At 42.9% G+C, this 105,680-nt stretch overlaps 5 protein-coding genes, 1 long non-coding RNA gene and 2 pseudogenes across 7 annotated transcripts in view; 4 read left to right on the top strand and 4 right to left on the bottom strand.

Annotated features, from left to right (window-relative positions):
• The first annotated feature begins 24,138 nt into the window (after nt 1-24,138).
• LOC102281749 (oxysterol-binding protein-related protein 1 pseudogene) lies at nt 24,139-25,760 on the top strand (annotated as a pseudogene).
• Nucleotides 25,761-29,675: 3,915 nt separating this feature from the next.
• On the bottom strand, nt 29,676-30,966 carry RNF113A (ring finger protein 113A). Its single transcript, XM_005887224.3, has one exon. It carries the CDS (start codon nt 30,753-30,755, stop codon nt 29,724-29,726), a length of 1,032 nt encoding a protein of 343 aa, XP_005887286.1. The 5' UTR covers nt 30,756-30,966; the 3' UTR covers nt 29,676-29,723.
• Nucleotides 30,967-31,016: 50 nt separating this feature from the next.
• Nucleotides 31,017-34,222, top strand: NDUFA1 (NADH:ubiquinone oxidoreductase subunit A1). The gene is made up of 3 exons (XM_005887225.3): nt 31,017-31,208; nt 32,687-32,776; nt 34,071-34,222. Exons 1-3 carry the CDS (start codon nt 31,107-31,109, stop codon nt 34,089-34,091), a joined length of 213 nt encoding a protein of 70 aa, XP_005887287.1. The 5' UTR covers nt 31,017-31,106; the 3' UTR covers nt 34,092-34,222.
• A 2,658-nt stretch (nt 34,223-36,880) lies between these two features.
• Nucleotides 36,881-39,429, top strand: LOC138986418 (uncharacterized). Its single transcript, XR_011463270.1, has 3 exons — nt 36,881-36,997; nt 37,567-37,778; nt 37,884-39,429. It is a non-coding gene; the product is annotated as an uncharacterized lncRNA (long non-coding RNA).
• A 3,898-nt stretch (nt 39,430-43,327) lies between these two features.
• AKAP14 (A-kinase anchoring protein 14) lies at nt 43,328-55,678 on the top strand. The gene is made up of 6 exons (XM_005887230.2): nt 43,328-43,425; nt 46,484-46,650; nt 46,735-46,826; nt 52,082-52,261; nt 54,712-54,764; nt 55,531-55,678. Exons 2-6 carry the CDS (start codon nt 46,494-46,496, stop codon nt 55,658-55,660), a joined length of 612 nt encoding a protein of 203 aa, XP_005887292.2. The 5' UTR covers nt 43,328-43,425; nt 46,484-46,493; the 3' UTR covers nt 55,661-55,678.
• Nucleotides 55,679-55,691: 13 nt separating this feature from the next.
• NKAP (NFKB activating protein) lies at nt 55,692-74,622 on the bottom strand. Of its 2 annotated transcripts, none has more exons than XM_070365348.1 (9): nt 74,096-74,622; nt 71,418-71,498; nt 69,364-69,434; nt 68,917-69,054; nt 67,088-67,151; nt 65,586-65,695; nt 65,412-65,487; nt 64,202-64,351; nt 55,692-59,205 (listed from the first exon to the last, which is right to left on the bottom strand). In XM_070365348.1, the coding sequence occupies exons 1-9, from the start codon at nt 74,479-74,481 to the stop codon at nt 59,031-59,033; spliced, it is 1,251 nt and encodes a 416-aa protein (XP_070221449.1). In that variant the 5' UTR covers nt 74,482-74,622; the 3' UTR covers nt 55,692-59,030. The 2 variants fall into 2 exon arrangements, with proteins under 2 accessions (XP_070221449.1, XP_070221450.1); XM_070365349.1 differs by having other exon boundaries at nt 68,917-69,057; nt 74,096-74,615.
• A 23,312-nt stretch (nt 74,623-97,934) lies between these two features.
• LOC102280055 (non-histone chromosomal protein HMG-14 pseudogene) lies at nt 97,935-98,222 on the bottom strand (annotated as a pseudogene).
• A 6,931-nt stretch (nt 98,223-105,153) lies between these two features.
• The window catches only part of RHOXF1 (Rhox homeobox family member 1), a 1,725-nt gene continuing 1,198 nt past the window's right edge, over nt 105,154-105,680 (bottom strand). The window contains exon 3 of the mRNA XM_005887227.3: nt 105,154-105,464. Within this exon, the coding sequence (XP_005887289.2) occupies nt 105,389-105,464 (76 nt within the window). The 3' untranslated portion in view covers nt 105,154-105,388. The remainder of the gene's footprint in view (nt 105,465-105,680) is intronic.

Raw genomic sequence — 105,680 nt, 5'->3', positions numbered from 1 at the left:
ATTTGAAAGTGTAGCACATGCACAGATAAGTGCACAAAAAATAAACATATAGCTTGATGTATTTTCACAGAGTGAATACGCTCGTGTAATCAGCACTGAGATCAAGAAGCAGAACAATGCCAACATTCCAGATGCTCTTTGTGTTCCTTCCCAGTCACTTCCCCCACCAAGACCATGGGTTAGTTTTGCTTAAACTAGTTTGCTTAAACTTTAGGTAAACTGAATCCCATAGTATGTATTCTTTTATGTTGAGCTTCTTTCTCTCGATTTTTATCATTAATTAATTAATTACTTTTGGTTGCACCACGTAGCTTTCAGGATCTCAGTTCCCTGATCAGGGATTGAACCCAGGCCACAGCAGTGAAAGCCCAGAATCCTAACCACTAGGCCACCAGGGAACTCCCTTTTTCAATTTTTATGACTATGAGATTCATTTATGTTGTCCTGTGTAGCTTTGAATTGTTCATTCTCATTGCTGTGTAATATTCCATTGAATGAATCTACCACAATTTATCCATTCCAATATTTGAGGTGCAACTCTGAACATTGTAGTACATGTTATTTGGTGATCATAGGTATGCATTTACATATCTATGGATACATATCTAGGAGTGGAATTGCTGGATCATAGAGTAAGCATACACTTCACTCTATTAGATACTGCCAAATAGTTTTCCAAGAGATTGTACCCGTTTACACTCTCACAATAGTGTGTGAGAGTCCAAGTTGCTTCACATCGTTCCCAACACTTGGTAGTGTCTGGTGGATGCATAGTGGTAGCTCATTGTAGTTTGGGGCTTCCCTGGGGCTCAGATGGTAAAGAACCCCCCTGCAGTGTGGGGGACCTGGGTTTGATCCCTGGGTGGGGAAGATCCCCTGGAGAAGGGAACAGCTACCCACTCCAGTATTCTTGCCTGGGGAATTCCATGGACAGAGGAGCCTAGTGGGCTACAGTCCATGGGGTCACAAGGAGTCAGACACAACTGAGCGACTAAGCACACATTGTAGCTTTACTTTGCATTTCTCTGATGATTAATTCAGTTGAACACCTTTTCATATATTTTTTTACTGTATGCCTTTTTAACCTTTTGGTTATTGCACCATGTCAATATATTATTTATTCTAAAGCAAAAGAAAAGAACATAACCATGGTGAAGAGGTGTTATGGCTCCTTTTCACCAGTTAAGGGAGAGCAAAAGAGAGACAGAAAGAACTCTCCCCAAAGTTCCTTACATCACTGATTCTCAGCATTTGGTTGAACATTGCAAGATCCTTCTTCCAGCTTCCCAAGCGGGCAATATCATGGTAGGGACCCTACTGTAGAAAAGCAGAAGGAATTTTGTCTGTCTACACATAGAAGAGAAAAAGTCTTACTTCAAAATTCTTCCCTGGCCTTCACTGAGCAGGCAGCTTTTTTCAGTTGTATTTTCCCTTTTATATTAACTCCTTTCACAGACAGCATGAGGAGTGGCAGGGGGGAAGGATCATAAAACCCTGCTCCATTTCATAAGGACTTAAGGTCTCATAATATTTTACTAAAGAACTTGTCTTTACCCATCTTATTTTAGGCATGTATTAGCTCCAGTAGCTTGTAAAACATGTTTTGGAGAATTTGGTGATGTCATAAATATGTCTATTGTAGAAAATAGTTCTGGCTCACAAATTGTATGTTATAAATCACTCAAGTCATGGCAGAGTGATAAACCACAAATAAATAACAGCTTCCAACAGGATTTATTCACAATGCCACATCTTGTTCTTGCATATACTTCTCCTTACCCCATTTAGTTTTATGTTTTCATTTAATCCTAATTCAGTGTTAACAGTATTTGGTTTTTTGTTGAGTTGCTCAGTCCTATTCAACTCTTTGTGACCCCATGGACTGTAGCCTGCCAGGCTCTTCTGTCCACAGGGTTTCCCAGACAAAAATACTGGAGTGGGTTGCCATTTCCTTCTCCAGGGGATCTTCTCAACCTAGGGATCGAACCTGCGTCTCCTGCGTTGCAGGCAGATTTTTTACCACTGAGCTACGAGGAAAGCCCTGTTAACATTGACTATGTAAATGTTGTTCCTAGCTGAGACATATAACATACTTTTATTATTCTTCCTTTAGTATATGACATTTCCCCCCTGGAGTTATTAATTACTTTGCTTATTTTATTTTTCTGGCTACACCCTGCAGCTTGTAGGATCCTAGTTCCCTGACAAGGGATCAGACACACGCCCTCAGCAGTGAAAGAGAGGAGTCCCAACCACTGGACTGCCAGGAAATTCTTACTTTGGTTATTTATTTAGTTTGACTGATTTGTCTCCTTGTACTACTTGTTACTAATTTTTCTGCCAAACCCATCCAGAGATGTAAATTCATATTCCATAAGGTCAAACAAATCAGGTCATTCACTAGTTTTTTTTTTTCTATTTGGAGACATATTTCTTCCTGCCATCTGCCATTCTACTCCTGTAAGGATCGACTGATCTTTAGGCCTGCTACATAAATGTTTTCCTGGGACTTCACTTTGCCTTTCTTGGATTCCCCTGTCTATTGGATGTCATTCTGTGTTTGACTATTTGGGTTGTTTTCAATTTTGGCCTATTATGTACATTTTTGTAATGCTGTGTGCAGGCTTCTCATTGTGGTGGCTTCTGTTGGGGAACACGGGCTCTATGCACTCAGGCTTCAGTAGTTTCGGCTTGTGGGCTCAGGAGTTGCAGTTCACTGGCTCTAGAGCGTTGATTCAGTAGTTGTGGCTCACTGTCTTAGTTTTCACACAGCATGTGGGATCTTCCCAGGGGAAGGATTAAACCTGTGTACCCTGCATTGGCAGTCAGATTCTTAACCACTGGACCACCAGGGAAGCCCCTTTTCAGCACTTTGAAGATATTATTTTATCATCTTATTATTCTATCATCTCTGTTATTTATTTACTTTTTTGAGAAGCCTATTATTCTGTAGTTATTCTGCTATTGTTACTGTGTGGGTAATCTATCTCTCTTATCTTTTAAGATTTTTTTCTGTGTTTTTGATGCTCTGCAGTTTTACTACAACATGTCAGATGTGGATCTGTTATTATTTATCTTGCCAAGTACGTGAGGTTGCTCCTTTAGCTTGAAGATTTACTTTCTTTCTAAAAATTTACTTAAAAGTTTCTAAAAATTTACTTTATTTCTTAAAAATTTCTCAATTGTTATTTCTTCAAATATTGTCTGTCTCTCATTCTCTCCTTCTTGACTCCCTATTAGATGTGTGTTGGAATGTCTCATTCCCCCTACCATCTAACCAGGTTTTCTTTTTACTGTTTTACTGTGTTAGGTTCCAGGTCCTTTATTCTGATCTGTATCCCAATTCAGTGACTTTTTTCCTTGGCTGTGTCTAGTGTATCCATTTATAAACTTTGTTCAAAGTTTAATGATTATTTTTTAGTTGTTATCAGTGCTACTGGCATGTAGTGGGTAGTAGACAGAGATCCAATTTCCCTTTGGATATTTTTCAAATCCATCTTTTTTAGTGCTTTAACATTTTTTTGTATTATGGTTCTTCAGTTCAGTCGCTCAGTCATGTCCAACTCTTTGCGACCCCATGAATTGCAGCTCGCCAGGCCTCCCTGTCCGTCACCAACTCCCGGAGTTCACTCAGACTCACGTCCATCGAGTCGGTGGTGGCATCCAGCCATCTCTTCCTCTGTCGTCCCCTTCTCCTCCTGCCCCCAATCCCTCCCAGCATCAGGGTCTTTTCCAATGAGTCAACTCTTCGCATGAGGTGGCTAAGATACTGGAGTTTCAGCTTTAGCATCAGTCCTTCCAAAGAATACCCAGGGCTGATCTCCTTCAGAATGGACTGGTTGGATCTCCTTGCAGTCCAAGGGACTCTCAAGAGTCTTCTCCAACACCACAGTTCCAAAGCATAAATTCTTTGGCGCTCAGCCTTCTTCACAGTCCAACTCTCACATCCATACATGACCGCTGGAAAAACCATAGCCTTGATTAGACGGACCTTTGTTGGCAAAGTAATGTCTCTGCTTTTGAATATGCTATCTAGGTTGGTCATAACTTTCCTTCCAAGGAGTAAGTGTCTTTTAATTTCATGGCTGCAGTCACCATCTGCAGTGATTTTGGAGCCCCAAAAAATAAAGTCTGACACTGTTTCCCCATCTATTTGCCATGAAGTAATGGGACCAGATGCCATGATCTTAGTTTTCTGAATGTTGAGCTTTAAGCCAACTTTTTCACTCTCTTCTTTCACTTACATCAAGAGGCTTTTTAGTTCCTCTTCACTTTCTGCCATTCTTATTCCTTCCTTTTCCCAAAAGCTCTTTTAGACTGCTCTATTATCCCTAATTATATAAGCAGGGTGACAGTATACAGCCTTGACATACTCCTTTTCCTATTTAGAACCAGACTGTTGTTTCATGTCCAGTACTAACTGTTGCTTCTTGACCTGCATACAGATTTCTCAGGAGGCAGGTCAGGTGGTCTGGTATTCTCATTTCTTGAAGAATTTTCCACAGTTTGTTGTGATCCACACAGGCAAAGGCTTTGGCATAGTCAATAAAGCAGAATAGATGGTTTTCTGGAACTCTCTTGCTTTTTCAATGATCCAACAGATGTTGGCTATTGGATCTCTGGTTCCTCTGTCTTTTCTAAATCCAGCTTGAACATCTGGAAGTTCACAGTTCACATACTGTTGAAGCCTGGCTTGGAGAATTTTGAGCATTACTTTGCTAGCATGTGAGATGTGTGCAATTGTGTGGTAGTTTGAGCATTCTTTGCCATTGCCTTAGTGATTGGGATGAAAACTGACCTTCTTCAGTCCTGTGGCCACTGCTGAGTTTTCCAAATTTGCTGGCATATTGAGTGCAGCACTTTCACAGCATAATCTTTTAGGCTTTGAAATAGCTCAACTGGAATTCCATCACCTCCACTAGCTTTGTTCATAGTGATACTTCCTAAGGCCCTCTTGACTTCACATTCCACGATGTCTGGCTCTATCTAGGTGAGTGATTACACCATCTTGATTATCTGGGTCATGAAGATCTTTTTTGTACAGTTCTTCTGTGTATTCTTGCCACCTCTTCTTAATCTCTTCTTCTTCTGTTAGGTCCATACCATTTCTGTCATTTATTGCCCCCATCTTTTCATGAAAAGTTCCCTTGGTATCTCTAATTTTCTTTAAGAGATCTCTAGTCTTTCTCATTCTGTTGTTTTCCTCTATTTCTTTGCATTGATCATTGAGGAAGGCTTTCTTATCTCTCCTTGGTGTTCTTTGGAACTCTGCATTCAGATGGGTATATCTTTCCTTTTCTCCTTTGCCTTTTGCTTCTCTTCTTTTCATAGCTATTTGTAAGGCCTCCTCAGACAACCATTTTGCCTTTTTGCATTTCTTTTTCTTGGGGATGGTCTTGATCACTGCCTCCATCCATAGTTCTTCAGGCACTCTATCAGATCTAATCCCTTGAATCTATTTGTCACTTCCACTGTATAATCATAAGGGATTTTATTTAGGTCATACCTGAATGGTCTAGTGGTTCCAATGGGGAACTGGTTCCAAATTGGGAAAGGAGTCCGTCAAGGCTGTATATTACCACAATGATTATTTAACTTATATGCTGAGTACATCATGAGAAATGCTAGACTGGATGAAGCACAAGCTGGAATCAAGATTGCCGGCAGAAATATCAGTAACCTCAGATATGCAGATGACACCACCCTTATGGCATAAAGCGAAGAAGAGCTAAAGAGCCTCTTGATGAAAGTGAAAGAGGAAAGTGAAAAAGTTGGCTTAAAACTCAACATTCAGAAAACTAAGATCATGCCATCCGGTCCCATCACTTCATGGAAAATAGATGGGGAAGCAATGGAAACAGTGACAGACTTTATTTTGGGGGGCTCCAAAATCACTGCAGATGGTGACTACAGCCATGAAATTAAAAGATACTTGCTCCTTGGAAGAAAAGCTATGACCAACCTAGACAGCATATTAAAAAGCAGAGACATTACTTTGCCCACAAAGGTCCATCTAGTCAAGGCTATGGTTTTTCCAGTAGTCATGTGTGGATGTGAGAGTTGGACCATACAGAAAACTGAGCACTAAAGAATTAATGCTTTTCAACTGTGGTGTTGGAGAAGACTCTTGAGAGTCCCTTGGACTGCAAGGAGATCTAACCAGTCCATCCTAAAGGAAATCAGTCCTGAATACTCATTGGAAGGACTGATGTTCAAGCTGAAACTCCAATACTTTGGCCACCTGATGTGAAGAACTGATTCACTGGAAAAGACCCTGATGCTGGGAAAGATTGAAGGCAGGGGGAGAAGGGGACGACAGAGGATGAGATGGTTGGATGGCATCACCGACTCGATGGACATGGGTTTGAGTAAACTCTGGGAGTTGGTGATGGACAGGGAGGCCTGGCGTGCTGCAGTCCATGGGGTTGCAAAGAGTCAGACACGACTGACCGACTGAACTGAACTGATTATCCCTAGTTCCTCAGATGTAAATTATCCCATTTGTTGCCTCTTCTGACTCCTCCCTCAAGCAGAGGGAAGATTTCCTTATGTGGTCTATAATCTTAGCTATAAGCCCATATTCACTGGGCTTGCTCTCTGTAGAAGTCTCACGTGTCTGGGTATAAGAGTTTCCTTACAGATACATTTTATGTTTGCCTTTACTGGGTCCCTTGATTTCTGCCAGTTCAGACCTGTTTTCCTGTCATTTTTGTTGTTACTATTGTTTGTTTCTCAGCTTGAGGGACCCTGCATTTTGCAGGTGTGAAGAATTTAAACTGTACTCCCAAGCACCTCTGGGCCTGATGCATCCTTGATGTTGAACCCCTTTTGCAATTGTTTGCTGCTGCTGCTGCTGCTAAGTCGCTTAAGTCGTGTCCAACTCTGTGCGACCCCATAGACTGCAGCCCACCAGGCTCCCCCGTCCTGGGATTCTCCAGGCAAGAACACTGGAGTGGGTTGCCATTTCCTTCTCCAATGCAGGAAAGTGAAAAGTGAAAGTGAAGTCGCTCAGTCATGCCTGACTCTTAGCGACCCCATGGACTGCAGCCTACCAGGCTCCTCCATCCATGGGATTTTCCAGGCAAGAATACTGGAGTGGGGTGCCATTGCCTTCTCTGTTGCAATTGTTTACCCTATGCAAACTACCTCAGGCCTCCTGGGATTCTGTTTTGCTCTTCTGCTTCAATCCGATCTTGTCTGCTTTTGGTCTTCCCAACTCAATTACTTAAGATTAAATGTAATACTTTTTAAAACAAGATAAAAGTCTATTTGTTTCTCCTATAAATGAAGTCAGAAAGCATGAAGTCCAAGGTGGGAATAGTGGCTTCATGTTCATTAGGGACACAGGCTTGTTCTCTATTGTTGCTCTACCATCCTTAGCATGAGGCTTCTGTTTCATGTCCAAAATAACTGCTTGAAAACAAACAATAAGTCCCCAAATAGCTGCTTGAGCTCCAGCCATTTCATCTGCATTCTGCCAAAAGGAAGGAGGAAGGTAAGAAGAACATGCCCTCCTCTTTTAAAGAACACATACCACTTTCACTTATATCGCAAGACTAGGACTTAGTAAGGGAGGTTGAGAAATGTTTTTACTAGGCAGACATCAGGGCTTCTTTTATTCAAGACAAAAGGATAGAAAGGATAATGGAGGATAATTAACAGTTTCTGTCACACCCATTAAATTGTAAACCACCCTAGAATTAGGATCCTGCTTTATACCCTTTATGAAATTCAGTGCTCAAGGAGCTCAAGAAAAATCTCTTAATAATGATGATTAATCCTTTTAGCAAACATTTATTCAGCACCTATATTTTAATTTTACCTTTTCTTCATTCAGCACCTACTCTATGCCAGGGACTGTGTTAGGCACTGGAGCTTAAAAAAATGGAATTAAGGTGGTCCAGTGGTGACTCTGCACTTCTAATGCAGGGGTCACAGATACGATCCCTATCAGGGAGTTAAGATCCCACATGCTGTGTGGCATGGCCAAGAAAAAAGAAAAGAAATTAACACAGGAAACAAAGACTTTACCCAAGAAAGGTGTTTTAAGCAGGTATTTGAACCATTAACAAATGTCAGGCAGAGGAGGAGGCGGGAAGATATCACAGATGAAGGAAATAGTTTATGCAAATTATCCAAGGTATGAAACAGCATGTCATGTTAGGGAATGCAGGCTGGCTGGTATACCTAGACCTGTGGTTTCAACCAGGGGCTGTTTTTCTAGAAACAGGTGCTAACCTCTCTGCCACAGTGACTTAGTTTCCACTACTCCAAAATTAGGACCCCTGATCTGACAAGTTTGATTTCGTTTTATTATCATGAGATAATATTTATTAAATGCTAGCCACGTGTGTCTCTATAAATAGTAGCAGTTGTATGCTGCAGAGAAATAAAATAAGGCAAATTCTAAAAACTGTAATTTGGAACTGGGTTATACTTTAGAAAAGTATAAACCTTTTGTTAAGGCTGGGTGACCTTAGCAAAAGTCATTACAGTGGAGTGCTGAATTTGGGGGGTTCAGATGCAAGTAATAAAGCAGAACTGAAAATACTGTGTAAAGATGCAGAGATCTATAAGAATACAAATGCAGGTTTGCTTGTCTTTGAAGTTCAAAGAGAGGAAAATAACCTAACAGCAATTATGAAGGGAGTGGGGTGGGTTAATAAGGAAGAGGGGAGGACAAAGGCCTTTTTAAGTTTTGGGATATTTGAACTGTGTGAATGTATTGTCTATTCAGACAAAATTAATAATCATTTAGCCCTACATCTGTTGAAATTAACCTCAATTCTTCATATACTGACCCCTCCCCAGCCCTCCTTTCCCCAGGCTCAGGACTAACCTGATTCCCCAACACTTGAGGCTCTATTTTGTTTACTTGACCTGCCTGCCCTTGTCCATGGGGAAATCCAAGGTTCCTGTTCTATGTGCATCCCCCGCATTGCTCCATCTGATGTTAATTTGGTATAAGTCTCGTGTTTCTGGCTGATTGATCCTAAAACTGTAGTCCACCTTTGCTCTGACTACACCACTAGGGTCCTGGGGATTCCTGGGGACCCTAAGGTACTATAGGATGTCCGTCCCGTCTGTGTACCCAGGACCAGCTTTTACGAACTCTGACCATGTGCCAGGCACTATTATCTAGGTGCCTGAGATGTGGAGTCACCAACTTGTCCCCATCTGCCTAAGACCTTCCTGGTTCAAAAACTAAGTATCACATTCCAGGAACCCCCTCAGTCTTCATGTCTGCTAGCCTGTGTCCTCTCAGCTTCACTCCCCTCCCCAACCTCGGTGCAGGTGCTATCATGATGCCCTTTATAGAGATGGGAAAACCAAGAACCAGGATGTGCATTCGACCTCAGGAAACTCAGTGCAGGAACCCAGGCTGCCAACTATACCCAGCCAGGCTCACCAGTCTTTCTGCCAAAGCATAACCTAGGAAGGCCTGGACCTGCTTCCACCCCTGACCTGACTGAGAGGCAGGAGCCCCCAAACCCAGGTCCCTAACTGGCGTCCAGGCTGTGAAGTTGTAGGAGGGGAACTTGGGCCAGAGTGGGGATCTGCAGAGCCAGGAGGGAGGTGCCTCCCAGCCCCCATTCCAGTAGGCGTGTCTGAGCAGACCCCAGTCCCCGCTGTCAGTATGGGACTGCTACCCCCAGCTTTCAGTTATTCAGCTCCCTCTCTTCTGAGCCTTGGTAACTGGCCTGAGGATTGCCCCTATCTAGAGCTTCCCAGGGACTGGAATGGGTTCTGAGGGTGGCCAGGGACAGTGTCTGAGCTTCATGTCCTCAGGGACCTTCAGACCATCCTGAGGTGGGGGATTTGTGTCTCTTCTACAAAAGGTAAAACAGGCTCAGAGAGGCTAAGTAACTTGCCTATGGTCACACAGCCAGGGAGACCTTGGGTTTCAAACCTAGTTGTCCGTGTTTAGTCACTAAATCATGTCTGACTCTTTGCAACCCCATGGACTATAGCTAACCAGGCTCCTCTGTCCTTGGGGTTTCCCAGGGAAGAATACTGGAGTGGGTTGCCATTTCCTTCTCCAGGTGAATTTTTTTAACTTCTTTATTTTTTGGCTGCACCACACAGATTGTGAGATCTCAGTTCCCCCAACTAGGGATCTAACCCAGGCCAAGGCAGTGAAAGTGCCAAGTCCTAACCACTGGACCACCAGGGAATTTCCTGGAATGCTGAATTTATCAAGACAGGGTAGACGATGGTGCAATACAGACAACACCAGAAATTTCAGTGGTGTGAGACAAGACTGTCCCTTTCCCTAAGTCTGCATCAGGTCCAGAAAACTCATCAAAACAGCTGTCCCCCCTGGGGTGACTAAAAATTGATTATGCTTTGATATGTTAACTTCACCATCTCAACAGGAGGCTTCCAGGTTCACTTGGGCAGGGGAAGGGAGAAACTGGAGACTCACATAGAGGCTTTGTGCAGATATTGCTTCTGTTCACATTTCCTTGGTCAGATCTAGCCATGTGGCATTGTGTAATTCAGGGTATTTAGAAGTGTAGTCTCCTGTGCCCCAGAAGGAAGGGAAACAAGATATTGGTCCTCACTAATAATGTCCCTGAGAAATGGTAAGGCCAAAAGAAGGCTTTTTGGTGAGCTAAAGAGGAAATGGGAGGAAAGACTGAATTCTTATAGATGGCATGAGGAGCTCCATGGACCCATTCCCCAGTGAAACTGGTGGAGATTATTTATTTATTTATTTATTTATTTTGTTTTGCAGTTCGGGATTTTATTTTTTTTTTTCTCTAATTTTATTTTATTTTTAAACTTTACATAATTGTATTAGTTTTGCCAAATATCAAAATGAATCCGCCACAGGTATACATGTGTTCCCCATCCCGAACCCTCCTCCCTCCTCCCTCCCCATACCATCCCTCTGGGCCGTCCCAGTGCACCAGCCCCAAGCATCCAGCATCATGCATCGAACCTGGACTGGCAACTCGTTTCCTACATGATATTTTACATGTTTCATTGCCATTCTCCCAAATCTTCCCACCCTCTCCCTCTCCCACAGAGTCCATAAACTGTTCTATACATCAGTGTCTCTTTTGCTGTCTCGTACACCAGGTTATTGTTACCATCTTTCTAAATTCCATATATATGCGTTAGTATACTATATTATTTAAAAAAAAAAACAAACAAACAACAACCATTTACAGTCTCTGGAAATAATCCTAAGAGTATACACCAAATGAAGAAAATACCTATCCAAGAAAATCTACTGGGACTTCCCTGGCCGTTCAGTGGTTAAAACTCCATGGTTCCACTTCAGAGGGCTCAGGTTTGATCTCTGGTTGGGAAACTTAAGTTCCCATGTGATGCAGCAAAAAGAAAGAAGGAAGGAAAGAAAGAAAGATCTACTAAGATTCTATAAGAACAGCAAGAGCCTATGGTATTTGAACCAAGGCTGCTCTCTTCCTCCCACTTCCCAGCTCAGTGAGATGGAAGCTCCATTCCATACTGGTGTAGCCAAGAATACAGGGCTCCCTCTCTTTGTAGCTCCCATAGAGGGCTATCTTCCTCGGAAGGGCAAGACATTGCCATTTCTCATCCTGCCTCTGGCTACCTGTTGCTATGGCTAAGTACTGGGGTAATGTGGCTGAAAGGTCGGGGTCCCTTCTTTCACCCAGCTCCCTCTGGTGGGACAGAGGCTCTATCTTGAGCATGGTGGGGCCGAAAATACTGGGGCCCTGATCACCACTGCCCTGGCTGATATGGTGGTTCCATACCGTTAGAGGCAAGCTGAGAAGACCTGAGTCTATTGCCGCACCTCTACCTAGCACTCAAGTCCTAAAGTGTGGCGGTTACACAGAAAGGAACAACCTCAGCCCTCAACCCCAGAGTCTTGACTTGGAGCTTTTTCTTTGGGGGAGGTCACAAAACAGTCGGTAATCTCATCCCAAAGGAACTGACTTCATTAGCAACACGGGATGAGGAAATTTGAGCTTTAAGGGTATTCTCAAACACAGTGGCTGCTGCTGCTGCTGCTGCTAAGTCACTTCAGTCGTGTCCGACTCTGTGCAACCCCATAGATGGCAGCCCACCAGGCTCCCCTGTCCCTGGGACTCTCAAGGCAAGAATACTGGAGTGGGTTGTCATTTCCTTCGCCAATGCATGAAAGTGAAAAGTGAAAATGAAGTTGCTCAGTCATGCCTGACTCCTAGCAACCCCATGGACTGCAGCCCACCAGGCTCCTCCATCCATGGGATTTTCCAGGCAAGAGTACTGGAGTGGGAAACACAGTGGAGGTCATGGTAAAAGGAGGAGTTTGCTCTTTGGGAGGATTTAAGATTAGTAGATTCAGTGGAGATATAAACTAAACTGTAGGCCAGCTCCTCTAAGAAGAGAACTGTGTAAGGAGCCCTCCTAGGTGCAGAACAAAGCTCAAACACTGACCTCAGGAACTGGTCCTCCAAAGGAGCTCTCGTTTGATTGGGGTGGACAGTAGAGCAGTTTATGCCTCAGGGTGCTGTAGAAGACAGTAGAACAACAATCTTGCAAATAAAGGAGTCTAACAGCTGGGTACTGTCAGGAAAAGAGACAGAGAAACCTGTCAAAACCACTGTCATCTTGGGAGACTATGGGTTCACCAAGGCCATACTCCTTGAGGACCAACATGAGAGGTGTACACTGGGAGGGTACAGTGGGGCATGGATAGCAAGGAGAGGCTTCATTAATGATCCAGCCTCTCAGTAAGCAAATAACAATAAGAAGCCCAGAGTGGTGGCTGGGGAGCCTACACCCAGAGTCAGTATATTACCTAAAACACCCAGATTCCAATGAAAATATTAGGAGATATACAAAGAAACAGAAAAGTATTACCCACACATTTGGGGAGCAACAGGTAACAAAAACTATCTGTGAGAGTAACCAGGTGTCAGATTTTTAAAAAATATTTATTTATTTGACTGTGCCAGGTCCTAGCTGTAGCATGTGGGATCCAGTTCCCTGACCAGAGACCAAACCCAGGCCCCCTTGCATTGGGACCACAAAGTCTCAGCCACTGAACCACCAGGGAAGAACCAGGTATCAGGTGTAACAGACTTCAAAGTATCCATTACAAATACATTCAAAGAACTAAAGAAAACCATGCTTAAAGAAATAAAAGTATGAGACGATGTTGTATGAAATAGAGAACTCAACAAGAATAAATTATATATAAAAAAAGAATTGGAAATTCTGGAATGAAAGGTACAGTAACTTACATGAAAGACTTACTAGAGGGTCCTATATTAATTACCTTTGGCAGGCAAGTTCTTTACCACTAGTGCCACCTGTTGTCATTGTTCAGTCTCTCAGTCATGTCCAATTCTTTGTGACCCCGTGAACTGCAGCATGCCAGGCTTCCCTGTCCATCACTATCTCCCCAAGTTTGCTCTAATTCATGTCTGCTGAGTTGATGATGCCATCCAGCTATCTCATCCTCTGTTGCTCGCTTCTCCTCTTGCCCTCAGTCTTTCCCAGCATCAGGGTCTTTCCCAATGAGTTGGCTTTTCACATTAGGTGGCCAAAGTGAAGTCACTCAGTCATGTCTGACTCTTTACAACCCTATGGACTGTAGCCCACCAGGCTCCTCTGTCCATGGGATTTTCCAGGTAAGAATACTGGAGTGGGTTGCCATTTCCTTCTCCAGGGGATCTTCCCAACCCAGGGATCGAACTCAGGTCTTCCACATTGCAGGCAGACTCTTTACCATCTGAGCAACCAGGGAATCCCATCAGGTGGCCAAAGTAAGCCCTATATTACCTTGCTAGGACCGCCATAACAAAATACCACACACTGGGCAGCTTAAACAGCAGATACTTACTTTCTCACAGTTCCGGAGGCTGGAACTCCAAGATCAAAGCATCAGCATGTTTTATTTCTGAGGACTCTCTCCTTGGCTTGCAGATGGCTATCTTTCACTATGTTCTCACATGGTCATTCCTCTATGTACATGCACCCCTGATGTTTCTTTTTTTTTGGCTCTGCTTGTGTCTTCCTTGCTGTGCATGGGCTTTCTCTGGTTGTGGTGAGCGGGGGCCACTCTCTATTTATAGTATGCAAGCTTCTCATTGCAGTGGCTTCTCTCGTTGTGGAGCTTTAGAGTGCAGGCAGTAGTTGTAGCACTCAGGCTTAGTTGCCCTGAGGCATGTGGAATCTTCCAGAAGCAGGGATCAAACCCATGTCACTTCCACTGGCGGGCAGATTCTTAACCACTGGACCACCAGGGAAGGCCCCTGATTTCTTGTTGTATCCACATTTCTTCTTCTCATAAGGATATTGCTCAGTGGTAAGTAGACTTATTATGGTGATCATTTTGAAATGTATATAGATATGGAATCACTATGCTGTATACTAGCAGCTAACCTAATATTGTAGGTCAGTTAAACTTCAAACAAATTCACAGAAAAAGATAACAGATTTGTGGTTACCAGAGGTGGAGGTGGGAGGAGGGGGAGTTGAACGAAAGTAATCAAAAGGTACTGGAAAAAACACAATGTAAAAACCGTGAGTTAAATCTATTCTGACTCTTGCTGAGGACTGTAGCCCAGGAGACAGCCTCTCAGAAAACTCTGAGAAATAGTTTCGAAAAGGTAGGGGAAGAGCTAGTACATATAGTGCAGTCAAGATCTTGGTGAAAGTTCACTGCTCATGAGGATCAAGTATCTCAGTTAATGATTTTAGTACTTTTCTAAGTATGGGAAGATGCAAGAATAATGGGGTCATTGAAATTCTTCCTTAGATATGCATTTTAACTATCTAGGGGCCCATATATCTAAAACACACAATGTTTCATCCTAAATTCTTTGAGGGTGCCTTGTAGGTCAGTGACTGCAGTGGCCAATGACTTGATCCTTGTAGAACTGGAATGGCACTCCACATTGTCTGTTTACAGTACAAACTTCAAGTTATAAGAAAAATAAATATAATTAACACTGCTGTACATTATATATGAAAGTTGTTACAAGAGTGAATCTGGTGGGTGGATGCGGGATTTACTCAGCTTGCAGCTACTCAAGACAAGCCTCCTATGTAACTTCCCTTGCTTATTAAAACTGCAACCTGAAAATATGGAGTGGTCTGCCTCTTTTATTGGTCTCTCCTTATGCTCCATGTAAGGGGGTCAATTTCAGATTTCACTCAGGGAACTCCTGAGGTTACAAACCAATAGTAGTTGTATAATAATTTTTTTTTTGGTGGGGGGCTCCAAAATCACTGCAGATGGTGACTGCAGCCATGAAATTAAAAGACGCTTGCTCCTTGATAGAAAAGCTATGACCAATTAGACAGCATATTGAAAAGCAGAGACATTACTTTGCCAACAAAGGTCTGTCTAGTCAAAGCTATGGTTTCTCCTATAGTCATGTATGCATGTGAGAGTTGGACCATAAAGAAAGCTGAGAACCGAAGAATTGATGCTTTTGAACTGTGGTGCTGGAGAAGACTCTTGAGAGTCCCTTGGACTGCAAGATCAAACCAGTCAATCCTAAAGGAAATCAGTCCTGAATATTCATTGGAAGGACTGACACTGAAGCTGAAACTCCAATACTTTGGCCACCTGATGCAAAGAACTGACTCATTGGAAAAGACCCTGATGCTGGGAAAGATTGAGGGCAGGAGGAGAAGGGGATGACAGAGGATGAGATGGCTGGATGGCATCACCGACTCGATGGACATGAGTTTGAGCAAGCTCTGGGAGTTGGTGATGGACAGTGAAGCCTGGCGTGCTGCAGTCCATGGGGTTGCAAAGAGTCAGACACGACTGAGCGACTGAACTGAACTGAATTATTAAAAAACAGTATAAATGTGCATTTCTTCTCCCTTCTTCTCTCAACTAATTTATATATTAACTGTATAAAATAATATATCTGTACTGTATTGTTGGGTTTACAACAGAAATGTAATATATTTTCCAATAACAGCACAAAAGAGGTGGGTGGAACAAACATGTATTGGGCTAAGAAAATGACTCCAGATGGTTTTTCAGATCTACCAGAATAAATAAAGAGAATCAGAAATGATAAAAAGAAGGTTAATATAACAGAAGGTATAAATATATAATTGTTTTCATTTCTTAGGTCCTATAAAAGTCATAAAAGTATACAAATAATATAATAACACAGCAGTCCCCAGGGGCCAGTTTCATGGAAGACAATTTTTCCATGGACCGGGGTGGTGGTAGGGGTGGTTTCAGGATGACTCAGACGCATTACATTTATTGTGCTTCTCTGAGAATCTAACACTGTTGCTGATTTGACAGGAGGGGGAGCAGCTGTAAATACAGATGAAGCTATGCTTGTTCACCCACCACTCACCTCCTGCTGTGTGGCCTGGTTCCTAACAAGCCACAGAGTGGTGTCAGTCTGTGGCCCGGGGGTTGGGGACCTCTGTAATAATGTATTGTTAGTTTGTAACATTTACAGATGTAATATGTATCATGAAAAGGGACAAAAGAGAAGAGAAGTATATAGGAATGTTTTATGTCTCACTGGAATTAAATTACTATAAATCTGAAGCTGATTCTGATGCACTAAGACATGAATGGTGGGCTTCCCTGGTGGTCCAGTGGTTGAGAATCTACCTGCCAACGCAGGGGTTTGATCCCCTGGTCCAGGAAGATCTCACATGCCCCAGAGCAACTAAGCCTATGCGTCACAACTACTGAGCCCACGTGCTGCAACTACTGAAGGCCGTGTGCCCTAGAGCCCGTGCTCTGCAATAAGAGAAACCACCGCAGTGAGAAGCCCGCACACCACAACAGAGTAGCCCCCTCTCACTACAACTAGAGAAAGTCTGAGTGCAGCAACAAAGATCCAGAATATCCAAAAAAAAAAAAAAAAACAACAACGCTGGAAAAGGGTATTTTCCAACTAGACCTAAAGCAAGCATTAGGAAGGCAATAATAAAGACTAGAAGGAAAGTAATGAAAGAGAGACTAGAAAAACAACAGAGAAAAATCAATGAAACCAGAAGTTGGTTCTTTGAAAAGATCAATAAAATTGGCAAACTTTTAGCTAGATTGACTCAAAAATAACAAAAGAGAAGAGGATTCAAATGACTAGAATCAGAAATCAATAGGAAATTTCCTGACAGTCCAGTGGTTAGAACTTAGCATTTCACTGCCCAGCCTGGGTTTAACTTATATCCACAAGACATGCAGCATGGCCAAAAAAGAAAAAAACAAAGGAAATGAGGAGGGCACATTACTGCTGATCCTATACAGATAAAAAGGATTAGAAATGAACACCTTGAATAATTGTAAAAGAAATTAAAGATTAAAATGAATGGAAAACCATCCTATGTTCACTGAGTTTGATTAGAAGATTACTATTAATTAATATTGTTTATTTATTTATTTTTGGCCTTGCCAGCTTTCAGCTTTCAGGATCTTAGTTCCTGACGAGGGGTCAAGCCCAGACCCCATGCAGTGAACGCATGTAGTCCTAACCACAGGACCACCAGGGAATTCCCTATATTAGCTAACATTATTTAGATGGAAATAATCCCTAAATTGATTTACCGATTCAGTGAAATCTCTATTAAAATCCCAGCTGATTTATTTGTAGAAGTTGATGAGCTGACTCAAACATTCATAAAGAATTTTGGAGATCCAGAACATCCAAAACGATAGGGAGGTTCACACTTCTGATTTTAAAACTGTCTAGAAAATGACAGTAATCAAGACCTTGTGGTACTGGCATAAGAAGAGACATATAGGTGGATAGAGTAGAACTGAGAGTCCAGAAACAAGCCCACTTGGCTACAGTCAACTGATTCACGTTAAAAGAGTGCCTGGAACATTCAATGGTTTTTCAACAGATGGTGCTAGACCACTGGAGAGCCACAGGCCGAAGAACGAAATCAGACCCTTATCTCATGCCGTACGCAAAAATTAAAATGGATCAAAAACCTAAATGAAAGAGCTAAAACTGTAAAACTCTTGAAAACATAAGGGTAAATTTCTATGACTTCAGATTTATCAGTGTATTTTCAGATGTGACACCAGAAGCATGAATAACAAGAAAAGTGGTTAAATTGTACTCCATCAAAATTAAAAGCTTTTGTGGTTCAAAGACTACCAACAAGAAAGTAAAAAGACAACTCAGATTGGGAGAAAAATTTTGTACATTATATATCTGATATGGGCCAGAATATATAAAGAACTCTTACAACTGAACAACCCAGAGTCAGAAAACCCAATTAAAAAATCTGTAAAGGACTTGAATAGACAGTTCTCCAAAGATGACATACAATGGCTAACATGCACATGTAAAGATGCTCAGTCATTAGTCATTCAGTTCAGTTCAGTCGCTCAGTCGTGTCCGACTCTTTGCGACCCTATGAATTGTAGCCAGGCCTCCCTGTCCATCACCAACTTCCGGAGTTCACTCAAACTCATGTCCATTGAGTCGGTGATGCCATCCAGCCATCTCATCCTCTGTTGTCCCCTTCTCCTCCTGCCCCTAATCCCTCCCAGCATCAGAGTCTTTTCCAATGAGTCCACTCTTCGCATGAGGTGGCCAAAGTATTGGAGTTTCAGCTTTAGCATCAGTCCTTCCAAAGAACATCCAGGACTGATCTCCTTTAGAATGGACTGGTTGGATCTCCTTGCAGTCCAAGGGACTCTCAAGAGTCTTCTCCAACACCACAGTTCAAAAGCATCAATTCTTTGGTGCTCAGCTTTCTTCACAGTCCAACTCTCATATCCATACATGACCACTGGAAAAACCATAGCCTTGACTAGACAGACCTTTGTTGACAAAGTAATGTCTCTGCTTTTCAATATGCTATCTAGGTTGGTCATAACTTTCCTTCCAAGGAGTAAGTGTCTTTTAATTTCATGGCTGCAGTCACCATCTGCAGTGATTTTGGAGCCCAAAAAAATAAAGTCTGACACTGTTTCCCCATCTATTTCTCATGAAGTGATGGGACCAGATGCCATGATCTTAGTTTTCTGAATGTTGAGCTTTAAGCCAACTTTTTCAGTCTCCTCTTTCACTTTCATCAAGAGGCTCTGTAGTTCCTCTTCACTTTCTGCCATAAGGGTGGTGTCATCTGCATATCTGAGGTTATTGATATTTCTCCTGGCAATCTTGATTCCAGCTTGTGCTTCTTCCTGCCTAGCGTTTCTCATGATGTACTCTGCATAGAAGTTAAATAAGCAGGGTGACAATGTACAGCCTTGACGTACTCCTTTTCCTATTTGGAACCAGTCTGTTGTACCATGTCCAGTTCTAACTGTTGCTTCCTGACCTGCATACAGGTTTCTCAAGAGGCAGGTCAGGTGGTCTGGTATTCCCATCTCTTTCAGAATTTTCCACAGTTTATTGTGATCCACACAGGCAAAGGCTTTGGCATAGTCAATAAAGCAGAAGTAGATGTTCTTCTGGAACTCTCTTGCTTTTTCGATGATCCAGAGGATGTTGGCAATTTGATCTCTGGTTCCTCTGCCTTTTCTAAAACCAGCTTGAACATCTGGAAGTTCATGGTTCATGTATTGCTGAAGCCTGGCTTGGAGAATTTTGAGCATTACTTTACTAGTGTGTGAGATGAGTGCAATTGTGCGGTAGTTTGAGCATTCTTTGGCATTGCCTTTCTTAGGCATTGAAATGAAAACTGAGCTTTTCCAGTCCTGTGGCCACTGCTGAGTTTTCCGAATTTGCTGGCATATTGAGTGCAGCACTTTCACAGCATCATCTTTCAGGATTTGGAATAGCTCAAGTGGAATTCCATCACCTCCACTAGCTTTGTTCATAGTGATGCTTTCTAAAGTCCACTTGACTTCACATTCCAGGATGTCTGGCTCTAGGTGAGTGATCACACCATCATGATTATCTTGGTCATGAAGATCTTTTTTGTACAATTCTTCTGTGTATTCTTGCCACCTCTTAATATCTTCTGCTCCTGTTAGGTCCATACCATTTCTGTCCTTTATTGAGCCCATCTTTGCATGAAATGTTCCCTTGGTATCTCTAATTTTCTTGAAGAGATCTCTAGTCTTTCCCATTCTGTTGATTTCCTCTATTTCTTTGCACTGATCACTGAGGAAGGCTTTCTTATCTCTCCTTGCTATTCTTTGGAACTCTGCATTCAGATGCTTATCTCTTTCCTTTTCTCCTTTGCTTTTTGCGTCTCTTCTTTTCACAGTTATTTGTAAGGGCTCCCCAGACAGCCATTTTGCTTTTTTGCATTTCTTTTCCATGGGGATGGTCTTGATCCCTGTCTCCTGTACAATGTCATGAACCTCCTTCCATAGTTCATCATAGGCACTCTATCTATCAGATCTAGTCCCTTAAATCTATTTCTCACTTCCACTGTATAATGATTAAGAAAGTGAAAGTGAAGTCACTCAGTCGTGTCCGACTCTTGGCGACCCCATGGACTGTAGCCCACCAGGCTCCTCCGTCCATGGGATTCTCCAAGCAAGAATACTGGAGTGGGTTGCCATTTCCTTCTCATTAGGAAAGTACAAATCCAAGCCATGATGAGATACTGCTTCACATCTACTAGGATTGCTATTAAGAAAAAGGGAAATAACAAGTGCCGGTGATGTGGAGAAATTGGAGCCCTCTTACACTGCTGGTAGAAATATATTGGGTTGGCCAAAAATTTGTTCAGACGTAGAGGGGTGGGAGGGAAGTTCAAGAGGGAGGGGACATATGTATACCTATGGCTGATTCATGTTGACGTATGGAAGAAACCAACACAATACTGTAAAGCAATTATCCTTCAATTAAAAATACGTAAATCAAAAAAAAAGTTTGTTCGGGTTTCCTAAATAAAATGCCTTAGCTGCTAAAAGAAGACAGTTTGCCAGTGCTTCAAAAAGTTAAAGATAGCATTACCATATGACCCAGCAATTCTACTCCTAGGTGAATCCTCAAAAGAATTAAAAAACAGGTACTCAAAGATATATACACTCATTTTTCAGAGCAGCACTATTTACAATTGCCAAAAGGTGGAAAATACAAAAATATCCATCAATAGAAAGATGGATAATAAATTGTGGTATATACATACAATGGAATATTATTCTGCTTCAAAAAGGAAGTGCTGATACATACACATACTACAATGTGAATGAACCTTGAAAACATTGTATTAAGTGAAAGCCAGACACAAGGCTATATACTGTATGATTCCTTTTACATGAAGTATCTAGAATAGCTAAATCCACGGAAACAATGAAGATTGGTGGTTGCCAGAAGATGCTGAGAGGAGAGACTCGGGAGCATTTACTTAATGGGTATGAGGTTTTCTTCTGGGATGATGAAAATGTCTTGGAATTATACAGAGCTAGTAGTTTCATAGGGCTTCCCAGGTGATGCTAGTGGTAAAAAACCTGCCTGCCAATGCAGGGGACATAGAGATGCCTGGGTCAGGAAGATCCCCTGGAGGAGGGCATGGCAACCCACTCCAGTATTCGTGCCTGGAGAATCCAGTATTCTTGCCTGGACAGCAGAGCCTGGCGGGCTATAGTCCATGAGGTCACAAAGAGTTGGACATGACTAAAGTGACTGAGCGCACACGCACAGTAGTTTTACAACATTGTGAATGCCACCAAACTGTTCACTTTAAACTGGTTAATTTCATGTTATGTGAATTTCACTTCAGTTAAAAAACAGTTTTTAAAAGGTTAAGCAGTTAACCATATAACAGCATTTCCACTCCTATATATCTCCCCAAGAGAAATGAAGATACACCTAGACACAGAAGTATGTGTCCATGAATGTATCATTACTCATAATAGCCAAAATGTGGAAACAATCTAAAGTCCATCAATTGATAAATGGATAAACAAAAGGTAGTATCTCCGTAAAATGGAGTATTACTCAGCCAGATCAAGGAATGTATTGATACACTCGACAACATGGATGAACCCTGAGACCATGCTAAATGAAAGCAGGCAGACACAAAAGGCCACACATTGTATTGGGTTGGCCCAAAAGTTCAGTCCAGGCTTTCCATAAAAAACCCAAATGAACTTTTGGGCCAACCCAATATGATTCCACTGATATGAAATGTCCAGGAAAGGCAAATATATAGAGACAGAAAGATTGCTGGATGACTGGGGAGATGGAGAATGACTGCTAATGGGTATGCTTTTCTTTTTTATTATTAGCAAAATTTTTTAAATTTTAATTTTATTGGAACATAGGTGATTTACACTATTGTGTTAGTTTCAGATATAGGGTATGCTTTTCTTTTTGAAGTATTGAGAAAATGTTCTGAAATTATAGTGGGGATGGTTGCACAACCTTGTGAATATACTTGTGAATAAAAGCCACTCAAGGGCATATTTTAAAACGGTGAATTATATGATATGTAAGTTGTATCTCAGTAAAGCTGTTATAAGAAAATGAAAGATACTAAGTATACATTATTCTTTGCTTGGCGAGAGGGAAGGAGAGAGAAATAGCTAAAGAGGAAGATCAATGGAAAACGAGCAAGGGAGTGATTACCATAAAAATCAGCAGAGTGGTTACCTGTGTGTGCCATCTGGAGAATCCGGATACTTGAGGGGCTTCTTGAGCATTGTTATTTTTGTATTTCTTGACCTGGGTGGTGGTTATGCCAATGCTTCCTATGTAGCTACTTGTTATACTGCAAAGTTGTGTTTTATGTACTTTTCTGTATGTGCCTCTCTTCATCTCACTAAATGGTACCACTTTCCACCCAGTTACTCAAGTCAAAAATCTTGGAGTCACCTTGACTCTTCTCTTTATCTTACACCTCATATCTAACCTGCCAAGACACCTTGTCAGTTTTACCTTCAGACTACATCTAGAATCTGACCCCTTCTCATCTCCACCTGGTTTGGGGCACTTACCATCTCTTACCTGGACAATAGCAGTAGCCTTCTGATCTCTCCGCTTCATCCCTTGACCTGCCTACCCTGGAGTATTTTCTATATAGCAACCAGTTTCTTTTTTCTCCTTTGACTTGAAGGTATTTCTTAATGAAATATTAATCACATACAGTGAAATGCACATACATGTACATTCCAATGAGTTTGACAAATGTAGACACTAGTGTAACATACACCCCAGTTAAGATATAAAACATTTCCACTACTCCCCATAAGTTCCAGAAGGATCCTCTCTAAAGCCAGTGTCAGATCATGTGAGTCCTCTGCTTAAAACCTCCCAGTGACCCTCCTTGTCACTGACAATAAAACCTCAAGTTCTTGCAATGGCTCATAAAGCTGTACACAGTCTGCCCTCAGCCCCATTACTTCTCTTATCTCATCTTAGAGTTCTTTCCTCTTCCTTGAGTTCATTCTGTATGGGCTCCCCAAAACAGATCATTAAATTTCTTCCTCACTGTTCTCAGGACAAATTGGGCACTTTCCTGCCTCAGGGCTTTTGTACTGAGTGTCCTCTATCTGGAATGCTGTTCTCCCAGATTATCTGCTTCATTTAGGTCTCTGCTCAAATGTCACCTTATCAGAAAGAGATCCTCCCTGACCACCCTATATACAATAACATGCCCCCTCCCTGCTGCCCACTGCTCTCTCATCCCCTTACCTTGCTCCAGTGTTCTTTATAGCACTTAGCTCCATTTATTATATATTATGCACGTGCGATTCTGCTATGCTCTCTCATGTAAGTTCTAGAGTGTGGGGATTCGAGTGCCTTTGCTTTGGCTGTATCTGCAGTGCATACCACCTGACTTGGTGGCTCAGAGGGTAAAGCATCTGCCTGCAATGCGGGAGACCTGGGTTGGGAAGATCCCCTGGGAGAAGGAAATGGCAACCCACTCCAGTACTCTTGCTTGGAAAATTCCGTGGAGGAGCCTGGTAGGCTACAGTCCAGGGGTCGCAAAGAGTCGGACACGACTGAGCGACTTTCCTTTCCTTTCCAGCGCATAACTCAATGCCTGGCATATAGTGGGTGCTCAAAACTATTTATTAGGCCAGCGGGAGCCCCGGAGGTCGGCGGTGCAGCCGAGGGGCCAGCGCAGACCGCGGGCGGCCAGGGCGTTGGTCCTGGGCCGCGCCTTTCTCCCTGCTCGACCTCTCCGGAGCCGGGGGCGGGCCGCGCGAAGGTGACTTAGGGACCTTGCGGTGTCACCCTGGATGGCGCCTCCCGGCTGGGCTGGCAAAAAAGCGGAAGGACAGACCGAGCGCATTCGTGCGGGAGCCTCGAGCAGCCCCGGATGGCGCGAGCCGCACCGGGCGGAGTGCGCCGCCAGGGAGAGCCCCGGCCCCAGCCCAGGGAAGGAATTTGAAATTGCAACAGGAACAAGAAAAAAACCAAAATTTTATCAGAAGCGCTGGCGACTCTAGCCACTGAACATCACGAATTAGAGCAGTCTCTGGTCAAAGGCTCCCCGCCTCTGAGAATCTCTAGAGAGGGCGAGTTCTGTCCCTGAGCAGACTGGAAGCAGTGACTGACCACGCACTCCTTGAAAGAGGAAGCAGAGCACCCGAGCAGTAGACAGCACAGAATGTCGGAAGGCAAGGACTCTGGTGGTGGAGACGCATTCTTCAAAGGCATCAAAAAACACAGAACAAGCCTGCCCTCCCCTATGTTTTCCAGAAATGACTTCAGTATCTGGAGCAGCCTCAGAAAATGTATCTGAACGGAACTCTCCAAGATCACCATGCCAGTTATATTTAATGAGGCTTTGAGCTTCCTCCAGCGACTCACTGAATTTATGGAGCATGAGTACCTCATCCACAAGGCCAGTTCGTTTGCAGATCCTGTGGAAAGGATGCAGTGGGGAGCTACCTTTGCTGTCTCTGCTGTTGCTTCTCAGTGGGAATGTACTGGAAAGCCTTTCAACCCACTTCTGGGAGAGACTTATGAATTAGTTCGAGATGACCTTGGTTTCAGACTCATCTCTGAGCAGGTCAGCCATCACCCACCCATTAGTGCATTTCATGCTGAAGGATTAAACAATGATTTCATCTTTCATGGCTCAATCTATCCCAAACTGAAGTTCTGGGGGAAAAGCATAGAAGCAAAACCCAAAGGAACCATAACACTGGAGCTTCTTGAACACAATGAAGCATATACGTGGACAAATCCTACCTGCTGTGTGCACAACATCATTGTGGGAAAGCTCTGGATCGAGCAGTATGGGAATGTGGAGATCACAAACCACAAGACTGCGGACAAATGCATGTTGAATTTTAAGCCATGTGGCCTTTTTGGTAAAGAATTACACATAGTTGAAGGCTACATTCAAGATAAAAGCAAAAAGAAGCTCTGTGCTCTCTACGGGAAGTGGACAGAATGTTTATACAGTGTTGGCCTGGCCACATTTGATGCTTACCAAAAAAATGATAAGAAAAATACTGAAGAGAAGAAGAACAGCAAACAGGTGAGTGCTTCTGAGGAGTCGTATGAAATGCCAGTGCCAGAATTCCAGAGCATGTTTGTCATCCCCGGGAGCGTTCTCCTGTGGCAAATAGCCCCGCAGCCTCCGAATTCGGCCCAGATGTATAATTTTACTAGCTTTGCAATGGTTTTGAATGAAGTAGACAAGGAGATGGAGAGCATGCTTCTAAGACAGACTGCAGGCTGTGACCTGACATCAGAGCCATGGAGAACGGGGAAATGGATCAAGCCAGTGAAGAAAAAAAGCGACTCGAGGAGAAACAAAGAGTGGCACGCAAGAACAGGTCCAAGTCAGAGGACTGGAAGACGAGGTGGTTCCATCAAGGCCCTAATCCCTACAGCGGAGCCCAGGACTGGCTTTATTCTGGCAGCTACTGGGACCGAAACTACTTCAATTTGCCTGACAGTTACTAAAATGTAGACAAATTGGGGTGTTTTGGCTCATCCACAGATAAGTTTTAAATCTATATTTTCTTCCTTAGTTTCTCCTTATCTTTTTTCAAAGGGAAAAACCGTCTCATGATAACTTGCACTTCACCCAACAATAGTGGGGCATAGGGTGATACTGGTGATGGAAGTCTTAAGAAAAATGGGTAATTCTGCTATCCAGTCATGCTTCTTTGGAATACTATTTTATACAGAGGTATGGGAAACTGCTGGCAAATATGCTTTTGATGTTTGCTGTTGCCATATTTACTGAAAGTTTATACTTAAATGTAACTTTAGCTTTATGGAATTATATAGTAACCCAAATCAAGTTTTTTGAATATTTTTATGCTGTCATGCTTGAATGTTTTAGATTTAACTTTGTAATGGTTAGAATTCTCCTATATGAGGTTTATATGCTCAAATACAGAGAAGGTTTTATGTCATTTTTGTAAAGACTACATTGAAAAGATGGCTTTTCTTCACACTAATCCTATCAATTTTACTCCTTCCCATTCCTAAAAAGAAAAAAAAAAAATGCCTGAATGTTTGGAAGAGACAGTCCTGATTTGAAAATTCTAAACTGGAAAAAGTATTTCATTTGCTTATTTTAGTACTCTGAACTTACTTGTACAGTTTTCTATAATTAATGTCATTAGAATTAAAAAGTGAATAAAACCTAGCAATTCACAAAAATACCATAGAAATAGAGGTTTTAGGCACCATCATTACATAATGACAAACCTTTTTAAATGCTTCAACTTCCATTGACAAATGCCACCAGAGAAACTCAGTTGTATCCATGTATTATAAATATCAAACTATATACAAGGAGGTCTTGTGCATTTCAGGTTTGCAAGGCACCTGTGTACTTAAGATATGTATGGAGACCTACTGTACAGTAGCTTTGCTCCTTTAATTGGGGTACATTAATCTTTTGGTATTTATCTACCCAATCCCAGACTGAGATTTTGCTCCTATGGGCCTTAGGTAACCTCCAGCAAGTTATTTCAATGGCTGTCTTGAAGTTAAGAAGTTATAATGAAATAATCTACCTGATGCTAATAAAGGCTTTAGAATGGTAAAAAAAAAATAAAAATAAAAAACTATTAAATGAATGTCTGCAGTCCCCAGTCTAGTCCAGTCTGCCATGATATTATGTGGACTGGTGCACCAGCCTCCAGACTGATCTGTCTTGTGTCCAGATTCTACAGTCCATTCCCCACACCGAAGACTTACCTTTTTAAAATTCAAATCTGATCAGCTCACTTTCTTTCTTAAAACCTTTTGATGGCATTCCGTTGCCTTTCTGATAAAGTCCAGAGTCCTTAACATGACAGCAAGGTGGCTGTTCTTCGGCCCTGACTACCTGGCTACCTTTTTCCTCCAGCATCCTGGACTGCTTGGAGTTCTTAGCTGAAGCCAGTCTCTCACTTCAGGTCCTTGGTATATACTGACCCTCTGACTTGGATACTCTTCCTAATCCCCATTTACAGGTCTCCAGTTGAGGGTCATCTCCTAGGGGAGCCTCCTCTGAACTCTCAGACTAGGTTAGCGCCTTTAGGGTCCAGCTGCAACTTATCTCAGCTGGCATGCTCTTTATCTCCCCATATTTATTTATTTAGTTTTGGCCATGCCACAAGGCTTGCGGGATCTCAGTTCCCTGACCATGAATTGAACCCGGGCCATGGCAGTGGAAGCCCAGAGTCCTAACCACTAGGCCACCAGGGAACCACCCCCATATTTAATTTTTTTCTAATTTGTAAGAAGAACTATTTAGTTTTCACCTATGAAATGAAGTTGCACCATTTAATTAGAGTAATAAAAATAGTTCTTTTAAAAATTTTAATCATAAACTTTGTAAACATGAAAAATACCTTGAGCATACCACGATTTTTGCTACTCATTGTCCTGTTTCTTTCCATAACACTTGTTAGAACAGTTTCCTTTGCCTTCCACCTCAGTGTGTGTGTTAAGACTCTCTGTGACCCTATGGACTCTAGCCCGCCAGGCTCCTCTTTCCAAGGGATTCTCCAGGCAAGAATACAGGAGTGGGTTGCCATGCCTCCTCCAGAGGATCTTCCTGACTCAGGGATGGAACCTACATCATTTTACATCTTCTGCATTGGCAGGCAGTTTCTTTACCACTATGCTATGCTAAGTCACTTCAGTCGTGTCCGACTCTGTGCGACCCTAAAGACAGCAGCCCACCAGGCTCCCCCGTCCCTGGGATTCTCCAGGCAAGAACACTGGAGTGGGTTGCCATTTCCTTCTCCAATGCATGAAAGTGAAAAGTGAAAGTGAAGTCACGCAGTCATGTTCGACTCTTCGAGACCCCATGGACTGCAGCCTACCAGGCTCCTCCATCCATGGGATTTTCCAGGCAAGAGTACTGGAGTGGGGTGCCATTGCCTTCTCCGTCTTTACCACTAGCGCCACCTAAGTTTCTCTTTCTTCAATTGTCTTTACAACTTTTTCTTTCCTGTTCTCCTGGTTTTTTTTTTTTTTGTCTCATCCCTTAAATGCTGTTTTGTGTGTCATATTTTCTTAAGCCTTTTTCCCGCTAGGCTTCTCATGTATCCCCACTGTACTTAATACATTCTGTTAAAGAATATATGACATTGTATGAAATGACTTTGATTCTGAATTCTCTCAAGGGCTGGAATTGGCTTAATCCTGAGAGGTCAGCCCAGTGCACTTTGTTTTTGTACTCATCAAACCTGCACTGTGTGATGTCCAGCTCCATGAGGTCAGGGGCTATGTCTATCTTCTTTGCTAATATCCCGTATGCTAGGCACAGTGCCTGACAAGGGTGGCTCCTCAAAGAATATCTTTAAATAGATTAATGTATATGAATATAAAAACTCTAACCCACAATTTATTCTTATATCTTTCCCCTGGGGGTCAGCCCAAATTCTAGTCAGATCAATAAAAATTTACTAGTTATTTGTCCTAACTGGCCTCCCTGCCTTCCATCTTGCTGCAGTCTGATAGCCTGTAACCATAGTTACATTAAAAAAAAAAAAGTTTGATTGTGTTCCCCTCCCCAAATCTCTTTACCTAAGAATATAGTCAAAGCTCCTCGGCTTGGGTTCAAGGCTTTGGCCCCGATCTCCTTTTTCAGACCTCTCTGAGTTTATTTATTAAGTGCTTATTATATGCCAAGCACTGGCCTGGTCACTGAAGAATTCACAGGCTAGTTGGGAAAACAGGTTCATAGATTAATAGGGCATGATCAGCTCTATGAAAACACAGTTTCAGACACCAGATTATAAAATATTAGGCTTTTGCCTTCTGCAGGTTCACAAGTTCAGTCCAGAACTGCATAGGGTCACTACCAGCTACATTTCAAATGTTCAACAGCCACATGAAGCTAGTGGCTATCATATTGGACCCTGGAGCACAGACCATTTCAATCATCCATGGAAGGAGTTACCTATGCTTCAAGGAGAGCAAGGAGCAGTGCCCATACACAGGTTGCAGGGCTAGCTAGCAGTCCCCAATCCTAATTCTCCCACTCTTACTGCTCCCCCAACCCCTAATACACACACCTTGGCTGGGGTGTATTTTGAAGTACTACAGGCTCCCAAAAGATCATGCGTGAAAATACTTTCGTAAATTATTAAGTGATGCATAATTGTGATATAATAAATAGGCTCAGTTCTTGTTTTTATCACAGCTTTGGTCACTTCAAGCAAATTCTAGCTCTTTTGTTGAATCCCCCAAATTTATGTAAAAGGGTTATGAAAAGTAACTGTTACGCACAGGCAGCATTTATGCCAGGTAAAACTCCAGATTTTACCTACCTTGATGCTTTTGCAAGCCATCCATCCAGGACCCCACTTCACCACCCACCTTTTCTTCTCACTCACTTTCCCTAGAAAGGAAGGACGAGAGTTAAAATTTCCAAAACAAAACGTTTATTTTGAGATTTGAGAATAATGGGAAAATTTAAGTAATGGGAACTGGATCCTCATCGGGGTCTTCTGGGAAACCTGAAGCACCACCTCCTTCTGCAGCTCGGTGCTTCTCCAGTTTAGCAATCAATTCTTTCGCTGGATTGAAGACGCCATTGGTCTGCTGATCACAGACATAGCAGCGCGGGGTGGTGCGGAAATGCTGCAGCGCGCAGCTCTCGCAGAAATAATGCCTGCACTTGGTGACAACTGGGTTTTGGAAGGTCTGGCGACAGATGAAACACTTGAATGGTATTTCCTCCTCATCGCTTCCCACTTCATAGTTTTCGTCCTCATAGACACCATAGCGACCCTCATCAAGCTCGCGTTCGATCTGCCACCCGTGCTTGTAATCTGAACGGTCATGGAGGAATTTGCAGCTGTCTCCGAAGCCGCAAAAGCCAGTCTCCTTGTAGTCCTTACAAATGTCGGGCTGGTAATCCCAGCGCACGGTGGCACGCAGATGCTCGGGAGCTCGGATGGGGCCCTTCCTCACCATTCCGGAGGAAGCATTGCCCATAGACGTATCCTTGGGTTTCATGAATTTTTGATAATTATTGATTCCCCGATAGATCTTGTCATCTTCCTTGCCCCTCAGCTCCTCCTGGATCTTCTGGCTGCGCTCAAAGATGGCTTGTGCGTCACGCTCCTTCTCTGTGTCTAGCTCGTAGACAGCAGTCGCCCCCATATCTTCTGGCCCCACGGGTTTCGCCGAGCGAGTGGACTTATAGACCACGCCGAGACTCTCGGATTTGTTCTCCTCCTCCTCCTCGCTACTCAGGTCGCCGTAAGCCACCTTCTGTTTACCACTGCCACGGGTCTTCTGTATCATCGGATTGTGGACCGCTCGCTTCTTTTCCGGGCGAACCACAGTGTTCCCTTCGTCACTGCTGCTGCTGCTGTCTCCGGACTCCTGGTTGCAGATCGGGCGCTTTCTGCGGCCTGCAGCCACTTTTCGCCCAGGCTTTTTGAAAAGAAAGGTGCACACCTGGTCTGTCGTCTTTCCTGGGGAAAGTTGCTCGGCCATTTTTAGAGTCTTGAGGTCCGAAACGGCGATGATCTGCTGGCTGGCGCGGGGCTGGCTGGCGTTACTGCACGTCGGGCGCACGACTGCAAGTCGATGCAAAATCTGCTGCAGAAAGAGGACTGCGGGAGCAGGGAGTGTGCGAGAGCGCAGAGGATTGCGGGAGCAAGGAATGTGCGAGAGCGCGGGCGCGCGCCCCTCTTGAGTCCTGCCGCGCCCCGTCGCTTCCTCTGGAGGCTTACGTTGCTCCTACCCCGCTCGCGCGCAGCCGCGGAGCTTACCCGGAAGAGATCGAAGCCGGGTCACCTTTAAGGGACCTGGAAGGGAGTGTTTGGCCTCCGGAACGGCGTCGCGATGTGGTTCGAGGTTCTTCCCGGGATCGCCGTTATGGGCGTGTGCTTGTTCATCCCGGGAATGGCCACCGCGCGCATCCACAGGTTCAGTAACGGCGGCAAGGTAAGACGGCTTCTCCGGCCCGGCGGCTGATTCCATCGCTGTCGTTACGTAATGGATGGTGGCGTCGGGAGGCCCTTAGGACCCGGAGGCTCTCTCCGAGATGGTAATACTGAGATCCGTCCTTGCCAGTCTTTTTTATTGCCTAAAAGCGGAGACTTGCGGAACGAAACCCGTCCGGCACCATATTCCACTTTAGTAAGGATTTAGTAAGGTTGCTGGGTGAAGCCAGGGCGGGAGGGTGGAGCAGAGACTGGGGGCTGGAAAGGTAGGAGATTAAAAGAGGTTAAGTCCGGACTCCTAGGCAGAGGAGAAAGAACATTGAAAGTATTAGTCGCTCAGTCGTACCCGACTCCGCAATCCCATGGACTGTAGCCCGCCAGGTGCCACTGTCCATAGAATTCTCCAGGCAAGAATACTGGAGTGGGTTATCATATCCTTCTCCAGGGGATATTCCCGACCTAGGGATCGAACCGGGGTCTCCTACATTGCAGGCAGATTCTTTACCGTCTGAACCACCAGGAAAGCCCTACCTAGGCAGAGGAGAGAGGCGTCAATTAGTCTTGCCTCCACCCCAAGTCTCTTTTCTGGCTGGATTTTGATTTTAATTTTTCGCATCCATATCTCGGTAGCTTCTCGTTTTTCACTTTTTCCTAGCCTTGATTTAATTAGTTTGTTTTGTTTTTTTGGCCCTGACGCGCTGTTTGCAAAATCTCCTTTCCTCGATCAGGGATTGAACCCGGGCAACTGGCTGTGAAAGCGCCAGGTCCTAATCACTGGACGGCCAGGGAATTCCCCTTAATTAGGTTTTTACCTTGACTTTTTTTTTTTACCCCCCACTTTCTCTTGCAGGCCTTTAGGAATTTAGCTCAAGCTCCTGTTTTTCACTTTAGGATTGTGATTTTCTTCTCTAGTTCTTTAATCAAGTCAAGTGAAGTCGCTCAGTCGTGTCCGACTCTTTGCGACCCCATGGACTGTAGCCTGCCAGGCTCCTCTGTCCATGGGATTTCCAGGCAAGAATACTGGAGTGGGTTGCCATTTCCTTCTCCAGGGGGTCTTCCCAACCCAGGGATCGAACCTGGGTCTCCTGTAGGCAGATGCTTTTACCGTCTGAGCCACCAGGGAAGTCATAAAGTATCAATGTATTTGGTTTCTGGTTTTGTGATTGCCTTTCACTTGTGACCTACCGCTGTTCTTTCATCTCAGTGTCCCCAAAAGGAACAAGTAGTCATGACTTTAAAAAAAAAAAGAGGAAAGAAAAAAATGATGCTGGTTAAAACAGAAAGTGTAAGAAATCATGGTTACCGTCTTAATTCTAAAGTTTAGTGGTCCGATTTTATTTAAGATTCTATCTTAATTTGGTTTTTATATGAGTGATGATTCCATTTTTCTGGAACGTCACTTATTAATTAAAGTTCTAATATCTCTCTATTGGCTCACTCACCTTCATAAACTGCAATAATGATTTCCTTTCATTGTAGGAAAAAAGGGTTGCCCATTATCCATATCAGTGGTATTTGATGCAAAGAGATAGGCGCGTCTCTGGAGTAAACCGTTCCTATGTGTCAAAGGTAAGATGGCTCTGATGCTAGCTCACCTGTCAGGGTTGAGGTGCATTCTGGTTAACGTTTTCCAAAGGGCTTACAGCAGACTGGGAAAATGCAAATTGAAGTAGCACAGTGCCTTTTACATACTTAATGATCATCTTATTCTCTGCATTGTCTGCCTATATCCTTTCTTGTTCTGTTGTCTTTTTTCTTTTTGATTTATAAAGGTTCTTATTATACATTACAGATGTTAATCTTTTGTCTCTTTTATATGTGGCAAATATTTTTCTGTCTGCTGTCTTTTTTACTTTATCCTGGCTTTCATCAGATATATTTTTAATCTGGATGTTTTGTTTATCATAGTTTACATTGATACAAAGGACTTTTGTATCCAAGATTCTAAAAAATATTTCTACAGTTTCTCCAAATACAATTAACAGTTCTTTCCCCTTTTTCACAGTTAGTACTCTGACCTGTCTACAGGTTATTTGGGGGTATAATGTGAAGCAAGGGTTTAACTTTAGTTTTTTTCCAAGAAACAGCCAGTTACAAGAATTATCTTATAGAACAGTCCATTTTTTTGTTTGTTTCAGATACCACTCTAGTAAACTAAATTTCCATATACACATGGGCCTGTTTCACTAATGTACTCTTCTGTACTCCATTGGTTTGCCAATTCATGCACCAGTATATTAAAGAATTACTATAATTTATATTTGAATCACGAAATGACTTTTTGTGGGTCAAAAATGGTCAGACAGTAGCATTTTCATATGGTTCGGCCTAATAGTATGTTCTTATATGTTGTAGAAGTTTGCCCTCATTCTTTAAAAAGATTATTCCTACAACAGAAACAGAATACCTGGACTGTGTTATTTTAACAACCTGGAAGAAATGTCATCACTGATGACACTTTTACTCTATAGTTTCTGAAGCATTTGGTTGTGAACTGAGTGTGATAGAATGGTCTTCTGAACAGTGTCATCCTTACAGGGCACAAGTTCTGCGAGGGGGCGGGGGAGGGTGGTCCCTGAACTTGAATTCTGACTCTACTACTTCCTGACTGACTTAAGCAAGGGATTAACCTGGCTGAGCCTCCGTTGTTTTTTTTTTTTTGTAACTTTTTTCATTTGTAAAAAAGTAGAATAAGGCTAATTATCTCTTCCTGATGTTGCTGTTGTTTTATAAAACAGTTTTAAGTGATATGTTTGCTACTGTCAGAAAATGAAAACTAGGAATCATTACAGGTTCTAGGAGTCATTGCACATCTTTGAGAAGAACAGAATTCTCTCATTTTCCTTTTTAAACTGTTTTTCAGGGTTTGGAGAACATTGATTAAGGAAACGTTGTCCTGGTTGATGAAGAACAACTCAGTCATGCTCTTCTATCCCTGCTAGTAGATTATGCAGCATATTGTGTAGCATGCATTGTATTTTGTAGTGTGTAATAAAAATAAAAAATAAAATCAGAGGTTTTCTTTACTTTTTAAAATAGTACGACACAAGATCAGGACGTCTACCCGATGTAGCGTTATCACTTAAAAAAAAACTAGAAGGCAACTGAGGCTTGTAAAATTACAGCTGTAATGTACACCAAGCACCAATAACTGCCCAGCACACGATGTGTCACAAAGGTAGTTCCTACTCTTGTAGTAGATATTAAAATATTGGAAAACAGTGTTTCTTCAGAGATTGCTAGAAGGATACAGAAAAAGTAGTACTTTTTTTTCCTCGTTCCTTTTCTGAGTGAATCCCTATATGCTTAAAATTCCAGACTGCACCTTCATCGTCCGTGCATCCTGTATCCACATATAGTAGTCACTTAAGTGTTGATTCTTATTTTAGCTTATTATGTAGAGCAGCAACAATGATTATGTTTATTAAAATGAATGTATTTGAAATAAAGAATTGCATGTCCAGTGCTAAAGGTAACCAGATAATATTAAGATCTGAAAAGGTGTAACTACTGTGAAGAAGGTGATAATCCATGTGTATAGATCGACACCCCAGGTGACCACGGAACCTCTAGGTGAGAAAATTAAGTTACCTTTCTTCTCCATCTTTTATCCGGGCCTTCCCCAGATGGTAAAGAATCCACCTGCCAATGCAGGAGATGCAGGTTCGATCCCTGGGTTGGGAAGATCCCATGGAGAAGGGAATGGCAACCCACCCCAATATTCTTGCCTAGGAAACCCCATGGACAGAGGGGCCTGGTGGGCTACAGTTTGTGGGGTCGCAAAGGAGTCAGACATGACTGAGCAACTAACAACAACAACAGGTTTTTTTTTTTTTTATCCAGTTTAACGTTTGATCTACTGATGGATTTAAACACACCTGCACCATATGGCTTCTGTTGACCTCATCTTACAGGATAGGCCTTACAGAGGACCGAGGTGGCAGTCACACCCAGAGGAATACTCTGTATTGTGCCACCTTAAAGGAAAGCTGTGGTCATGATTACAAATTTAATACAACCTCTGGTCTTTATGTAATGCTATTACACAGGGCTCATTTTATGATTGTTATGAGAACTATCTGGAAAGGAAGAGAGCAGGTAGTACAGAGAGGAATACAGGAGACTTAACAACATTACTAAATCTGTCACTAAATGTGTTGATTTTTAGGTCTGTTCTCTGTCCATGGGCCTCTAGGTGGGGCCCATCCAGTAGCAGATTCATCCTTAGATAACTGTCAGGGCTTGCAGCAAGGAGCTGCAAAGTGACAGAAATCAGTTGGTCAGGTTCAGCATTAGCATCTGAATTCTTCAACTCCCTTTTTGGTAGCACTTGCTATGAAACTTAGCTTTATTTTTATACTCTACTGCCAGGGAGTGAACCAGATTAAAACACTTTGAAGCCAGAAGACTATAGTGATGCTTTGCAGCCCATGTTTCTCTTGATTTTTTGAAAGTGCAGTTAGCCGGAAGGGTTTTCTTACAGCAGCTCTGACAGGTGTGGTCTGGCTACTGACCTCAGATTCACTACTCACCTGCTTTTAAGGCCAGTTGAAAGGACGCTTGAGAAATGATGCCATTCATTTGGTTTTATTACCTTTTTGATTGAAGTATAGTTGATGTACAATATTATATAAGTTTCATGTACACAACAAAGTCACAATTTTTAAAGGTTATACTCCATTTATAGTTATAAAATATGGGCTATGTTCCTTGTCCTGTACAAGGCATCCTTGTAGCTGATTTTATACATATGGTTTTATTCTTTAATTTTTAAAATAGATACCATACATAGCTCAAAAATCCAACAATATAAGTTATTCAGTGAAAAGACTGTTCAAGTTCCCTGCCCATCACCTACCCCACTGTCACACTACCCTGATGGGTTTCTATGCATGGAGAAAAATAAACACATGTTCTTCTGTCTTCTGTGATGGTAACACTTGACACATATTTTACCTCTGTCACTTGTTTGGAAGAGTGGTTCTTGTTTGAAATTATATTTACCAGGCTGCCATCATTATTTCTAGGGTCAAATGAAATCATCACTAGGAAAAGACTTTGAAAAAGGTTAGAGGAAGCCATACACTTTCAGAAGGGAGAGGAAGAGGATGGCCCTACCCTTTGTTTGGGAAACACTTTTAAGTGAAATATTTATGGGAAAAAAAGACAGTCTAGAATCAGCAATTCTAACTTATAAGGACCCTTAGACATTTAGTCCAAATTCTGATTCTTCAGATGAGGAAACCGGTTCAAGGATGGGGAGCAGTCACCTGGCTAGCTAGTAGCAGACCTAGGGACTGGAATCCTGGTGTCTTGACTCCCAGCCTCCTGTGCTTTTAGTCTTTGTGGCTCACTTCAGTAAACCCTTCCTTTTATCTGGGCTTCCCTGATAGCTCAGTTGGTAAAGAGTCCACCTGCAGTGCAGGAGGAGACCCGGGATTGATTCCTGGGTCGGGAAGATCCCCTGGAGACCGGAAAGGCTATCCACTCCAGTATTCTGGCCTGAAGAATTCCATGGACTATACAGTCCATGGGATCGCAAAGAGTCGGACTCGACTGAGCGACTTTCACTTTCTTTTCGCTAAACCCTGCTGAGTGAATGCCACACCAGGCACTATGCCCCAGATATGAACAAGACACAGCCCTGCCCTTCCGGAGCTCAGTCAGTGGGACTGCAAGGCCATTACAGGACGGGGTGCTGAGTACTGTGACAGGTCTGCAGAAGGTGCTGCGAGCGCAGAGTAGGGGCCTGACCCAGTCTTCGGATGGGGGGAAGGGAAACGGCTTCAGGTAAGTTCCAGGTGATGCCCACAGCAAGCCAAGCCTTGAAGGTTGGAGAGCATTTAGGAGATAAGCAACTGAGGTGAGAAAAGAAGCATGAGTGTGGGCACATCACACTAGCATGGCTGCGCGGGAAAGTGCCACAAGTCGTGCAGAACTAGAGCAAAGAGGGGCGTGGCAGGAAGGAAAGAGAGACTGCAGAGGCTGATCTGTCTTCCGCGGGTGTTGGGCTTCCTCCCGGGCAGCTGGGAGCTCTGCGGGCGGCAGGCAGGAGAGTGAGGTGAGGACCCGCCTCCGTCTGCGGGGCTGCTCTACGGAGCACCAACTGACTGCAAGCCGTGGTTCTCAGCCAGGGCGTTTTTGTTCCTAGGGACACGTGAGGTGCTACTGCCATCTAGTGGATAGAGGCCGGCAACGCTCCTCAATAGCCTCAGCGCAGGGGCTGGCCCTCCCGGGGTAGTTTTAGGAAGTCCATGATGACATCAACACTGCTGAGATTGAGAAACCCTGAAAACAGCCAGGTCTCCATCAAGTAACATGGCTTCTTCCTCCTGTTCCTTGTCCTTTTTTCATTCAAGTTCAGATCCCAGATTCTCCCTTGTGTGTGCGTGCTAAGTTGCTCCAGTCGTGTCCCACTCTGTGCAACCCCATGGGCTGTAACCCGCCAGGCTCCTCTGTCCATGGGATTCTCCAGGCAAGAATACTGGAGTGGATTGCTATGCCATGCTCCAGGGGATCTTCCCCTCCCATGGATTGAACCTGAGTCTCTTTACGTCTCTTGCATTGGCAGGTGGGTTCTTTACCACTAGCGCCACTTGAGAAGCCCCGGTTCTCCCTTCGCTCATCTGTAAACCTGAACTTTATCCCATCCTCAGAGGCTTTTGTTTTCCCACAGGTGTATCCCAACTCGCCACATGTGACGCATCTCAGGTCGAGAAGGGCAAAGAACAAACCGTTTCTTTTCCGAAGGGCTGTGAAGACTGTGAACACTGAGGGTACCAGCATATCAGGAGGCTCTGCCCCCTATCAGCTGTGTGACCTCAGGCAAGTCACTTCACTACCCTGAGCCTCAGATCTCCCATCTTTTAAGGGAGGATAGTCGGCGCTCTGCACACATCCCTGGGTATCTCTGTCCTGACATCTGTCAGGACGTCGTGTCTGTGGAGTAGTTTGTAACTGGATGGCATTGTGCCTGTGGAAGCTGTCTAGTCTGCCCCCAGCTGCCCCAAAGGCACCCAAATGTGGTGTCGGGAGGACCCTGAGACCCAGGGCGTAACCAGGTGTAGGCAGTGCAGCAGTCTTGGCTTCTCTCTTGGAACCTGTGATTACAGCCTGGGGGTTCACAGAACATTGCAGCAAAGATGGCACTAACCTTGATAAGGACACGAATTGCTCTGAAGTTGTGTTCTGAAAGAGAGAAAGATGCAATTTGCTGCCACTGTGCGAACCCAGGTCCTGGTTTACCCCTCCAGGTAGACGCTGCCTGCTCTGTTCCAGGGGAAGGTGGTGACTGGATGGGACTGAGGCTTGTTGTCCTCAGCAGGAAACTTCAGGATGGGGGGGAGAGACTTAAACATCACTTGGTTTTCAAGATTTCACATCACCCTGATGCTTTTGTGACCCAGAACTCAAAATTATTCTATTACACTTTTGTACTTTCACACTTTTTTGACACACAAGACATGTGAAACGACTATAGAGGTTTTTCTTTTCCAAGTGTGTTGATGCAGATTTTGCGTGTCTAAAGACATTGACTTCCCTGGCGGCTCAGCTGGTAAAGCATTCGCTTGCAATGTGGGAGACCTAGGTTCAATCCCTGGGTTGAGAGGATCCCTTGGAGAAGGGAACAGCTACCCACTCCAGTATTCTGGTCTGGAGAATTCCATGGACTGTATAGTCCATGGGGCCGCAAAGAGTTGGTCATGATTGAGTGACTTTCACTTTCAAAGACACTAGCATTCAACTTCTTGATTTGAGTCTCTGTGTGCTTGTATAATGCTGCCTTCCTCCCCCCACCACATCCACATACTCCTGACCAAACAGCTCACCTCTGAGGTTCGCATACTCGGGAATGCTCTTTTTGGGATATGCTCTTCTTATGCTTCCCAGATGAAGCTGGAGTAGAGTCTGAGCTGGGGAGGAGAATGTTCTTAGGACCTTCACAGTTTGATGCATGGTTGAGAAAAGACAAGATGAGGACATTTCTGGAAAGAATCAATCCAAGGCTATGTTTGCATAATCTTTCATCGTTAAAGGTTTCTTTGGTATATTTGCATGTCCTCTGTGTCTGATGCTGTTGGCCACCCCCAAAGTCTCTTTGGCAATAAAGAGCCAAATCACCAGTTTGGGGATTTCCACAAATCTTCACTGAGGACTAAAGACCTAATTGTTCTTTTCAGGGCATCATTGAGAAAATGGCCTAGCAGATCTGACTTGTGTTAACCCACGTAAATGCTGCTTTATTTGTTTGCAGGCATTTTGTTTCATCTGTTGTTTTGTTTCGTAGCAGGTGTCTTCGTCAATTCCAGAAAACATGGAGAAATCAATTATTATATGGGCTAGAGGGTGGTTGAGAAATAAAATTTACAAACAAGTATGCAATTTCTTTTTTAACTTTATTTTTTATTTTTGGCTGCAGTGGGTCTTCGTTGTAGCAAGCAGGGACTACTCTCTAGCTGAAGCGCACAAGGTTTCATTGCAGCGGCTTCCCGTGTTGTAGAGCATAGGCTCTGGTGCACATGGGCTTCAGTAGTTGCAGCATGCAGACTCAATAGTTGTGGCTTGCAGGCTTAGTTGCTCCGTAGCCTGTGGAATCTTCCTGGACCAGGAATCAAACCCATGTCCCCTGCAGGGGGATTCTTATCCAATGCACCACCAGGTAAATCCAACAAGTATGCAATTTCAGTTATGACATCAAAGAACTGTAATGCCAAAGGCAGCAGGAGAAAAGGGAAGACAATGGAAACACTGAGTGTCACTTGCCCCCAAGAAAACAAGAAGCTTTCCTGTGTGTTTAAGATTTTCTTTGGCATACCTGCCTGTCCCTCTGTGTGCCACCTACCACATGGCTGAGGAATGTCTGTTTCACTTAGCAGACAGATTGTTTTCCTTTTAGGCTTAATACTCTTTGTTTCTAGAGGCCAGAAAACAGTGCAGGCCCCCAGAAGCCCACTCCCATCTCTTAACTTTAAGATCCTAGTCTGTGGGTCAAGCTGGATCAAGTCTCTAGGGCAACTCTCGAGTTTTCATCCAGTGTCTGTTATGGGCGGCCCAACGTGGGAATGACCATCTAGGCATCCCCATCAAAAGGCCAGCCATCTGGGAACAGTTCTGCCATAGTACTTGTGTACTGAGCAGGAAGCTATTCAATGAGGCACTCCCGCAGTATCAGACCTGCATGCTCAAGGACTGCTGGGAGGTCTGTGACATCACAGCTGTCAGTGATCTGCCCACCTGGGACTGACAGGCACAGTACTCAGGGTGTGTGGCCTTTATGGATGGAGAACAGGCCTCCGTTTAGGAAAGGCCCTGGGCTCCTATCACCTCCTCTCCCTTCCTGGGGCAGTCTGGTCAGGCCTTTTACGGTGGAAGTGAAGTCAGTCAGCCACACTTGCTGAGAAGCTGCCCAAACCCATGGTGCCTTGCTACATTGGACTCACTTCTTCTTTTTTCAGGTAAGCACAGTTTATCCTCCCAACTAGACTGTAGGTGCACTGAGGGTGGGAAACTTGTTTCAGCTTCACTTCACTTCAGGGTCTGCAGCACTCAGAAGAGCCGTGCTAGCTGACTGGGATCACTTGCCAGGGGATCGTCAGCATATAGCATGAGCTTCATCTCTGAGAACAGCCTTGTGGGGCATAGGCTGGGGTTGGGGGAATAAGAAGATAAACAAGGGAAGGGGATGACAGGCTTAGCATGAAGGTACCAGGAGAGGTGAGGGCAGGAGCTGAGAGGGAACGAACATGACTGAAGGGCTACACTGAGGCCGTCTGATCGCGGGTTGGAAAAGAATTTCCAGACACAGGCCATTTCAGAAGGGAGTGAGTTTTTATTAAGAACAAAGAGCAGAGATAATGTGGGCACTGTGAATGCAGTGGGACGACCTCCTGACAGAGGAGGGAAAGCTGACAGTTTTCATGAGTTAATAGCCAATTTTTATAGCCTCAAGACAAAGAAAATTCCTGCTGGAAGGCTGGCGTTAGGTGATGGGTTGGGGCGCTATGGGGTGTTTAGCGGAGTGGGCACCTTGGCTTAATTGGGAGTCAGGAACTTATTAGTGATGATCAGGGGGGCTTTTGGCAACCATTACAAAGGGGCTCAGTCAGCTTGGGAGGTGTCCTTGGTTCTGGGCTTCGATTCTGTGGCCTTGGGCAAGGCCTCGCACCTGTGGCCTGGGACAAGCCTCAACAGGTTACAGGTGGGAAGGAAGAAAGGCCGAGGCCCAGGGTGTGGCTGTCCTTTCTCCTGCCCCTGCTGGACCCCCTGCCCGCTTCTGCCCCCCTCCCCAACTTGTTCCTCCCCTAACTGTCCTCAAGTCAGAAAGAAGCTGACAGCGACCAAAGCAACACCCCCCCACAGAGCACCGCATCCTGGGTACCAATCCACCCCACTTTCCACACGCGGGGCAAGCGAGGCCCCACCCCTTCTCCCTCCCCTGGCTGGAGCAAGGGACGAAGCCTGGGAGACTGCGCGTTTCTGACCCCGTGTGACCCCGTGTCCAAGGTCCCCCGCAAGCAGACCGAGCACACTCACCAGGCTGCCCGCAGGGTCTAGAAGGGCCCCGAGGCGGGGCCGCGGGGCATGTCTTTGCACATGTTCTCGAAGGCACAGGCAGGCGCACGGCTGGAGCAGCTGCTGCACTGCCCTCCCCCACCCCGGGCCCGGCCCCAGCTCCAGTGCAAGAGCTTGGGGACCGGGGTGTGTGAGAGGGGAGCTGCCAGAGGCTTATTTCCTACTCTTTCTTCTCCTGCCCCACCTGCTTCTCTCCCATCTGCGCCCCCACTTACAAACCGCCCCCTCCCCTCAACACTCTTGTGTGGCGCCTCGCCTCCCGGGGAGGAAGCATCCGAGGAGGGCGGAGGGCATGGTTTGGAGGACCCTGTCCTCATTGCTGATGAGGGTTCAAAAGGTCTCTCAATCTGTTAGGCCCAGAGGCCAGAGTTTGTCGCTTCAGTGAGGGGCTTGGCTGGGGGTAGAAGGTGACGTTCTGGCCACCCACTTGAAGCTTTTGCCTCAAAGAGGAGCCTTTCTAATCAGCTGGGAAATCTTTCCTGGCTCCCCCTCGAGAACATTTTTACCTTCTAAGAGCGTCTCATCGGTGGATTGCACATCTCTCTCCTCTGGGCAGTTAAGAATCCCACTGCCCACCCTGGGCCTGGCACCAATGGCCCCAGGGCTTCTTAGGTCTTGCCGCATACAGGCAGCTGGAGCTCTGTCCTTTTGGAGTGCAGGTGCCACCCGGCCCAGTGTTTCCATTTCCCCCTCTTTCTCCCAGGGAACCCAGGAGAAGGGCAGGGCTGTGGATCAGGGCCTGCTGAGGCACTAGAAGGTTCATGGCAGTTGGTCCGATGGGCCGTATGGGAGTCAGATCAACAAACAGAACCCAGGCCACTCCTCATCATCCAGCGTTTTCACAGCTCATGAACCTCTGTGCTCCCCAATGCCAGTGTCCACACAAGCCCTCCTCCTGCCTTGGCTCTGATGTACCAAGCACTGTTCTCAGCCTTTTCTGTAAAACTGTGATTTGATCCTCATTAAGAATCCTATTCCATAGGCACTGTCATCCCCATTTTATAGACAAACTAAGAAATGTTAAGTAAATTGTTCCTGGGTATGTGCTGATAACCATTACAATATAAGCTTCTCCTGGATTCATAAAAGACATCTTTGAAAACAATCAGGCACACAAGGGAGATCCTAACCTCAGAAGTTGGGAATAAATAAGTAAAAGCTCAGTCAATGAAGGTGGACAGCTCTGGGTTTGAGTTTTAGCCAACTTATGTAATACACTCTGTGCCCCTGCTCAACTCTAATGAAAACACCAACACCTACTTCTTGGGGCTATTGTGATGTATCGCTTCCCAGTGACTGGCACACAATAAGGACTCCCAGTATATACCAGCTGCGAGGCTCACTACTCCTGGCACAGCCCTGCAATCCCACCTGCTGGGGGGAAGCTAGCTTGGACAGGACAGCCTAGTCCTGATCCATAGGTCAGATTGCTGCTGTGACTGGACTAGCCCCCTCTCTCACTAACAGAAGAAGTCAATCATTTGGGCTTTGGTTCCTATTGGCTGAAATTGGTGTTGCCCTGGTAGCACATGTAAACATTCCAGCCGGGAAGCCTGGGTAAAAGCTGCCCAGCGACTCTTTCTGAGGCTTCCTGGGCCGCTGCCGTTTCATACGAGGATCCAGGATCCGAGGATCGGGTCACTCAGGTATTGAGGGTTAGGAAGGGTGGGAGGGCTCTGCAAAAGGGGCCTGCCCTTGTTTTCCCCATTTGTCACTCACACCTCAAACTTGACCCCAACCCTTCATAGCCATTCTGCCTTCTGGCCTCTCATTAGGAAGGGGAGGGAGAGAAAGGGCTAGAAGAGGGCGGTGGGAGGGAGGCTTTGGGTCTGTGGTCCACAGGCATGTGAGGATAAGATGGGAACTGCCTCCTGAGCCCTGCTCCCCACTGGAGCACAGGGTTCCTGGGGTCCTTCTATAGACAAGGCCCCTGCTAATTTGGTGGGTTTGAAGGGCACAGATTTGGCTTCCAGTAAATTCATCAAGAGGCAATTTACTGAAAGTCAAGTCACCAAATGACCAGGTAGCCAAATGGGCTGTTTTCTGAAGGATCACATTGCTGGATGGGCTTTATGACAAACTGCTTTGGCCAAATTGGCATAGGCCTCAGGGTGGGAGAGCCAGTTCTCGAGGGCTAAGGGCCTCCAGACACCCTTACCCCGACCCTTCAGTCCCTCCTCACTCTGGGATGGGCTGCCTGGGAAGATTCCGTTTTCCCCCAAAGGATGACCCTGTCCACCCCTCCACTGCACCCAGGGGAGCTGGGTTGCCTAGTACAGCACCCACCACAGTCTGGGACCAGTGATGACATCCAGAAAGGGAACAAAGGATGACCTTCTTGAAAGAGGCTAACAGTGATGAGGTCATCACTCATTGTGAAGCGTGGAGGGGAGGAAGGAGGGCAGGGTGGAGAAGAGGCAGGCTGTGGAGCTGGATGGCCTGGGGTGAGGTTGGCTTCCTGGTTCACGTGAGTCCTTTTTATGATTCAGGGCCCCAGTGGGGAAACTGCTGGCATACAGAAAGTCGGAGAGAAGGGTTAAGTAAAGGGAATATTTACAAAGGTATTGGCAAAGGGTAGGGAAAGGAGGGTGGGATGGCTCCTTGGGGCTGGTAATAGTGGGGCCATGACATTGAGGGGAGAGGATGGTTACCCTCACCAGACTGAGAAGTGAGCAAGCTGCCCTGGGACTGGTGGCCACCTCCTCCATGCAGCCAGTCAGGGGTGACCCGGGAGGCAGAGAGCCCCGGGGGAATACCTGCCTGGAGCTCACTTTCCTTCTTTCAGCCTGATCTCCCCATTGTGTGGCACCGCCTGGAAGCCAGAGGGTGTGGACAGCCCACTGTTACAGTCCTGGCAGTTCAGTGTTCCCGGCTGGAGAGCAGGGGAGGTGGGGAAAGTGGGCCTAGAAGGCATAAGATTTTATTTATTTATAGAGAAATAAATAGCTCCCTTAGGAGCGAGAGAGCCACTTTCAGGCAGCACTGGCCAAGCAGGGATTGCCTGCAGGGGGTTTATAACTATGCTAGAAGTGAGTACACCTCAGTGAGGAGACTTCAGCATAGCAGGGAAAGAAAGACTCCAAGACTCAAGGGAAAAAGATGGAAAATGTGCAAAGACTTCTAGCTCTGTGATGAACCCTTCACAGTCATGATAACTAATTTCCACAATCTGGATAAGTGTTAAACACACTTGGGAAATTTTAATTATCTCTTACAAACATCTTAGGCTTCCCTGGTGGCTCAGATGGTGAAGAATCTGCCTACAATGTAGGAGACGTGGCTTTGATCCTTGGGTCGGGGAGATCCCATGGAGAAGGGAATGGCAACCCACTCCAGTATTCTTGCCTGGAGAATTCCATGGACAGAGGAGCCTGGCGGGCTACAGTCCATGGGATCGCAAACAGTCAGACACGACCGAGTGACTAACACACACAAACATCTCACTAAAATAGGAGCTGCTGCTGCTGCTGCTAAGTCACTTCAGTTGTGTCTGACTCTGTGCGACCCCATAGATGGCAGCCCACCAGGCTGCCCCGTCCCTGGGATTCTCCAGGCAAGAACACTGGAGTGGGTTGCCATTTCCCTCTCCAATGCATGAAAGTGAAAAGTGAAAGTGAAGTCACTCAGTCGTGTCTGACTCTTAGCGACCCTATGGCAGACAAATATTTTCTTAACAAATTTCAAGCTCTGAGCCAGCATCATACTTACTGATGCCACACCAAAAAGCACACCCCTTGAAGCCTGAAGCAAAAGAAGCCACTGTCTCGTTTCCCTTCCATTTTTCTGGAAGTGTTACCCAAAGCTAACACTTATATATTGCAGGGAAAGAGATGGCAAAAGAAAAGGTAGTTTCTGACAGATAATTGCATATCTGTAAAATCCAAGAGGAAAAAAACTGAAAAGCAAACTCCTCCTCTACTGTACTGCCTCGAATCCTTTTAATTCACTTTATCTTCAAAGAGCCACATGCCCTCAGTAGCCTAAAGCGGGGTTTGAAGTTGTTGTTGTTGTTTTATAATTTTATTTATTTATTTTTGGCTGTGCTGGGTCTTCGTTGCTGCATAGGCTTTCTCTAGTTGCCGCAAGTGGGGGCTCTTCTTTGTTGCAGAGCACGGGCTTCTCATTGTGGTGGCTTCTCTTGTTGCAGAGCACCCGCTCTAGGGCCTTTGGCAGTTGCAGCACATGGGCTCAGTAGTTGCGGCTCCTGGGCTCTAGAGCACAGGCTCAATAGTTGTGGCACAGGAGCTTAGTTGCTCTGTGGCATGTTGGATCTTCCCAGATCAGGGATCGAACCTACATCTCTTGCATTAGCAGGTGGATTCTTTACCACTGAGCCACCAGGGAAACCTGGGGGTTGAAGTTCTAATAAAGACTCAACTAGAAATCAGTACTGTTAGAACTATAAGGAAGTTAGGAATCAGTTGGCTACACCTTCCTTGACTTAAGTCTTCATGGTTATGAGAATCAGAAAATCCTTGGTTTTCAGGAATAGGGGATCTCAGCATCCAGGCACAGAAGGTAAACTGAGAGACCCCTCCTACTCTAACACCTAATACCCTCTCTAGAGGCAACAACCGTTTCCTGTGTCTTGTGATTCTTCAAGAGATAGTCTGTACTTAAGATGAGTTTATACAGGCATGCACGCACACACACACGCACACACACACACACACACAAAGTAACTTCTTGAGTTTCTTTTTCCAGTGAAAAGAAAATGAATGTGACCAAAAATGTCAAATTTGAGAAGGAAGCAAATGAGGATAAAGGTTCTACAAGCCAGGCGATGGCTACAGAAGATCCTCAAGACATAACAAAAATAGCTCTAACTTTAGCCAAAGATGCCATCACTGCTGCTGTCAAATCTGCAGAAGGTAGTAAACCTGTCTGGGTGCCTGTGGTCTCATTAGGTAATGCTTCACTAGGAAGTAACTAATACATTCATACTTTGTTTGCAGAAGCTGAAAACCCCGTCAAAAATATCGATTGGATCACCCATGGTGAGTTCACAGAAGAAAAGGGCCGTCAACAAGTTGAGGAGTTTGTTTTGGTAAGTTCTTTGGCCACTCCAGCTTTGCACACAAGGGAGAAGAATGACACAAAGGCTCCTGTTTGATGAAAAGTTGGAAGTCCTGCTAGAAAGCCTAAGTGATGATACCACAGGCGACTTGAATAAATAAAAACTGTCTCATCTGGATTTCCAAATCAAGATGGGATAGTCTTTGAAGGTGAACAGCACAATCGTATTCCCAGTGTTTGTATTGTCTTCACCGTACACTTTCCTAAGAAAATCAGATATTCTCAGCTAAGCAATTTTCCCATGCCACTGCCCTAAATGGGGGCCTAATGGCCTAAGAAGGAATTGTTGTTTAGTTGTTAAGTTGTGTCTGACTTGTGCGACCCTGTGGACTGTAGCCCACCAGGTTCCTCTGCCCACAGGATTTCCCAGGCAAGATATTGGGAGTGGGTTGCCATTCCCTTCTCCAGGGGATCTTCCCAAACCAGGGATCGAATCTGCATCTCCTGCATTGGCAGGCAGATTCTTTACCACTGAGCCACTGGGGAAGCCCTTCTAAGGAGGGAGATGCCTCTCTAAAAACAGGGGTTCTGTAGTCCCAGCTCTAGAGTTCTCACGTTAACAGAGGGGATGTAGAGAGATCACAAGGCGTTTTGCCTTAGCTCTGGAATGTGTTCACTGTACAGTCAGATGCACATGCTCCTAACTCCTTTTCTTTTTCCTCCTGGTCTTGGCTCTGACCTATTTGTGGGGCTTATCCTGGCAGCTCTTGGGAGAAGGCCCTGGGTTGCTTTGCGTACTGGCGGGGTGGAGGAAGAAGACTGGTCTGAAACCCCCACTTGCTCTATTTCCTTGGAAGAGAAACCAGTTGAAACTGGTGGAGGCAAACTTCTGGAGCCTGGAAGAAGTGTCCAGCTGTGTCTGTTCCTCTGGTCAGTCCATCCAAGCCTTCTGGCCTAAGGGCACTTTCCCAGCCCCAGGGAGGCCCCAGTCAAGTGGGAAAGAGGAAAGGTCAGGGGTTCGGGACTCCACACCCTCCATTTGTGATCCAGCGGCACGACTGCTGTTGCCATTGCAAGGGGACCAGGAACACAATGAAGACAAATGGTGCAAAGTTCTGGTTCCCCTTGGGCCTTCCCACTCGGAGAACATCTCCCATTTGGGTTTGGGCCAAAGGTTCTGCCTGCTGCACCCAGGGCTTATGAATCAGACTGAATGGAACAGAGAACAAGCAGGAGAACGTGCCTCTGGAGATCCTACCGGTCCCGAGTAAACGGCTAAAAGTCAGTCCTGCCTGGGCTACAGGGCCCCATGTGATCCGAGTCTCCATCCCCGCCTCCTCCCAACTGACTGCTCAGACCCCATCACCTACCACCTTCTCCCTGGTCACCTTTCTCACTCAAGTTGTACTTGCAGTTCAACTGCCAGGCATGCTCCCACCTCAGGGTCTCTGCACTTGCTGTTCCCTTTCCCCTGAGATCTACTCTCATGGGTCATGTTTTCCCTCTCTTCAGGTTTTTGTTAAGATGCCTTATGCTCAGAGGCCTTTCCCCGCCACCTGATTTAAAATTGCACCCATTTCTCCTCTGCCTTATTTCTTTCCCATCAGAACTCAGCTCTATCTAGGATATTAGATTTTATTTACCCTATTGCCTTTTATCCGCCATCAGAACACATGGTCCATGAAGGCAGAGATTTTTGTTCACTGTCATGTCCCCAGGCCTTAGAAAGGTCAGGTACATAGTAGTGAAAGTGAAAGCCGCTCAGTCATGTCCGACTCTTTGCGACCCCATGGATTGTATAGTCCATGGAATTCTCCAGGCCAGAATACTGGAGAGGGTAGCTGTTCCCTTCTTCAGGAGATCTTCCCAACCCAGGGATCGAACCCAGGTCTCCTTCATTGCAAGCAGATGCTTTACCAGCTGAGTCACCAGGGTATATAAATATGTGTTGAATGTATGAACAGATTTATTCTCTGTGCCATTATTTCTTCACAGATGAAAAGCTAAGTCAAAGTATTTGTCTTACTCATTGGTAGGACTGTTGTGAGGACACAGACAAATTAGAAAGTAGAAGGTGATGGAAAAGCTAGAAGCTCTATGTAACTCCTGACATAAAACCACCATTTCCAGTCCTACTAATGCAGCAAGCTCTAGAAGTAAAGTCTACCATCTAAGTGCCAGGCATTTCTAATGGAGCACTTTCTCAAGCTTACTGAAGATTTCTTAGAGTTCACCACACACCAGGGGATGGCAAATTAGGAGTTATTACCATTTACTGAGCGAGCACTGCAATGTGCCAAGCACCGCTAAGCACTTCACATGCATTATCTCATTTAATCCTCACAACGAACCTGGGTATAGGTACCTCAGTGTACCCATTTTACAGATGATGAATCCTGAGGGTCAGAGAGCTTGGGCGATCTGTCCAAAGTCTTTCTGATTAATCAGCAAAATGAAATTTTGACTGTAAGTCTATCTGATATACTTTTCTCACCATAATAGGAAGAGTCCTTTTTGATGCCAAAAATAATACAGTTTACTATCAATGAAAAATGCAAATTCAAAGGATTTTAAGGTATTACAATGTGAATAAGAATGATTCAATCTGGTATCAGAAGGCTTGTGTGTTTGTGGGGAGGCAACGGGTACACTTATACACTACCAGTGGGCATAACTGGTTTATTTTCTTCAGCAATGCAATGCGGTAACAAGAACACACAAAACAGTTCTTTAAAAAAAATTGTTTTTAATTTATTTTTATCTTTTGGTGCACTTCACAGCATGTGGGATCTTAGTCCTCTGACCAGGGATTGAACCCATGCCTCCAGTGCTGGCAGCATGGGGTCTTAACCACTGGACCACTGAGAAGTCCCAAGAATACACAAAGAAGTTCTTTATACAAGAAAACCTGGAAAACCCCTCATGCCTATCACACACTTACAATATTTTCATAATAAATTTAAGATATCATTATTAAAAAAAAACTCAGCTTTTTGCTCACTGACACAAAGTAGACAATGAAAACCCCCTTCTAACCCCACAATACCCAGTTCTACTCCCTCAGATGTCACTTACCAGGGATAACAGTTTTGTGCATATACTTCCAGGTGCCTGTTGATTTTGAGTCTAATAGTATGTAATTGTCTAAGCCATCCATGGCAGAATAGCACAATGAAATACTCTTTTCCTGGAAGTGAGTATATAAAGCAACGTTATGTAAAAATGACAAAACATGGGATAACACACACTCACAGCATAGAGATAAAAATGGGAAGATTGGCTTGATGGAGACAGCTGAATTTACTGTGTCTAAACCCACTTTAGAATATCCTAGAGCTGAGACATCTGATGGGGTGGAGAGAGCACTGAGCTGGCTGCCTGGGAGCCTGGGTCCCAGTCCCAGCTGTTTTGTTTGTCCTTTGCTATTTCTAGGTGCCAGGATCCTCATGTGCAAAGCGAGGGGCTCTATTAGATCATCTTTAGGGACCACTCCAATGCTATAGAGCCTGTGACTGTGTAACAGATTATTTTTAAAAAAATCTTGGCTGCGCTGAGAGGCATGTAGGATCTTAGTCCCTGACCAGGGATTGAACCCATACCCCCTGCACTGGAAGTACAGTCTTAACCACTGGACCATCAGAGACCATCTGTGACATTAAACATTAGGCCTAAAAAAGTGTATCAAGTATAACACAGAAAGGTTGAAAATAAAAGGCATGCTCCAATGGTCCTCATAGGGTTGACTGTTGACTCCTTAATTCAAAGGAATAATGATCTATGTAAGAACACACAGACCTGATCTCAAGAAATTTAGAGTCTGATGTTCCTCTCTGGCCAACTCTAACAGCCAATTGGGTATAAGTTTGAAATAAAATCAGCTGAGGCAGAAGGCCAGCCTATAGTTTTTCTTTTTATTATTATTTTGTCTGCCCTGGGTCTTTGTTGCAGCATGCAGGTTCTTTGTGTGGCATGCAGTCGCACAGGCTTTAGGTTCCTTGCAGCATGTGGCATCTTAGTTCCCCAATCAAGGATAAAACCCATGTCCCTTGCATTGGGAGATGGATTCTTAACCACTGGACCACCAGGGAAGTCCCAATATTTATTTTTTTAAAGAAGGCCTGAAGTTTTTTACCATCTCCTCCCAAACTCTCTTCTGATAGATATCAGTGGGATTGTTAGAAAATCCTACTCCTGTCCTTCTGTGGACCTTCATCTTAATTTAGGATCTTTTCCAATTTGGAAGCTTTCTGTGCCCCAACAGCCAGAGCAAGGGGATTTCGTTGAACTTGATGAATATCTCCGGCTTTCAAGGCCTGGTACTAAGGCTCAAGGGTGCAACGTGACTTGTGTGGACCTGAGGTGTTATTAAGGTGTGTGCTTTGGAGGGGGAAGCTTCTCCAAACCATCTGGATGATCCTGACCTATTCCTTTTCTGACCTTATTTTACTTACCACTTAGGGCTGCAATGAAGTGAGTCTGGTTTTCCCAAACAGGTGATGAAATCAGCCTCATCACTTTCATTTTTTAAAAAGTCTTTATTGAATTTATTACAATATTGTTTATGTCTTATGTTTTGGGCCACGAGGCACGTAGGATCTTAGCTCCCCGACCAAAGATCGAACCTGCATCCCCCTGCATTGGAAGGTTAAGTCTTAACCCAGCCTCATTACTTCCTAGTCACACATTTAGGTCTCCTGGAGTGAGCAGAACACATGTCCTAAGGACTTTCTAATTATTTGCCAATTAACCAAACTCGCCTTCCAAGTAAGGGTCCGGAAGGAAGTCACTGTGGACATGCATGCAGTGTGTATGTACACACACCCAAGTGTGAGCCCCTGTGCTCCAAAGTCCAATCTCAAGCAATGTCTGCAATGCTAGCTTATTTCCCATTTTAGCTCCACCTTTTCTCTCCTCTACCCTTGGAGATAAGTGAGAGTTGACTGTAGTTTGAACCCCGGTCTAAAAGGTTAGAAATGGATTCCACAAGTGGGGCTATAATCCCTACTGTTGTGTGCTACCTTCATCGCAGTGGTCCCCAACATGCAGGCTACAGACCGGAAGGTACCTCCAGTCAGATCAGTGGCAGCATTAGATTAGAAATAAAAGTGCCCAATAAATGTAACGCACTTGAATCAGCCCCAAACCATCCCCACCCCCCGGCCATGGAAAAACTGTCTTTCACGAAACTGGTCCCTAGTGCCAAAAAGGGTGGGGTGCGCCGAGAGGACTTGGACAGAAGTCTGCTTTTCTTCCTCTGTGTGCTTTTTCTTTTCCCCTGTGAAATAGAATTGGGAGTATCAAGGCCGCTGGGAGCACTACACAGAGTTTTTAAGGAAGGAAGATGTGCTTCACAGCTTCTACTACATCTACTGTGTACGGTGGAGCATCCCAACTGCTCGGAGACCCATAGCCCAAATCACTGCCAGTGTGTACTTCACCATCAAGGTCAACAAAAACAAACCTCTGGTAAGCGCTTCCTTGGCTGCCCTGTTCCCTTCAGGGAGACTTCAATGAGAACAGACTTCGCATGTCAAGGCCATTGATGGCCCCTTCCTTGTGAAACTGAACAGTCATATTTCTGTCTTCAATCTGGTGGAGCCCAGCTGTAGCACTTGCCATCACTGATCACGCCCTCCTCTGTGAAATGTTTCATTTGGCTTCTAGAACAACAACATTCTCTCCTGGTTTTCCTCTTGCCTCACTGACCACAGTTTACTCTACTGGTCCTCTGGTCTCTGTCTCTCACTGACCTCTTCATGTTTGCATGTCCTGAAACTCAGCCTTTGGGTATCTTCTCTAGCCTCTTTTCTTGTACAGTCTTATCCAGTCTCCTGGCTTTAAATGCTACCTCTAGCTTATTTTTTGAAAACATTGACTTTTTCTACACTGGGTCTTTGTCGCCATGTGTGAGCTTTCTCTAGTTGCGGTGAGCAGTGGCTACTCTTCATCGTGGTGTGCAGGCTTCTCCTTGCGGAGCACAGGCCTAGGGTGCACGGGCTTAGTTGCTCTGCAGTATGTGTGATATTCCCGGCCCAGGGATCGAACCTGTGTCCCCTGCATTGGCAGGAGGATCTCAACCACTACACCACCAGGGAAGCCTCACCTCTAGCTTGATTCCCAAATTTCTGTCTCCAGACCAGGCTTCTGTCCCTTGGATATTTAAACATCTCCCTTACTGTATCCAAAGCTGAACTTCTGATTTTCCTTTCAAAGTCTGACCTATGCCTTCCTCATCTCAGCTGATGGCCAAAATCCTTGTCATCTTCCTTGACTCTTCTTTTTCAGTCACATCCATTAGGAAATCCTATTGGCCCTACCTTCAAAGTAGGTGCTCAATCTAAGCCTCTCTTCCCACTGCACCTCGACCACCTTGGGCCAAGACACCATCATCCCTCACCAAAATTATTTCAATAGCCTTCTAGCCAGTCTTTCTGCTTCCACCTTTACCCGCATGCTGTCTCTTTTCAGCTAGCCAGAGGGAGTCTTGGAAAAATGAAGTTATGTCACACCTCGAATGTTCCAACATGCTTCTCCAACTTCAAAATGCATGTGAATTACTCAGGGATCTTGTCAAAAGGAAGATTCAGATTCAGCAGGTCTGAGCTTCTGCATTACTAAGAAGCTCCCAGGAGCTGCTGATGCTGCAGATCCACAGACGACACCCTGAGTAGTGAGGGCCTACAGCCCTTGTGTGATCTGGTCCCTTGTTATTTCTGCTTTCCTATTACCCCTGCCCCTTCACTTACTCTGGTCCAGCCACTCTGATCTTGCTACTCCTCAAATAAGCCAGGTAGAGTCCCACCTCAGGGCTTCCGTACTTGCTGTTCCTTCTGACTGAAACCCTCCTTCCCTCCCTAATACTTTACCATCTTCTGATCGTCTATGTAATTTCTTACCTTGTGATAGTCTGCAACCCCACCAGAATGTAAGCTCCATGAAGGCAGGGATTTTGGTGCTGCTGTAAAACAAGACCTGGCAAATAGTTGCCACTGAGTATTTGAAGGAATGACTGCTTGTCACCACTAGGTTGACTGTGAATATGAAATATGCTGACAGCTGCTGTGAAAGGAGTCCAAATGACACCCATGAGTCCAGGGTTAGGATCCTTAGAGCCAGGGTGGTACTAACCATGTCTGGAATACAGGAGACATAAAAGTGTTACTTCCCCTTTGCCTTCATCCTTTCACAAGCTATTTGAGGCTCTCCTGACTCTAAGGATGACCACACCATAGTCAGCCAACCATGTCCTATATTTATCCTATCCTAGTACAAACTTACCTATTTGGAGAGTCTGGAACCTGGAGTGATCTAAAGAGGTAGACTACAAGGACTTCTCATTTCTCCTGGTCATACAGTCTACCATCAGCTATCTTGCTAACTGGCAAGCTCTAAGATTGGAAAGGGAGGCTGCTGGAGGTACATGAGACCATGAAGAGAGAAGACCTGGGGCTGAGCAAGAGCCTGGCTCAGAATTCCAAGTATAATTTTGGAGGGGACACTGGATGGGGGGTCACTGAGACAGATTTATAACTGTAAAAGACATTTTTAAATGTCTTTGAACCGTGTTCATCTATATGGTTTCATTCTTAGGCTGTCCCTACAGGTAAGTTGGTTCTGTTGACTGAGTAAAGTGGACCACGTAAAGAAGGCACATGACTTCCTCATGCTCCTAGTAATGAGAGCACAGCCTCCCCTGACTTGTTTTCAGTTTTGTGGAGACTCTTAAAGTATTTATTGCCTAAAAGATCTTTTGGGGGAACACAGGTTTGAAGTGACAACTACCACCCACAGATCTCCAATTCACAGGGAAGATGAATTCTAGAAATTAAAGACTATACTTGTGGATACATATAGCAATGTAAAGAATCATGAGTTGGTATGACTGGTCTTGGCTGACAGTTGTCTTTTTCTCTTAGGACACACCCATTGATGTCTCTTATGTCTTTGAGGGCCATTCATTAGTTCACAGGTAAAGAAAATTTAGAGATTTTAAAAGGGTAGTAGGACAAGGTCATCACACTCCAAGAAGCCAGCAGGCCTGTTTTGTTGTTGCTGTTGTTTAGTTGCTACATCGTGTCTCACTCTTTTGTAACCCCATGGAGTGTACCCCATGGAGTGTAGCCCTCCAGACCCCTCTGTCCTTGGGATTTCCTAGGCAAGAATACTGGGAAATCTTTCTCCAGGGATCTTCCCAACCCAGGGATTGAACCTGAGTCTCCTGCATTTCAGGCAGATTCTTTACCACTGAGCTACCTTGGGAAGCCCTCAGCGACAGATAATTTATGTAATGGTCACTTTTCTTCTTTGGACCACCTACTCCATTAAGATGGGCTGAAAGTAAGAATCTGCTTTTGTTCTAGAAAATGGATTTTATCTGTAATGTCTTGCTTTTCAGTGACTAACAACTTGAGGTTAGTTGCTGGAGTAAGGTGCGGCCAAAGGAGGTCCCGTCTATCGTTTCAATGGGAAACTTCACAATCACATGGAACTCACTCATAAATAATATTCAATAATTCCTTTTCTTTGTACAGCAGCTCTCTTACAGAATCTTTACATATAAACTCACCCTTTTATTGACTGGGCCTAAGGAATGGAGACAATCTTTGCCTCCACCCCCAAAAGGCATTTTGCTCACTAGGAATGTAACAGAGTAAACAGGGAATCAATGGATCCCTGGCTCAGTGTTTTGTTTCCCTTTAAAAGCTTTTGTTGTGTTTGTTTTTCCTCCTCTGCAGACCAGGAGAAATTCGCTTTCGAGAAAAATGGCTAAGGGACATTATTGAGGCCAAATATGTTTTAATGAATCCAAATATCTTCCAATTCAACAGTATTGGAATCTTCCAGAATATTTTAGGAGATTTCTAATCAGAGCATATTAAAAATATGATACTGTACATCAAACCACAGAAAATTTATTGAATAATAAATTTGTGGCATACAATCTAGCTGCATTGTTTTTCTTTGCATTCATTTTCCAGTTGGCAACTTCCACTACATTAGCAGAGTAACCACTAAGTTGTCTTCTATTTTCTAAAAGGTTTTTCCCGTCACTATCTGTATCGCTCAGAGTCTTTCAGATACAAAAGCTGAGTTTAGGGAGTAGATAAAATTCACCTGTCAGACCAAACTGAGATTGGTCCTTGGCTCTTTGTTCCCCCATTTGAGCCTGAGTCTCCAACCTTAACATACCTCTTTCATGGGCACAACCGGGGAACAGAAAAATGGCAACAGTTCTACAGCTCATAATATAACCAGTCTGAAGGGTTTGCCTACTCACAGTTCTCTTTATTTAATGCAAGTTAAGCCTCATTGTTAAACAATATATTCTGAAATTCTGCAACTGGACATGCTGCCTGCCACAAGACAGCGTCACAACTGTGATGGCACCAGGGTGGCTTGAGGGTTGGCTTGATGAAACAGGGAAGGTTCAATCACCACCCTTACTATTTATGGCCTTCTTCCATTCTCACACCAGATCATTTCTTCCTACCATGTCTGTGAAGCTGTCTTGCCTGGCTGTAATATCTTAAACATCAAAGACAAAATTATGAGTGATTACTTATAGGTATATCAGAATACGTATTTAGGTAGACAAGCACTGGAAAGGAACACAGAATACTAAAGACAATTGATGGGGTAAAACTGTGGGTAATTTTTCTTTCTTCTTCTTCAACTGTTACATTTGTGAAATAAATTGAAAAGGAGGGAAAATCTTATCAGAGCAACAGGTGAGGAGGTGGGAGAACTAGGTAAGTCTCCTTGGAGAACAAAAAAATATATTTCAATTACAACAGCCCTCCCATTTGACTTATGGCTCAAGTGACTAAAACACAGTTTGAAGCAGTAACTCTAATGGGCTGAAAATAAAACACTGTTAGCCATTTTATTCTTCCCTCCTCTTTCCCAAAGAATATGCTACCGAAGCTATTCTTTGGCAGATCTTTCCTGAAAAAATCTTAATGAAAGATAGGATAAAATTCTGAAATAAATTAATATATTTTCTTTCACTTACTCAATAAGCATTTATTGAGTATCTACTCTGTGGAGGATACAGGAGAATCCAATGGACATCCATAATATTCACATATCACAAAATTGTTACATTTAGGGGGAAGGATGGGGGTAAGGGTTAGGGAGTTTGGAATTGACACATATATGCTGCTATATTTAATAATGGATAACCAACAAGGACTACTGTACAGCACAGGGAACTCTGCTCAACGTTATGTGGCGGGCTGGATGGGAGGGGAATTTGGGAAAGAATGAATACATGTTTATGTATGGCTGAGCCCCTTTGCTGTCCACCTGAAACTATCATGACATTGTTAATCAGCTATAGTCCAATACAAAATAAAAAGTTTTTAACAACTGTTGCATTTAAACTACCTTGCCTACTGAATGAAAATCAGAGAACAACCCCATTCAGTCTCTAGGAACTAGTAACAAAAACTAATGTTCTTAGAGAACAAAATTTTAAAAAAATGTGGCCCCCTTTTGCACAGTTTGTGGCATCTCAGTTCCCTGACAAGGGACTGCACTTGGGCCTTTAGCAGTGAAAGCACAGAGTCCTCACCACTGGACTATCGGGGAATTCCTGAGAATAAAATTTTTAAATGGGAAATAAAAATTATGTTTTATTACACAGGGAAATGGACAGATTATGACTCACAAATTTGGGACCTAGTTTCAACTTTTGCAAAGAACAGATGTATTAGGCTAGGCAACAATGATGATAGGTCACAGTCACTTCAAATTCAGGCACGTGCCAACTGGCTGTTTAGTTCATTAATTGTGGCTTAAAGGTAGACATTTTCCTAGAATGTATGTTAAGTAGTAAACTTTTTATCTATACGTTAATAAAGTATATCAAGTATACTTTCACTGTTTTGTTTTAAAACTTAAAAAAAAAACCTTTCAACTATTATAATACTGGAGTGGGTTGCCATTCCCTTCTCCAGAAGATCTTCTTGATCCAGGGATCGAACCCAGGTCTTCTGCATTGCAGGCAGACTCTTTACCATCTGAGTCATCTGGGAAGTTAGCTTATAAGGAGAGAGGGTCTTTTGTAACAGCAGAGTCTGAAATTCCCCATCATTCAGATAATTTATACTTATCTTAGGCACATAATAATGCAGTTCAAAACAACCTTAACAAAAACAGCCAAAACTTCTATCATCCCCTTCCCACTTCCCTCCTATGTCTTAACAACTAAACTTGAACAAAAGGAGGGAAGAAAAAGATCATGATCTCACAGTCCCAGAATTTTTCATTTTTCCCAAAGTCAAAAGTCAATAGTAGCCAAAAAAAGTGATAAAGTGAGAAGTTAACCTGAATGACAGATGTAAAAAAGAAACTGAAAAGTTTAAGCATGTTTAAAATGAAATGAAGTACAGACTTTAAAAACTTTTAATATCACATTATCTTCATCCTTATGACATAATGAAGTTAAAGCAATGATTCATTATATTTTTCCTTATTAAACTCAAGATTATTATTGATTCCTATTCATTTACAGTGTTCAAATAATGATCTAAACACAGTTCAGATGGAAATAATGTACTTACATTTACACAATAGACTTCCCAATATTTATATTTGAAAGAGCCATTCTTAAGTAACCTGTTAGGAATTTTAAACTTAATGTTCACATTTTCAATTCAGTAAGTCTATGGGTTAGACTTTGCTGTTTGGTCTGTTGGTTGGTTTGGGGGTGGAGGTAGGGACTAAAATCAAAATACATTATTTCCAGAGCAGACAGCATATTGTAATAAACAAGTCAATCTTCCAATTCTAGATTTGCTTTTTTTCAGCCATGCCTTCTTTCTGTTAACAAAAGTGGCCTCCTGTATCAACACAGAGGAATGATTAACTTCCACAAGTTCATTTGGGGTGGGCATCATGTAGAACTCGTGGCAGCACTGTCCCATAATGTTAAGAGTTCAGTTCCTCATTTCACCAGCACTCTCTCTCAATGCCTCCTCCCCCAACACAGTAGAATTTCACTCATAATTTGGATTTTTAAACCAGAAAGTTGTTTTGGTTAATCCAAAATAACCCAAAGAGCTTGCTAAAGTTATATCAATACGCAGCTTTTTTATAGGACTGAAAGAATTAAATAGAAGGCACAGTAGCACTGTAAAGCTTTTTCAGATCATAATCTTTTTGTGTGTGTATATATGGAACCCAAACTTTCTTTTTTGTTGTTAAAAACGTCTGATGAACAATCAGAAAATCCTTATTTGTCCTCTTTCCCTTTAGTTTTTCTGTATACCATCTCCCGAAAACTGGCCAGGATCTTGTTTTCTCTCTTTCGTCTCTCTTCTTGGTTAAAGGATGCAAGGGCTCTCTTCTCATCAGCACTATAGATCTGGTTCTCTTTTCGCAGACGCACAGCTTCCATTCGGCGATGCCTGGAGATAATTGTATTTTTGGCTTAATTTCTCAGTAGTTATTCTCATAGTGCTTCCTCACTAATCCTTTCCTAATACAGAGTGGTCAATTTAAAATGCTGACAAATAGAAACTTTCTCTAATGGGTTAGATTTTCCAAGGATCATTCATTTTATCTGCTGACATGTCCTTTGATTAATTTCTAGTAAGTAAATAATGATCTCTGAGGTTCTGTCAATAGAGTGAGTTATTAATTTCAAATTCTAAGGGCATAAGTCTAGTTCTGATGTTTCCAGTAAGAAAAGCAAACAGGCAAATTATTAAACTTCCTAAGTGGTAATGCAGACTTGATAGTAGGACAGATAAGATTTAAGTTGTCATCTAGCTGGTAGAACTTCAGAGTTCTAATTTATCCTATAATCAAAAGAACTAGGTTTAAATCTACAACTGAATCTTTCGATGTTTTGTGGGTGGATTTAACTTCCTTAGAATCCAGTAGCAGTTCACAGAAAAGAAAGAAGGGATTTTAGCCCAAGGGCCAAATCAGGAAAGCATACGCTCTGAGGCAGAGGGAAACTCTTAGATCATCTTCAAAAGGTCTGCTTATTTAGAAGGAAAACTTCACGAAAACCTGCTGCTTTTATGTGTATGTACACAAACCTACACAATCAATTACAGATGAAGCTTGAACTATGCCTAGAAAAACAGAGCAAACTGAGTAAGGTGAAGAGGGGAGACTCATTTCAGGTTAGTGTGAAGGTGGGGGAGTGGCAGGTCAAGGAGTCAAGGAGATGACACTGTATTTAGGTTGCTCAGGGTATAGTGAGTAGAGGAAGTGATCTGGAACAGAAAGTGCTATATGAATAATGCTGTAGTAAACATCCATATACACATCTCCTGGTACATGGGAAAGTCTTTCCTCTTGGGTACACAGGTATGGAATTGCTGGGTCATAAACTATGTGAATGCTCAACTTTCCAAGACAACATCAGACTGTTTTCCAGAATGGTTGTTACCAGTGTATACCACCACTAGCAATACTTAAGAGATCCTATAGACTCACATCCTATCAAATGCTTGCAGTTGTTAGAACTTTGAACTTCTATTGAATGGGTGTAAAACCATATGTCCATAAGTTGATTTCCATTTCCAATGATTATGAACATCTTTTTCAGTTTAGTTCAGTTCAGTTGCTCAGTCATGTCAGACTCTTTGTGACCCCATGGACTGCAGCATGCCAGGCCTCCTATGCATCACCAACTGCCAGAGTCTACCCAAACCCGTGTCCACTGAGTTCATAATGCCATCCAATCATCTCATCCTCTGTCGTCCCCTTCTCCTCCTGCCCTCAATCTTTCCCAGCATCAGGATCTTCTCAAATGAGTTAGCTCTTTGCATCAGGTGGCCAAAGTATTGGAGTTTCAGCTTCAACATCAGTCCTTCCAATGAACACCCAGGACTGATCTCCTTTAGGATGGACTGGTTGGATCTCCTTGCAGTCCAAGGGACTCTTAACAGTCTTCTCTAACACCATAGTCCAAAAGCATCAATTCTTCTGTGCTCAGCTGTCTTTATAGTCCAACTCTCACATCCATACATGACTACTGGAAAAACCATAGCCCTGACTAGATGGGCCTTTGTTGACAAAATAATGTCTCTGCTTTTCAATATACTGTCTAGGTTGGTCATAACTTTCCTTCCAAGGAGTAAGCATCTTTTAATTTCATGGCTGCAATCACCATCTGTAGTGATTTTGGAGCCCCAAAAAATAAAGTCAGCCGCTGTTTCCCCATCTATTTCCCAGGGAGTGATGAGACCAGATGCCATGATCTTAGTTTTCTGAATGTTGAGCTTTAAGCCAACTTTTTCACTCTCTTCTTTCACTTTCATCAAGAGGTTCTTTAGTTCTTCTTCACTTTCTGCCATAAGGGTGGTGTCATCTGCATCTCTGAGGTTATTGATATTTCTCCTGGCAATCTTGATTCCAGCTTGTGCTTCCTCCAGCCCAGCATTTCTCATGATGTACTCTGCATAGAAGTTAAATAAGCAGGGTGACAATATACAGCCTTGACGTACTCCTTTTCCTATTTGGAACCAGTCTGTTGTTTCATGTCCAGTTCTAACTGTTGCTTCCTGATCTGCATACAGATTTCTCAGGAGGCAGGTCAGGTGGTCTGGTATTCCCATCTCCTTCAGAATTTTCCACAGTTTATTGTGATCCACACAGGCAAAGGCTTTGGCATAGTTAATAAAGCAGAAATAGATGTTTTTCTGGAACTCTCTTGCTTTTTCGATGATCCAGAGGATGTTGGCAATTTGATCTCTGGTTCCTCTGCCTTTTAAAACCAGCTTGAACATCTGGAAGTTCTTAGTTCACGTATTGCTGAGCCCTGGCTTGGAGAATTTCGAGCATTTCTTTACTAGTGTGTGAGATGAGTGTAACTGTGTGGTAGTTTGAGCATTCTTTGGCATTGCCTTTCCTTGGGATTGGAATGAAAACTGACCTTTTCCAGTCCTGTGGCCACTGCTGAGTTTTCCAAATTTGCTGGCATATTGAGTGCAGCACGTTCACAGCATCATCTTTTAGGATTTGAAATGGCTCAACTGGAATTCCATCACCTCCACTAGCTTTCTTCGTAGTGATGCTTCCTAAGGCCCACTTGATTCACATTCCAGGATATCTGGCTCTAGGTGAGTGATCAGACCATCGTGATAATCTGGGTTGTGAAGATCTTTTTTGTACAGTTCTTCTGTGTATTCTTGCCACCTGTTCTTAATATCTTCTGCTTCTGTTAGGTCCATACCATTTCTGTCCTTTATCGAGCCCATCTTTGCATGAAATGTTCCCTTGGTATCTCTAATTTTCTTGGCGAGATCTCTAGTCTTTCCCATTCTGTTGTTTTCCTCTATTTCTTTGCACTGATCACTGAGGAAGGCTTTCTTATCTCTCCTTGCTATTCTTTGAAACTCTGCATTCAAATGGGTATATCTTTCCTTTTCTCCTTTGCCTTTTGCTTCTCTTCTTTTCATAGCTATTTGTAAGGCCTCCTCAGACAGCCATTTTGCTTTTTTGCATTTCTTTTTCTTGGGGATGGTCTTGATTCCTTTCTCCTGTACAATGTCACAAACCTCTATCCATAGTTCATCAGGCACTCTGTCTATCAGATCTAGTTCCTTAAGTCTATTTCTCACTTCCACTGTATAGTCATAAGGGATTTAATTTAGGTCATACCTGAATGGTCTAGTGGTTTTCCCTACTTTCTTCAATTTAAGTCTGAATTTGGCAATAAGGAGTTCATGATCTGAACAAGATCATGAACATCTTTTTATGTGTAGCCATATATTTTTTTATTCTGACAAATGCCTGTTTGTGTAATTTTCTCACTTTCCTTTTGTTTACAGAAATTCTTTAAATACTCTCTGTACTGACTCTTTATCAGTTGTGTGTATTACAAGATCTTATCCCAGCTTGGAACTTGTCTTTTCACTTATTTTAAGATGTTCTGATGAACAAAAGTTGTTGCTTTTATCTCAGGTAAAGTTATCAATATATTATTGTGTGGTTGGTGCATTTTTTGGTCTTCTTTAAGAAATACTTCCCCACCCCAAGATCTAATAGATATCTGTTCATATTCTATACTAAGAGTAATGAAGTTGTTTTTGACATTTAAGTCCATAATCTAGCTGCACTGACTTTTAAATATAGTGATAAAGGGTTCTACTTTCATTTTTCTCCATACAGGTGACCACTTTCTTCCTGCTCCATTTACTGCCTAGTTCCTTCTTTCCCCACTGATTGGAGAAAGCAGCTCTTTCATGTAATGAAGTTCCATACATGAATTAACTCTACCAGGCTCTCTATTTTATTCCACTGAACAGTTCATTTGTTTCCCCACTCTTTGTGAAGTGCTGCAAGCTTCATAATAAACCCTCATATCAGTAGGAAAAATCACCTTCCTGCTCTTCTTCAGAAATGAGATGGCTACTGCTGGCCCTTTAGTCTAACATTTTAATTTTGCAAGAACTGATAACTCTACAGTATTGCCTTCCTATTCATGAACATGGTATCTCTCCATTTATTTAGGTCTTCTTAAATGTCTCAGTGTTTTATAGTTTTTCCTATAAAGATCTTAGACTTCTTTTGTTAAGATTTACTAAGTCCTTCATATTCTCTGATGATACTGTTATAAATGTTTTCCTTTCATTTAATTATATTTTCTAGTTGTTTGTTGCTGGTACACAGAAATGCAATTGATTTTTGTGTATTAACTTTATATCTAACCATTTGTTAAACATTCCTGTTATTTATAATTCATCTGAGGATTTCTTAGGATTTTCTATCACTCACAAAAAGTGACAGTATTATATCCTTTGTTCCAATTTTTGTGCCTCTCATTTCTTTTTCTTGTCTTATTGGTTCTTAGATATAATGTTTTCAAATGTCAGTCCTCAGAATTCCAAGATTCTGAAGATGCTTCAGGGGTCCTGCAAATATTTGCCCACTTTTAAAAGTTTATGAAGTTTTAAAATTCAGCTTGATCTTGGTATTGAAACCCTATTAGTTCACTCTCCTTGTTCTTCCTGGTATTTTGCTTTTTCTTCCCCATTTTATATTCCTTTTCTCACACTGAAACTGACCTCTGTCATATCTTTTTTCACTCTTCATTCTCAGTATCCAGAGGACTAGAGAGTCCATGTTCTCCACAGAGAACTACAGGCAAACTCAGAAACTTTTACTGTCTTATGAAAATGCTTTTTTAACTACCAGAATGCCACATTGCTCATGCGGCACTGATAAGTAACCAAATTTAACTATCTCCTCCAGAAAATAAACTATCTGTATCAAACTATGAATGAGAAAACAACACTGGAAAGACTAATTCTTTGACGCTGGAGATACAACTGAGTTGCATACCTACCTGGAATTTTAGACAACTATATTTATACCAATAAAACCAATAAAAAACCAACATTTATACTCTACTTTTCGTTAGAAATGGGCACTTAATGAACATACCTGCTACCACTCATTACATAACCTGAACATTCAAATGATGCAATTTCTTCACTTGTCAAGCCAATTTCACCTCTTCGTGGGATACGTTTTCCAGCTTTTACATATTCAGCCATAGCTGCACCTTCACCGGGTAACAGAGCATGGCCATAGCTACAAAGTAATATAGAATTAAGAAAGGGTTCATTATAAAAGAAAGCACAAAAATCATTTCTCTCAGAAAACAGTAGGAATAACAGTTACTGGGCAGCATGCTGGGAAGCCTAATGTAAATTACCTTAATTTAATTAGGGAACACTGCACTGTGACCTATATTACTAACCCAGAAATGCAGAGATACTTTGGAAGAATAAAAGGACTGATGTTAGTGAGCATATATTCATGGTTTACAATTATGGATCAATTTTCCCTACAGCTGTTGTCTTTATTGCTTCTGCCTCCAGTGAATTCCTTTTCCCTTTAAATACAAAGCAGAGAAATAATATATCTCAAATTAACATATTTTTAAAACTTACGGCCAATAATAATGCTATACAGTAACAGTTCTCTATTAACTTTCATTCAAGGGGACTTTGAAAACTACCATCCTGGGACTTCCCTGGTGGTCCAGTAGCTAAGACTCCATGTTCCCAGTGCAGGGGGCCTGGGTTTGATCCCTGGTCAGGGAACTAAACCCCAAATCCCACAACTAAGACCTAGTACACTTGAAGAAAAAAATTTTAAAACAAAAAACAAAAACTACCACCCCTTCATTCAATTCACTAAATTCTTCATATCTATTAAACTCAAAGCTTGTAATATACAGTAAAAATAATCTCTGTTCTTGTGGAATTTATACATTAATAAGGATATAACACTAATACAATGTAGAATATATATTACAATGCACAAAAGAAAATGCTGTGAGTACTGAAGAATTAAAGAGGGGTAGGAATCACACCTACCTATAGAGGGAAGGTATTGGGAATCAGCACATGCCCCTCCTTTTGAAAAGGGCTTTGAGAAATGTTAAGGATTTTAACAGGAAGGAATTGGGGTTAACGAAGAAACCAGGACTGGGAAAAGAAGGGAAGGCATGTTGGAGGAAGAAGGTGAAAGTGCACAGAAACTTTGGGTCTAAATAAGGGAGTAGTGAAAGATATACTTGGAAGAGTAAGTTAGGACCACACTTTTGGGAAGGCACTTCAGAGATTATAAACATGCTCCTACTTACTTTAGAGGTTTATCATCTTGAGAGGCAAGTGTTTTGGGAGCCTCTGGGCCAATCAAATCTGAGGGCTCTTCAGGCTCTGCAGGAAAGATATTCAGAAACATATTCACATTTTGACTAATCAGTTAATTCAGTGTTTTATCTGTTCTGAAGTCAAACTCTATCAGAAGAACCTACTTGATCGATCCTTCCAGGGATTCTCCAGAAACTCTTCTTGGGACTCTTTAGAACTTGAGTCACTGGAATCTTTTCTGCTCTTCTTAGACTTCTTTTTCTTATATTTCTTCCTGCATTGATTATAATTTGATATAAATTGATTTAATATTCCCAGGTTAAAGGGCATCTTACTTTTTCAAGGCAGCGAAAGACTGATTGAAATGATTTGGATGCTCAGCTTATTCAAATGTGTTAGAGAAGAATTTGTATTAAAAAATTTAACTTATTTATTTCACCATAAGCTGGCTCAGACAGTAAAGAATCTGCCTGCAATGCAGGAGACCCAGGTTCGATTCCTGGGTTGGGACAATCCCCTGGAGAAGGGAATGGCAACCCAATCCAGTAGACTTGCCTGGAGAATTCCATGGACAGAGGAGCCTGGTGAGCTACAGTCCATGTGGTCGCAAAGAGTCAGATAAGACCGAGCAACAAACACTTTCACTTTCAAGGGAACAATAAAACATAGTTCTCATGTTGTAGAAAGATAGCAGAAATAAAGCAGTTTAAGAAAACAGCTCTTATCAATTTGAACATCAGTAATTTTCAGTATAATGGATTAAAAAACATCATATATGTTTGAATCCTTGGGCTCATGATGATAAAAACCTCAAAAAACCTCAACTCATTATTTTGAAAACTCATAAAACAAGTAAGCAATTATTCCACCCTTCCTAAACTTCAGGGTAACCAAATAGTTAATGAGGGTAGGCTTCTCATATAGAATTATTTTACCTAATAAATGAAGAATCATTTTGCAATCCCTAATGAAGTAAGGGACCTCAACAAAGACTATTGATACAGGTTAATATGACAAAAAGAGATGCCCAGATATTATCTGCCTCCTGCTGGAATTACACAGTACTACTTATGAAGTATTCCTACCAAAAACTCAAATCTGAACCTTATCAAGTGTCTAGACCTAACTATCTATCAATCTACAGGAAATATAAAGGACAGAAAGCATGTTAAAAGGATACCGTAAGAATACAACCAGCAAAATCCACACTGTAGGAAACTCTCCAGGGCAAATGATATTGTTTCCTCTACAACTAAACTGCAGGAACAAAAAGGGAAGGGAAAGCTATCTATTTAAAAAGATGGAAAAGACCTACCAACCAATCACAATTCATGTACATTGTTTAGATTCTAATTTGAGGAAACTATTTGAAAAACTGCTGAGACCTGAATGAAGAATTATTATTAAATATTTTATGTGGATTAATAGTACTGTACTTTTTTTTTTTTTTTAAGAATGCCTATCTTTTAGAGAAACTTGCAGTTTTATGGATGAAATGATATCTGGGACTGGTTTCAAAGTAACAGTGGGGGTGGACAGCAGAGACTGTCAATAAGTTGATAATTGTTCAAGCTGAGTGATAGTTAATAGAAGTCCATTATACTATTTTATACAATTGTACATATTTTTGAAATTTTCCATAATAAAAATTAAAGAAAAAACTGACGATCTGTGTTTCTTCTTCTTTTCCTTTTTCTTGGCTTTCTTTGCTCTCCTTTTTGTATCTTCATCTGCAAATTAAAGCATATTATAATTAAAAATTTTTAACTCTAAAACCTTAATACTTCTGAGTAGATAAATACCTTATAACTCTTCTATTTGTTGTTACAGAGGATTTAATTCATTCAAACATTTATTCTTAGGAAATGTGCAAGGAATGAGGGACATAGAAATTAAAGTTGCACTAAGCATTTGGTTCTATAGGGTATTATTATTAACTTGATTGCATGAGATAATAGTATTGTGATTAGATAGGAAAATGTCCTTATTGTTTAAAGATGTACACAAAGATATTTAGGGTGGCAGTGTGATATTTTAATTTACCTTGAATATCTCAACAACAAAAAAATCCATATTTGAAGCAAACATGTCAAAATGCTAACAGATGGTACACCTGAGTGACGAGCACTGTATATGGCATTAATGACACTACTCCCTTCACTTTTCTGGATGTTTGAGTGTCTTCATGATGTGTGTGTTTGGGGGGATGATTTCCAGGAGCTCAGTCTAGTGGAGGAGACAGAGGGAAGGGGGTCAGTAGAATCCGAGTGACAGGGAAGTGGGGGGCGGTGTTCTGGGCGCACAGAGGAGTCTCACCATCAGGCTGGTTTGGAGAGGGTGGGTGAGGAATGGTTGACCGTGAAAAGGTGACTCTTAAGCTAGTTCTTCCTAAAGTCAGTTTTATTACAAGAGTAATGCACGTCCATCCATGCAGCCAGTAGGCCAAGCCACATGCAAGGAGAGACTGGACTGTAGGCAGCCGGACTCTGTACCACATGGCAGAGTCAGGAGAAAGGACGTGCAATATGAGGAGATAAAGTCACTCTCAGGCCACAGAGGACGCTGCAGGAGAGTGACAGAGTACCTGTGATGAGAAATCCACAGAAATGTGTCCCCAGAGGAGGCACCCTCTGTCAATCACCAGCCATGGGAGGGTGCCAAAAGACGGCTTTGTTGTGATGCAGCCCCACAGGAAGTGTCTTCTAGAAATCAACTGCTGGCCTGAAGGGTCCCCTATGTTATGCCTCTGAAAATCACACAAAGCTGACTGCTGAGTGTGAGAATCTCACAAAAGAGATGCTCCACTGGGATGATGCAGCCCCCTATGGCCTGGTTTGGCACCACATGTCTCAAAGACTGACCCCAACTTGGTTCGGTGCCACACGCCTTGTGCAGCTACACACAACCACTCTGGAGTCACACCGCTTAGCTCCGAATCCCAACTGTGTGACCTTGGGTATGAGCAGACTTATAATCTGCTCGGGTCCTCTGTCTCCCCAACTCTAAGATGTGTCTGACAGTGACTGTGTGGATTAAACAGCAATAATGCCTATCAGGCACTTAGCAGGGTGCCCGACACAAAGTCAGTGCATGTTCAAAACTCTGGGTTATTATTATTTTAAAGAACCTTTTTCTAGCAAAAGCTTTGGACTTCCTTGGCGGTCCAGTGGTTAAGAATCTGCCTGCCAATGCAGGGGGAAAAGGTTCAATCCCTGGTCCGGGAAAATCCCACGTGCTAGGGAACACAACTAAGTCCATGCGCCACAACCACTGAGCCTGCACACTCTAGAGCCTGAGCCCCACAACAAGAGAAGCCGCTGCAATGAGAAGCGTGTGCATCGCAATGAACAATAGCCTCCACTTGCCACAACTAGAGAAAGCCCCCACGGAGGAACGAAGATCCAGCACAGCCAAAAATAAATAAAAGTAAAATAAACTTTAAGAAGTAAAACTAGTTTTGAAGCAAGGCGGGCAGAATGATATTGGCTTTCTTACCACTGGAGTCTGTGTCAGAATCAGAGTCGCTGTCACTATCATCAGAATACTTCTTGTGTTTTCTTTTAGATGATTTTTTCTTCCTCCTTTTCTTGGATCTTTCTTTTGAATGACTAGACTTCTTCTTCTTCTTCTTTTCTTCTACATAAAAAACAAATAAAATTACTTCTAAAGAAGTATTTCTTTTTAAATTTTTTTAAAAACTTATTTTGTACTGGGGTATAGCTGACTGACAATGCTGTGACAGTTTCAGGTGACAGTGAAGGGACTCAGCCATACATATACAAGCATCAGAAGTATTTCTGAGTATCGATTTTTATTGTATTTGAAATACTGAAAAGGAAATGATGACAGGCAATTTGAGTAAAAGTAAAGTCTAATGTTCAACTATTTATAAATGTATTTAAAAAAATTTCTCAATAAAAAAGCTCTCAATTAAAAAAATACCTTCTGAAGTAGAAGCTGAACTGGTGCTTTTCTTTGGCTCTTCATCCTCTACTGGTGTATGTTCATCAGAGCTGAATTTTAAAAAAATGGTAATAAGAATCAGAAGAGTGTTAAAGGCAACCTACTGAGTGTTGTTGTTCAGTCACTCAGTTGTGTCTGACTCTTTGCAACCCCAGGGACTGCAGCATGGACTGAATGAGAGACACCATTTGCAAATCATATCCGAGAAGAGATTAATATTAAAAAAAGAAAAACCCAAAACCCAAAAAATAATGTGATTTTACAAATAGGCAGAGGATCTGAACAGACATTTTTTCAAAGAAAACACACAGATGGCCAATAGGTAATAAAGAGATGTTCAACATCATTAATCATTGGGGAAATGCAAATCAAAACCACAATGAGATATCACTTCACACTTGTTTGGATGAATACTATCAAAAAGACAAAAGATAACAACTGTTGCTGAGGATATGGAAAAGAGGGAACACTTACACTCTGTTAGTGAGAATATAAAATGGTACAGCTATTATAGATTCCAGAATGGAGGTTCTTCAATAAATTAAAAATTGAACTTCATATCACCTAACAATCTCATTTCTGGATATGTATCTGACGGAACTAAAATCAATATCTCAAAGAGATACCTGGACTCTCATGCTCACTGCAGCATTACTTACAATAGCCAAAATGTTAAAACAACCAAATATCCATGAATGTATGAATGGATAAAGGAACTATGAGAAACACACACGCATACCCCACAGCAGAATATTATTTATCTTTAAAAAAGAATGAAGCTTGCCATTTTCAACAACATGGACAGCCTATGAGGGCATTTGCTAAATGAAATGTCAAACAGAGAAAGATAACACATGATCTCACTTATATGTGAAATCTAAAAAATGAAAAACCACCACACCACAGATACAGAGAACGAATGATGGTTGCCAGAGCGCAGAAGGTGGGGGCAGGGCATGGGTAAAACACATGGTGGGGATCCAGAAGTACAAACTTCCAGTTATAAAAGAAGTAAGCCATGGGGATGTGATGCACAGCACGGCGACTGCAGTTCATAATGCTGTACTGCATATCTGACAGTTGGTAAGAAAGTAAATCTTAGAAGTTCCCATCACAAGAAAAAACTTTTTATAACTATACATGGTGATGGATGCTAACTAGACTTACTATGGTGATCATTTTGCAATATATACAAATATTGAATCATCATGTTATAACATGCCTGAAACTAATATTGTATGTCAAATATATCTCAAAAAATTATAGGGGGTGGGAAAAAATTACAATTTTTTAAGAAGAAAAAAGAACTTTCAGATAATAATGCTTTATCACCCTGTCGCAAATTACAGGTTTACCTGTCAAGCACCTTGTCTCAACTCTAAAGAAAACACAGAAATAGAGCAAAGGGTAGATGCAACTTCTGAATGGCACCAAAGAGAGAAAAGCCGCAGTCCATAGGGTCGCAAAGAGTTGGACATGACTGAACAACAACACAGAGGAAAAAAAAAAATAAGGAAAAGGAAAAAGCATTAGGCCTTTAATAATACTGAATACAGGAAACTAAACAGACTCAGTATATTCATTTTTAAAAACTTTTTGTAATGTTAATGTCTGACATTTAATCAGTTACTGGATTGAGAAAAAATAATTCAAAATAATATAAATGTGTTTGTTTCAACACTGAACCCTTTTATGAATAAGAAATTAGCATCCCATGAATTACAATTTAAAGAGAACAATTAGCATGCTAAAATCCACTAGGAGCATGTTTTAATCCTAAGGTATGTTTAATGTTTTTAAAACTCAAGGCACAGAATAGCATAAATCACAAGAAAGAGGGAAAAAAAGAGCTATAGTTAAGGTTCTTCACTTAACAAAAATTTTGACCATAGACTCTGGATTTAAACAAATGTTGCATTTAAAAAAAATATATATATATATATTTAAATTTTATTTTATTAATTGAAGGATAATTGCTTTACAATATTGTGTTGGTTTCTGCCATATAAAAGATGCATTTTTTAATCACTTACTCTGGTTCTGGATTCTTTGGAGAAAGTCCCCACACTTCAGGAGCTCCCAATTCTCCAATCCTCTCTCTCTCACTTAGTCTCCTAGAAGAGATAGGCAGGTAAACTGTTTCCTAAATGTATTATAAGATTCAAAGGGGTCTACTTAAGTCCTGTTTTCCCTCTACATTTTAAACTTTAAACTAATAATAACTTGGTTTAAACTCAAGAACTTCCCTGCCAGTCCAGTGGTTAAGACACTGTGCTACCACTGCAGGTGATACAGATTTGATCCCAGGTTCAGGTACTAAGATCCTGCATGCCACAAGAGGTGGACAAATTTTTTTTTTAAAGTAAACTCAACATTAGGATCTAACTCAATATTAGGATCTAATGTTCTGATGTATCTGATGTTCTACCAAATAGTACAAACTACAGACAGCCCGATAGGCCTGGCCAAGATTCAGCCTGGGAGGCTGTCCAGTGTGTCATTTCCAGTACATGCATCACACAGCTCCCAACTGCTCATTTCATCTTCTGCAATATGTGACAAAAATGGTCTTACATTTGGAAATAACTTCATTTGTTTATGTATCCTTATGAAAGTAAAGAGAATTCTCTACTTCTGACAAGGTCAAACCTTCGTTTTCAAAAAGTCAGGAATTAATGAAGAAAATAAAAATGAAGCATTAGAAGTAGAAAATAAAGGGACCTCTGAAAGTAAAAGAAAAGTTTTGACAAAACTTTACTTAATGAGATATAGTGTTTGTTTTCTGTTTTTCCCCTAATTATTTTTTTCAAAAAGGAGTAAATTCTCTATCCTTGGAAGACAAAATTATTTTATGTTTGTGATTTCTTCTCTTAATTTTTGATATTCCTTATAAACACACAAACAATACACAACAAAAACTAAGGTTTACTTCTTTAAACGTCAGCTGCTGTGACTCCACTTGTTTAAAAAAAGAACCTTACTGAAGAAATAAAATCCTTTTTGATTTTTTAAAACAAATTATTTTTTTCTTCCTTATTCAGGGGAAAAGGTACAATTGTGCAGAGTTAGACTCAGGTTTCCTACCTGAAGTAACATAAAATCTAATAGAGGACATACTTATAGCTAAACTTTGAATACATACATACAGGATGAAGAATGCTTGACAGGCTAAAAAGACCAAACAGTAAAGTTCTTATCCCTCCTGCCACCCAACTTCGTGGATACTTTAAAATTATTTATCCTCTAAATGTACAAATGCAAATTTCATCCAAGGAATTCTGACATCTATTGGTGAGGAATGTCTAGTATGGAAACTGGATGCTTTTTGATGGACACAGCCTGGGGGTAACTTTCTGGAAATTTTAATTTGGAGAAGTCAGTCTCCAATCTATCTTAGGACTGTTTTTACTGTTTCTGTTCCCATGCACAAAATACTAACAGCTAACACTTAAGGGCAATTTATTGTGTTCCAGGCACTAAATCATTACATCTCTAAAAAGCTTTTGTACTAATTTTTCCCTTTTACATGGTGAAGAAATCAAACTAAGAGAGGTTAAGTAACTTGCCCAAGGTCACACAAGTATTAAGTAACAAAGGAGGGCTTCAGACTCAGGCAGTCTGATTCTGGAGCCTGTCCTCTTAATTACTAGACTTTAGTGCTTCCCACTTTTGGAAGAAAAAGATTCAAGCTATCTCCCAATTGTTGAAACCTTAACCTGCCCCTCAATGCCTGCTACACTTTTTAATTTCTTGTACTTTTAAACACATACAGTATGATCAGTACAGTGTCTGACACACAATTTAACACTCAATAAGCATTAGATATTAAGAATTACAAAGCACATAACTGCTATAAATGAAGTGTAACCTTTAAAAATAGTGAATCACTATATTATTGTACACCAGTTACTTAAAAACACTGTATATCTACTATACTTCGATTTTTTTAAGTAAAAAAATTAAAGCTTACAAAACAGTAATTATAATTCTTTTCCTTTCTCCTTATTCATTTTCCTCTCCAATACTCACTGTCATTAAACGAGATCTGATGTCAATCTGACCTCATTTTTCATGGTCAAGATTGAGACCGCTTAAGATCTTTCTCAATGTAGTCCAATCTTATAGTTTAGCAGATCATTTTTTCCTACATTTAGTCAAACATCTTGTTTCAGAGGTTCTCCTCCCCTCCAATTTAAACCTTGTATCTCAACCTTTCCCAAGTCACTACAAAACAACTCCACTCACTTATCCTATTGTCTCAAACCTGTTTGATCATTCAACAAGCAATGGCTGCGCACCTACAAAGTGCTCCGCACTGTAAATTTTGTGATCAATAACCTGGGCTCTTCCAAGGGCTCAGTCTACTGGGGAATGAAAACGTGATCACTAATGACAACGACACAACCAAGTAAATGCTGTAATTCCCGCAGGTCCGAGGCTCTTGACCATGCCCGCAACAAGCCAGGAGGCTGGAAGGGGTAGCGGGAAGGAGACCAAGGCATTAGATGAAGGGGCCGAAGGATGAGCGAAAAACCTAACGATGGAAAGGGATGAATAAGGCGTCATCGTGGGTGGACTGAAGGAAGGGATGAAAACGCGCGCCAAGTCAGGGAGAGAGAGCGAAATGCGAATAGTCGGGTGCGGAATGAACGATAAATCGGACTCTAAAGGCTGGTGGGCTTGCGAAAGAAAGTGCGTTCGTCTCACTCACTTCTGCCGCAAGCTCTCCTCCCTCTCCTTGTCCAGGAGGCTAGGCCACGGCTTGTCGCTCCCGTAGGGGCGTGAGTAGCCGCCATAATAGGCGGACGAGGAGGCAGAAGCGAAAGGGGCGCCGCGCGGTGCGGAGGGCCGCTCTCGAGAGCGTGACCGCGAGCGCGAACGGTAGGACTGGTTTCGGGAGCCTTGGCTGGGGCCACTCAGCTGATGGCTGAGGCCATTCCGGTCCCCGGACCGAGAGCAAGAGCGCGAGCGCGAGCGGCGGCCGCGCGGGGAGCGAGAGGATTTGCTAGGCTTAGGGCTCTTCGAAGAACTGCGACGCTTCCCCCCGGAGCTCGAGGCCTCCCACTCCGGGCTGCGGGAGCCAGACACCGGAGCCATCGCTATTGCTGGGTCCCTGAATCCGTGGGTGAAGGGGGCGCTCGCGCGAGCCCGGAAAAATTCTCCGTTGCCTTGGCTCCCAGGACCGGCAGGCTTATCACCGCCAGAACCCGAGGAAACCTTAGAAACAGTTCCGGGTACGTCGGCAAATTCCTTCCCCAGACCTAGGCGGTCCTACTGACTCAGGGACGGGATGTGTGTACTCTTGTAAGGAAGCCGGTGGGGCAACAAGGTTCCCTCATCCTTCGGGTTCCGAATGAGGCTGCTCAATTCTAAGCTCTACATGAGACTGTACTTTTTTCATCGTTGACTTGAAAGACTTAAAGGGAAGGACGACAGACCACAGGATACGTGTCACTAAACAACTGTATGAACAATAAGTACTGTGTAACTAAGTAAGTAAATAAACAATTGTATGTCTATGTATGTATGCATGTAAGTATAAGTTCCCAGGCGGCGCTAATAGTAAAGAATCCACCTGCCAGTGCAGGAGACATAAGAGACGTGGGTTCCATCCCTGGGTCAGGAAGATCCCCTGGAGGAGGGCCTGGCAACCCACACCAGTATTCTTGCCTGGAGAATGCCATGGACAGAGGAACCTGGTGTGCTACAGCCCATAGTGTCACAAAAAGTCGGAAACGACTGAAGTGACTTAGAAGGCACAAACACACACACACAGGTTTTTTTTTTTTATTTCCAGTTCCAAGCAAATTAAAGGGGATTTATCTAAATTGACAAAACGTTGTCCACTGGAAAAGGGACTGGCAAACCACTTCAGTATTCTTGCCTTTAGAACCACATGAACAGCATGATAAGGCAAAAAGATAGGAGGACACTGAAAGATGAACTCCCCAGGTCAGTAGGTGCACAATATGCTACTAGAGATCAGTGGAGAAATAACTCCAGAAAGAATGAAGAGACAGAGCCAAAGCAAAAACAGCACCCAGTTGTGGATGTGACTGGTGATGGAAGTAAAGTCAGATGCTGTAAAGAACAATATTGCATAGGAACCTAGAATGTTAGGTCCATGAATCAAGGTGATAGAGTCCACATGGGGGTCTCACTGATAAGATGGCTCGTTATGTTGACCTCGCAAGCAAATAATAAATCACAGTGATCCTTGAGACTGACCAAATTGCCCAAATGGCATCCTGTTATCGCACTGGTACCTATCTTCACAAAGCTGCGAGACCACCAGATTCCAGACCTCTGGCTACATGACCATCCCTTCAGAGAATTTTTCATTGGTGGGGCATAAGAAAGACTCCATCAGAAAGGGAGGACTCTGGTTCTCCTTAAGGGCCAGTCACCCTCTCTTTTCCCTCTAATAAAATTTCCCTTTTCTTGCCTGACTGCCTGGCTTGCTCTCTTTTTCTCTGCACTCACCTTACATTCTGGTGCTGAAACCCTGGAGGGAAGATCCAACGCAACTGGGTGGACTCCTCTCATGAGCCCACCTCCGGTGGTCCCCTCCCTCAGACCTTGCTGAGAAACTGAGGCAAGCTCAGGAAGGGGACTTTCCACTTGCCTTGCTGGACTGACATCCACACACTGGCCCACATTTCATCCGTCGGTTACAAGGGTGAGTGAAATCCCATTCTCTTGGATCCTGTGTCTCTCGCCTCATTTCCAAGTCCTAGCTCTAGGCGGGAGGATCCCCACAGCCCTCGGGCCCTTGGCCTTGTGCCCCGTCTGACTTTGAAATAGGGGGCACCCATTTCAAAACAGACTATTATTACTCTCTGAGAAAGTCCTGAGTACGGGGACACCTTTTCTCTGGGACCTTTCTCCTCGCTTTCTCTCGCCCTTGTCTAACCTCCCTATTCAGCCGCAATGGGAAATTCTCAATCCCAGCCCTCAAAATCTACTCCTCTAGGATGCCTTCTCCGAAACCTAAAAGCTTTGGGCTTCCAAGAGGAGATCAGACCAAAAAGACTTATTTACTATTCTAACACTGTCTGGCCACAATACAGACTTGATAACAGGTCCCAGTGGCCAGAAAATGGAACTCTTGATTATAATACTCTATGGGACATCGATAACTTCTGCCTCCGCAAAGGCAAGTGGTTAGAAATCCCTTATGTTCAGGTTTTCTTAGCTCTCCACTCTTGATCCTCTCTCTGTGAATCCTGTTATACTTCTCAAATACTCTTGGCCCACTGTGGGCCACATCCTCCTAATACAATGTCTTCTGATCCCTGTTCAGACTTTTCTTCTTCTTCCTTCAACCCTTCGGACCACAGCCCACCCCATAGCACTCCCAATCCCCTTTGCAGCAGCTCCAGATCCAGTTCCACAACCTCCACCTTACGTCCCCTCCTCCCTCCCTCCTTCTCGAGTGCAGGCCTCCACCACAGCAGCTCCCAATCCCCCTCCCCAGCTTATGCCTGAGATAAGCTCTGAGACCTCAGCCCCAACCTCCCTAGATCCCCTCCCGTACTGGTCCCGAACAACTTTAAAACAGGAAACTTCACCACAGGACCCCGCTCCTTCCCCTGATCCATTGCTCCCTTTAGGGGAAGTAGCTAGGGCAGAAGGCATTGCTGGGTTCATGTCCCATTCTCCCTCACTGATCTATCTCAGATTGAAAAGTATCTTGGCTCCTTCTCCTCAGACCCTGATAATTATCTAAAAGAATTCAAGTATCTTACCCAGTCTTATGACTTAACTTGGTATGATATTTACATCATACTTTCCTCCACTCTTCTCCCAGAAGAGAAGGAACGAGTATGGCAAGTCTCTCAGGCGCATGCTGATGAGATACACAGGACAGACGACACTAACCCTGTAGGGGCAACGGCTGTCCCCTGAGATGATCCCAACTGGGATTATCAGGCAGGGAGACCTGGACAAGCAGCCTGTAATCATATGATTACTTGCCTCATTGTGGGTCTTCAAGAGGCAAGGCATAAAGCCATCAACTTTGATAAGCTCCAGGAAAGAACTCCAAGACTAGATGAAAACCCAGCACAATTTCTAGCCAGGTTAAAGGAAGTGCTACACAAATATACAAAATTAGACCCCACTTCGGCAGAGGGCACCATTGTCCTTAGCACCCATTTAATCTCCCAGTCATCCCCAGATATCCTAAAGAAACTGAAAAAGGTAGAAGAAGGCCCTGAAATCCCTCAACGAGACCTTTTAAATTTAACCTTTAAGATTTTCAATGACCAGGAAGAACAGGCAAAACTAGAGAAGGCCCAATGAGATCAGGCCAAATACCACCTTTTAGCCATTGCCCTACATGGCTCCAAGCCTCCATCAACCAACAAAGAAAGGAAGCCACCTGGGCCCTGCATCAAATGCAGCAAAGAAGGCCACTGGGCCTGCCTATGCCTAAAGCCAAGGCCCCCTCCAGGTCCATATCCCAGCTGTGGCATAAAGGAACATTGGGAGGTCGACTGCCCAAATCCCCCTCCAGGGACCTGGACATCCCCTCCTGGTCCTGAGCAGGAGTCCTCTGACCCAGCTCTGCCCAGCCTCCTCGAACTTGCCACTGAAGACTGAAGTTGCCCAGGGCTCCAGGCCCTGACTCTCATTACCTCTATGGAGCCCAGGGTAACTTACTGTGGCAGGTAAGTCAATCTCCTTTCTCATTGACACAGGGGCCACTTACACTGCTATGCCTGCCTAATCTGGAAAAACCAAGATCTCTCAGGTCTCTGTTATGGGAGTTGATGGTTCAATATCTACACTATGAATAACCGAGCCTCTACCTTGCACACTTCAAGATACCCCATTATCCCATTCTTTTCTCATACTCCCAAAATGCCCCACTCCTATTCTTGGGAGAGACCTTCTCTCAAAATTCAAAGCCTCTATTACTATCCCAAGTCCAGCCTCTGATCTAGCCTGGCTACTGCTTCTTAACCCCCGCTCCTCTTCCCCCACCCCATTGCCCTCCTCGTCCATAAACACCATAGTTTGGGATACAGACAACTCATCTGTTGCCTCTCACCATGGTCCAATTCATATCCATCTCAAAGACCACTCTAAATTCCCCAATCAACCACAATACCCCATCTCCGAAAAACATCAACAAGGGTTAAAGCCTATTGTCACTAAACTCCTACGTCAGGGCCTCTTGCACCCAACTCACTTGCCCTATAACACCCCTATCCTATGTGTCAAAAAGCCAAATGGCTCCTATTGCCTGGTCTAGGACCTGAGATGTATCATTGCGGCTATTATCCCCATACACCCAGTAGTTCCAAATCCCTATACTCTTCTCTCTCTCATTCCCTCTTACACTACCCACTTCACTGTTTTAGACCTCAAAGATGCCTTCTTTACTATTCCTTTACACCCAGACTCTCAAGACCTCTTTGCCTTCACCTGGACTGATCCAGACAATCATCGCTCCCAACAGCTGACATGGACAGTCCTCCCACAGGCTTTCGTGATAGCCCTCATTTCTTTGGCCAAGCTCGAGCATCAGACCTAATCTCTCTTGACCTTACCCCAAGTACTGTCCTCCAATATGTGGATGATCTCCTCCTTTGTAGTCCTTTGCTTACATATTCTCAACAACACACTATACAATTCCTTAATTTTCTAGCTGATCGAGGCTATCGAGTATCTCCCATCAAGGTTCAGCTCTCTCTTCCTAGAGTCAGCTATCTCGGAGTCCTTTTAACACCAACAAAAAGATATATTACTACCATTAGAAAGTCCCTTATATCCACCCTACCACTCCCTACATCAGAAACAGAGATCCAGTCCTTCTTGGGGGTTAGCTAGATATCTACGCCTCTGGATTCCTAATTTGGCCCTCTTGGCACAACCCCTATATCAAGCTGAGGAGATCTTTCAGAACCCCTAGAGCTAAAATCAAATATATGTTCAGGCTTTAACAACCTTAAGCAAGCCATTCTCTCAGCTCCAGCTCTAACAGTTCCTGACCTTTCTCGCCCCTTTATACTCTACACTACTGAGAGAAACAAAATTGCCCTAGGAGTTTTGGGACAAAATCAGGGCCCTCCTTTACCCGTGTTGCTCATCTGTCAAAGCAATTAGATACCACAATTCAAGGATGGCCAGCCTGCCTACATGCTCTGGCAGCAGCTGCACTCCTTGCTCAGGAAAGTACAAAACTTACTTTTGGAGCACCCACTGTCATTCGTTCACCAGATGACTTTAAGGACTCACTTTCTCACAAATCCATGGCCCTTCTATCTCCTTCAGGCATTCAACTAATTCATGTCACCCTTCTCGAATCTCCTGAGTTTTTCTTTGAACGCTGTCCTACTCTAAACCCTGCCACACTTATCCCTAATTCTTCTGAGCCCCCTATTCATACTTGCAAAGAGGCATTAGAAGACCTGATGCCCCATTTTCCCCACATTTCCTCAACCCCTTTAAATAACCCTGACTTTACTTGGTATATTGATGGCAGCTCCTCTATGACATCAAAAGGAAAAAAAAGTAGCTGGATATGCAATTGTCTCTGACACCGAAATTATTGAATCCCAACCTCTCCCTTGAGGAACCCCTTCCCGAAAGGCAGAACTTATTGCACTAACTAGACCCCTTACACTTTGCACATCATACACTCACATGCTGCCATTTGGAGGGAACGAGGGCTCCTATCTACTAAAGGTTGTCCCATAACTAATGCCCTGCTTATACTCCAACTTTTAAAAGCAGCTAACATGCCAAGTGAAGTAGGCATCATACATTGCCGAGGTCACCAGGTGGCCTGAGGCTCCATTTCACAGGGCAACAATGCCGCAGACAGAGAAGCAAAACAAGCCTCACTCCGATCACCAGCTCAACAACTTATAGTAACCCCCAACATAAAGCCCCTTTACCTCCCTGAAGTAAAAACAATTATTACAAGATTGTTACAAGAGGGAGCACAACCACAAGGAGACTGGTTACAAAAAACAGGGCCACCATGTCCTTCCCCAATCTCAGGCCACACAGATTCTTCATCAGGCCCTGCACGTAGGCACTAAACCTCTTTATCATCTCTTAAAACCTCTTATCACCTTCTTTCACTCCTACAGCAAATCACTCACTCTTGCTTTATCTGCTCCTCAGTCTCACCACAGAGAGCCTTAAAGCCTATTCCCTCATTCCCAACAAATGAGGCTCGAGGTCATATCCCAGGAGAGGACTGGCAAATTGACTTTATTCACACACCTCCAACACGAAAAATAAAACTCATACTCACTCTAGTAAACACATTTTTAGGGTGGATCAAGGCTTTTCCTATGAGATCAAAAACTGCCTCAGAGGTTAACACAGTTTCTCATACGAGAAATCATCCCTCACTTGGGCCTCCCACTCTCCAATCCGATAATGGGCCAGCTTTAATCTCCCAAATCACTCAACACGTAGCCCAATCCCTTGGCATAACCTGGAAATTACATATTCCTTACAGAACCCAATCAACGGGAAAAGTAGAAAAGGCAAATTCTATTCTCAAAATGGACCTAAGCAAACGCTAGAACTACAAAGGCCATGGACTGAACTCCTTCCCATGGCTTTGGCTCATATTAGGGCTATGCTGCATGGACTCCCTTTTCTCTTAGGTCAGTTCCCTACTGCCAGCCCCTTGCTGGAGATTATCTTCCCATTCTTAACCTTATTAGACACCTCATGAGAGAACAGGCAGATCGCTCTCTCTTAAAGCCTCATCGAACGAATTCAGCTGACTTAACACTCATACACAGGGACCTCAGTCAGTCAGTCAGTTCAGTCGCTCAGTCATGTCTGACTCTTTGCGACCCCATGAACTGCAGCACGCCAGGCCTCCCTGTCCATCACCAACTCCCGGAGTTTACCCAAACTCATGTCCATTGAGTTGGTGATGCCATCCAATCATCTCATCCTTTGTCATCCCCTTCTCCTCTGCCCTCAGTCTTTCCCAGCATCAGGGTCTTTTCCAACGAGTCAGCTCTTTGCATCAGGTGGCCAAAGTATTGGAGTTTCAGCTTCAACATCAGTCCTTCCAATGAACACCCAGGACTGATCTCCCTTAGGATGGACTGGTTGGATCTCCTTGCAGTCCAAGGGACTCTCAAGAGTCTTCTCCAACACCACAGTTCAAAAGCATCAATTCTTCAGCACTCAGCTTTCTTTATAGTCCAACTCTCACATCCATACATGACTACTGGAAAAACCATAGCTTTGACTAGACGGACCTTTGTTGACAAAGTAATGTCTCTGCTTTTTAATATGCTGTCTAGGTTGGTCACAACTTTCCTTCCAAGGAATAAGCATCTTTTAATTTCATGGCTGCAGTCACAATCTGCAGTAATTTTGGGGCCCAAGAAAATAAAGTCTCTCACTGTTTCCACTGTTTCTCCATCTATTTGCCATGAAGTGATGGGACCAGATGCCTTGATCTTAGTTTTCTGGATATTGAGTTTTAAACCAGATTTTGCACTCTCCTCTTTCACTTTCATCAAGAGGCTCTTTAGTTCTTCCTCACTTTCTGCTATAAGGGTGGTGTCATCTACATATCCGAGGTTACTGATACTTCTCCTGGCAATCTTGATTCCAGCTTGTGCTTCTTCCAGCCCAGCGTTTCTCATGATGTACTCTGCATATAAGTTAAATAAGCAGGGTGACAATATACAGCCTTGATGTACTCCTTTTCCTATTTGGAACCAGTCTGTTGTTCCATGTCCAGCTCCAACTGTTGCTTCCTGACCTGCATACAGCTTTCTCAAGAGGCAGGTCAGGTGGTCTGGTGTTCCTAGCTCTCTCAGAATTTTCCACAGGTTATTGTGATCCATACAGTCAAAAGTTTTTGCATAGTCAGTAAAGCAGAAATAGATGTTTTTCTGGAACTCTCTTGCTTTTTCAATGATCCAGCGGATGTTGGCAATTTGATCTCTGGTTCCTCTGCCTTTTCTAAAACCAGCTTGAACATCTGGAAGTTCACAGTTCACGAACTGCTGAAGCCTGGCTTGGAGAATTTTGAGCATTACTTTACTAGTGTGTGAGATGAGTGCAATTGTGTGGTAGTTTGAGCATTCTTTGGCATTGCCTTTCTTTAGGATTGGAATGAAAACTGACCTTTTCCAGTCCTGTGGCCACTGCTGAGTTTTCCAAATTTGCTGGCATATTGAGTGCAGCACTTTCACAGCATCATCTTTCAGGATTTGAAATAGCTCAGCGGGAATTTCATCACCTCCACTAGCTTTGTTCGTAGTGATGCTTCCTAAGGCCCACTTGACTTCACATTCCAGGATATCTGGCTCTAGGTGAGTGATCACACCATCATGATAATCTGGGTTGTGAAGATCTTTTTTGTATAGTTCTTCTGTGTATTCTTGTCACCTCTTCTTAATATCTTCTGCTTCTGTTAGGTCCATACCATTTCTGTCTTTTATTGAGCCCATCTTTTCATGAAAAGCTCCCTTGATATCTCTAATTTTCTTGAAGAGATCTCTATTCTTTCCTATTCTATTGTTTTCTTCTATTTCTTTGCACTGATCACCGAGGAAGGCTTTTTTATCTCTCCTTGGTATTCTTTGGAACTCTGCATTCAAATGGGTTATATCTTTCCTTTTCTCCTTTGCTTTTTGCTTCCCTTCTTTTCACAACTATTTATAAGGCCTCCTCAGACAGCCATTTTGCTTTTTTGTATTTTTTTTTCCCTTGGGGATGGTCTTGATCACTGTCTCCTTTACAATGTCATGACCCTCCGCCCATAGTTCATCAGATACTCTGTGTATCAGGTAAGAGAAACCCAAGTAAGATGGTAGGCGCTGAGAGAGGGCATCAGAGGGCAGACAGACTGAAACCACAATCACAGACAACTAGCTAATCTGATCACACAGACCACAGCTTGTCTTACTTAATGAAACTAACCATGCCATGTGGGGCCACCCAAGACGGGCGGGTCATGGTGGAGAGGTCTGACAGAATATGGTCCACTGGACAAGGGAATGGCAAACCACTTTTGATTCTTGCCTTGAGAACCCCATGAACAGTATGAAAAGGCAGAAAGATAGAACACTGAAAGATGAACTCCCCAGGTTGGTAGGTGCCCAATATGCTACTGGAGATCAGTGGAGAAATAACTCCAGAAAGAATGAAGGGATGGAGCCAAAGCAAAAACAACACCCAGTTGTGGATGTGACTCATCATAGAAGCAAATTCTGATGGTGTAATGAGCAATATTGCATAGGAACCTGGAATGTTAGGTCCATGAATCAAGGCAAGTTGGAAGTTGTCAAACAGGAGATGGCAAGAGTGAACGTCAATATTCTAGGAATCAGCAAACTAAGATAGACTGGAATGGGTGAATTTAACTCAGATGACCATTCTATCTACTACTGTGGGCAGGAATCCCTTAGAAGAAATGGAGTAGCCATCCTAGTCAACAAAAGAGTCCAAAATGCAGTACTTGGATGCAATGTCAAAAACGACAGAATGATCTCTGTTCATTTCAAAGGGAAACCATTCAACATCACGGTAATCCAAGTCTATGCTCCGACCAGTAATGCTGAAGAAGCTGAAGTTAAATGGTTCTATGAAGACCTATAAGACCTTTTAGAACTAACACCCCCAAAAGATGTCCTTTTCATTATAGGGGACTGGAATGCAAAAGTAGGAAGTCAAGCGATACCTAAAGTAACAGGCAAATTTGGCCTTGGAGTACAAAATGAAGCAGGGCAAAGGCTAATAGAGTTTTGCCAAGAGAATACACTGGTGATAGCAAACACCCTTTTCCAACAACACAAGAGAAGACTCTACACATGGACATCACCAGTTGGTCAACACTGAAATCAGATTGATTATATTCTTTGCAGCCAAAGATGGAGAAGCTCTATATAGTCGGCAAAAACAAGACCGGGAGCTGACTGTGGCTCAGATCATGGACTCCTATTGCCAAATTCAGACTGAAATTGAAGAAAGTGGGCAAAACCACTAGACCATTCAGATAATGGTGACCTTCTTCAAAAGATCCCGCGCATGTAGTGCTACACTCAGTGCCCCCAACCCTGCAGCAGGCCACCATTGACCCATGCCTCCTCTGGAGACTCCTGGACACAAACAGGCAAGTCTGGGTCACTCTTGTGAGGTCACTGCTCCTTTATCCTGGGTCCTGGTGCACAAGGTTCTGTTTGTGCCCTCCAAGAGTCTATTTCCCAGTCCTGTGTAAGTTTTGGCAGCTCTATGGTGGGGTTAATGGCAACCTCCTCCAAGAGGACTTATGCTATACCCAAGTCTGCTGTACACAGAGCCCCTGTCCCTGTGGCAGAAAAACAAATATCGATAAGTAAAACAAAAATAGATGTATTGGTTACTAATTGAACTGGGATTTCCCTTACTTACCTTATTCACAATAGGACTTTACTCTGTGTCTCCCCCTGAGTGGACTATTATTCTAAAGCTTTCCCTCTGTTTTACCTACTTCTCCATAGTTCTTGTTTTTTTGGACGTGGCCCTCCTCTACTGTGATCAGCCTAGATGAATTCATTATCCACTTGCCTTCACATAGTAACACAAGCCCTTATGTTTCCTGGAAACACCACTGTTACTGATCTCCCCTTATTCCTTGACTTTATAACTGATCTTTGGCTCCAGGGAGATTTCACATCTACCCAGATTGATTTCTACACCTGGATTCTTATTTTTATCATTTTCTCTCCTTAGACATGAGACACCACATCATGATTTTACTCTTACTCCCTCTTCCTTTACAGTCCAAACTTCACATTAATACCCTATCTATAACTCACCCTGCCCCAAACCTTGCCTGCTGCTGCTTCTGCTGCTAAGTTGCTTCAGTCGTGTCTGACTCTTCGACCCCATAGACAGCAGCCCACCAGGCTCCTCCGTCCCTGGGATTCTCCAGGCAAGAATACTGGAGTGGGTTGCCATTTCCTTCTCCAATGCATGCATGCATGCTAAGTCGCTTCAGTCGTATCTGACTCTAGGCGACCCTATGGATAGCAGCCCACCAGGCTCCTCTGTCCACAGGATTCTCTAGGCAAGAATACCGGAGTGGGTTGCCATTTCCTTCTCCAAACCTTGTCTACCTATTTATAACTTTAAATCTGACCCATCATTTACTCAGTACATCAAACCCAACCCTGGCCAGTCCAATGAAGTAACATGTTTCATATCAAAGGCATTGCTTTTAATACGAAGAATTGATACTTTGGACTGTGGTGTTGAAGAAGACTCTTGAGAGTCCGTTGGACTGCAAGGAGATAAAACCAGTCAATCCTAAAGGAAATCAGTCCTGAATATTCATTGGAAGGACTGATGCTGAAGCTGAAACTCCAATACTTTGGCCACCTGATGTGAAGAATGGACTCATTGGAAAAGACCCTGTTGCTAGGAAAGATTGAAGGTGGGAGAAGAAGGGGATGGCAGAAGATGAGATGGTTGGATGGCATCACCAACTCGATGGACATGAGTTTGAGCAAGGTCTGGGAGTTGGTGATGGACAGGGACACCTGGCATGCTGCAGTCCATGGGGTCACAAAGAGTCAGACATGACTGAGCAACTGAACTGAACTGGATTTGGAAGTACCACACAATTTTGATTATAGTAGATTTATAGTGAGTCTTGAAGTTGGATAGTGTCAGTCTTCTGGCTTTGTTTTTCTTCAGTATTAATTTGACCATTCTGGGTCTTCTGCCTTTACATATAAATTTTAGGATCAGTTTGTCAATTTCTCCAGGGTAACTTGCTGGAATTGTGATTGGGATTGTGTTCAATCTATAGATCAAGTTGGGAAGAACTTACTTCTTAACATTATCAAGTCTTCCTATCCATAAACATAGAATATCTCTTCATTTATTCAGCTCTACTTTTGACTTCTTACATCAGAGTTTTATAGTTTTCTGCATATAGATATTGAGATACTGCATATATTTTCTTAGGTTTATACACAAGTATCTCAGTTTTGAGGTGCTAATATAAATGGTGTGTAGGTTTTGTTTTTAAGGTTAAGCTTTTAAAAATATATATATTTATTTTTATTTATTTGTCTTTGATGGGTCTCAGACATGGCATGCAGAATCTTTAGTTGCTGCATTTGGGATCTAGTTCCCTGACCAGGGATTGAACCCAGGCCCCCTGCATTGGGAGCTCAGAGTCTTAGCCACGAGACTATGAGTGAAGTCCCATACCTTTTAAATTGTCTACAGTTCTTGAATATTCTTTTCTGTTTTTTTTTTTTTTTAATTCTTTTTTCTCTTTGCTTATCATTTTGGGATATTTCCATTATCATATTGGGATGTTTCTATTGTTTTATATTTTACCTCACTGATTTTTACCTGCCTCATCCAGTCTTTTGATAAACCCATCAAAGATATTTTTCATTTCTGTCACAGTGTTTTTGATTTCTAGCTTTTTCTTTTGATTCTTTCTTAGAGTTTTTATCTCCAGCTTACATTGCTCATCTGTTCTTGTATCTTGTCCACTTTTTTCATTACAACCCTTAGTATATTAATCATAGTTATTTTAAGTTCTAGATTCAATAATTACAAAAATCTCTGCCATAATTTAGTCTGGCTCTGATGCCTGCTTTCTCTCTTTTGAATGTTTCTTTTTATTTTTAGCATGCCTTGTAAATTTTTGTTGAAAGCCAGTCAATGTATTGGATAAAAGAACTGAAGTAGATATATTTTTCTTGTGAGGTTTGTTTGTGTGTGTTTATTTGGCTAGGAATTAGGCTGTGTTTACTATTAGTGGTAGGTGTCAGAGGCTAAAATTTCCACTAGTATCCTTATTCATCTCCCCTGTCATCTTTGCATTTCCTTAGAGGCTTCTTCTTTTTTTTTTTTTAATTATTTATTTACTATTTGGCTGTGGTGGGATCTTTGATGGATCATGGGGGATCTTTTTATTGTGGTGCTTGGGCTCAATAGTTGTGGCACTCAGGCTTAGCTGCCTTGAGACATGGGGGATCTTAGTTCCCTGACCAGGGATCAAACTTGCATCCCCTGCATTGCAAGGTGGATTCTTAACCACTGGACCCCTGGGGAAGTCCCTAGAGGCTTCTTCTTAAACAGAGTCAGAGCTTGCAGTTCTTTCAGCTGTAATCCACTTTTATTATACAGGAGCACTATTGATGTGGTGGTAAGCTTGGGGGCAGGGGAAGCAGTCTGTAGTCCTATGATTGAATCTCAGTCTTTTAGTGAGCCTGTATCCCTGAACTGTGACCTTTACAAGTGCTTCTCAACTTTCATACCCTTCCCTTTAGCAGAGACAAGAAGGCTAGAAGGAGGTTGAATTGGGTATTTCCCTGCCTCCTGGTCAGCTCAGCTTTAGCAAAACCCAAGGATCTAACAGAAGCAGAAGTGATTAAGAAGAGGTGGCAAGAATGCGAAGAAGAACTAGGCAAAAAAGATGTTAATGACTCAGATAAACCACAATGGTGTGGTCATTCAAGTAGAGCCAGACATCCTGAAATGTGAAGTCAAGTATGCTTTAGGAAGCATTACTACAAACAGGGCTAGGTGATGGAATTCCAGCTGAGCTATTTCAAATCCTAAAAGTCAATGCTATTAAAGTGCTTCACTCAATCTTTCAGCTCAAAATCCATCCTACAAGCTAGGCTTCAGCAGTGTATGAACCAAGAACTTCCAGATGTACAAGCTGAATTTAGAAAAGGCAGAAAAATGAGAGATCAAATTGCCAACATTCACTGGATCATAGAAACAGCAAGGAGAGTAGAAAAACATCTACTTCTGCTTCCCTGGTGGCTCAGATGGTAAAGAGTCTGCCTGCAGTGTGGGAGACCTGGCTTCAATTCCTGGGTCAGGAAGATCCCCTGGAGAAGGAAATGGCAAACTACTCCAGTATTCTCGCCTGGAAAATCCCATGGATGGAGGATCCTGGCAGTCTTCAGCCCATGGTGTCCCAAAGAGTTGGACATGACTGAGTGACTTCACTTTCACTGCTTCAGTGATCACACTAAAGCCTTTAACTGGGTGGATCATAACAAACTGTGGAAAATTTTTATAGATGGAAATACCAGACCACCTTACTTATCTCCTGAGAAACCTGTATGCAGGTCAAGAAGCAACAGTTAGAATTGGACATGGAACACCTGACTGGTTCAAAATTATGAAAGGAGTATGTCAAGGCTGTATATTGTCACTGTGCTTATTTAACTTATACGCAGAGTACATCATGTGAAATGCTGAGCTGGATGAATCACAAACTGGAATCAAGGTCGCTGGGAGAAATATCAACAACCTTAGATATGCAGGGGCTTCCCTGGTGGCTCAGACAGTAAAGAATTTGCCTGGAGTGTGGAAGACCTGGATTTGATCCCTGGTTTAGGAAGATTCCCTGGAGGAAGTCATGGCAACCCACTCCGGTATTCTTACCTGGACAATCTCCATGGACAGAGGAGCCTGGTGGGCTACAGTCCTTGTGGTCGCAAAGAGTTGGACACGACTGAGGGACTACGCACAGATATGCAGATGACACCACTCTAATGGCAGAAAGTGAAGAGGAACTAAAGAGCCTCTTGATGAGGGTGAAAAGAGGCTCAAAGAGGAGAGTGGAAAAGCTGGCTTAAAACACAACATTCAAAAAACTAAGATCGTGGCATCTGGTCCCACCACTTCATGGCAAATAGATGGGGAAACAATGGAAGCAGTGACACACTTTATTTTCTTTGGCTCCAAAATTACTGCAGATGGTCACTACAGCCATGAAAGATGCTTGCTCCTTGAACGGAAAGCTATGACAAACCTAGACAGCATATTAAAAAGCAAAGACATCACTTTGCCAACAAAGGTCTGTATAGTCTCAAAACTATGGTTTTTACAGTAGTCATGTACAGATGTGAGAGTTGGACCATAAAGAAGTCTGAACACCGAAGAATTGATGCTTTCGAATTGTGGTGCTGGAGAAGACTCTTGAGAGTCCCTTGGACTGCAAGGAGATCAAACCAGTCAATTGTAAAGAAGATCAGTCCTGAATATTCATTGGAAGGACTGATACTGAAGCTGAGACTCCAATACTTTGGCCTCATGATGCGAAGAACTGACTCACTGGAAAAGACCCTGAAGCTGGGAAAGACTGAAGGCAGGAGGAGAAGGGGAGGACAGAAGATGAGACGGTTGGATGGCATCACTGACTCGATGGACATGAGTTTGAGCAAGGTCTAGGAGTTGGTCATGGACAGGGAAGCCTGGCATGCTGCAGTCTATGGGGTAGCAAAGAGTCAAACACGACTGAGTGACTGAATGGAACTGAGGCAGTGGAGAAAAAAAGAAAAAAGAGCTCTGGGGACTTCCCTGGTGGTCCAGTGGCTAAGACTCCTCACTCCCAATGCAGGGTGCCTCAGGTTCAACCCCTGTTTGGGGAACTAGAGTCCACATGCCACAACTAAAGATTCCTTCATGCCGCAACTAAGATCAAAGATCCTGCATGCCACAACTAAGACCTGAGGCAGCCAAATAAATAAATTAAAATAAAAAGAGCTGTGTTGCTTGACCTTGTGGTGAGGGCTGTGGAAGGAGATGTAAGGAACTCACGTGCACATGAACCTCCGTCCTGTTTCTCTTTTCTCTTACAAAACCCAGCTGGCCAGAGCCATCTTCTTGTACCCTTCTGATTGCTATCCAGAGGCAGTGCCGAGGTGCCAGCCTGCCTCAATACTCAGCTCCCTAACCCAGATCAGTAGCTCTGGGCCCAGCTGTTGACATAGATTTCTTTTTCCTCTGGAGCTTCCTTTTCCACTTACTATGAAAACACACCCTTTGTTTCATCCTTTGTGTCTTTTGTTCAAGGGAGAGGTGGACAGAGACTTACTTTTCTTTGGGTCTTACCTATCTCATCTTTCCCCCTAGATCAAGATTCTTGGACCTGAAATAGGAGGACCTTATGCTAAAGAACCTGCAGTTCTCATAACAGCTCTAATTTTGTCTGGGGCCTGTGCTTCAAACAGTCTAGGCATATCAGTTATGTATCCATGTCTGAATGCCACCATGTCAATGTCTGGTGTCCCTTGATTTTGAAAGCGAGAGTATATGTAAGAGGTGTGTTTTGTATGTCTAGAGTCTAAAGTATTGGTATGTTGGGGCTTCCCTGGTGGCTCAGTGGTAAAGAATCTGCCTGCCAATGCAGGGGACATGAAGATCCCACATGCCATGTGCCACAACTATTGAGCCTGTGCTCTAGAGCCCAAGAGTCTCAGGCCTTAGAGCCTGTGCTCCACAACAAGAAAAGCCACTGCAGAGAAGCCCGTGCATTGCAACTAGAGAGTAGCCCCCACTCCTCGCAACTAGAGAAAGCCCTGCACGGCAGTGAAGACCCAGCACAGCCCAAAATAAATTTATAAATTAATTTTTAAAATAATAAAAGATTGGCATGTAAATATTAGACATTTACCTGCAGACCTACCGTTTGTGTGGTGATGGTGTGGGGTGGGTATGTGGATACAGCTCATTGCAGTTGAAAATTATATTTATACCATCACACCAAATTTCCCTGCCCCATAGCTTCATGCTGATGTCTGAGAAGGAGCAAGTGTGACATTGATCAAGGCAAACCATAAATTATCAATTTCAAAATGAATACTAATTCCCTAGTGATAATTTCGGGGCACTGGCTCAGTGGTAAAGAATCCACCTGCCAAGGCAGGAGACTCAGGTTTGATCCCTGGATTGGGAAGATCCCCCTGGAGAAGGGAAATGGCAACCCACTCCAGTATTCCTGTCTGGGAAACCACGGGACAGAGGAAGGAGCCTGGGGGCTACAGTCCATGGGGTTGCAAAAGAGCCAGACACAACTTAGCGACTAAACAACAACAGCAACGACAGTTTCCATGCTGTTATATTAATATTACTTTCCTAAAAAAGCTAATTCAGTGTAAGTTCAGGGCTGGCTCTTGGTCATGCATCATGCTGTGGTTGGCAGACTTGGCTTTGCAAGGAGATTGCGAGAAATGAGGGCTGTTGTAGTGGAAGCACACTTGGGCTTTTGTGCTGCTGTTGCTGCTGCTGCTGCTGCTGCTAAGTCACTTCAGTCATGTCCGACTCTGTGTGACCCCATAGACGGCAGCCCACCAGGTGCCGTCCTTGGGATTCTCCAGGCAAGAACACTGGAGTGGGTTGCCATTTCCTTCTCCAATGCGTGAAAGCGAAAGTGAAAGTGAAGTCGCTCAGTCGTGTCTGACCCTCAGCGACCCCATGGACTGCAGTCTTCCGTGAGGAGGGTACAAATTGCATCCTTCTCAGGACCTGAAACTGTGGACACCAGGAGGCCAAATGCCTCTGCAGGGGAGGTTGATTACTTTTCCTAGAGGTAAAATGACTTAGTGATCAGGCTTTGGTGGGAGCTTTGAATCTGAATGGGCAGTGGTCATACTGGATGATACAAGGCCCAGCAGACAGCATGGCCACCGAGAGGCTGGCCTTCTCTGGGATGAACTCTGTGCTTTCTTGGGCTGGCCACTCCACTGCTCTGGGCCTGTGTCCCAAATCTGTAAATTGAAGGGTGTGAACTGATGACCCTTGCAGTGTGGAGACCACCAGGGTTTCTTCCTTTAAGCTGGGTACAGAAAACAAAGGCACTTTGCTTGGAAGAGCCACAAGATCCAATGGGACTGGTTCTCTGTGATTGATTATTACTGAAGGGCTCTGGGAATATTTGTCTCATTTGTCAAATGAAGATATCTTTTTGTTTTAAATTTCTTATTTTATATTGGAGTATAGTTGATTAACAATGTTGTGATAGTTTCAGGTGTATGGCAAAATGAATCAGTTATACCTGAAATGAAGAAATCTCGCGTGAGGGTTACACAAAGGAAAATGAGAATACGCCTGCTGAGAAAAACGACCTGGCTGATACAGGGCAACTAAGCCTGTGCACCACAAGTACTGAAGCCCATGAGCTCTAGACCCTGTGCTCCCCAACAAGAGGAGCCGCCACAGTGAGAAGCCTGCACACCACAGCTAGAGAGTAGCCCCCACTTGACACAACTAGAGCAAAGCTCACAAAGCAAAGAAGACCCAGCAGGGCCAAATCAATACAATTATTAAAAAATTTCTCTTAAAAACAACCTGGCTTTCATTCATGTTGATGTATGACAGAAATCAAACCAATACTGTAAAACAATAATCAATCAATTAAAAATAAACAAATATTAACAAAGAAAAAGAAAACAACCTGGCTGAGGCAAGGATTCCCTCTCATTGGAACACCCTAGTGCTTTGGTTTAACAAAAGGAAGTGTAAGGAAAGTCTCCAATGAATCCCAAAGTGAAAGTAATGTCAGGCAGCATTCTTAGGATGAAGGTTATGTAATGAGGGTTATGTTGTCATAGTAACTGACTCCTGAGGTGTCCGCTCAAGGTTTTCAAAACCCCAGTCCATGTCGTGGGCTACACGAAGTCAACTGGGCTTACCAGTCAGGAAATCCAGTGAAGAACTCTATTTTAGCTCCACTTGCAAGATTGCAACATTTCCTAGAGGGATCATGTCAGCACCAAATGATTGCCTGGTAAAACAGTGCTTACCAGTCAGGAAATCCAGTGAAGAACTCTATTTTAGCTCCACTTGCAAGATTGCAACATTTCCTAGAGGGATCATGTCAGCACCAAATGATTGCCTGGTAAAACAGTGCTTCCTGTATGTGCTCAGTTGTTGTTCAGTCGTGTCTGACTCTTTGTGACCCCATGGACTGGAGCCTGCCAGGCTCCTCTGTCCATGGGATTCTCCAGGCCAGAATACTGGAATGGGTTGCTATTTCCTTCTCCAGGGCATCTTCCTGACCCAGAGATTGAACCAGCATCTCCTGCGTTGGCAGGCGGATTCTCTACCACTGAGCCACCTGGGAAGCCAGGATGCTGGGGGAGGATACAACCCTTAATCTGTTCTTTGCTGGTGTGTCACTCAGTTTGGTTTAGAACTGTTTATGTGCTCAGAGCTGCCCAATTATAAGCCCAACAGCCTGATCAGAACTCAGGTAAGTATACTTCTATTCTTAAAAAAAATAACACCTCAGAACAAACTCCATTCCCCTTCTTTGTATACATTTAAGGTAACTCTTTATTTAAAAATTCACTTTTCACAGCTGTCTCGAAAGAGACGTATTATTGGATGTGAAACAACCTTAGAACCTTTAGAAAGCAAGATATAAAGTTTTTTAAAGTAATTATTAGATTATTGTAAGATGCTGAAACTACTCCTGTCTTTCTGAGATTGTTTATAACTTTTCAGCCAAAAGTAACCTCAAGAAGGACCAGCGATCTTGAGTAAATCTACTTGATGGTAGACAGTGAAGTGACTTAGCAGCAGCAGCAGCAGTGTTAAAGACCGGAGAGGGCAATGGCAACCCACTCCAGTACTCTTGCCTGGCAATTCGGAGGAGCCTGGTGGGCTGCAGTCCATGGGGTTGCTAGGAGTTGGACACGACTGAGTGACTTCACTTTCACTTTTCACTTTCATGCGTTGGAGAAGGAAATGGCAACCCACTCCAGTGTTCTTGCCTGGAGAATCCCAGGGACGGGGGAGCCTGGTGAGCTGCCGTCTATGGGGTCACACAGAGTCGGACACGACTGAGCGACTTCACTTTCACTTTCATGCATTGGAGAAGGAAATAGCAACCCACTCCAGTGTTCTTGCCTGGAGAATCCTGGGGACGGGGGAGCCTGGTGGGCTGCCATCTATGGGGTCGCACAGAGTCGGACACGACTGAAGTGATTTAGCAGCAGCAGCAGCAGCAGCAGTGTTAAAGACTGTTTTTACAAATCAGTGTTAATTTCCTTATATTAAAAGAACTAATTTATTTACCTTTGTGGTATTTGAAGTACACATTAAGAGAAATGCTTTTTTGTAGGACTCATTTTAAAAGACCTGTCCATTTTAGACCTTAGACTGAGGGGAAATTACTCTCTGTAGCGATGTTTTGGATATTTCCTCTGCTTCATCTCGCCATCCTGCCTTAATTCTTCTGGAACCAAGAAGAAGTAGAGATGCATTACAAATAGTATATTTGTCTTTTTAAAACCTGTCAGTTATGGAGAAGGGTATCGGCTATTCTTCCAGGTAGTCTGAGTCTTTGCAAGTGTGTCAGACCAGGTATGTGTATTAACTGCAGGATCTGTGCTGAATACTGTCTGACTTCCAGTCTCTGTATGGCAAAGCCACCTGCTCAGCTGTCAACAAAGACTAGCAGGGTTCAGAATTCAGTCTGATAGTGTCCGGTGGCTTTTGTTTGTACAAGATGCTGTAGTTGTATTTTTGAAGTTTGAGGAATCTGATGTTTAAAATGAAGGTCAGCGGTCAATACTCAGAAATGAGAAATTCTGTTTGCAAAAACATCTGGTGAGGATGGCAACGTGCACACACTGGGGCCCAGTTGTTCTTCTCTCCCAACAGAGGCTGGGCCTCAGGGTGCACTCCCCTCCTCTCTGTGCAGAAGGCCCACATCACACACAACCACGGTGCTGATGTCTGACACACAGCCACAAGTGCAAAGGGAGAGAAGAGAGAAGGGAAAGTAGCAGAAGCACAGCCTAAAGCACATGCTTTCCCCCCCAAAACAGAGCCTCTCTTTCCACTGGGAGCATCCAAGCTGTGAAACTGGTCTGGGATGAAGACTTGTGAGAGGAAATTCCAATGTAATCAAGGCACTTTATCTCAGCAATCACTTCACAGTAGGACCTCAGTGTTCACAATTAAACACATTTAACAGAAACCACCTTAAAGAATTGATGGTGTTGGAGAAGACTCTTGAGAGTCCCTTGGACTGCAAGGAGATCAAACCAGTCAATCCTAAAGGAAATCAGTCCTGAGGATGAGATGGTTGTATGGCAACACTGACTCGATGGACATGAGTTTGAGCAAGCTCTGAGAGCTGGTGATGGACAGGGAAGCCTGGCGTGCTGCAGTCCATGGGGTCGCAAAGAGTCAGACATGACTGAGCGACTAAACTGAACTGAACTGAACAGTAAAGAAGCCTTGCACTGCTCCGAGCCAAGGCTGTACTGAGAACTTAATGCTTTTTAAAAAGTGGGCCTGAGGATGCTACTCGGGAAGCTGCTCTTCTTCCTTTGCACAGCACTAAACCAAAATAATCCATTTTGGTGTTGAATTAGCAGGAATCAAGGTTCTCTCAAGGAAGATAATACATTTGAAGGTGTGATTGCTTTTGAGGAAGGTGCAATATGCCTCACTGTCCTTATGGGGTCTCCTCTGCGTTGCCTTTGAAGCAGCAGAACCTGTGTGGCAGGACTCCCATTCCCCCATCTTCTCCCCAGAGAGGACAGTGAACAAATTTGGAGCATTTGGGATGAATGCTCGGCTGCCACCTTCCCATGAATCCCTGTAATGTAGCCTCTTAGGAAGCTTCCCTTGTGTCCAGCATTGGGCTGAATGTTTAAATTACCATGGGTGGGACTCTACCCTGCCTGGAAATACACTGTTCTCTCACTGGGGACTCATCCCACCCCATCTTGCATGTGCATGCAATACCAAAGGGTGAGGGTGAGGATGGGATAATGCAAGGTGGAGGGGAAAAAAAAGTATAAGTCAGTATAAACATACCTTGGGTACTTGGAAAACTTTTATCATGCACACAAGCCCACTGCCAATGACTGGGGAATGGCACCTCCTGATAGGAGGCCTCCTTGCCATTCTGTGTGAATGACATTCCCTTAGAAATTCCCATCTGTTCACACTTAACCCCATTTGACACACAAAAACAAAGATGCTGAGAATTCACCTCTTTATTGAAAAATAAAAAAATGTGCCCTACTTTAAAAGGGGGGCACTGACTTTTTGCATTTATTCAACTCATTTAACAGGCATTTGGTGAAGTGCTCTTGGTACTGTGCTGTGCATAATGGGAACCTGGCAGAAAAATACTTCAGAAAAACTGTCATAGAGACCATATCTTAGTCATAAGGGACTACAGCATGGTCGCAGGTGACAGGGGATGATTCTGGGCCAACTTCGGCCTGTTCAGAGGGACACAAGGGCAGAGGAGGCATGGATGGCACAGGCCGCCTGCATGACAGTGGCTCCAGAAGAACCCTTCTCCAATCGGGCTCCAGAACAAGGATGGAATTACAGGGCCCATCCGAGATTATGCCCACAGAGGGCCTGAGGGGGGAGGCATATTTCTGAACATTAACGCCCTCTGACATCTCCTCCCCTTGACCCTCATATTCTTAAACCAAACCTTCAAATAGAGAGGAAAATAGGGATTCGTTTACTATATTGAGCAATTTATGTCATAGTAACCACTCCCCCACACACAACATGTCACTGTTTTTTTTCTTCTTTTATAATTGAGTTTTTATTGGTTGTTTTGAGGATCACGACACAGACATTTCAGTTAGTACACAATTCTTCACATACGTACCCGAAATTGAAAAAATCATGTAATTGTGATTCTTAACAGTTATTCCAGTGACTTTCCAGCTTAAAATTTGGAGCAAATTTTCCTTAACAGGATATCAAGTACCAATTATCTTCAAATATTGATATTCTGTTATATCATACGTCCCACTGATTCACAATTTAATATCATATACACTACATACTCAAACTGTCAATCGTTCACAGCACATTAACCAAGTTACTAGGAAACCTGAACTACCACGACCAAAGATATTATAGAGAGCACAAAATTCTGACCAGGAGAGCCAAGATCAAGGAGTAGTTTGCTGTAGGAAATAATTCTACCAAAACAATATGGGAAGAGAAGTAATTTAAAGTTTTCAAGATATTAAATGCACAACTGACTCCAAATTGCCATTTAGTATGCTTTTGTATTATAAGATATAAAAGCTACCCCCATGTATGGAATGTTAAGCTGACACCCAAGACAATCAAAGCCTCCCATATCCAATATCCCACTACTTTCTGGTTGTACCAAAAAATAAACAATGAGCAAATGTCATGTATGGATGTGAGAGTTGGACTATAAAGAAAGCTGAGCGCAAAAGAATTGATGCTTTTGAACTGTGGTGTTGGAGAAGACTCTCGAGAGTCCCTTGGACTGCAGGGAGATCCAACCAGTCCATCCTAAAGGAGATCAGTCCTGGGTGTTCATTGATAGGACTGATTTTGAAGCTGAAACTCCAATACTTTGGCCACCTGATACGAAGAGCTGACTCATTTGAAAAGACCCTGATGCTGGGAAAGATTGAGGGCAGGAGGAGAAGGGGACGACAGAGGATGAGATGGTTGGATGACATCACCGACTCGATGGCATGGGTTTGGGTGGACTCTGAGAGTTCGTGCTGGACAGAGCGGCCTGGCATGCTGCGGTTCATGGGGTCGCAAAGAGTCAGACACGACTGCGACTGAACTGAACTGAACTGACTGAAATGATTTCACCTCTTTAAAAAAAAGCATTTACACTTAAAAAATGGGATGAGGTGGGATTTCCTCCTTTTTAAAAAAGTTTCAGAGCTACTAAAAAACTTGCATTTACAAAATAGTTGATAAAAACATTCCTCTGGATTGTACAAGAAGGGACCACCAACCGGACTGGGTGTGCCGTATTAATCAGACTTGGCTTCTTTTTCTGCTTCATCAGAGGTTGGGCTCTCCTCAATTTTAGTCTCCATTTTCTGCAGGTAAGTCTTCTTTAGTCTCTCGGTTGGCCACTTCTACCCTTTGCTCCTCTTTTCCCTTTTGTTTGCATTTTTTTGTCTGAAGATTTATCCTTTCCCGCAGCCTTATTTGGCTTCCGTTTTTGCAGGAGCCGGTTTAGCTGACAACCTCGCCGATCTCCTCTGGGGCTCGTCCTTCACTGCCCCCTCTGCGGAGCTGACCTACCTCTTGGGCATCGTGGTGGCGGGGCAGGCGAGAGCTGGGAGCCTGAGGGCTGCGGCGCGCCAAGAGCCTTCACGAGGCCGAGTAGCCTGACTGCTGCCATTCTTCCCGCTGCCCACTAGGAGAAGCTGTTTCTTTCTTTCTTTCTTTTTGAAAAGCTGTTTCTTTATTGATAAAATATCTTAGGAAAGTTTCCACCACAGCCCCGTTCCCTTCAGTTTACCCTTGGTGAGTGTTAAGTGTCAAGCTTCCCGATAACCAGATGTCTTTTGGCTTCCACTTCTGCTTCCACTTTTTCCTCCCACTCTCAACACTCGTTAGTGGTTTTTCCAGCTCTTAGATGCTAGTCCAGCTGATGGATCACACGCAGTCCTTTCTGTTAATGCTATGTCTGGTACAGGATGGAGAAATGTATCTTGACAGTGGATCCTCAGTGGTCCAACATGCAGAGCATGTAAAACATTGAGGGCATGCTTAGTAGAGTTAAGTCACATACTTCATTTGGGCTTTTTAAAATAGAACTGAAATCAGGTATTTCCCCCAAACATTCTAGATAGATGATGCCCTTTCCCACAAAGTTTACTAAATATAGATAAATATGCTTAGCAAAACCATTCTCTCACTAGCAATTTCATTAATGCCTCAGCTTCCTGAAGTATAAGTGGGAATATTGACAACAATTTCCTCGTAGATTTTGTTTTCAATTAAATGAAGCAGACCATCTAAAACACTGAGGACATTGCTTAGCAGTCTAAGTAACATACTTAATTTTGATTTTTTTTCAGAAGAATGAGTTGAAATCGAGATTATTCCCCAATAATCTGGACCTACAATGAACTTTCCCACAAAGTTTCCTAAGTGTAGATCTGCACACTCCCCTAAAAGCATCTCTTTCACTTTCTAGTAACTTCATTCATACCTCTGGGCCTCAGTTTGCTCATCTATAAAATGGGAACGTTGATTCCACCTTCTGTGTAGTTTTTCTTTTTAATTAAATGCAGGCAAGCAGGTAAAACAAGACAGACTTTGCTTGGTAGATCTAAGTATCATATCTAATTTTTTTTTTTTTTTCTAATAGATGGAGTTGACATTAAGCTTTTTTCACCAACAATCTACAGACAGTGCCATTTCTGCAAATTCTACTGTGTCCATAAATACTCTCACCATAAAGCATCTCTTTCACTTATTAGTAACTTCCTTAATGCCTCTGTGCCTCAGTTTACTCATCTATAAAATGGGAGTGCTCTTTTTCTTTTAATTAAATGAAACAGAGCATATGACACATCCAGAATGTTACTTAGTAGATCTAAGTAAAATACTTCATTTCTTTTTTTAGAAGAGAGAGTTGAAATTGAGTGTTTTTCTCCAACAATCTAGATAGACAATGCCCCTTTCCACAAAGTTTATTGAGTGTAGATAAATAAACTCTCAAAGACATCATCCGTTTCACTTCTTGTAACTTCATTACTGCCCCTGTGCCTCGGTTTCCTCATCTGTAAAATGGAAATATTGACAACACCTTCCTCGCAGATTTTCTTTTGAATTACATGAAGCTTAATATGTAAAACACTCACCATTGCTTAGGAGATCTAACTAACATACATAATATTGTTTATTTTTCCTTTAAGAGTGTTAAAATCTTTATTTTTACCCCACAGCCTTGTAGATTTTCTTGGACCTTACTGATTCTTATTTTTCATTAAATGAAACAGAGCATGTAAAATACGCAGGATATGCTTAGTAGAGTTAAGTAACATACTTAATGTTTTAAGAGAATTGAAATTGAGTTTTTTTCCCCCAAAAATCTAACAGACAATGCCCTTATCAACAAAGTGTAATAAGTATAGATAAATAGGCTCACCGATACACCATCTTTCACCTAATTACTTTCTTAAAGCCTCTGTGCCTCAGTTTCCTCATATATAAAATGGGAATGTTGATAACACTTTACTTGTAGATTTTCTTTATGATTAAATGGAGAGGAGCGTGCAAAGCAACCAGGACATTGCTTAGAAGATCTAAACAACTCACTTATTTTTTTTTTAATACAGAGAATTGAAATTGGATTTTTTCCCCAACACTCTGGCCAGACAATGCCCTTTCCCACACAGTTTACTAAATAGATAAACACGCTCAACAAAAAGCATGTATTTCCCTAACTAGTAACGACAGTAATGTCTCTGTGTCTCAGTTTCCTCATCTATCAAATGGGAATGTTGATAACACCTTCCTCGTGCATTTTGTTTGTAATTAAATGAAGCAGAGCATGTAAAACACTGAGGGCATGCTTAGTAGAGTTAAGTAACATACTTCATTTGGGCTTTTTTTATAATAGAATTGAAATCAAGTTTTTCCCCCCCAAATTCTAGATAGACGATGCCCTTTCCCACAAAGTTTACTAAATATAGATAAATATGCTTAGCAAAACCATTCTCTCACTTACTAGCAATTTCATTAATGTCTCAGCTTCCTGAAGTATAAATGGGAATATTGACAACAATTTCAGCGTAGATTTTGTTTTCAATTAAATGAAGCAGACCGTTTAAAACACTGAGGACATTGCTTAGGAGTCTAAGAAACATACTTAATTTTTTTTTTTTTCAGAAGAATGAGTTGAAATCGAGATTTTTCCCCAATAATCTGGACCGACAATGCACTTTCCCACAAAGTTTCCTAAGCGTAGATCTGTACACTCCCCAAAAAGCATCTCTTTCACTTTCTAGTAACTTCATTAATACCTCTGGGCCTCAGTTTGCTCATCTATAAAATGGGAACGTTGATTCCACCTTCTGTGTAGTTTTTCTTTTTAATTAAATGCAGGCAAGCAGGTAAAACAAGACAGACTTTGCTTGGTAGATCTAAGTATCATACCTAATTTTGTTTTTTTCCTAATAGATGGAGTTGACATTGAGCTTTTTTCACCAAAAATCTACAAGGCTGTGGGTTAAAAATAAAGATTTTAACACTCTTAAAAAGAAAAAAAAAAATATTATGTATGTTAGTTAGATCTCCTAAGCAATGGTGGGTGTTTTACATGTTAAGCTTCATTTAATTCAGAAAAAAATTTACGAGGAAGGTGTTGTCAATATTCCCATTTTACAGATGAGGAAACTGAGGCACAGGGCAGTAATGAAGTTACAAGAAGTGAAACGGATGATGTCTTTGAGAGTGTATTTATCTACACTCAATCAACTTTGTGGAAAAGGGCATTGTCTATCTAGACTGTTGGAGAAAAACACTCAATTTCAACTCTCTCTTCTAAAAAAAAGAAATGAAGTATTTTACTTAGATCTACTAAGTAACATTCTGGATGTGTCATATGCTCTGTTTCATTTAATTTAAAAAAAAAAAGAGCACTCCGATTTTATAGATGAGTAAACTGAGACACAGAGGCATTAAGGAAGTTATGAAAGTTGTGAAAGAGATGCCCTAGGCTTCCCTGGTGGCTCAGAGGATAATGCATCTGCCTGCAATTCAGGAGACCTGGGTTCGATTCCTGGGTTGTGAAGATCCCCTGGAGAAGGAAATGGCAACCCACTCCAGTATTCTTGCCTGGAGAATCCCACGGACAGAGGAGCCTAGTGGGCTACAGTCCATGGGGTCGCAAAGATTCGGACACGACTGAGTGACTTCACTCACTCACTCACTCATGGTGAGTGTATTTATGGACACAGTAAAATTTGCAGACACGGCACTGTCTGTAGATTGTTGGTGAAAAAAGCTCAATGTCAACTCCATCTATTAGAAAAAAAACAAAATTAGGTATGATACTTAGATCTACCAAGCAAAGTCTGTCTTGTTTTACCTGCTTGCCTGCATTTAATTAAAAAGAAAAACTACACAGAAGGTGGAATCAACGTTCCCATTTTATAGATGAGCAAACTGAGGCCCAGAGGTATTAATGAAGTTACTAGAAAGTGAAAGAGATGCTTTTTGGGGAGTGTACAGATCTACGCTTAGGAAACTTTGTGGGAAAGTGCATTGTCGGTCCAGATTATTGGGGAAAAGTCTGGATTTCAACTCATTCTTCAAAAAAAAAAAAAAAAAACAAACCAAAATTAAGTATGTTACTTAGACTGCTAAGCAATGTCCTTGTTGTTTTAGACGGTCTGCTTCATTTAATTGAAAACAAAATCTATGAGGAAATTGTTGTCTATATTCCCATTTATACTTCAGGAAGCTGAGGCGTTAATCAGGGATAGAGTCACCCTTGGTGTGGGGGAAGCTGAGCATATTAAAAGTTCCTTTTACTTGTAAAAGAATGAAACTGGAACACTTTCTAAAACCATACACGAAAATAAACTCACAATGGATTAAATATCTAAGTGTAAGACCAGAAACTATAAAACTCCTAGAGGAAAACATAGGCAAAACAGTCTCTGACATAAATCACAGCAGGATCCTCTATGACCCACCTTCCAGAGTAATGGAAATAAAAGCAAAAATAAACAAATTGGACCAAATTAAACTTAAAAGCTTTTGCACAATGAAGGAAACTATAAGCAAGGTGACAAGACAGCCTTCAGAATGGGAGAAAATAATAGCAAACGAAACAACTGACAAAGAATTAATCTCAAAAATATACAAGCAGCTCCTGCAGCTCAATTCCAGAAAAATAAATAACCCAATCAAAAAATGGGCCAAAGAACTAAAAAGACATTTCTCCAAAGAAGACATATAGATGGCTAACAAACACATGAGAAGATGCTCAACATCACTCATTATCAGAGAAATGCAAATCAAAACCACTATGAGGTACCATTTCACGCCAGCCAGTCAGAATGGCTGCTATCCAAAAGTCTACAAGCAAAAAATGCTGGAGAGGGTGTGGAGAAAAAAGAATACTCCTACACTGTTGGTGGGAATGAAAAGTAGTATAGCCACTATGGAGAACAGGGTGGAAATTCCTTAAAAAACTGGAAATAGAACTGCCATATGACTCAGCAATCCCACTGCTGGGCATACACACTGAGGAAACCAGAAGGGAAAGAGACACGTGTACCCCAATGTTCATTGCAGCACTGTTTATAATAGCCAGGACATGGAAGCAACCTAGATGTCCACAGCAGATGAATGGATAAGAAAGCTGTGGTACATATACCCAATGGAGTATTACTCAGCCATTAAAAAGAATACATTTGAATCAGTTCTAATGAGGTGGATGAAACTGGAGCCTATTATACAGAGTGAAGTAAGTCAGAAAGAAAAACACCAATTCAGTATACTAACGCATATATATGGAATTTAGAAAGATGTTAACGATGACCCTATATGCGAGACAGCAAAAGAGACACAGATGTAAAGAACAGTCTTTTGGACTCTGTGGGAGAAGGAGAGGGTGGGATGATTTGAGAGGGTAGCATTGAAACGTGTATACTATCATATGTGAAGTGGATCGCTGGTCCAGATTTGATGCATGAGATAGGGTGCTCAGGGCTGGTGCACTGGGAGGACCCTGGGGGATGGGATGGGAAGGGAGGTGGGAGGGGGGTTCTGGATGTGAAACACATGTATGCCCGTGACTGATTCGTGTTGATGTATGGCAAAAACCACTACAATATTGTAAAGTAATTAGCCTCCAATTACAATTTTTTTAAAAAAGGAAAAAAAAATTAAAAAAAGTTCCTTCCGTCTGAAGGAGATATTCAATATGAGCAAGTTGGATTTTTAAACAGGTTTCCCTCAAGACAAGGCAGGCCTGATTATGGAGGGCCCAGGGGGCTTGTGGCTTGTCTTACTGGCACATAAGAATTGCTGACACCCTGGACACTGCCTTGATATTTCAGCCTACAGAGGTGAGGAAAATTTAGCTTACGTGGGTCCAAGTTCACTGTAAGTCACCACCACCAGTCCAGCAGCCTGTATCCATCGCTGCACTCACATAGGCACCATGAAGCAAAGCTAATAAACTCATTTGGGATTTTTGGATAAATACTCTCTTAATACAGCCTATGGTTTTCTACAGTCTCAAATGGTAATCTCGTGACCTACAAATCAGTCATCGCTGCCTGAGCAAACAAAAAAGTATTTCATGTGGACAGAGGTAAAGAATCTGGCCTGAACTGAATGCTTCCCCCTCCCCAAAAAAGATTCCACAAAACCCACCTCTTTAAAACAATACCATCAAAAATATATCTTTTGATGTTAGAAAGTCCTCAAGAGGATATTCACTCATAAAGTTCAATTTGAGCCCCATCCACCAGGTGTATGGTTTGACTGTATGCAATTCTCTTAAACTCTTCACTCTTAGCTCAGTGCCACTTTATTCAAAATTGTTTCAATTTTTAGACAAATTTCCAGTTTGTACATCTTGCTCCTAGCCTCCACCATAATGTCACTATTTTAGCAATGATTTCAGGCTGACAGCATAGCATAGCAAACATTAAGTGGTAGGGCTAGGACTTCCCTGGTCGTCCAATGGCTAAGACTCCCCACTCCCAATGCTGGGACCTGGCTTCAATCCCTGGTTAGGGAACTAGATCCCACATACCCCCAACTAAGACCTGGTGCAACCAAATAAGTATTTTTTAAAAAGATGTAGGGCTGTCGCTTTCTACACTGCTTTACTGAAGACTAAAAACAATGGCAGGAGTGCCCTGCACTTGGACTTTTAAGCTGTCTCCCCATATCAGTCTCAGCCTAACTAAACAGACACTTACTCACATAGTGTGTATGAAGTACTCCCTAACTCCAGTGCCTGAAGATTTATAAATTCACTCATTTAGCTAAGAACTTTTTGGTATTTTAAGTAATAGAGTTGAACCCTCTCATAACCTAGATCCTTAATGCATTAATGTGCACTTCCCAGATCAGACCCAGCCCCAACATGACTCCACAAAGTGCTCAATAAAGGATACCAGGAATAAAAGGATAAATAATAAAAGGATATCAGTTCAATAAAGAAAATTGAATTTTATTATGTTTAATTTTTCACAGGAAATAGGAACAACAGTGATTTCCTTTTCTTGCTCTTTTAGGAAATCACAAAATTACTTCTGATAATTGGCAATTTCCATAAACTGGTGTTTACTTATCCCATTTCCACTTGCCAAAGCCCCCAAAGATCAAAACTAATTTGCTAAACATGGAAAAGGCATCAAAAAAAGAGAAAACAAACAAACTTTAGAATGTCTAGGACGAAAGTGTCCAAGACTTGAAGCAGGTTTTATAATTCCTGCCCTCACAAATTGTTGTTTTCAGGCTTGCTGAACTGCACTTTGATTTCGCTCCCATCGATTGGAATCACAAGCTCCTTCCTAAGGGGAGAAAATGGCAAATATTCAGTATTTGGAGTTGTGGACAGAATTAGATAAACGATGTACATTTTATGCTTGTTTTAAAATGTGTATTCTCCCAAATGCCCAGGGAACATACTTTTGTAATAACCAGTTCCAGGCTCTCTTTAGGGAGAATTTTCCTTTGTGCGCAAAATTTATGGGAGCGCTGAAAAACTCAGTATTCAATATTAAGCG

This window comes from Bos mutus, chromosome X (assembly GCF_027580195.1).
Source record: "Bos mutus isolate GX-2022 chromosome X, NWIPB_WYAK_1.1, whole genome shotgun sequence".
In the NCBI taxonomy this organism is placed as follows: domain Eukaryota; kingdom Metazoa; phylum Chordata; class Mammalia; order Artiodactyla; family Bovidae; genus Bos; species Bos mutus.
Note: the sequence above shows the minus strand (reverse complement) of the source record. Positions and strands in the feature narration are given on the sequence as shown.

Coding starts and splice junctions, on each gene's coding strand:
- AKAP14 (XM_005887230.2), top strand. CDS start 46,494: ATGAATGTGACCAAAAATGTCAAATTTGAGAAGGAAGCAAATGAGGAT. Junction 46,651..46,734: donor TGCTGTCAAATCTGCAGAAG/GTAGTAAACCTG, acceptor CTTTGTTTGCAG/AAGCTGAAAACCCCGTCAAA. Junction 46,827..52,081: donor AAGTTGAGGAGTTTGTTTTG/GTAAGTTCTTTG, acceptor CCTGTGAAATAG/AATTGGGAGTATCAAGGCCG.
- RNF113A (XM_005887224.3), bottom strand. CDS start 30,755: ATGGCCGAGCAACTTTCCCCAGGAAAGACGACAGACCAGGTGTGCACC.
- NKAP (XM_070365349.1), bottom strand. CDS start 74,481: ATGGCTCCGGTGTCTGGCTCCCGCAGCCCGGAGTGGGAGGCCTCGAGC. Junction 67,152..68,916: donor TTCTGACACAGACTCCAGTG/GTAAGAAAGCCA, acceptor TTTAATTTGCAG/ATGAAGATACAAAAAGGAGA. Junction 64,352..65,411: donor CAAGATGATAAACCTCTAAA/GTAAGTAGGAGC, acceptor ATTACTTTGTAG/CTATGGCCATGCTCTGTTAC.
- NDUFA1 (XM_005887225.3), top strand. CDS start 31,107: ATGTGGTTCGAGGTTCTTCCCGGGATCGCCGTTATGGGCGTGTGCTTG. Junction 31,209..32,686: donor GGTTCAGTAACGGCGGCAAG/GTAAGACGGCTT, acceptor CTTTCATTGTAG/GAAAAAAGGGTTGCCCATTA. Junction 32,777..34,070: donor ACCGTTCCTATGTGTCAAAG/GTAAGATGGCTC, acceptor ACTGTTTTTCAG/GGTTTGGAGAACATTGATTA.